At 49.0% G+C, this 123,203-nt stretch overlaps 1 protein-coding gene and 2 long non-coding RNA genes across 4 annotated transcripts in view; 2 read left to right on the top strand and 1 right to left on the bottom strand.

Moving 5' to 3' along the window:
• Positions 1 to 2,110: 2,110 nt before the first annotated feature.
• Rgma (repulsive guidance molecule BMP co-receptor a) lies at positions 2,111 to 46,978 on the bottom strand. Its single transcript, XM_006990948.4, has 4 exons — positions 46,840 to 46,978; positions 30,488 to 30,603; positions 12,829 to 13,343; positions 2,111 to 4,691 (listed from the first exon to the last, which is right to left on the bottom strand). The coding sequence occupies exons 1-4, from the start codon at positions 46,851 to 46,853 to the stop codon at positions 3,990 to 3,992; spliced, it is 1,347 nt and encodes a 448-aa protein (XP_006991010.1). The 5' UTR covers positions 46,854 to 46,978; the 3' UTR covers positions 2,111 to 3,989.
• Positions 46,979 to 47,082: 104 nt separating this feature from the next.
• LOC121829514 (uncharacterized) lies at positions 47,083 to 56,776 on the top strand. The gene is made up of 3 exons (XR_013042428.1): positions 47,083 to 47,211; positions 47,712 to 47,884; positions 56,364 to 56,776. It is a non-coding gene; the product is annotated as an uncharacterized LOC121829514 (long non-coding RNA).
• Positions 56,777 to 120,060: 63,284 nt separating this feature from the next.
• The window catches only part of LOC121826129 (uncharacterized), a 6,270-nt gene continuing 3,127 nt past the window's right edge, over positions 120,061 to 123,203 (top strand). For both annotated transcript variants that reach the window (XR_006068451.2, XR_013042425.1), the window contains exons 1-2: positions 120,061 to 120,229; positions 122,077 to 122,137. This is a non-coding gene — a long non-coding RNA (uncharacterized LOC121826129). The remainder of the gene's footprint in view (positions 120,230 to 122,076; positions 122,138 to 123,203) is intronic.

The following is a 123,203-nucleotide window of genomic DNA, read 5'->3' as shown; positions in this document are numbered from 1 at the left end:
TTCCAGCCACACAGGCAGTTTGGGACGGGGCCGGAGAGGGTACTTCATGGATTATGCTGAAGTACTTCTGTATTCAGGCTGCCTGGCCCTCGGACGGAGTCTGCAGCAGACCGAGACTGCCATGCACATGGAAGACAGGGACTACTTAGGTTTAAGGTGTTGGGCTCATACTCTTGAGATGCAAATTCCTCTGTTCCTGAGGGCAATGAGCAGTGTGGTATTTAGGAAAGAATTTTTGTGGGTTAAATTTAGGGGACTGAAAAAATTCGAAGCCAAAAATATTTTTTTGGCAAGTGTCATATAGCATTTCCATCTGACGGAGAATGAGAGACTTTTTCCCTGTGTGCCTGGCTTTTCCACACTCTGTCCTGTGGGTGGCTGGTGCCAAGGGCCCTGCCACCCTGGTGCTGTTACTTATTTTTTTTAGTAATATAGTCCACTAGCCACTGAGGTGAAGGCCTTTGGATACTGATAATGAAGGGGGTATATTTAGCTCTTTCCTTGTAAATAATCTACCTTTCATTGTTTCTTTAGGAGTCTATGTTTTGTTTTGTTTTTTTAAATCAGAGCTCTTTCAAGTTCTCCTGTCACAGGTCTGGTGTTGGGGGTTGTGTGTGGGGTGGGCATAAACGCCCTTTCTGGATTTCTCCTCTTGCTGGCTGGCCTTGTTGTCTCCTACCCTGGCTCTGTGGGCACCTCCCCTATGGGGAACAGATGAAGTCCTGAGTGAGCATATGTTGTTGACATGAACACGGCCATGAGAAGGACCCCATTGCCTCAGAGTCACGGGAAAGGCATAGCCTTCCTCTGGTCCATGTGTGGAAGTTATGGGACCAGAAAATCTCACCCACAGCTTCCTCCTCTCAAATGCTCACAGCCCGGGGTGCTCCCTGATACGATGGAGACCCCAAATGGGATTAGCTGAGCCTCCCTCGTTGCTCAGCTGTGTGAAATAAAGCTGCCTCCGACCCAGATGTATAAAATAAACGCTGCTGTTGCTGTTTCCACCAGGGCACACAGCCCTCCTGAGCCCACCTTTTCCATGTGTCTGTGGTTTCTTCGTGCACCACCACCCGTTAGGTCAACCCTTAAACAAGGCAGGTCGGAAACTCCTGTCTCCATCCTGTTTCTCAGAGGGTGACAGCACCACTACTCAGTCACTGTGCCACTTTGCAAGTGGAACTCACTGACCCAGCCCTGTGGGATAGGTCCTTCTCGGTTTGTAGAGGAGGGAGCAGGGCTCCAGAGAGGCTAAAGGACTTGCCCAGGGTCCCTTACCTGACTTCAACCTGACTTATGCTGCTCTGGCTCATGGCATTTGGTACCAGGAGCAAAACAGACCAAGGTATGTGTCTTTGCTCTGCCCTTTCGAGGGCACAGTAAGTAGCAGGTGGGGACTTCCCAGCCAGTTCGTAATCTGTTAGATGGTTTGAGTCCCTTGACACTGACTCACTGGGTAGTTTTCCGAGACAGGGTTTCTCTGTGTAGTCCTGGCTGTCCTGGAACTCACTCTGTAGACAGGGCTAGCCTCGAACTCAGAGATCCATCTGCCTCTGCCTCCCAAGTGCTGGGATTAAAGGTGTGCACCACCACATTTTTTTTTTTAAATGGATGCCATGTGACCTGGTGGTATACAGGTCTCCTCAGCGGTCCTATTCGAATACGTCACTGGGGCCCTAGGCTGGACACAGAAAGCACGCTGAGGAGGGTAAGGGCACTGAGTTGGGTCTGGGGCTCCGGGGCAATGCTGGCTGGATGAAGCCATTACGGACCTCAGACCAGCCCCTCTGCGTCTCCAACTCTGTCCTAGACGACAATCATAGCCCTCTTCATATAGCATTGGTCTGCTCCAATATTCCTAGAGCTAGGGAAACTGGACCAACCAAGCCCTCCTAACTGCTCAAGATAAGGGAGAAAACTAATCTCAGAGTCACAAAGGGCCACCCCGGTGGCTAAGCAGCCGCATCTCACATGTCACAACACTTGGGCACACACTTGGGCACAGCCCACTGCATTCGGCACACTTTGCTTCGGGAGACATCTACCGTCCGAGTCACCTCTCCATCCCCCACGGACCAAATTCTGTTTGGAAAACAAACTTCAACATCTCTTCTAAAAGAAAATAACAAAACAAAACAAAACAAACTTTACTTGCATTTAGCCATTAATAAATAATTTACAGTATGTACACGCAGTGACACTCCACACAGGTCGCAGACATGTGGACACAGTGAGGGGTCCCCACTTCCAAGCAGAACGTGATCAAACACAACCAAAATAAAGTGCTTCAACTTTTTTTTTTTTACTTCCAACATAGGGATACCTAAAAAAACCAGCAGGGAGGAGGCGGGGGGGCCGGGCTGACCCTTTCCAGCTACCCATGTGGTTTTGGCAGGGGTCAGGACCTCTGGGAGGGAGGGGCAGGTTCTGCAGCCTCCTGGCCAGTGTATGAGAGGTCCCTGGGGAGCAGCAGAGGGCTGCTGCTTGGGGCTGGGGTGGGCTGCGGGGCCACCGGCTGGGTGGCCCATGGGGCCAGCTGCGCCACCATGCTGGTCCCTTGGTGGGGGGGGGGCCTCTGGGACAGCAGCAGAGATGGGAATGGCTCTGGGCTCTGTGGAGGGGGGCTCACCTTGAGCTGAAGGAAAGCTAGTCTCCCCATGGCAGGCCTCTGGCCACGTGGCCGGAGAGTTTCAAGAAGGTACTAGTGGGTGGAGACGCTGCCGGGGGACCCGGTGCTGGGAGGCCTCTTAGACACTGTTCTTCCCACCAAGAAATCCAGGCAAGAGGTCTGGGGTGGGGACGTGGAGCTGCCGACCAGCAGTCAGGGAAGCGTAGGGGGCCGGTGAGGAGAGAGCTGACAGGGCAGGCCAGCTGGCCCTGTCCACTGGGTCCTGCTGCTCATGCCCTGAGGCCCCCAAGACCCCTGCTGAGGGGCTCTTCTACCTGCTAACGGGGTGGGGAGGCAACTGGGGGTGGGGGTGGGGGCAGGAACCGAGGATCACTTCTCTGTTGAAACATTCAGATCCAAGCACTTTGATTTCTTAAGTGCAATGGGAGAGGGGCAGAGGGTGGAGCCAGAGATGGGGATCCGAGCCCATGAGTGGCCCTGCTTAGACCTCAAGCCAAAAAACATACCTTCCCTCCAACCGTGAGGCTCTGCAGGCTGGTGCCCGGGAACGGCACCTCGAACTCACATCCACAGTAGCTGGACGCACGGGGAAATCTCTGTGTAACACTGGGTTGGGGGGTGGGGTGGGGTGGGTACCAGGAGGGTGCAGCCTATGGGCCACAAGGTAACGTCCATTCGCTAAAGATGCCGAGCGAGGGGCCCTCTGGGGATGTCATATTGCTAAGGAGGCCCTGCCTAGGGAAAGAACTGCTTTAGCCCCACTGACGTGGCGGCTTGGGGGTGTCCCCACGGGCTTAGTGTGTGCGAGTGTGCTTTGTGTAACAGTGTGTGCGTGCGTATGTGGGAGGGCACAAGAGGCCCCAGAGTAGGTGTGCAGCAGTCAGCCGGGCCTGTCTCAGTGCATTGTGTGGGCGGGTGTGGGAGGAGCCGACTTTCCCAGTGTCTCTCTGGTAACGGGGCGGGACTTCAGCTTATGGGGGGGGGGGGCTCTGGTTTGCACATTCACACGGTGGGAGGGCGGGGTGGAGGGAGCTGCTCTCCCCCTCACCAAACTCTACCGTCACAAAAACACAGCACCAATCACCACAACCTTGTCGCGTGCACTAAGAGAGAGAGAGAGGAGAGCTGTCGCAGGCCCTGAGCCTCGGGCCCAAACATTTGAGGATGGCTCGGTACCGGCCATCATCAGCCAGAGGCCACCTCGGCTGCTGAATGGTGCAGAGAACACCGGGTCACGGGGAGCCCACCTGCCATCTGTGGCTGGCTTGGGCCCTCAGACCAAGGAGAGGCCGGGGGGGCCAGAGCCCAAGGCTCCGTGTAGGAGCCTGCCTCACCCTCTGCATCCTCCGTGGCCAAACGTCTACCACAACACGGGCAGCAGGGCCAGAAGCGTGAAGGTGCCAAGGAGCCCCCGGGGGGCCAAGGGAGACGCTGCGGCGGCCACAGCCCCTGGCAGCTCCCGAGTCCTTTCAAAGAGGTGCAGCTTGTCCTTGTTGGAGTGGAGCGCCTTGCCATCCTCCAAGGCATAGTAGGCGGCCAGCGTGAAGTTCACGTCCCCGGTCGTGAGGAGGTCGAAGACACAGGCCTGGTAGTACAGGTCTTCGACGGGCAGCTTCTCCTTGCACTTGGCCACGGCTGTCTCATACGGGAAGGTCTCGGGGACCACAGGGGAGGGGCTGACAGCGGCCGGCCTCCGAGGGCTTTCGGCGTTGGCACGGAACGCCTGGAAGTCGATCTGCTGGTTGAGCGGGCAGCCGCGCAGGCAGAGGTAGAGGCCTTGGCTGTCACGGTCCTCCACGGCGTTGACCACCTCCTCGGGCATCCTGACAGCAAAGGTCAGGTAGCGGCCCACCTGGCGCACCACGATGGTGGTGCCGATGTACTTGGCCTGGATCTCCACGTGCTGGCCTGACACTTTCTCTGTGATCTTCAGGCTGTTGGCCCCGTGTTTATCTCCGCCGTTCTTGGAGCCGTCGGCAAAAGCGGACGGAAGTTCATCCATCTCCGCTTGGTACACTTTCTGGTCCACACACTCTTGGAAGTTCTTGAAGATAATAGTGAGCTATGGAGAAGGGGGCAGAGGAGAGTGGATTAGGACTTGGGGGAGATGTGCCTTAGAGGTTTTAGGGAACTGGGAGGCGCCGTGGACCCTCCATTCTCCATAGTGGTCACAGTTCAATACCAACCACACTGCTGGACACTTAGTATTTTTCTTCATAACTTTTTTTTGTAATTGTTTTTTGTTTGTTTGTTTGTTTCTGAGACAGAGTTTCTCTTTGTAGCCCTGGCTGTCGTCCTGGAACTCACAGAGATCCACCTGCCTCTGCTTCCCCAGTGCTAGGATTAAAGGCATGCACCACCACCACCTGGATTTTTTTTTTATTTTTAACATACTAAAATTACTTAGAAAAACTTTAGTTCACTACCCTAATTAGAAAAATCAGCTCATTCACTATAGAGAGGTGAACCATAAAGATAAAATAAAAAAATAAAGTTAAAATTAAAAGGTCCAATTAGAAATAAAAGGTCCTTAGTCCACTCTGGTCAGGCTAAAATTCTGCTCCCCCAAACATTAGACACGGATTCATTCCAACTCATGAGTGTGGCATACCAAGTGGGACTGGGTAGATGTGACTGGGTTAAGGGGGGGGGGGGTGGAGACACACTGGATTATCTGTGTGGGCCCAAGGGTAACCACAAGTGTCTGCAGAAATGAGACACCGAGGGAGACAGAGCCGAGAGGGGAGGCAAAGTGATTAGGAAGGCCAGCCACCAGTCAGGGGGCGCCAGCAGCACCAGATGCCAGGATGCTAGGAAGGGGCAGCCCCGCGGACACCGTGGTTAGCTTGCATGGAGCCCAGCAGCAGGCATTATGGAGGGAGGGCGGCAGCGCTCAGAGATGAACGGGCAAAATCCGGGCAAGCGAGGACAGAGATCATGGCTCCGAGGCAATTTTGGGGGTCACTTCAAGCTGGGGAGGAGGAAGAATAGGGAAAGGAGGAAGGTGGTTATCAACCAAAAAAAAAAAAAAAAAAGAAATCCAGAGGCTTCATCAGGCCGTGGCCGCAGCTCCCATGCAGGCCAGAGCAGGGAGGTCATTTCCAAATGGAGCCTGTGGTCTGCAGGTGAAGGGCGGGGCGGGGCTGCTTCAGGGGAGGCAGCCGGTTGGCTAGGGCCAGCAGTAAGTGTCCTGAGAGCCCGGGACACGCCCTGTGTTTGGCATTCTGGCACTGCAGCTATTATCCCTAGTCTCCTGTGGCATTCCAAGGGCAGGCGACACCCCCAATTTTACAGAGGCTCAGAGAGCTGCAGTAACTTACCCAAGGTCACGCAGCCACAGAAGGCAGGACCGGGATTAATTCTGGGTCGCTAACCTCTTGGACAGTGGTTCTCAACCCGTGGGTCGTGGCCCCTCCACCAACCCTCTATCTCCAAAGCAAATATTCCCATTACAGTTCCTAACAGTAGCGACATGACAGTTTACGAGGTAGCAACGAAAATAATTTTATGGTTCGGGGCGGGGGGGGGGGGGGTGTCACCACAACTTGGGGAACTGTCTTAAATGGTCGCGGCACCAGGGAGATTGAGAACCGCTGCCGTTCTCGGTTCTTTCGGCCACTGCTGCATAGGGTAGGAGGCTGGGCAGCTTGGGAAGGGGCGGAGTGTGATTTTTTCCCTGCCTCTCACCCTGGTCGAGGTGTCTGGCTGTTTTCCAGGAAGGATGCAAAGCTGGAGACACGAGACTGTGAAAAGGATGGCCACCCCCTGCAGCTGCTGCTGGGAACCAACCCCTCAGCTGCGGGAGGAGGTGGGATGGGGAAGCGGGGTACCACAGGGCTGTGCTCATCTGAGGGCAACAAAACCCCGGAAACCCAGCCTGAAGCCATGGAGGGAGGGGGCGTGTGGGCGAGGTGGCACCCTCCAACGCTCGTGTTATCCCTTCCCAGGCTCAGTTACCATTCTCCTCTCTGAAGAGCGATGCTCACTCCTCATGGAGAGGGGCCTGGCTAGCTAGCCGATGGGACTCCAGGGGGACACCGCCCCCACTTCTACCCCAGGCGATCTGCTGGTTTAAGGGACCCAAGGAAGGGAAGCAGGTTGCTGAGGGAACGTGGGGCTTGGCTGAGGCTGGATGCTCTCTACCTGGCTGCTCAGGAGAGAGGGCCATGATGACAGCCTCAGAAGGCTCCCAGGGTCAACCCTGGGGGCGCTAAGGGAATCTCTGGCCCAACAAGTGTAAGGACCAGAAACCGGAACCACTCTGGTGGGGACCAGAGGTAGATGAGTCAACGAACCTAGGCTCAGAGGCACAGAGAGGCCAGATGTGAGGCCTGGGGGTGGCAGGCAGTGCCTGGATGCAGCCCCAGATGACCACAGCTGCAAAGAGCCTAGGAGGCCCAGGTAAGCAGAGTGTCCTCAGGCCAGAGCAGTGGCACCTAGTGGCTTCTGAGCACTTGGGCTGAGCAGGCTGACAAGTATTCAGAGCTGCTGGAGGAGTCCATTGTTCTGTGGGTCCCTCATGCTAACCAGGCAGAAAATGGTGGCAGCCAGGGGTCCTGGGACCTGAGAAGACACAGAGCCCTGTCGTCACACTGTACCATAGGCCCACAGGCGGGAGTGGTGGAGGAACATTAGTAGGGTCATTGGTTAGGCTCCATGGGACTCTTAGGGGCTAGGGCACTCTGGCTTTTGGGGGTTGGGTGGGTTTCTTACTCTATAGAAATACTAAAAATCAAACCAAAATAACAACAACAACAAAATCCTAAACAATACCTCCCCACCCCCCAATGAACCAATCAACCCAAACCCCAAACTCCTATTCCAACATCTTTTAGATTCTATTTGTAGAATACAGTCTGGAGTAGATCATATTAATATCTTCCTTCTGACTTTAAAAGAACCAAGAACCTTCCCATGGCCATGTTATCTCGGGCTCAGGGTGGGGTGCACCTAGTATGAGGAGGGACTGGCCGCCTCCTACTGCCTCGTGAGAGAAAGACTCGGGAGGCCTGAGTCCCCAGAGTGTGAGCCCTGTAGGCACTGGCTGCACAGCTTCCTAAGCACGGGGCTCCATTTCCCGTTTCCCTCCCTAGGGCTCCCGTTTCCAGCACGCACAGGGACGTCAAAGGAGGCCGGAGCCTGTCCCTGATGCAGAGCCGTAAGCCTTGGGCCACAAGAACAGGAAGCAATTCTCCTGTCCCTGACCTAAGAAAATCCGACTCCATATGGTCCGTCCGGCTTCCCCCTTTTCCTCCGGGCCAACAGCTTGTCCACTGTGGTGTGGCGGCACCTGCAGGGATGAAGGTGGCCCAGCCAGGGTGGTCTGGGAAGTGGGTGGGCCTGTCATCGGAGGGATGGCAGGGTGAGGGACGCGGGCGCTCTTGTTTGGTGTGCAAGGCCACACCGCCATGGGGAAGGGGGCTCCTGCCTGCCAAGCGTCATCACTGAACAGGAAAGGCTGGTTTGGCTCGAACCGCCATCTCTCATGGAGACAGCCTCCTGGAAGGCTGACAGGCTGCCTGACTCCCTGGCACTTGTGCCAAGGAAGCAACCACAAGTAACAACATGAAGGGGGCCCTGTCGAAAGCCTGGCGGCCGGCTGCCAACCCACCATGCATGGATGACTCTCTGCCTTTGGTATCCTCCTTCTCAAAGGGGCCCCCGGACCTCTCAGAGAGAGAGAGAGAGAGAATAAGTACGTGATGTAACAGGCTTCTGAGTGCTAGGGGGAAATAAACAAGGCTTAAGAAGGTGGGGGAGGTAGAGAGCGGAGTTCCTGCCCTCGGAGCCTCAGTTTTCCTTGCCTATAAAGTGGGCACAACCAGCCAAACTGGGAGGAGGCAGTGGAGTGGGATGCTGACTGACGAGTCTGACTGTCCGTCTGTAGAAAACCCTCTCTCTATTGCCCTTGAAGATAAAGGGAGGGGCCGGGAGGGCTAATGGCGGTGCCCTGGGAATGTACAACGGCCCTGGGTGAGGCAGTGTGCATGTGGGGCCAGACTTCCTGCACGTGGGCTTCCACAACAGAGGGTGAGCAGCCAGGTTGGGGCTAGGCTGCTTCTGGGAAGTAGAGGAGGGGGCGCAGGGGGAGGGTGGACACAGCTGGAGCTAGAGTCTAGGCTGTGGGGAGAGGAGGTCCCCAGAGACTATGCTGTTTGGGGGGGGGTGAAAGTCTCTTACACCCCTTGCTCCCCCATGTTCCCCGTCCCTTGGCTGTCATCTGGAGCCAGCTCAGTGGCAGACCCTCCCAGCTCCCCCGAGGAAGAGTGCCAGAGCCAAAGTATGCTGCTGCCCTAGCACCCTGTGTTGGGCTGTTGGCATGAGACAGGAGGTGCCAGCAGGGAGGGCATAGTGTGGCACTAAGAGGTGGGATCAGAGTGGCTGGATCAGAGAGCACATGCGCGCGCGCGCGCGCGCGCACACACACACACACACACACACACACACACACACACACACTCGCAGAGCAAGAGCCTCCACGAACAAGCAGAACGCCAGGGCCGTGGAAACCGGCCACTGAGGTAAGCTCATCTGGGGCCCACAAGGCTCCCGGTCCGGTCTGAGTCTTGAGTTTGGCTTGGCTACAGATACCAACACGGTCACTGTCCGGTCTTTAGCAGAGCCAGGCTGATGGGGTCTGAGAGCTCTCTGCCTGCTGAGATCAAAGGTCTGGGTCACAGAGGAAGGAGGACTGGTCTCCTCAAGCTCTGCCGCACAGCCCCATACCAGTCTGGAAACCTCCATGCTGGTCTGGGCAGGGAAGGCCTCCCATTCTTGCTCAGGCCGTTCTTTGGTGCCAAGAGGCCTGCATCAAGCCTGCATGAGAGCGGACCTCTGAAAGGCGTCAAACGAAGCACAGGAACAAACGGACAATTAATTCCCTGACCTTGCGGACAGCACTACCGTGTCAAGCGCTGGGGTCTAGGTGTACCTCAGCCCGGTGTTTAAAGGCTAGTCACGCTGCCTCATAGTACACCAGGTGGCAGAAGTCCAGGCCCAGCCTCCTTCATCACACACGGATCTGTGTTTGGGCTCTGTTGTCACACAGGGTGATGACACCTTCTTAGGTCAAGAGGAACAGCAGCTACCTGGTCCTCATCCCTCATGCCTTACATCCTCAGGTCTCCCCAAGGTCCTAGATGCCAGCCCTCAGGAGCCCACAGCCTGGGGCCGGGGGACGACTGGGTCTATTCCAGAGCTGTGTCTGTTGCTGCATTTAGAAGCTACCGCCTCGGGCTCCCAACATTCATTTACCTTGGCTCTGGGGAAGGAGGGTGGTGAGCAGCTGAACGCTACAGGAAGGTGTTTGGATCCTTGCCTGGGGCACCCTGAAGTCTTCTGAGGAGCAGGAGAGTGTGCGTGTGGAGGTGGGTGGGTGGGGGCGCTCTGGCCTCGCTGACCTCTAGGCATCATGATCTGGTACTCTGAAGCTGGTAGGGCAACCATGGTGAAGACCCCTCTGTTTCCTACCCACCAGGAGGGCCCAGAAAGAGAACGCCTTTGGGAGGTCACGGCCACCAGAGCAGAAGGAAGTGGTAGCGATGGAGCATTTTTTTTTCTGGCTGCCAGGTCACCTCACTGTCCTCTTCTAGGGTGTGGCAGGGAGAGAAGAAACAGAAACAGCCTTGTGCGCCAGCCTGGCCCAGCCTACCATGTGGTCTTCCAATACATTCCTCCTGGGGAAATAGACCCACTGTCTCCTAGCCAGCCGGGAAGCCCCAGGGGGCTCCGGTGACGGGGCTGGCAGCACAGAGGGCAGGCACTGAGGAGGGCAGACGTGTCCCCACTGCCTGAGAGCACTGCCCCCTCACCTTGATAACTTTCTTACCCCCGGCAAGTCTGAGGTCACTGGAGGCAGAAGGAAGCGGGGGACAGAGAATCTGGGGTTGGTAGGAGTATCTCTCTGCCTGGGAAATGGGGTCGTGTCTCTTAGATGTTTCAGGCACCGGCTTGTGAGCAGGACTTGAGACTTTCCACCCAGGCAGGGAGGCCTCCTTGGATTGGAGAATGAGCGTGGCCTTTAGCTGGCTCCAGGGCAGTGGAGAACATTCCAGGCTCAGGAGTTTTGGGTGGGGAAGTCCCTTTGGCTCCTGGCACTTCCTGTTCGGTCAAAAGGAGCTACGACAGTCAGGCAGGGCTGGCTGGCCCCAAGGAGGAGGAGAGCGGGCTTCTGGATGACCCCTGGAGTACTCTGTTAGGCCGGTCCATGCTCCATTCTGTCTTCCCCCATTCCAGGCACTCAAGGCTCTCTTCGCCTCTCAGGGTCCAGATAAGTCAAGGAGACACAGGGCAGAACTCCACCCAGTAGTTTAGGCTGTTCATCTATGCCATCCCACAGCCCTGGCCTCTGAACCCACATAAAAACTATCGAATGATCTGTTTGTCTCTTTTTTATTTTTGAGACAAAGTCTCACATAGTCCAGACTGCTTTCAAATTCATCATGTCGGGTAACCTTGAGCTAACGATACTTGTGCTCTATTTCCTAAGTCCTGGGATTACAGGGACGTGCCACCATATCTAGTTTTATGTGGTGCTGGGGACTGGATGCTGGGCAAGCAATCTAACAGCTGTATCACATCCCCAGACTCCACTGAGGGCTTAAAACAAACAAACAAACAACAACGAAAGAAAGAAAGAAAGAAAGAAAGAAAGAAAGAAAGAAAGAAAGAAAGAAAGAAAGAAAGAAAGAAAGAAAGAAAGAAAGACTAGATGGATCCAGTAGGTTGTGTATCATACAATATCATACAACCCCATCGCCCATCGCAGTGGTCCAACCAGCCAGGAGGAGAGCATGCATCCTGGAGCAGGGGTGCAGAGAGCAGTACTCTCACTGCATTTATAAATGCAGCCGCAGAGGTGGCAAGGCCACTGGTCCAGAGAGAGGAACACAGACCAGACTCCTCTGATTGGATTTTAACATGTTTCTACCAAGATAAGAGTCTGGGGCGGGGGGGGGGGGGGGGGGGGGGGGGGGAGGTGAGACTATTCCAGAGGCTTGACAATAAGTGTTTGGGGAATATTTCTGAACTCTGGATTTATGGATTTATGTTCGTATGTGAAGTGTGTCTGAGTCCATGGATATGTAGGGGTCAGGTCAATATAGGTGTCTTCCTCAATTAATTCTCCGCTTTTCTTTTTGAGACGTGTGTGTGTGTGTGTGTGTGTGTGTGTGTGTGTGTGTGTGTCTTGTTGAAATGGAAGCTCACCAATTCAGCTAGACTGGCCGGCGAGCAAGCCCAGGCAGGGGCTTTTAGTCTCTGCCTTCCCACGGCTGGGGTTACAGGCATGTACTGCGGCATGGCTTTCCGTGTGGGTGCCGGTGATCTAAACTCGGTCCTCACACTTCTACAGCAAGCACTTTATTGACTAAGGCATTTCCGAAGCGTCCTCTGAACTTCTGCTTTTAGAACTACAAGGACAGTAGGAAATCCATTTCACATCTTCGCCTGTGAGGCACACTTGGATACACGTAAGCACATCTATCAGGAGCGAAGTTTCTCTAACACTTACCGTTACTGTACCCAACCTCACTCAGAGACGGCTTTCCGTATCTGTGCCATACTAGGCTATCCTTACTCCAGTTTGCTTAATTAAAGAGTCTACGTGTTTAGGGCTAAGCACTTGGGACTAACCTATCAGGGGCTCATCCCTGAGGAGACCGAGGCTCCCTCTCTCAGCAGCTATTGATTGCCTGTATGCAGACAACACTAAATGGATCCAGGAGGTTGTGTATCATACAATATAAAGCGTGTATATATACCACAGTAATTAAAGAAGAGGTCAATAATTTGAAAGGTTGGGGAGGGACACATGAGTTGGCTTGGGGAGAGAAAGGGGGTAGAAATGATTTAAATACAGTACTCATGTATGCAATACTTAGAAAAGCTGAACAAATGAGCAAATAAACCTATATATTGTATATGCTGATTTCCTGCACCAGAGTAGAGGTGGGGTGTAGGGGGGGATGAGGGGTGAGAGGGAGGGGGGGTGGTCTCATGACTCCTTGTGAGCAATGTCTAGAAGTCTGAGAAATGCCACACTAGAGGCAAAAATACATAGTTGTAAGTTGGTTTATCTCCAGACAAGGAATCTCCAGAACATTCCATTCTAAACCTCTTTACTGACCATGAGAACCCAGTGGTGCTGGAGCAATCCTGGCGCCAGCGGAGCCTGAACACTGTGACCCTAAACCCCTTACCTTACTGGTGGCGGTGGCGGCAGAGCCGGGCAGCACAGGCGTGTTGGTGACTTGCACGTTCAGGTAATTATTGTCGATGAGCGGCCAGGCGCCTTGCACCTTGCACGTCTGGAAGTGGTCTGTGAAAGTCCTGAGGTGCGGGTCCCCAAAGAGGCCGCAGTGAGTGTAGTTGGGGGCAGCTGAGTGCTTGTGGAAACTCTTTTCATAGTGGCAGATCTCGGGGCTATCGGAGCGCTCCTGGCTGTCCCCAGCTGGTGGGAGCGTGCGCAGGCGTGGCTGCGAGGTGGGGCCGTCCTTGGAGCAGTTGTGCTGGCTCATGAGGTCCTCTATGCCATGGACGGCCGAGTGGTAAGCCAGATCGCCTCGGCAGGTGCGGGCTGTGCGCCGCGTGCACAGGGCGTAGGTGCGCAGGGCCGCGCAGAACTCTGTGACGTCGTCAGAGGCGGGGACGTGGCTGCCTGACGTGGCACTCCAGAACTCAGAGTTGCACTTGAGGATCTTGCAGGGGGTGACGGCTATGGAGAAGAACAGACGCGCCATCATATTGGGACCCACTTCTATAGACCTCTGTGGGTTAGAGGTGCGGGGAGACCTCACCTAAGACGGTGCCACCTATAAATACATGTCCACTGATAAGTGAACTGTGGAGTAACTTGCCTTATCTAGCCTTCCAGATTTTTCTGCATAGCCTGCTATGGTGAGGAGGGTCAGGGTACATGGACCAGATTGCAGAAAAGGGCCAACATTTGCATTTAGCCAGATGGTGATTGTTGACTAACCATCCTTGGGCATAAAAAAAAAAAAAAAAAAAAAAAAAAAAAAAAAAAAAAAAAAAAAGCCAATACCTAAGAAAGAAAACAAATAAACAAACAAGACACTCATCTATACTTCACCACTACCTCCAAGAATTCTAGCAAATGCCTAGCAACCGAAATGTGATAGGCATTTAAACCCTACTGTTAAATATGTGCCCCCCATTCCTGCTACCATGAGACCTTGCAGAACTCTCTACATCTTTACACTCATTCGAAATAAGGAATAACAATACGATCTACTGTGTGAATGTGTTGAGTGTTAATGATTTATCTCACACAGCCATGGGGCCCATAGCTTTAAGTGTGGAAACCTTATCAATCAACACATTCTCCAGTCCCTCCACCAGGGCAGAATATGACATGATACCAAACTGACTTCAACTTTTCCTGGGGGATCCTTCCTGTCACACCGAGGGACCCTGCCACAGGTCTTGGTCCTCGCTCTCTGGAGGTCCTGGGTCCTGAGCTCCCAGGGACTGTTTCTTAGGGTGGGCAGGAAACACCATTAAATTCAATCAATGTTGGCTGCTGTGAGGATTGTATCCTGTCACAGAGGAACCAGCTTCCTTGGTCATCTCTCTCTTTCCTATGGTCTGGGAAGCTGATGGAAAGAGTCACCTTGAATCTGCTGTAGTTATTATTATTGTAACTTACGAGGATGTGCTTGTGTACGCGCCTGCGCCTGCCACGGCTTACACGTGGAAGCCAGAGGACATCTTTGGGGAGTTGGTTTTTGCATGCTACCTTTTTGAAGCAGGGTTTCTAGCTAGCTGTCCCTGCTATGCTTGCTACTCCAGGTTGGCTGGCCCATGAGATTCTGACAGACCCCGCCCCCCTGCACCCCCATCTGTCTTTACTTCTCATCTCTCCCTAGTGGTGCACTGGCATTACAGACCTGTGTGTGACTGTGGAGCTTCTTGCATGGGCTCTGGGGATTGAACGGGTTGCTAGGTTTGTATGTCAAGCACTTACCCACCGAGCTACCTAGCTGGCAAATAAAGTCATTCATAAACCTTGAGACCTTAGAGATGGCCATGTCTGAGAACTGAGGCTTTAACATACCTACACCTTGTATCTGGACACAAGCAATCTAGCCTTTCCTGGCCTCCTAAATTCTTCCATACAGCCTACAGTGACGATCAATGGTCAGGCATGCACCCATGCAGCAGGATCAATGTTTCTATGCAGGTCCCAGGATAAAGGGGCTGGAGGTCCAGCCAGAAGGTCACACAGCCCAAATGCTGGCAAGAGAGGTATCCGAAGGGAAAGGGGCTGGACCTGGGTAACTTGGCTTGAAACCTTGAAAAATTCAGTTTGTTTCTTCCCTGACGGACTTCCTTTGAAAATCAAGCTTCACATCAAAATGAGAAGAACTCTTTGAGGGTAGCCTGATGGGAACACTTACTCCTCCCAGTAGGGCTCCCTGGGTATGCCTTTGTTTTAGATGTGTGCCTGCTGGTCTGCTATGGAGCTCTGACCTACTGAGGGGACAGGAGTGCTTGCACTCTGCTCCTAAAGGTGTCTGTGCCAGGTCTCACACCTGAGCTGTGGTGTCTGAATGAGAATGATCCCCATAGGTTCATGTATGCGAATGCTTAGTTACCAGGGAGGGAAACTGTTTGGGAAGGATTGGGAGGTGTGGCCTCGTTGGAGGCAAGTCACTGGAGGTGGGCTTTGGGGTTTCAAAAGCCCCTGGAAAGTCCAGTCCCTCTTTGCCTGCTGCTTGCGGATCAGGATGCAAAGCTCTCAGCTACTGCTCCGGTGCCATGCCTGTCTGCTTCCTGCCATGATGATCATGGACTAAACCTCTAAAACTGTAACTGAGCCCTCAACTAAATGATTTCTTCTATAAGAATTGCCTTGGTCATGCTTCTTCACAGTGACAGAACAGAGACTAAGGCACGAGCTATAGAGAAGTCAGTCTCTATCTTGAGACTCGGGGTTTAGGCTCAGACTCGGGCTACTCGTGTTTTCGATACCTTTGGTAAACAAGTTCCTTTTGGTTGGTACCTGTTGAACATGTTTTTCTTTTAGTTTGAGAAGCTATGTATTTATTTGAGCATTACGGAAAACACTGGGTGGAAGAGTTACAGTTCTCCCATCTGTAGAGCTTTATGTAAATTGAAGAAGGCTGACTTGTATCAGACCAGAGCCAGGCAGGGTGGTGCATATTCATAATCTGAGCATTTGAGAAACATCAGCAAGAGGGTTCAGGGAGAATTTGGGTGACACAGTGAGACCCTGTCTCAAAACACAATTGAACACAATAGGCCCAGTGCGTCAGCCCAGGCCATTGGTCCATTGGTGCCTGCTGTGTAGGGGGTTGGCAGCCGTGGAGCACTGTGAGACTCGCCATGGAGCACTGCGAGACTCCACAATGTGCAGCCTCCTGGAATCCACGAGATGTGATCCTGACATCCACAACCTGTGGTGCCTGAGGGTCTGGCTCATGTGGATACAGAAAGCCCTGGGTGTTGCCCCTCCAGATGGAGGCCAGGTCAGGCAAACAGGTATGTGGGGACAGGGGCACACAGGAACTGTTGTGGCCACCTGCCCTTCATCTTGGCTCCAACGGCCTCTGATTACCCCAGTCCTGGGGGTAGAACGCTGACTTGCTGTTCCGCCGTCTCAGAATCACAGAGAGGGGTCTGTGAGAAAAGCACCACAGACATGGCGTCTGTCCTGACTGGAGACTACGCTTGGGTTCATCTTACCTCATCCTCACCGTGACAGAAGAACAAGGGGTGGAGCCCCTCGACTACCCACGCCCACACCCTCCTTCAGAGCTGACCATCTCCAGATGGAGCCGGTTGTACAGCTGTGGCTGACAGATGGCAACAGGTCACTTCTTCTTACACCCAGGAACCTAGGCCTTCTGCTAGCTCCCTACTCCTGGGTAAACTCCAGGATCCTCAGTGGACTTCTTTGCCCCTTTACTCTATTTCTCAGCCATGTGGAGAAAGTTCTCTATGGTTGCCCAGGACAGAGGAAATAGAGAGGTCTGAGGGTCACAGTGGCATGTGGGGTGGCAGGCGGCAGAAGGAAGACACTGGGCTCAATTTCACTTCTCAGAGTAGGTGTGAGGACCTGACTCTGCCTCAGTTTCTTGATCTGCAAAGAACTTGCCTTAAGGGCTAGCTTCAGACTGCATGATATGCTCACAGCATGAGTGAGACCCAGGGGGCGTGCAATGAACAGGGGTCCCAGCCTACCAAAGGGAGGGACACAATGTGCCCAGGCTAGAAGTGACGGGAGGAGATAGGAAGGGTGGCAGTCAGCCTCCCCCCTCTTCAAGCCCTGCTCCCACAGAGGCCTGAGCCATCACTCCTGAGCTCAGTGGATCCCCCTCCCCACCCTGACTCATATTACCTGACTCATATCATTTGGGCAGCTCCTTCAACCCAGTGACCGTTCATACTCATCCCGGACCACCTCGGGGCCCAAGTGTCCAAGGGCCGCACTTTCCACAAGCACTGGTGTCGCCAGACCATCATTTTTTCCACCTCCCTTTCACCACGGTGTGTGCCATCGATTGAATTCCCCCTCCCCCTGCAAATGAGACCCAGTCCCCAAGATAACAGCCTTTCAATTATGGCCTTTGAGACGCGTCTAGGCTTAGACGACATTATGAAGATGGGGGATCCCATCATGCCATGAGTGCCCTTACGGGAAACACCAGAGCTTGCTCTCTCTCTCTCTCTCCCCACTACAAGAAGATGTTAAAGAAGTCGGCAATCTGCAAGCCAGGAAGAGGCCTTCACTGGAACCCAAGCTGGTTGTGTTGACCCTCCTTCTAGAAGCATGAGAAGTAAGTGGGAATTGTGTATGACTTCTGCCGGTGGTGGTGTTACAGGGCCTTCACTGACTGGTACAGAGATAAAAACCTTACCCTCCCCCATTTCCTGCCTGGGTCCTCTTTAGAAGCAGCCATTATCAATGGAGGTATCATCTAGCCAGGTATCAAAGGTCTAGGCAGATTTAGCCTCACATGCTCTGGTCTTCCATCACTTCATAAACCTGTTCCCAGGGTGACCCAGGCCTGGCATCATCCCCTCGGCTCTGCAGAAAGACAGCGTGTCAATCAAGAAGTGGCGAATAAGTTCTTGTCCCATCGGCCCGGGTGACCTATGCCCCAGCCTGATTCAGGGCACCCACTTCCTGCTTCCACAACCCTAAAACCCTCCCTGGAGTTTTTGTGGCTCCCCAAAATGCCATCCCCACTTGAAGGATGGAGCAATCAGAAGGGCCGGGACCTGAACTTGTGAACTTGTCTTTGCTAGTCAGCAAATGAAGAAACCTTGGGCTCTCTGCAAGAAAGAAAACAGGGACCCTTGCGATTTCTCCACCCAGAGACACTGGGGGAGAGACTGAGTGTCAGGCAAACAGCAAGTGACAGATTTGTGTCACAGGCAATACCTAGTTAGTCTCACAGAAAAGGGGGGGCACAGCTTAGGGGGCACTTAGGGTTTGGGGCAGGCATCCAGGTCAATGCCGCAGTTGCGTGACCGCCTGGAGCCACAGTCATGCAGGGGGGTGGGGGCAGGGCCAGAGGTGCTGACTGGGCAAGTCTGCAGAACTCAGAAAAGAGGCTCCTTGGAAGAGGTTTGTACTGTGAACTTTGTTCACCTGTCATCAGCACGACTGGTGTGACTTAGGGATTCACCGCGGCGCACCAGATGTGTCCACACCGCCTTTAATTTTGCCGTGGCTCCAGGGTTTACTGTTGCCCTCCACCGACAGGCAAAAAAGGCAGCCAGGCCTTGAACCAGCTTCTCTCCTCTTTGCCTCCTTGACACACGCCGGAAGCAACCACAGCCCTCTGTTCCCCAACTGCTGTCTTCTCCCCGCTCAAAAACCAAACTGCTTTCATCTTAGGCCTGCACTGCTACCCTGGAGGCAGGATTTTTTTTTTTTTAATCTTCCTTTTACCAGTGGGAGGCCGCAGGGGGTGGAGCTGCCCTAGGTCACAAAGCCACAAGTGCTTCCGATGTGCACTGGTCTTGGGAGTTGTTTCCATGCTCTGTCTTCCTCCCTCCCTTCCTTTCTCTGGGTGGGCTATGCACGTGTATAGTATTTGTAGGCAGGTATCTCCCACCTCCACCCCCGTGTGTGTAATGTGCGTGCAGTCTAGAGGTTGATGTCAGGTGCTTTATCATAGTTTTTGAGACAAGGTCTCTCCCTAAACCTGGAACGTGATGTTCTGGCTGGACCGGCTAGCCAGCAAGCCCTCAGGATCCGCCTGTTCACATCCTCCCAGGGCCAGGGCTTCAGACATGGCTCTACTGTGCCAGGCTGTTATCTGAATGCTCAGCATCCGAACTCAGGTCCTGGAGCTCACAAGGCAAGCGCTTTATCTACTGAGCCATCTCCTCAGCCCCAGTCTATGCTTCTCAAAAAAAATGCCTTCCCTACAGGTCCTCCCTCAAGACGCCATCTGAGATGATCAGTTCCCTAGGGCCCCTGGCGGTTCTGTTGTCACAGCACAAATTGATTCTGCGCCCTCCCGGCAGGAAGGCTTGTGGAGGGCTGCCTGAAGCAGATGCTGCTGAGAAATGACCTACCTCTGACTCTTGAGGTGCCCTCTGCTGCCCCAAAGCTCCCGAGGCCTTAAGCCAGCCTTAAGAATCCTCATTAGAGCCTCAGAAAAAGGCTGAACTCTCCCACTGCGGATGGAGACATCAGATGGGGAGCTCAGGGCAGGGCAACAGCCTGCGAGAGGATACTGATGGTGATAAGTCGGGGCCAGAAGTGGGTGTGCCCACGAGTGCCCTCTGCTACCTCCGCAGATGGTAACATGACTCTCTGCGGTCTGTCAGCCTGAAATGATGTACACAGAGCTGCCATTTCTTAAGGACCTTGGGGAGGGACCTCAAAGACGCTAAGACTGGATTGTCGTCACAGGCAGTAAGCTGAAAGGCCCCTGACCTCTACAGAGGCATCACCCGGCACAACATGTCCACCGCATTAAATCACCAACTGCAGGCCTCTTAGAGGTCAGGGACCTACAGGCAACCTGGTGCAGCATCAAAAAGCAAAAGCTGTGGGGTCCCCTATTAGAAGTCCCCCCAAAGGCTGCTTTTTAAAAATGTGATATATACATATTTCACATATTATATTTAAGCAAGAGATTCCAGGCAGTAATCCGGGACTTCTGAGGCCAGTCTTCATGGAAAGCAGAAGCGTTTGAGTGTGTGTAACAAATCTTACAGCAGCTTGTGCAAACAGGGGAAGCCAGCCTTTCTGAGCAAGTCCCTCAGTGCTCTCTGCATGGCAGAAAGGGTCTCATTGCCCGACAGTGGCAGGTCACTGTTCTTTTCTGGGGAATGCACTTGAGAAAGTGACCTCACCTCACCATAGCCAGAGTGGATAGGATTAGTAGTTAAAACGTTTTCCTATTTCTTTTTAAGAAAGATATTTTAAATGTGCGTATATATCATGCACGCATGCTCGTGCATGTGTGTGTCCATGCTGTAGCACGTGTGTGGAGGTCAGAGGGACAGCCTGCAGGAGTCATTGTCCTACCATGTGGGTTCTGGGAATCTAACTCAGGTCTTGGTAGCAAGCACCTTCAAGCTTCTGAGACATTTCACCAGTTTTTTTTTCCTCTTTCTAGTCACTCTGGGGCTGAGGATGCTTTGGGGTCTCTTTGACTCACTGCCTGGTGCTCGACCTCACCCAAGTACAAAGGTACCTACCTCACAGAGCCTGACACTCCTCAAAGCTCCTTAGGGGGCATTGTGTGCTCTGCACATTTTGTTTTAACCCAAGCTTTTGGAGTCCACCAACATGTAGGATTAGCTACTGTCCAGAGAAATGACACCAGGACAAACAGGAGAACTCAGAAGCTTACAAAGACAGCGGTTCTACCTGGACTTCACAACAGGAAATCCCTGAACTTGTCCTAAAATCCCAGGATGCAAGGCCGAGGACTTGGTTTAAAAAGTGGGGCTAAGGCTAATGTTTGCAGAATAAGATTTGTGCCTGAACACTTAGATGATCTCAGGAGACCCAGGTGGGCCTTGAACTCACTATGTAGCTGAGGCTGGCCTTGAACTCTGGATCCTACTGTTTGCGTTTCCCAAACACACCAGTGATGGCACCACTCCCGGCTGGCTTTGCAATGCTCACTTCTTAAGGTGGCTGACACCTGCCGTTGTCCCCATGACACACACCTTTGCTAGGGTGAGCTGGCTTTTCCTGTTCTGGACACTTCCAGCGGCCTCTCAGGGAGTTTCCTCTCTGCCCGGTTCTAGAGCCACACAGATCTAGGCTAAAATGTAACCGCCCACGTTTGTCATTTGAGGTACACAGAGGTGCACCCAGGCTTCCTCCCGGGAGCTGCCTTCTCTGGCCTGACCCTGCAGCCAGCTGTTCCCCTGAGAACCCCGAGTAGCCTGCACAGCTCCAGTGGCTCTGGAAGGTGGCCACCAGGACCCATCTCCCTCCATCTGCCCATCAATCTCCCAAGTACAGGGCTTCCCCATCTTTATCCTGACAACCCTCTCACTTCCCTAATCCACAGTTAAGGCATAGTTTGAGATTTCAGAAGCCAGGCCCACCCCATCTCCCTTCAAGACCTGTGTCCAACTCTGTCTCTGGTGGAAACCTGGGACTTCCGTGTATTTGCCCACAGCTAGCCAATCGCATGTTTGAGACGGCTCCACGGTGCCGGCCTTCCTTGTGGATTGGGCCACGGTAGAGAGAGAACACGGCTCAGGTTCATCGTAAGTTATTTTCTGTGGGTGGCAATCAGCACCTCTGGGAAACAGAAAGGCAATGCAAGGATCCCTGAACACCAACCAGCAGGATGGAAAAATATCTACGGCCCAGTACAGCCAAGGCTCCGTTTGTTCCGCAGCCCTCCTTTGAACTGTTAATCAAGCCCAATCTTTCAGAATAATAGCCTGCTTATTACCACCCTGTTTGCATGACAAAGCATCCCAATAAAACTTATTTTGCCGGGGCCCAGAGGGGGTGTGAAGGATCAACCATGAGAAAGGAGTTTTAGGAATGTGGTGAGTCGCTCCAGGGCCTGAGCCCAGGAATAAAGACAATGTAATTTGCCACCAAGAAAAGCCCAATAGACCAATAAATTACCCGCGTGCAAAGGGATTAGATCAGGTTTCAGGGGCCTAGGGGAGGGGCAGGGTAAGATGGGAGGGAGGCAGCCATGCCTTCTCTTAAAGCGGCAAGCATCCCTTAGAATACAAGATGTTTTCAACTCTGCTTGCACGGTGACTGAACTGATTTACTCGCTCAGAGTTCTGGATCCTGCCGTGTACTGGGCACGGTGATGAATGCTGTTCTGGGAACACACTCTGTGCTTAGGCGGGGCTGGCCTCACCAACTTCTAGAATGTTTCATTGAGTTTGGGACAGAGGCATGATGGTAGGAGGGAAGCAGCGTTTCCCTGAGATTGACAAGAGGCAAACACCTGGCTGGCCCCGGGGTGAGGGAGCAGGGTGGAGAAAGGCATCAAGAAGACAGGGCCGGACTTCATTCCAATCACTGCCCTTTGCTGGGTGGGAGCGGGAATCCTTTGAATTCCGTTTGCCATCTGCCATCCTGCTGGATCCCGCCACCAGGGGGCACTAGATGAAAAAGGGAAGGCTCCTTGGAGTCCCGCTGCTGTTCTTTCCACCGCGGCCCTCCGGCTCCAGCCTCCAGCATCCCTGCCTACGTGCAGCTCGGAGGTACTAAGCCCAGCGGGGCGGCTCCTTTGTCACTCTGGCCCCTGCGGTGGAAGCTGCTTCCAGCGGAGAGTGCCTCTCCTCCTTTAGGAGCCTACCTCACGATTTCCCCTAAGTTTAGCTCCCTCGGTGGAAATGCCCCAGGGAGGGGGAGGGGAGTTCACTTTGCCCGCAGGCCTAGGAAAGAAGCGCCGGCCGGGTGGTTTCAGCCGGGGAGCTCCTGCAGAAAGCCCCCGCGGCAGCATCGGAATACTATTTTAGTAAGCCGGGTCACTTAAGAGGCAAGAGCTTCAATTAGGCCACCGGCGGCTGGAAGAAAGGAGGGGAAGCCACTTTTAGGAAGTCTGCCAGCCTGGGGAGAGGCCAACCCGGAGGCTTGAAGTCCCCATGTTCCCTTCCTCACTGCCCACCTGGTCTGGAGGGCACCCCGCGCCGGCACCCCCCCCCCCCACACCTCTGGAAAAAACGTCACATCACAATCCTGATGGGAATGGGGACAGGTCACCAAGTAGGAGGGCCAACTGCTCTCACTGAGTAGGAGCCTCCCAGCCCGGCTCTCCTGCTGATCCCATAGCAACGAATCGAGGTGTACGTGGGGGCGGGGCGGGGTGGGGGTGTAGGTTATGGGACAAGAATGGATGCCTGAGGCTGCCTGTTGGCGTCACTCTTGCAGGAATTTCACTCAATCATCCTGGTGTAAACACCCAGGTGTTTGGCCTCAGATACCGAGAGGGACACACCCAACAGACTCGATTTTTTTTTTCTTTCTTTTTGGCCAGGTGCTGCACAGTCTACCTCATTTAACTCATCACTGTCGCTAGAAGGGATCACGCTCCCGTGTGACATTCCTGGCCCAGGCAGCCTAAGGGCCCCAGAGCTGACACTCCACTGTGTCTCCCACCCATCAGCTCCACTGGGAACTGTCCAGGCTTCCTTCCGAGTCTGGTCAGCAGGACATGGCTGGGTGCAAGAAGGAGAGCTTTGGGGAAAACCTCAGGTGATCTAGGAAGGGAAGGCAGAAATGCTGGGTCCTGGCGGGTGAACTCACTGCCTAGCCAGCCTGGGCAGAGGTGGCTGAGGGCCACTCCCAGAGCCGGGGCAGGACAGTACTGCCCCTCAGCCACACCCAGCCAGGGCTGCCCTGCCTCAGCCTCCACACATGCCAAGTTGCTACAAGCACCCTTGTTGAGTGCCAAGGAGAAGGGCACACCTCAGCTTTCCAAACAGGCTACCCTCCCCCGGCTCCCACGGGAGCCATGTGGAACCAGTTCCCGGGCAACAGGGGGGTGTGAAAGCTACGAACTAGCCCTCTAGTGGGAGGCCACAGGCAGCCTGTCAATTCAAGACCCGAGAGCGTGTCTGGGTAACAGGGGCCCATAGGGGTCAAGTAAAGACATAAGTCCCCCACATCAGGAACATCCTGCTTTGGGGAGGGAAAAAACAGCCCCGGGCCCCAGAAGGTCAGTGGTATGGAATTCCCAGGACAATGAAGGCCCAGGTGAGAGCATTCATTTTCGGTTTCTGACGTGGGGCTCACGCCTGAGGTGACTGACAGCTTTACATCCTGACTCTGCCTCCAGCAATGCTAGACTTTTCTCCTCAGCTGCAAGGTCAAAACACAGTGGAGGGGAAGAAAAGAAAAAAGAAAGGAAGAACCCAGTGTGGAGGCCCACCTTCTCCCTCCCTGCCGCCTGCAGGTGTGAAAGGACACATGCCAGGCTGGTACCCAGGTGGGAGGCCCAACCCCGAACTCCTTCCTGAATGGGGTGGGGTGCGGGGTCAGCAATGGAGTAAACGTCCAGGGGTCCCAGCGTTTTCGTCCCATAGGGCGCACAATAAGTACATTAGTAAACTCCCGCTGGCCTGCCTCCCTGACCTGAGACGGCACCATCTTCCTCTCCGGGACAGAGTTAGATGATGTCGGAGGGCAGGATGGGCCTTTGGAGGCAGAGAAAGCGCTGCCTCTGTGGGGACTGGGGGTGGCCCAGCGTGGTAGTCTCACAGGTCTTTCTTACTCCAGCCCCACATCTGGAACCTCGCAGGCTCAACAGCAGACTTTAACAGTCTACACAGCCAATTTTAACAACTGTGTTTATCCAAAATCTGGAAAGGGCAGGAGTCTGGCATCGGCTATTGGGCTCCGCTTGGTAACGGCCTGTGCAACGCCATGCAAACTCTTTAAATCGGGAATGATGGTTCCTGAGGACTTACTTAGAGACTCCTAGTACCCTGTGGCCATGCAAGTCACAGAAGAACTCTTAAACTTATTTTCCTCCTTCAGACAACCATATCTGGGAGAGGGAACTATGAAGGTATTAGGTCATGACGGATGCTGTTAAAATGTTAATTAGGAATTGTCTGTGAGAGGCCAGATTTTTGGATTTTTAATCCCTTTTCGTCTTTGGATTTTTTTTTTTTAAATATCTACTGCTTGTATAATCAGAAACAATATTTGAGGAATATGTGGGGTGTCTTGGTGGGGGGGAAGTCCTGTGGTCTTTGTCCTTTGAACAAAAGCTAGAATCAAAAGAAACACACACACACACACACACACACACACACACACACACACACAACCCCTATGGGCTTTGCAGCTTCCAGGGCTATCTGGAAGTGCTTGGGGGCGTGGGGGAGGATCAGTGTGGACAGGCAGAAAATGGCTCCCACCTTTAACACACAGAAGTGGAGACGGAGAGGACAAAAACCAAAGACCCGTGAGTCCATGAAACCAGGGGGAATGCACACCTCCGTGAGGCTAAAGGGACAGGTGCCCTGGGCACCCAAAAGTCTGCTTCGACCACAGTAGGTTGCATTGAATTTGGACTTTGGGCAGAGGGGTGAGTGTTCAATTCAGAACTGGGTGGTGCAAGACAAGGCATGCAGAGCATCCTATGGGAAAGGGCATGGGATACAGAGGGGAAGGGGCTGGGATGTGCTGGGTCTTCGGAAATGAAGTATGGTAAGAGTATAGGGCCAGAAATCAGAGATGCCCCTCCTGGATGCTACAAACAGGACCATGAGGTTCTGAGTGCGGTCCATCTGGCACGGGATTGGAGTGGGACACTGAGGCCGCTCCCGGGATGGTCGTTCATGCTGTGGCTCTAGCAATGTGACAACAGAAAAGGGCAGAAAGAGGAAGGACTCCCAGCTCTAGGCGACTGGCCTACATGGAGACCATTTTGCAGGGAGGTCTTCATGCATCTGGGTGGTGGGGTCCCTGACACAGGTGGGTAGGGGAGGCCATATCCTGGTGTGCCTGCGACCCGGGAGACATTTGGGGAGTCTTGACTTTCAGACTAGGAAAGTCCAGGGCAAACCGGTAAGAGTGGGCCACTGGAAAAAAGGCCTTCAGGGTGCGTGTCAGCACAATAGCAAAAGATTACGGCACTAAGCTGGTACTCAACGCAAACCTGGAGGTAGAGTGCAGAGCACAGTCCTCGCACAGTCCACCAAAGGCAGGCTCTTTGGAGGGAACTGCAGTCCCTCCAACATATTCCCAATCTTCCTCATTTGCCTCTGCAGGACCCCAGCGTCTTCTCTTCCCCATCTCAAGCCTTACTGATGCCCGTGGGTTACCTCTCCTACCCTCCCACTTTTCCAAGATCCCCTCCTTTGGGTACCAGGGTGACTACTAGCAATTCCCCCCAACCTTGCAGGGGCTCTCCTTCCACCAGAAACCCGGAGAACCTTTCCTTTTCTCTCCAGTGTACCCTCAGAGCCTAGCGGGCCATGGCAACTCTAGGATTTGATATCTGTACTCTCCCAGGAAGCCAAACGTCTGCCCCTGTCATCCCCTGGCTGCTAGTCACCTGCCTCTTGTAACTGAACATCACTTTTTCCCCTCTTTTGCAGCCCCCCCCCAACTCACGTGCTAATCCCTAATCCTCAAAGTGATGGTATTATAAATAGGAGCCAGGACTTTAGGAAGTAATTATGTCATGGGAGTAGAGCCCTCATGAAAGTGCCCTTATGAAAAGGACCCTAGAGAATCAGCTTTCCATCCCTTCCGCCTTGAGGGGGGGACCTGATAATAAGGCATAGGACACATGGAATAGAAAGGTCCTCTTAGTAGGTAACCACAGTGGCTGGTTCCTTGATCTCTGATTTTCTAGCCACCACAGCTATAATCAACAAATGTCTGTTGTTTATAACCCTCAAACTCTGTGGTATTTTGTTATAGCGACTGCAATGGGCCAATACACTCTCCTTTTGGGACACAAAGCCTAACTCAGGGACACAGCTGTATATGGGAATCAGGCTTACTTAGTTCTGCATTCTTACACAGCAGTCCAGTTAAAAATATTCTCATCTCCACAGCCATTCAGACATATTGAGATACTTCAGAGAACCTTAGTTTCTCTAAGTCTCAGTTTCCCCCCTTGAAGACTGACACTTCCGCAACAGGTACAGGTCTAAAGCATAAGGGAGGGGCTGAAGATCTGGCTGACGAGTTAAGAGCACTGGCTGCTCTTGCAGAGGACCAGGTTCCGTTCCCAGCACCTATATAGGACAGTTTATAAAAACAAATAACTCAGGTTCCAGGGACTCCCATGCTTTCTTCTGGCCTCTGTGGGCACTGCATACATGTGGTGCACATGCAGACATTACCCACACATACACATAAATAAAAATAAAGGACAATTTAAAAATTAAATAAAACGACTAGGGAAAGAAACAGGGAAGAGAGGCTGCACCCTCCTTGGAAGCTAGCCCTTGGAAAGAAGCATCAGAATCCCCTGGAGGGCTTGTCAGAACACTGAGGCCAAGGCCTGCCCTGCAGCATCTGCTTCCCTAGACCTGCTGTGGGGAGGGAGGTTCCTGGGGGAGGCTGATGCTGCTGGTCCGTGGCCCACACTCTTGAGAACCCTGCTAGAGCACTGCATGCACAAATAGCTACAGGAAACATGCCAACCTGCACACACCACGCCCTGGATGGGTTTCTCTTGGAAGGCTGTTTAAATAAGTCACAATGGCCTCACAGCTTAAACCGTATCTATTTACTGTGTTCCGAAGAGGATGCTATTTGTGGAAAACTGTTCTAAGAAGTTTTTTCCGGCCTCCCCCCCCCCTGCGCCCCCCCATCCCCCGGCTGGGGTAGATACAGCCATTCTGTCCCATCCTCTATCCCAGAACAGTATTCAAACAGACAACCCTCCAGCCTGAAGGCTCTGTAAGCTGTCACTGAGGCTGGGACTCGGGAAGTCAGCCATACACATTAAGTAAGTACACGTAAACACTCAAAACACACAAACACTCTCAGTCTGGCAGAGTGAAGGCATCTTTCTCCACATAACTATGTCCAATTTAATTTGCACTCCCGCTTACTGCTGGCAGTCATTCAAGCAGGCAAGCTCTGAACAAACCTATGCTTTCACAGGGCTGCTCGGCCAGTTTCCACCTGTCTTTGGTGGGGGGAGGCCACGGCTTTCTTTTTGTCCCTAATGTCCACCCAACTGTCTACCAGAACTCCAGGCTTTCTGACCTTTACTCTGGGGCATCCTGTTTGCTGGACCAATATGTCAGACAGAGGCCGTGGCAGGGCATCTCTGCTGTGGAAACCACACGTCTATCTCCTCCCGACGGAGGAGACTGTCTTTTTGCTCCAGGTCTCTGGAGCACTCACATTCCTAAACCCCTCAGTTGATTTGGTTGTTGGTGACCAGCAGCTCAGTTTTCACGGCGGTGGGCAGTTTTGACTAGACGCAACTGTCAGAGGCCTCAGTGAGGGAAACCTTAGCCAGTTGGCATGACACAGCCCGGCTATCAGCTCCATCTGCCAGGGTTCAGTTACCAGCCCTGAAGCCAAAAAGAAATGGGTTTCTTGGACCCCAAAGTGGTGGAATTTGAGTTGTGAATTATATAACCCACACTATGCTGTGGACACTTTAAAAAGAACAAGTTTTTAAGACAAAGAAATGAATGGGGGAACATTACACACCCGACCCCCCCCCCATCCTACCCATCCCCTGCAGCTCCTTCCTACTTCAGAGAACTTCAGCAGGCCCTTCCTCCTTCCCTCACCTTCCAGCCCCAGGAGTTAAGGAGCGCTGCAGCTTTAAGAGCAGGAAGGTGTTATTTTAAGAGCCCTAGGAGCCCCCCTTCTCAATTTCAGCTCAGAGCTGAGATCACATCCCCCACTGCAGCCAAGGGACAAAAGCCATTTATCAACCCATCTGATAAAACTTCCAATGGGCCGGATCTTTATCCGGACCAAACCAAGACGAACACAACTGCCCGCTGCCGCTTCTCTGAGATTCTTCTTCTTCCTGATGGTTTTTGTTTTTTAAAATTTTAAATAAATTTTTTTTTTTTAAATAAATTCTTGGGAAGGGATAAAATTAGTCTTTCAAATAGAACATTTAGAGCAGAGTCTCTCAACCTGTGGGTCGCGACCCCCAGGGAATCGAATGGTCCTTTCCCAGGGGTCGCCTAAGATCATCGGAAAACAGATGTTTACATTAAGATTCATAACCGTAGCAAACTCACAGTTATGAAGTAACAACGAAAGTAATTTTATGGCTTGGGGTCACCACAACATGAAGTACTACTGTATTAAAGGGGTGCAGCATTAAGAAGGTTGAGAACCACTAATTAGGATGAAGAAACTTGGGTTTTAAAAACACGATAGTGGGGTTAGGTTCTCCCCTGCTGGAAACACTGCGGGGTTTTGCTATTTCCAGGGTGTCTGCAGTGTGAGGGCTGCTGGGACATACCGACACCCCTGCCCCCTCGTTCTGATCCTGGGCAGGGATCTATCTCTTCGGGAGAGAGTTTCAGAAAGGGGTTTTGAAAGTCTAGGATGCTCCTGGGTCTGGCAGCCGCTGAGGGAGCAGGCACGCTTTGGTTAAGCAGGTACTTGGGGGGGGGGGGGGGCGGGGGGCGCAGCTCAGCTGAGACAAGAGAGTCAACTCACCCTTACCCCATAGTGTTTGTGTGCTCCCCGGGAGTGCCAACTTGCAGCCAGGCCTAGCCTGGACTGCCTGCCCTGTTCTGTCAGTTCCTTGAAACCCAGTTGGCTGAAGAAGAAATCAAAACAACCCAGTCCTAACTCAAAGCGTTTCTTGCAAATCTCAGCTGCGCAGAGGCAGCAGAACCACATCTGGCCGCGCTGCGAGACAAGCTGGAATTTTTTGCTCAAAGACACCTCTGAACCCCACAACACAATGGAAACTGCCAGGAGATCCCGCCTTACAAGGAGGACCATTTGGTCGTGACACTGTTTATTTGTATTTTAAAAAGAGAAAAACGTGCGGAAAGCGTTTAACTGGCCTTTCCAGACTCCGAGCAGCATGAAGTAAAAATGAAATAAAGTTTTACGAAACATTATAAAGAAAACAGACCGGGGATTTAAGCTTCGTTCATTCCCTCTCCCCCTCCCCCCCCCCAAAGGGGGAAAAAAAGTAAAGAAACCGGAGCGTTTGGGAAGGAACAAACGCTTCTCTGTGGAGTTGGTCTCCCTTCCCCCAACAAAAACAAGAGGTCCGGGCTCGGAGGAATTTGAAAGCAGCGATCTGCCAAAAACATTGTGAAAAACTATGGGGGATTCATTGGAAACAGATGGGCTTTTTCAGCTTTAATTCTGAAATTCTCTCGCTTTCTGGCACAATAAAAACAAACAGGGGGGCGACGCAGAATGTTATCAAACAGGAATTAACGCGTCTGAGCCTGTGTCCGTGGGCTTCCCCGCGTGGGCCAGCGTGGGGGCGGGACGGGGCGGTCGGGGACTAGTCTGGGACCTCCCCAGCGCCCCCAGCTCCACCCCTGGGCAACCAACAGGTTTACAAACTGGTGGGCGAGGAGCTGGAGAAAAGTGCCCCTGGTGCGGAGTCCGCGCCTCCCCTTCTCCTCTCCTTTGGAGCACCCAAGAGGCGTCCAGGGCACCCCATTTCTTGGAAGGAGGGAGGGGAGCAGAGAGGCATCCCCAGCTCAGCAGATCTCCCCACCCGCGCCTGCTCTTTTGAGCTCGGCAGGAGTTCCCTCACCTCCAGGTCTCTTTGGACATTCATCGCTCCCTATGCGGGGTACGGGACAAAGACTCGTGCGAATGGGAATCTGGGTCCCCAAGGGGGCTGGCGAACCGGGGCCCTAACTCGCGCAGGGAGGCCCAGGAGCGGGCCCGGCCGGCTGTCCCCCGGCCAGGGTACTGTGCCTTACCTGCGGGGAAGCTGCAGAGAAGGAAGGCGAGGGTCGGCCACAATCCCAGGGCTGAACGTCCTGCCCCTCTCCCCATACCCATCCATCCAGCTCGGCCTGTTACCACTAGCCTCTCCCTGGAAGAAGTTTAGAAGAAAAGGAGGGGGGAAAAAATCAATCACGCTGCGGAGAAGAGGCAGCCTCCCTCGGCCGGCGGGAGCAGCGAGCCGGGAGGCCCGGTCCACCTCCGCCAAGGGAGCCCAGTGTCGTCGTCCCCCTCCCCTCTCCTCCCCCGCCCCGGGCCCCGCCCTCGCCATCCATCATTCGCTCCCCCGCCAATGTCGCAGCGGCCCCGCGCCCCGCCGCCGCGCGCCCCGCCCTCCCGAGCTCGGGTTTCATCCTGGCGGGCGGGAGGGAGTGAGGAGAGGCGGTCCAGGCTGCCGGGCGGGTGGCCAAGGGGACCTGGGGGAACCAGGGGCCCGCTAGTGCAGGGCGCGTCCCGGGCTCCGATCTAACTGCCACTCCCCACTCACCCGGGTGGCTAAGGCGCCCAGGGCACCAGGATCTCAGAGAGCTTTAATCCTCCCCCATCAGCATCTCATCCAAGTTGAAAGACCTTAGAGACAAACTCCAGCCTCCCTTCGCAACAAGACGACCGCCCCAAAGCCGCCACCGACACCCCTTGGCTCATTTCCCCCCACCTCAGATGTCTCGCCGGTGCAGAAGCCTGAAAAGCCTCCTCCGGAGTTGTGGGGACGAATGACCCACTTCCACAGCGGCACCTCAAGGATCACGCCCGCCTTGGACCTGGGCCACCTATCTGGACGCTGCTGGGTGCCCCTCCCGCACCATCTCTAAGCACCGGGCTGCTTCTGGAGAACTTGGCCCTGTTTGCAACAACAGAGATCTCTCTCACGAACCGAGATCCTGCGGGCCTAAGGTTGCCTTCCGGGACACAGCTACCAACCCAATGAGACAGTGATACTGTGGTCCCTGGGGCGCGCAGGCCGAGCCCTCTGGTGTTGAGGCAGAGGCTGTGTGCACTCCCAAGGCCCATCTTGGAAAGGCTTCAGAGTGGTGATCTCCCTTGATTCGGTTCCTTACTTTTCCAGGAGAAACATGTCTCCTCTCCAAGGTTCCCTAGCTCTTCTGCCTTTGTTGGCCTTTAGGGGACTGGCAACTTCCCCTGAGAAACATCTTCTGGGTGACACAAATATGCCAACGCGAGTGTTTTTAGTCAACCGGATTCCTCCGGCCCACCCCACCGCCCAAGCCTGCCCAGCTGGCTTTTGGGGGGTAAAAATTCTGGGGTTTGATCCAATTTCTCTGAAGAGCTATCACAGTCTCACTGCAGGGCCACACAGCTGCAGGCTATGTCTGCGTTGAGGGCCCTGCGGTGGGAGGGGAGACTGGGGGAGAAGGAGGCTCTGAGGAAAAGGGGGTGGGGTGGGGTTCTATGCCCTGAAGTCACATGGCGGCTCAGACAGACAGCAAGACAGCACAGCTTCAGAATCTGGCTTTGCTGAAGCAGGTGAGGGGGACTAATTCCTCAGTCACCTGGGCCGCCAGAGGCTGCAGCTCCCTTTGGTCAAAAAGCTCCTGGTTACAGCTGTTCGCAGGTTCCTGTTGGGCTACCCCGGGGGGATTCCTCTCAAATACTTAGGTCCCAGACTAGCAGGCTCTGCATACTTATTGTTCCTTTGAACGGAAGCTTCCGAGTGCAGAGCGTAAGTTTGTCTGGGGAGAGTTCACTGTCTCCAATCCAGGGCTCAAAAGTTTCTCTTTCAGGCCTGGTCGGCCAAACTCAACAACTGTGCAGATCACAGCAGAGCAGCTTGCTCCCGGAGCAGCCCTGGCATACTGAGGCGGGCACTCGGCCAGACTGCCCAGAGGCTTGCTGTGGCCTTTCCACTCCTTAGGTCCAGCGATGAACACCACTGGCTGGAATCTGCCTTCCAGGAGCTCATTCTAAACCTTTGCATAATGAGAGCTCTTATAAGTATTCCCAGCAGCCCCGAGCACAGCATCTCCAGGTCTGAGACCCCGTGGTGGCCTTCTGAAAGCAGCAAGGCAGTGCCTCTCTAGCCCTGTCCTTCGCCCTGTGGCAGCAAGAATTTTCATCTCCACACCTGCTTCTCCACGGGAAAGGACCAGGCTATTATTGTCACTTAAGAGCACAACTGAATGTAATTTGGGAGGGGTACCAGGCCCTGGAATTTCCCCAGCATCTCTGCTAGGGATAGGTGCTGTCTTGAGAGGGGACTCAACTTTAAAAAAAAAAATTATGTTTATGCATGTGTCTGTGAGTGTGTACACATGTGTGCAGGTGCTTACACAGGCCAGAAGAGGGCGTCAGGTGCCCTGGAGTTGGAGTCACGGGAAGTTGTGAGCTCCCTTCATGAGTCATCTGTAAGAAAACAAGCCTTCTGAACCACCGAGAAACCCCTCCAGCCTGAGACCCAAGTTTTTTTTTCTCTCCCCCCCCCCCCCCCCCCGCAGCTCTTTGAGTTTGGCGTTTCCTACCTGTTTTGATCATATTCACCCCTCCCCCACCCCGTTCCTTACCCACCCAAACTTGGGTCTGTCAAGACCAATTTGTGTGGTCCAAATGCAAATATTCTTGGGCACGTGGTCTTCCACCAGTCAGCTTACCAAGAGATATACCCTTAGAGGAAACTATTTCTCCTCTCAGCAGCTAACGATTGCCATTCGCTCCATGGCTAGGGCTGGGATCAGTCAGTTAAACGTGCTTGCTCAGGATAGACTCCGTGCTATCTCAGGGGATGAAGAAGCCAGGCAATTCCTGCTGGGGTGTGGAGACAGAATGGTCTCCAAATGTCCCCAGGGAAGGCGTTAGGAGGTGGAGTCTGGTGGTCCTTATGTCCTTAGGACATGAGACTCTGACCCTTCTCTTTTCCTCCTTTGTCTCCTGGCCACGGAAGTAAGCTGTTGACGGTGCTACATGCTACAAATCATGCCATTCAGCATGCCCTCCCGAGGCCCAAAGCCGTGGGCCCACCCGGTCCCAAACTGGAAACTCCCAAACTGGGAGCCAAGACAAGCTGTCTTGTGTTTCTTTGAACACCCATCTCATGTCCTTTGTGCTATGCTTCCCGAGGGATCTTCCACCCCTCTCCATGTGCACAGACACCCTCTGGCAAGGCAACGGGAGCCCCAGTTGAGGTTTAGCGCTGTCTTCCACATGCAGTCCATTTCTGCTTTGCCCCTCTCCCAGTCCCAGACAGCCTGCAGGAAGGAAGCCCCAGTGCCCGGGAGGAGAGCTCAGGCTCCTGAGGTTCCACAGCCCCTCCTAGCTTCCACCACTTCATCTCACAGTGCTCTTGCAGCCTCCCGCAGTGACCGACTTTCAGCTTCTCAGTGCTCTTCCTCTTGCCCATGGAACTCCTTAGGACTTGGTATCCCTCACCTTTCATTTTCTTCTCATTCCCTAGTTCAAATCAGATCTTTCCAAACTCCTTTTTCACTCTAGTATCCAGTGTACACATTCCTGTGTCTCAAGACAAACCCTTGATTTTTTTTCTCCTTTGTAAGTTAACAAGCTGGGTTATTTTGTTATCACTATGGAAAGCTAACACAACCTATGGGTTGGATTGCTGGGAAAATAAATACTAGTGAACAATGACTGAGAAAAGAAGTGAGATATGACTGTCTTTGTCAAAAAGGCGATGCGAATTTTCAGGTGTCTTGAGGGTTGCTTTCTAATAATCATGGCTAACAGTTTGATTTTTTCTTTTTAAAATTATTTTTATTTCTAATTATGTGTATGCATGTGCATCTGTATGGGGGTATAGGCATGTGAATGGAGGTGCCTGCAGAGGTCAGAGATGTTGGGGTCCCTGGAACTGGAGTAACAGTTATGGGCCCCCCTGATGCGGGTATGCTGGGAACTGAACTCAGGTCCTCTGGAAGGGCAATACATACTCTTCTTATCCACTGAGCTGTCTCTCCAGCCCCTGGATTTGTTCTTACGATGTCTGTGCTGATTTACATCTTCAGACAGTTTCGTCTAAGCTAGGCTCATGATCACCCTTGTTGTACAGAGGATGAAATTGGCTGAGTGATCAGAAACACTCACTCAAGCTGGGCGTGGTGGTGCATGCCTTTAAGCCCAGCACTCTGGAGTCAGAGGCCGGCGGATCTCTGGGAGTTTGAGGCCAGCTTGGTCTACATAGTAAGTTCCAGATCAGCCAGAGGTGATCTGAGGGGATGGTGGGGATTACTGCAGGCCGGGGCTGAGGCTGTCCACAGAGATGCCATCTGGTTTTCACTGAAGTTGAATTGAGCTGTTGAGCTTTGTAGGGGCCGATGGAGTCTTCATCATGTGATGACCCACCCCGTAGGTTCTTACTTGTTCCAGATAGGGCAAACTTGGGCATTCCTCATTTGGCTGGCTCCACTCTTGGTTTAGATTTCTCTCACTTGTACAAACAGACCACTGGATATAGATGAAGCCAATGGTCTAATATTGGTCTCAGGTATTTCTGCCAACCTCATCAATGGAGAGGTGTGTTGCCAGTGCCTCTCAAGCCATTGTGACCTCTCAGTTATAAATCTGATAAATATTCTTGAGTGTCCTCTGCTCTCACTCTGCTTTGAAAAAGCAGGGGAGGGGACAGGGGAGATCGTTGGTCAAGTGCTTGCCTTGTCAACATGAGGACCTGAGTTGGTTATAGGGTACATTACCTGCCTAGTGTACGCAAGGCTCTGAGTTCGATCCCAGAAACTCACATGTGTTACATGCACACACACACAATTGACTTATACTGTGTCTTGAAGAACTGTGTTGGTTCACTTGATAGCATCAAGTGTGAACCTATTCTTTTAAATTTACCCGTCCATTCCTCGTTGATACTTCAAGGGCAACTCCTGGTCTAGTCATCTGAGTTGATGAGGCAGTCTTTGTTTGTGTTCCCCATGACCTTCAAGTTCGATCCTATCACCTCCTTGCCTTTATCTTCCCACACTGAAGCCCTAAAGGAACATTGCAGGGCAGCCTCTTGTGAAAGATGCTCTGGGGGGGGGGGGCTGGGGGGGGGGTTGGGGGGTGATTAAATGTTGCTCAGCCTTCTACAGCCTTGAGATATTATTTCTGCAGGGGAAGGACAAACGTCAGCCTGGGAAGAACATTCTGTTTTGGCTTGGTGTCCAGCACCATTTTTTTTTTTTTTTGATAAAACGTTAAGCAGTTTCTGAATATCTAGACCTGCATGGCCTTTAGCTAACGAACATGCTACAAAGACCCTCAAAATCCCCTGGTGTGACTCTAAATGGCCTGGGCTCTAGAGTCTGTTTTCTCATCCCTTGGACTGTGTTACTGGAAATGCATGAATTCGGGCATGTGCCTGCAAAGCTTCGTTTGTGTTTTTCTTACTCAATCTTAGGCTCGCTCACCCAGGAGTTACTTACTCACCGTTTCTCTGCTATCTCCACAGAACCTGCCCCTCCTCTGCAGGCTGGAACCATCTGACCTTGCTTTCCTCAGATAATCTATGTAAATTTAAGCTAAATCTGGGTGCACAATCAATCCTGGGGGATTCCCCACTCTTCTTAATTCTTCATCCAGAAAAGCACTGTTTCGTTTCGTTTCTTGCCTCTAAGGACAATTCTAATCTTTGGCAATTCCCTTCCTCCTACTATGCAGCCACTGTACTCTTTTTGTTTTGTTTTTTTGTTTTTGTTTTTGAGACAGGGTTTCTCTGTGTAACAGCTCTAGCTGTCCTGGAACTCACTCTATAGACCAGGCTGGCCTTGAACTCCCAGAGATCTGCCTCTGCCCCCCGAGTGCTGGGATTAAAGGTGTGCGCCACCACCACCCGGCTAGCCACTGGATGCTGATAAATGACCTTTTGAGTGGAACCTTGGTTTGGATGGGACTTTGAAGGTAATGTAACTCATCCCTAGGTTTCTTTCTTGTCTTTCGGTTTGGTTTACCTCCCTCCCATTAAATTGTCCAGTTTCATGTTCTCGTTCCTTCTAGGAGCTGTTGTGCTTCATCTGGATAACTGACACTTTAGAGTGTGCTTAGCAATAGTAATTCGGTGCAGATTCTATGAGAGTAACTCCTGAAGGGAACCGCCACACAGGCAGCCGCCCTCTGTGGGGACGAGGGTGCCAAGTGCAAGGACAATTGTACATTTTGGCCATGAGGACATCACTGCCACCCTTCATTACGACGGTCTTCTCTGCAGTAGGTGATAGAATAGGCAGCCACAGAACTGCCTCTCCCTTCATAACAGGTTAGGAGAGGACTTCGCCCTATTAATTTGCTTCCAAAGCATTTGTAGACTTGCTGCCACTGCTCTGGCACTAAGAACCTCTTCAGGGCTTCGGAGTAGGATTCAGTGGGACAGTTACTTGTCTGGTGTATGCAGGACTCTGGGTTTGATCCAGCAAAACACACACACACACATGCACATGCACATGCACACGCACACGCACACGCATGCACACACTATGGATTTTGAAGACTCTGGAAACATGCTCCTTGAGTCGTTTGGCCCACTCTATCTTCCTAGCTTTCTAGCTGATCTCTTTTCTCTCTGTGTGTGCATGCTATTTTTGTTTTGATGGTTCTCCTGTTACTATGAGGATGACTTCTTGGTAATTAAGAAGACTTCTTGGAGATTTTTTTTTCTCCACCATTTAAGTGTTACTGTTTCTGAAAGAACGTATTATCCCGATATTCCAATAGCTCTCTTTAGAAACTGAGGCATCATCTCACGTGGGATACTTTCACATGCACTAAAAAAACAAAACAAAACAAAAAAAATTATTTGCAGATCCTAGTCACTTCTGAAACTTTAAATATGTATTATCAGATTAGTAATAGTTTTTCCTCACAAGAGAGAAATTACTTTTATTTATGCATTGTTTCTCTGTTTCACTCAAAGAACTGAGGGCTCTGGGCTAGACTTGAGATAGCCTGTGCTGAGCAGCAGGCAGGCCTGGTCTACACAGGCAGCTCAGTAGAGAACCTGGCATCTCAACACAGGACAGATAACAGTGCCCCAAGAGGGGTGTTTCTGGGGTTCTTAGCACCCCTGAGTTTGTGGTCCATTCCCACTGTCACAAGACAACACGGGCCTCTACAGAGCTGGCGAGGCTTTTGCGAGAGGGTTGCCAGTAACTTCTTTTAAATAGGACACCTGTCTGCAAAGCATGACATACATCCTCTGCCTCAAATGCACAGCCGTTACCCACAATGCTTTTCACCATCAGTATCGGCCTCACATGGTCTAAACCAGCCTCTGCAAGATTTCATTTCTTGAACAAACTGTATCAGACAGACCCATACATCAGCCTTCATGCCTATCAGTCTATTTCTAGAACAGTCAGAGAATCTTCAGGGCCTAACGGACCAGCTTAATGGATCTGGGATGTGTGTGTGGAGTGTTCTTGGAACCTCACAAACTCTCTCCCTCCATATTGGCATGAATGTATTTATTCACCATGCTAGGAAGAGAGAAAAATCATTTCCAAAACAGAACATGATAGAAGAACAAATTTCCTCGGCTTTCGGTTTCCTTCAACCCAGTACCAAATAAATATTATAGAAAACAAAATAATAATATGGGTCCATGTTAAAAATTTTCAGTGTTCTGTCAAATGACTCTTCCTGGATGCAGTAACCGTTAATGGTTCATGCACATCTTTCCAGATGTTTCTGTTTCCATGTGTGCATAAGAACATATCAAACTACCTACCTATCTATCCTTTTAAATAGAACACTAATATCTATCTATCTGTCTGTCTGTCTGTCTATTGAGCTACTATTCTTTTTACTATAACACTACTATTGCCCAAAACTATCAGCCTTCGACTGTCCCCTCCACAGTGGGTGTTTCCTATTCGATTTCCATTTAAATCGTACCATGAATCCTCCAACATGGCAGAGGCAGCAAAGAGTTGAGTTCACCAGCCAAAGCCAATGTGCATATATTCAGACAGAATGAAATGCAAAAGCGTGCATCTGAGGGATGTCAGGTGCTTTTACAGTTATGTCCTCTCATCTTCCTGGGCTTCAATTCCCACTTTAAAGTCATTTTTCTCAGAAAGTTCAAATTGGTCGGTGTGAGTACTGCTGCCACGATGCCTCGGGTATGGCACCAGCTGCTTCCCAGCCATGCCTCTGCTGCCCCAGCCCACGGTATAAGCTTTCTCTTGCCCTGAACAGAAGCAAGGGCTTGCTTTGTGTTCTGTTTTCCCAGCCTGGATCAAGGATGCACAGGACTCCTCCTGATGATCTTCTAGCAGTTTCTAGGGCCATATTTCCATCTTTATGTCTTGGTCCAGCTATTATCCTTCCAAGACCCTCAGCAAACTCTTGGATCAGCCATGTTTTTTCCTTCAGCATTTCCCCCACGTCCCTCTGCAGGGATTATAAAAGTGCATGCCACTGGAATGTCGCAATCAAAGTCTCTGCCCCTACTTTTCTCTTGAGATATCTGTCAAAGGTTCCAAAACACCTAACGTTGTCTACAAAACTTCCCATTCTTCTCCCTACAAAGCCCAATATAATAGCAGGCACATCTGTGAATTGCTTACCTGTCAGTGTCAAGTTTCAGGCTTTCACATATATTGCAGTACATGTGACGAAGGAGTCATCTGGGGATGAGGACTGTCTACTTCTAGCTGTGTGGTCTAATCATGGCTTGTCCTATCTAGGGCCCTTCAGCTCCTACACCTGAAGAATCACAGCCTGGCTGTGTCTGGGGGTGTAGTGGATGGGTCTTCAAGTACCTCAGTCCCTGTTGTAGGGATGAATTGAACTCATGCTACCTTTATAACTGCTTGTCCTAGTCCAACAACATCCGACTTAGAAATTCATCTTTACCATTTCTGCATTCCCCAAGTGGAAATATTGCTGAGCAAGTAGGAAATGTTATCTGAGAAGTGACGTTTTTGTATTTTATATTTTACTGTCCGCATGAAAGTCTCCAATAATAATCTACCTGAAACCATACTCTGAAGCCATTTAATAACCTCCTCTCATTTTTGAAGCAGCCTTTGGGGGCCAATGAGATGGCTCAGTGGGGAAAGGCGCTTGCCGCCAAGCCTGACAACCTGAGTTCCATCCCTAGGACCGACGTGATGGGAGAGAACTGACTCCTGCAAGCCGTCTTCTGACATAATGTAACAATAACACTAAAGGCAGGGGCTAGAGAGACGGCTCAGTAGTCAAGAGGGTCTTGCACAGGATCAGGGTTCAGTTCCCAGCACCAGTATGTGATGATGGTTCACAACCATTCACAACCCCAGTTCCAGAGAATCCCATACAGTCTTCGGGAATCTAAGGCACTAGGCACGTAGTGCACAACCGTACACAAAAGAAAAACACTCATACAGCTAAGATGAAAATAACTAAATCTTTAAAAAATTGAAAACTGCTTCTGGATACTTATACACACAAAATATGCCGTTTTTGTAATGATGAGTGGACCACACAGCCTTTACTTCTCCCTATTCCATTAAGTTCCCAAGGACAGAACCGGCTTGAAACCATTTATCCACCACGTGGCAGCTGTGTGAGTGGACAGTGAGTTGAGGATGCAACGCTCCTCACCAGCAGATGGCTACCCTATCTGTATTAATGAACAATTTGGTGCTGGGCACAAATACCATGGACCTTTAGCAAGAGGAACAGGCAATCAAGTTATTCATCAAACCCAAAACATTTGTAAAATGGGGGTGTACCGGTAGCTCCCTCAGAAGGCTGCTGTGAGGGTTAAGGGAATTCATTCAGTTATACAATCCGCTCAGAACAGACCGCCTGGAACAGAGTGTGGAAAGTGCTTGCCAACATGAGTTGTGTATAGTGAAGACCATTGTTTGGGTTATGATAGAATGCCTATGATGTGCCAGGTTCTGTTAGAGCCTTTGCATGTGTGGGAACTGGGGGGAAACCCACAGCATCCTGTAAGGACCCCTAGATAACCTTGACTTTGAGTGGGTTTTAGGCTCTAATGAGCCCTCATTACAAGAAATAATTCTATAGATAACCATAGAATTGCCTTAACTAAGTAAGTGGACCTAGCCAGTTCCTGTTTATAAACGAGTCTGAGACTTGGGATGGCTAAGTGACTTGCCCAAGGTCCCCAGGAACGCAAATGTCACAGCAGAGGCTGAATCCAGGCCTTTTGGTGCCAAGTCCAGTGTTCTTCTTAGCAAGTCACAGCTGTGCCTTGTCTTCACCCAAGGTTTATCTTTTCCTGTCAGCTCAATAACACATCCCATATGTCTCATGATGGATTGTGCGTTAGAAATGGGAATATGTTTAGAGAAATACTATTTTACAGACACTAACACAAATAGAAAAATGTTTTTAGAAAAGGAGTATTTCCCGCGACAATAAGTTACTTCTAAGTGACTTCAGAAGTAGAAATGGACTACAGGAGTCTTCATGTCCTTCGGGTGGCAAGAGGTTTTTTTTTTTTTTTTTTTTTTTTTAATTTAACCATGCTCTAGACCACAGTGAAAAATCACACAAGAAATGGTTAAGTTAGTCCAGCTGCAGCATCAATTCTGTACAATCTCCTTCAGCTTACAGACCATTTGGAGGTGTTTCGGATTGCAAGCCAGGTGTCTTCTGCCTTGGACGGTGTGTGTGTGTGTGTGTGTGTGTGTGTGTGTGTGTGTGTGTGTGTGTGTGTGTGGTTGCGGGGGTGGGGGATGGGGGGAAGAGATCTGTTCCTTAACCAGGCCCTGAGTCAGTAGACCCTGCCAATGGCAGCCACTTACTCAAGAAGAGATCTCATTCCTGCCCTTTAGGAGCTCTTTTCTTAAGATATCCCCAGCAGAGAAAAGTGAAAGCAACATCAAACCCTCAGCTGGCCTTGAACTTCTTACATAGCCCAGGCTGCCTTGACCTCCTGATCCTCCCGCCTCAGCCTCTAAGGGCTAGGTTAACAGGAGGGGGTCACCATGAGCTTTCCCTGTCCTATGATGCTAAGTTGGGTCATTGAGTAGTCAGCTTAGCATCGCTATGATAACCCCCAGAGGGGAGCCTTTTACTTATTTATTTACTCTGGTTGACTGTTTCGGAGGTATCAGACCAGAATCTTCGTTGCTTCTAGGTCTGTGGTGAGGCCATTCGGCCACTCATCTCTTGGCAGACAGGAAGGAGAGAGTGAAAAGTGTAAGGGACAGGATACATCCTTCAAGCGCACTCTCCCTGTGAACCCACGTTCCCCCAATCGGGCCTTGTCTCCTCACTGTTTCCATTACCACCTCACCCCCCCCCCCCCCGCCCCCCAGTAACACTGTCAAATTGTGAATCCAGAAATGGGTTGACCCATGATGAAACCGGCGCCTCCAAGATCCAACCACATCCTAAAAGCCCATCAGCTGACAACCCCAATACACGAGCCTCAGGGAAACAATTCAAACAAAACAGACGGCATTCTGAAGTCCAGACGGCAAACTTTTTCTGCTGCCGTGACGGAGGCATGACAGTCAGCTAAACGCTCATGCATCTCATGGGCTAGAGCAGAAATGACCTGCCCATGCCTAGCAGGGATAGACCCGGAGGAGATGTCACCATGAATCGCCTCTCAGCAATGCAATTGCGTAAAAACTCGATTATTTATACTATACCTTCTCCCTTCAGAGGTGTTTAATTAAATGAGAATAAAAGCACATTACCCACCCCAGTGTCCAAATATTATTATTCTCTTCAAGGTACCAATTATTTTAAAGAAACCCTGTAATTTTTGTGGTTCTGTCAATGAGCTATGCATTTCTGTGTGCTCTCTGGATGACTAGGGAAAAAAAAATCCTTGTGTGGATTCCAGTGTCCCCTGGTTATGTTTTGGTCAAAGCAATCTATTTTTCAGGATGACACCCTCAAGGGCAGAAAGAGCATACTGGGAGCTGAATTCTGAAGTCAGCAAGATTGCTCAGTTGCTGTCCATCAGCTCGAGAGCCAGCATTTAAACAGAGTAAATGGGTATCCCTACCAGGGAAAAGTTAGCCAGCAAGACCGAGTGCGTGGGCTATCAGACTTTAGCAGACAGAATCAGACTTAGTGAACGGAACCCGTATTAGCAAACTGTGAAAGTACAGTGTGACCTCAAGGTTTACGAACAGACCCTCAGGAGGGAGGGGAACACACAAGCACCAAGTGCTGAGTAAGTACCACGTGTGAGTCTAACAGGAAAGTGAGTTCTGAGAAAGACCATCTGAAGTATGGCTGATGTCACATGCAAAGTGACGAAGGTTTCCAAGGCTGTCACGCGTCAGTCTTGGTGTGTTTGTGTGTTCCCACCTCACAAGCCATGAAGAAAAAGATTCTTCAACATGCCTATGGACGAGCAAAACTTGTTTGCGTCCATCCTTCAGAAGACAATCATGTGAAGAGGAATGTACTGGTCCAGACCCTTGGAGGATTCCGGCAGATGAGCTCTGTGCACACAGATAAGAAGAGCCAAAAGTCCTATCAGGTAACAGGACCAGTTGCCGCCATCGGGCAGGGCAAGCTCCTGAAAGAACTGGAGATCGGAGCGTCCTGGAAGGTGACCAAAGATGGCATCTCTCAAAATGCTCCAACGAAATACAAGGCAACACGTTTGAGAGCATGTCTCTCCACTTTGTGGATCTCTGTTTTGGCCCTCGGAGGACGCCGAAGCTAAAGGAATTGGCCTTGTTTTAGTAAAATCTTTCATTTTCAGGGATTTTTCTTTTCCCTTCTGTTTTTCACACTCTGGCTAAGTGCAGTATTTTCACTTCTGAAAATCCGACCTCTGGGCAGCAGTACTTTAAATAGACAATTGAAAAACTCAAAGCAAATCCCACGGGGAGCTCCATCATTAACCCTCTGCGTAAACTGCTTGCTTACACCTTCATTTCTCACGCAGAGGGCGTGGGGTTGCAGGCTCATCAATTAGCAGCGCCTTTAAAATGTTTTAAATAAAAGACTTCTGCATTTACATAGTCGATTTCTGCCAAGATTTCAAAACTGCTTCTTCTTGTCCTTAGAATTAGGAAGTTTTATACCTCACCCGGCTTCCTGCCTCTGACCCGGGATTAAACCGTGTGCAGCATGTTCCACTCAAAGGACGCGGAAGTCTGCCTGATGTTACACGTCCGCCTGGTAAAGCGGTCCTTCACTTTCTGAGTCATCCCCGTTCATGACTAAGAGAAGGGGGATGTAATCGGGATGTTGGTTAAAGAGAGAGGAGTCTGTCATTTGGGCTGGAAACCAGACAGATGGGAAAACCAGACTGTCTTCATCAGGTTAACCTCAGTTTAAGGTTGTTGAATGACTAAACACTGAATAGGTAGGAACACAAAGCCATTCTCCTCAAGGATCCCACAAGAAACAGAAACAGACAAAGGTAATTTGAACAATTATATTTAGAGGGGTTTCGCCTAATTTACTTAGTAGAATGGGCATATTCCAATTAGTCTGTGAGGCCTTCTGATAATCCTCCTCTGGTTTTGCTGTTTCACTTGGGTGTCCCCATTTCCCCTCCCCCAACTCTGGGTGCCTGCATTTGAAGGTTTCAGGGGGCATACCTGCTCCTTTGTCTCCCCTGCATACTTTAAGGCATGACCGAATTTTACAGCCATATATGGTTTTTAAAATGGGCTTGAACCTAATTCACTTAGCAAGGTTGTAGCAGAAAAGAGCATGTTAAAGCTGTGGTTCTCCACCTTCCTAATGCTGTGACCCTTTAAGACAGGTCCTCATGTTGCGGTGACCCCCGACCATAAAATTCTGCTGCTATTTCATAACTGTAATTTTGCTACTGTTATGAATTGTAGAATATAGGTATCCGATATGCAGGTATCTGATATGTGACCCCCGTGAAAGGGCTGTTGGACCCAGGGTGGCGACCCACAGGTTGAGAACCATGGAACTAGACTCAGAACTACGGGCATTCCCCTTGACCTCTTTGGAATCCTTTTCCAGGAAATGAAAATGCCAGCAACCGTACAAATGCCGGCCTGCTTCCTGGGAGCAGTGAGCATCCTGGTAAAGGGGGCTGGGTCCCTCTGTCCTGGTTTCAGGGGTGTGTAGTATCCATGCCTTTAATTCTGAACTTGGACTACAGAAGGCTGCTGAGGAGCAGACTCAAGGGCCTGTATTAAACAGGAGCTTCCAAGGCTGCCTTCGACATCAGCCCACATACTGGGCAGGGCAGCAGTGAAAGTCAGATATGCTCTCCTCTAATAAGATGACAAGCTAGTCAAACGTCCCTTTTGTCATGGTTATTAAGCAAGTATGTGCCAGTGGGGAGACAGAACCAAGACAGGAATGGTGGGGGTATGATGGGCAGACCAGCCACGCATCATGTGTGTTAGGAGTGAAAGCACCAGTCTTCATCCGGGAAGGAAATGAGGAGCAGGGTTTTTTGGGGGGTGTGGGAGGGAAGGAGGTTGGAGCTAGGAATGTGACTCGGCTGGTAGAGTGCTTTGCCTGGCATGCACAAAGCCTTGGGTTCGATTCCCAACGGTGCACATATCAGGTGACAGCGTTCAGATGGGAAAGGTAGGAGAATCAGAAGTTCAAGGTCATTTCTGGCTAGGTAGAGAAGTCAAGAGCAGTTGGGGGATACATAAGACTTACCAGGAAAGAAGAAAGGAAAAGGAGGTTGGGGCCCCCTTACTACCACGGCAACCCAGAGGAGTCCGGGGTTGGGGAGAGAGTGGAGGACACACTTTATCACAGGCAGGAAGCCACGAGGCTCTCCGAGGAGCAGAGTGTCCTTCCCACAGAGAACTCATTCCCTGCTAGTATCAGCTGGCCTGGAAGGTGGCAGCACAAACCAGCTATAAAGAAGGCACAGCCTGCCTGGATGTGTGGGTGCCCCACCCAGAGCCTTTGTCCATCTGCATGGCATCCTGCAGTCAGTCATTTCAGGGAAGCAGGCTTGCTTGTCATGATGCTTTGGTAGGTGAAGAGCAGAAATTCTTCCCCTCGTGTGTAGAGAAAAAGAGACCATTTGGGGGGGGGGGGTACACTCTTCCCTTTCAGTGCAGATGACATGACACTTGCCCAGTTCTTCAGTTATCCCTAAGAGCACACTTAAACATCTAATCTCTTTTCTAAGGGTCATGGCTTAACATTAATTTCACACATCACCTATACAGATATAGATACACTGGAAAGCAGTAAGGTGACCACACAGGCTCTCCAGATCCCGGGGCGAGAAAGGCACCAGGTGACTGTTTACCTTGTTTTTTTGCTGGAAGATCCTAAAACTACACAAAGGGAGTGGAAGTCCTTGAGGTGATATTCTAATACACTAATACAATTCGCCATTCGGTCCCTGGAGCTAAGCTCCAGGCATCAGGGCGTTCCAGCTCCGCAGGAAGGCAGGGACACTTGCGAACTAGTCTTTCTGGGCAAGTCTTGTCCCCATCTCTCCACCTCGCACAAGCGTCTATTTTGAGGACGCCCAACTTTGTGGCTTGAGAGGAAGGTACAGCTCCCCATTTCCGCTAGATGGCGATATTTTCCCTAATCCATCAACCTCAAGACACCCAATTTATAAAATAAATACAATCCAACGCCTTCCGAAACCACACCACATAATAACAGCGCAAGACTCCCATTAAAATCCCAGTCTGGGGAAATTGACTCTCCCTCCGAGCAAATCTAATGCAATTACTTTACTAAGATGCAATCTAGAGTTGCATCCGAGCGTCTTTCACATTTGCACCGGTCCCCCAATACACCTGCCCCTCTTCCCTAGTTCAGACCCGGGAATGAGCCAAGGCGCAAGTCAGGCGCTGAGTGTCTTGCCTTCCTCTCCACTTAGGAACGTCCAGCCTTTCCGGATTCTCTCCCCTTAGCATCCACCCCAAGTCTTGCACCTTCCCGCACACCGGACAATCCCAAGCAAGGCGTCACTCACACTTGAGCCTGAAAGGTGTACAACGCCAACGTCCCCCCCGCCCCTCACCCGGGCAGGCGCGCTCGTTTTCAGCCTCTGCACCCCCAGCCTAGGTGAAGCGAGCCAATGGGGCTTCACAGTCGGTCGGCAGGGTGGCTATGACCTGTCCAGAGCTCTGAGGGTCAGGAGGGGCTCTTGCCTCAGGAAGAGGTGGCCGCGCAGGAGAGAGGGAGCTCCAGGCCGGTTCACAGTGGGTGGGACGTGCGCCGGGTCTGCCCAGCCACGCGCAGCGCCTGCTGCCCGCAGGACAGCATTTTAGAGGGGAAAAAAAGAACAAACACCAAACCACAAAACTTTCCGGCTGCCAAGAGCGAAGGCGATTCATCCCAGGCAAAGCCCCAAATGTGTGAGATGAGACACCGGGTTGGGGGAGCCGCAGATCAGTGCGGTGGCAGCCGCAAGTGCCGGCGGCGCCTGAGGGACGTCAGGACCCCTTGCCCCGCTGTCTGCACTTACCTTGGCGGCTGCATGAGCCCCTCCAGCCCGCGGCGGGGTGGCGCTGGCGGGGCTGAGCGCGAAGACTAGGTGTGGGGCGGTCGCTCGTGGGCCCCTGGGCGAGGTGGGAGGGGCCCGGCTGGAGCTGGTCCCCGCAGCTCCGCGGACTCAGTAGCGGCCCGGGGCGCGCCGCCTGCTCCCGGGCTGCATGCCTGCGAGCGCCTGGAGGAGCCGGCCCCGGGAGCGGTTGGCCGGCCAGTGCTTCCCGGGAGCAGGGCTCGGGCGGCGCAGCCTGCGCTTCCGAGACAACTGCAGAGTAGGGCGATTCGGGCTGACCTGCTCCCTCGCCCGGCCCGTCGCCGCCACCGCCACCGCCGAGCGCGGTGTCGCGAGGTTCGTTTGCGCGCGGCGGGGAGGGGGCGGGCCGGGCGCCCCGGGAGCGGGCGGGGGGCGAGCGCGGGCGGGGCGGAGGGAGGGGCGGGAGAGGTGGGGTCGGGGCTCCGAAAGCTCCGCCCCTCCGCGGTCCCACCCTTGCCGATCCGCGCTAGTGGGGTGTGTGAGGACTTGGGGGCGCGCCTGCCAGAAAGCGCACACTTTCCCTGCGGGCTCGCGATCCCCGGGTGCGAGCAGCAAGTGCGGAGACCCTCCCTGCTGCCAACGCAACCAACTTTCCTAACCCGGGGCAAAGATGTCATGGAGCCCACATTTTCAATCTGGGGACCCACGGTGGTCAAAGGTATTCTTATCGTGGATAAATATTGACCTCTGCCGAGCCACACCTTTGTTCTAATGGAATTTTACTCTCGTTTAAGAATCTTATTGGAAAAAATAAATAATATGTGTATCGCATGCACAGTGCCCGTATATACTCGACTACAATTACACATTTGCAGAGTCTGAAGTAAAAGGACCGTCTCGCACGCCCTCCCCACTGCGGTCCAGCCTCAGAGGTAACCTCCGGTCACAGCGTCTTCCCACCACCCTACCCCGCCCTCCTCGCATAGATTGCCAGAGGAAACTCCCCGGCTTCTCAAAAGGATTCTTCATGCAGCTCACGCACACAGCGGTGAGCACAGCCAAGCCCGCAGCGGCTCATCCCCAGGGTCTCGCCCCAACGCCACGTGTAGGTCTGAAACCCTAGCTGGGGTGTGAAGTCAGCCGGGACACACAGCTCACACCCAAATTAGCACTGCCAGGACATTTTAGACAGGGTTACAACCTGACCTTCTCTGTATACTGAACCAAGCGCTTGACTTTTGATAGGATGAGAACTCCATATTTAATGAAAAGGTATCGTTGCTATTAAGACACCATCGTTATTTATTCTGTGGTCTTAAGGGATGTGGTTTTGAACTTGATGTCCTGCGTTTTATTGGCCAAATGAATTTGGATAATCTATAACTGAGCTATAAATAAGCTCCACGTGTTTTTAGCAGGAAGGGATTGGGTGTTGCAGTTGGCTAGTTTCCATAATTAGCCTCGACCTTGGACAAATCTTTTGGGTCTGCTAAGCCTCAGTTTCCTTGTCTATAAATATGGGAGTTGTGTGTGTGTGTGTGTGTGTGTGTGTGTGTGTGTGTGTGTGTGAGCTGTTTTTATCTTTCTTTTTCACATTCCGTCATCTTCTGCTTAGGGACGCTCCCCAACCCCATTCCCAAATCCCAGGTGTTGTTTTCCTGGCTCTGACATCAATCTGTAATTACACCTTTATTTGTGGCCTTCTCATCACACTGTAAGTGGTCAGGAACCTCTCCTTGGGGTCATCATGGCATCCCCAGCACCCAGGAGAGTCTGGTGTATTGCAGGTACACAGTAATTGCTATCACTCAGTAGTCTCTCCTTTTAAAAAATGCTCTTTGGAAGAGCCTGGCATTTCACAATTTAAGTCATCCTTGGAAAGTACCAGGTAGGGTTTTCTCACTTTGGGGTACAAACAGCCTACTTCCTCGACCAGAGTTTAAATCTCAGCTCAACTGTGGGTCAGTGGAGGATGATGAGCGTGGTTGATGGAGACAGGCCTATAAATACTACTTACTCACCCATACTCAATTCCAGTGGAACTACGCACAGGCAGCTGAAATATGCCTATGAGCACTGTCTTTAAATAAGGCCATGGGGGTATGTTGAGGGTGACAATTAACAACTGTACATGGCTTCAAGAATAATCTAGAAATGTTCCTAATATAAAACTCCAGGGAACCTTTGTTTTTCTTTTAACCCTGAATTCCTTAGGCATAGGAACAGAAAATAGGCTAACTTGGGCTCAAGACTGTTTTGTTGGTTTGTTTGAATAAGGCAGTGGCAAATTAGAACAGGAAGCAGCAAGCCACAGAAGTATCTATAGCAGTTTTTTTTCTCTCCTCTTCCTCCTCCTCTTCCTCTTTCTTCCTTTTGGTTTCTGGGTTTCTCTGTATAGCCTTGACTGTTCTGGAATTTGCTCTGCTCTGTAGACCAGGTTGGCCTCGAACTCAGAGATTTGCCTACCTCTGCCGCCAGAGTGCTACGATTAAAGGCAGGCGCCACTACACGCGGCCCCAGTTTCTCTTCTGCTGTGCAGAGTAGCAGAGGGAGAGTTAAAATCTGGCTTCATAGAGAGGCAGCTGGGGCGTCTGCTGTTTCCCGGCCACTCTTTCCTTCCATTTGTGAGAAGGACGCCTTGCTCGCCACGGAGAAGCCAGGTCGCCAGGCTGCCCCTCGCAGCAGCAGTTAGGGGAGGGAAGAGCCAACGGCCGGCTTGCGAGAAGCGCCCGGCGTTGGCGCACCCGGGAGGCGACTCTCCTCCGAGCCCCACGGCCCGCGGGCGGGCAAGCTGGCGGAGCTCCCGGGGTGTGGAGCAATTTGCTGTTTCTGTCGGTTGCAAATGAGTGATGGCACCTGCTGGGCGAGAAGCCACCCTCAGAAAGTGGAGGCAGCATGAGTAGAGGAGGGGTTCCTTTTTGCCTGACTGACAAAACAGGCACTTGGCGGGCTATCTCTCAAGGGTCGGAGTCACCCCCACCCCCACCCCCCGCCGACCGCGCGCCCCGACGCTCAACCCATCCTTCTAGATAACTTCAAGTGCAGAGCTGTAAACGTGTAGCCAGGACTCAGAGTACCGAGTCAGAACTCTGCCAAGACCCCGTGCAGAAAGAGTGACACTCCAGCTCACCCCTGGCCCTAGTGACATCAGGGAAGGCGGTCGGCGCTGGGAGCTTGCCCTCTCGATCCAAGCAGGGGTTTTGGGTCAAACACTTACTTCATCATCAGGCTCGAGGCTGGACCCTGCAAGGACATCTTGATTGCACAACAGTCTTTGCCCTGAGGCACCTGTAGTGTAGTTGGAAAACAGGAGGAAAAGGATCTTTCTGAGGAGTGGCAGGCTCCTTGTCCATCTGGGTAGACCCCTCCTTCCAATAAAATAGTCCTAATAAAATCTGCACTTGCAAATGCTACTTTGGGTCAACCTGCTGGCCCTCCCTTCCAAGCAGTGACCTTATGAAGCTGTGACCTGCTAAAAGAAGTTAAGTGTGAAAGGGAGGGCCGTAGTTGCATAATCTGACATTGCCAGTTAGATTTTATCCTGGCCAGCAGCTGTGGGGTGTGTTGGGTTTGGGGGTCCATGGAATGAGGAACATGCAGGCCATATGGGAGAAAACCACACAAAAGGGAGATGTTTTCACAAGGCCAAAGAAACAACTGAGTTTCAAACAATTTACATCAAGTCTAAAAATGGACACTAGATTCAGTAAGTTTGTGGGAAGTGTGGAGCCGGCTCAGCAGGGTAAAGGTGATTGCTGCAGGTGCTTACTGCCCAGACTGATGACCTGAGTCCCATCAGTCCCTGGACCCACGCGATAGGAGGGGAGAACAGACTACAGAAAGTTGGGGTCTGACTGCCGTCTTCACTGAAGAGTGAGCAAAAGAGAACCATAGAAGGCAGCTGAGTTGAAAAAAGAATAGAAATGGATGACTGGAACTTGGTTTGCAGAGACAAGAGGCAGAAGAGCAGCCAGGAGATCCTATTACTCTTGGCATAACGTTACGGAAAGTGTGTTCCCGGACACTTAGAAGACACTAGGAAGAAGGAGCTGTTGGAGGCCCACGTTGCACAGGGTTGAGGAATGAAGAAATACCAAAGTGGCAGACGTGAGGTGGGCAGATAACCCTGTGGGAGAGTGCTTGCCCAGCAAGTGCAAGACCCTGGGTTTGATCCTTAACACTACAAAGGATAAAAGCATACAGAAACCATGAAGTTCCACTACAAAGAGCTGAAGAAGGGGAGACTTGGGAAGAGAGAGGTCGATGATAATCAGACTCACGTGGCAGGGCACCGCCAAGCCCTCCTTGGAAAGTCACTTAGTTTTCTATACCTGATAATATGTGGGAATGTTTAATCTAAAAACCCAGGGCCTGTGCGTATGGGTGAGGGTCAGTGGATGAACATGCTGTTAGCCTGGTAAACTGAATTCTATTCCTGGAGCCCACGTAAAAAGCTGGATGCAAGGATTGCATCTGTCATTGAGTACCTGTGGTGAGATGGGAAGTGGAGACAGGGGGATGGCCTGGAAGCGTGTAGGCTGGCTAGCCTGGAGTCCACAGTACAGCAGCAGCAGCAACACGAGAGATCTTGCCTCAAAAACAAGGTAGAAGCAGAGAGATGACTCCAAAAGTTGTCCTCAGACCTCCTCATGCACCATGTGGGTGACACTGTTACACACACACACACACACACACACACACACACACACACACACACTATCATGACGGACATTGCCAGCTTTTGAGCCCCATCTGCTGGGTATGGTAGAATGGTAATCAAAGTAAAATGAGCATTGGGTTTGTTAAAAAAACAAAACAAACAAACAAACAAAAAACTATCAGTCCCCGGAACAGAAAACAAACACCACATTTCTTCATTTATTTATCTTTTTTCTTCATGACTTTAGGCAGTAGAATAAAGTGACTTGGAAGTCGACTCTTGTGTGAAGCTGACTGATTTAGACATGAGTGCAGTTGGAGGGTTTGGCCGCAGCTGCAGACCAGCTGGGATGTGGTCAGTGAACATAGCCTCCCATCCCACAATGACACCCACAGAAGCCAGACCTTGACAGTCTAGAGGCCCTGGGAACCAGCTTGGCAGGCCACATTCCCTTTGTGGTGATCTGGAAGGTGGGGAGGCCTGCTGGCTTCTTATTCTTCTGGGCTGGGGGGATCCCTGTGGCAATCATTTACTAAGTTCCTCCCCTACAAGCACAGTCGGTATCCACCATAGATGCTGCCTATGTCCTTGTGCCCATCCTAGCAGGTAAGAATTAGTCGTTGTATTTTATAAAAAAAAAAAAAAATGGGTTCCAAAAGCGAATAAGCAATCAGGATTTGCATTCATGTCTACCTACCTGAGTTCAAAGCCGATGCATTTTACATCAATTAGTAGCCTTTTTTTTTTTTTTTTAATTTTCCTATTTTCTTACGCTTCTTGTTAGGCTCAGGACAGAACTACTACACACCCTGTGTCCTAGGGAGTCAGCATGGACCTCTGCTTTCTACAGTGCTGTCAAAGCTAGTGGAGTAAGCACCTACAGTGAAATGCATCCAATGTTCATGGATGAGCTCCTCTGGTGCATTGTGGGCTCCGAGTACTCTGAGTCATGTGAACCACAGGGACGCTCAGAGAGACACTGTACTTCATTAAGCATTCTGATGAGTGTCCTAAGAATGACTGAGTCATACCCGTTTCATGGGCTCTTATTTTGCTTGCTAAACTTTGGGTCCTTCGGGAGGGAATCTCACTGGTTGGATAGAAATAAATCATACTTCACACAGGGAGATCTTGGTTTCCAGTGAAGACTAATTTTAAAGGTTCTCTTAGGAGAGCACCAAAAATTGAATGCAGACTACAGAGCAAACACATTTATCCATGGATAGGAGGGGGAGGGAAGAGAGAGAGAGTGAGAGTTTTAGGGTGTTAAGATTTATCAGAAGGTACTACTTGAGGTATTCAATCATGTGTGTATGCACGCACATATGACATATATACACACACATACACATATATATTATACACACACATATATACACACATATACATAACACACACACACACACACACACACACACACACACACACACACATATGGACTTGCTATGTAGCCCAGTCTGGCCTTGAACTCTCCACACTCTGGAGTGCTGGGATTACATGTTTGTGTTATCATTCCTGGCTTCAATTATCTTATAACAAAAAATATCACTAGTATTTAGACTATTGATGTGATATTTGATTAGGGTAAGGCTGGACTGTTGTAAAGAGGAAACTCAATAATAAGACTTCAAGAATAAAGTTTATTCATTGCTATCTAGGGTGAACTTCTAGGTTGGCAGGGGACTCTGCTCCATGTGATCATTCAGATTCTTGCCAGTCATTGTTCTGTTCAGTCTCCCTCCCTAAATCCCTATTGTGATATAAATAGTTAGAGCTGGAGTGTTGTATGACTGGGTTGCAGTGTAAGCAGGGCAAAGCATGTGGAGGAGGGCTGGCTCTGTTCTTATCATTATGGCTTCTCATTTGTCCCTATCTAGCTGCAAGGGAAGCTGGAAAATTAAAGTTGCTGGGCAGTCATCGATCTATTTCTATGCAACAGGGAACTTAGATTGTTGTTGCCTAGCAATATTTGGTTGACAACTTGCAGCTGAGTACTTTTTTTTTTTTTTTTTTTTTTTGAGACAGGGTCTCTACACAGTCCTGGCTGTCCTGGAACTCACTATTTAGACCAGCTTGGCCTTGAACTCACAGAGATCTGCCTTCCTCTGCCTCCCGAGTGCTAGGATTAAAGCTGTGCAGCACCATGCCCAGATCAGGAATGCATTTTATTGATCCAACATGGCATAGAGGGAAAGTGCTGGTTCTGGACCCAAAGGACCCAAGTTTTAATCTGTGTCTCTTGCACTGGAAAAGACGGCTCTTGTTTTCTTCGACTGCTGTACCCTCCCTCCTTCAAAAGCCACTGGGAGGATTATGAACACCACAGCTGCTTGATATCATTATTCCAAGTTGGAATCAATAAAAACAACCCTGAGTTAGCTTAAAGAACTGGAAATTTTGTTCGAGAGCCAAACCATCTTACAGAATCTAAAGACAGGACATCTAAAGATGAACCTCTGTGGGGAAGGCCTGGGATTAGAACTGGAAATATTTGAGAGGAACAGGATGAAAGAGGGGGAAACCCCAGGAGTCATCGGTGTCTTAGCAAATACTATGGGTGCTAACTTTGACGCTGATCTTGACTGGATCCATTTCTCTCCTTCTCAACTCCTCACCTTCGAACCGTGCTTGGACGGTAACAGCCCATTGCCTGGTCCCTCTGCATCCATTCTCGTGCTCTCGAATCCAGTCTTTGACATAGCAACCAGAATGAAGTGTAGAATTGTTTATGAGATCCCGTCTTCTCTTTGGGACTTCAACTGTCCTTTGACAGTGTGTTGACTAAAACTCGCCATGGCTTCCTGTAGCCTCGTAACCGTGGGGATTTCTCTGAGGGCACTTTCCACTTTGCCCTTGCCACTTTGCCTCAGCTACTCGCCCCAGCTGCATCTAAATGCATAGTCTACATCTGGCTCCTGCCTCAGGGCCTTTGCACTAGCTATTGCCCCTGCATGGAAGCCTCTCAAGAACTTCTCCTTTCAGCAATTTGCATCTCAGTATTAAATCTCAGCGTGCTCTCTCTTACTCACCACCCTATTTTCTTTCCTTCTCTACCCAATACTTACCATGATTTTACACTTTTCTTACAAATCTATGTTTATTGTCATCCAATTCCTTTTTTTTAAATAAGGGAGGCACATCTTTTCTTTAAAAGTTATTTATTTTATGTGTATGCATGTTCTGCCTGCATGTGTTTTTAGGTAACACATCTGTGCCTGGTGCTGGCAAAGCCAGAAGAGGGTGTCAGATTCCATGGAACTGGAGTTAAGGACAGTTGTGAGCTGCCATGTGGGTGCTGGGAACTGAACCCTGGTCCTCTGCAAGAGCAGCCAGTGATGTTAACAGCTGAGCGTCTCTCCAGCCCCAGTTGGTACTCCGTTCATAGAATTCAACATGTCAACAAGTAAAATCTTTGTAAAAGTAGGCAACTCTTTATTTATCTCTTTTGCTCAGGGATCCTTTTAGAATAAACTTTATAAATTAAACAAACAAACAAACAAACAAACAAACAAACAAAAAACTTGCTGGGTGGTGGTGGCACATACCTTATATCCCAGCACTTGGAAGGCAGAAGCAGGTGGATCTCTATGAGTTCGAGGCCAGACTGGTCTACAAGTTCCAAGATAGCCAAGGCTACACAGAGAAACTGCCTCGAAAAAACAAACAAACAAAAATGACTACAAATCCCCAAAACTGTATGGTCACTGTTTCTGATCTTCTGAAAACTTAACTGTGTATTTTGAACTTTCCACTTCAACAAATACTGACTTACTATGCTTACATTACTTCATTACACAGATACATCACACCTAACTTAACTGCCTTGTATTGGGCATTGGTGCACATTCTGATATAGAGACATTTTTACACATTCTTCATGTCTCCCACACACCTTTGAAATACTGAATCAAAGGATGTCGATGCTCTTGGGCCTGATGACTTCCAGAAAAGCTGCAGTTGTTTTCGGTGCCTCCTAGGAGTGTGAGAGTGCCAGCTCCCCAAGACCCCAGGAAGAGGACTGTAATTTTTTTTGTCAATTTGGTGTACTAAAAATGCCACCTCAACGTATCAATTCATACCTTAAAATACCATCACCAGGGGTGTAGAATTTGTCCCTTTGTTTATTAAATTCTTTCTTCTGTCCTCTTTCACATTGTTCACTTCCTTGGCTCCCTTTTTGAAATTGGCATCTTATCTGCATGTCGTTTTCCCTTTCTCGGTTGTGGATTTTCCTCGTTTGTCTTTATTGCGGGAATGAGGGGCATGGCTTTTCTCTGTGCTCTGCAGGCTCCCTGCAGTGCCCTCTTCTACACTAGTAGGAAAGAAGTTACCTGGGTCTATTGCCTGAGGAGGTGTGCGAAGAAGTCCGCTGTGACTAAAGGGGCTGGGGTCTTATAACCTGGCTTGTGGCTTTCAATCCCTTATGAACTGTGTCTGAATGATCGTCGGGAGACCTTCACTTGGCCCAAAGCCATAAAACTGAGGCAGGGACATCTTCAAGAAGGGAAGTAGCCCTTCATCCATTTTGTGAGTCTATACAGAGTGGACTGAGGCCAACCAATCAGAGTATTCATAGAGCATCCAAGCGTTGCAGACAAGTGAGCATCTAGAGATGCCTTCTGAGTCTTCAGGGAACACTTTCAGTGATTGAGGACTTAGCCTAGGAGGTAAGCAGAACCTCTCAGTGCAGCAAATGGTACCGGCCAAGCTTTGGGCCAGCTAACTCCCTATCAACCCTGAGAGTGATCACCAGTTTCAGGCTTAAACAGGGAAAGGGAATCCACTCTAGGGGTTAGTTCTTGATAGTTAAGTAGTCAATCAACATTTCCTCATTCGAATTTTATTTCTCTGGTCTTCTCTTCCCCAGAGGGCACGATTTCCACTGGAGCTGATTCATTCTTAGGCTTGGTTACTGGAGAAGTTCTCAGCAAGAAACCCAAATCTGAGACCTACTGCTCTTTCCTGTGAGAAAGAATGCTCAGAAAGTCCCTTGCGCAACCAGGGAGGGGACTGGTACCCAAACCAAGGAGATGAAAAGATTCAGCAGGAAGCTGGGTGTGGTCAGTTAAAGCATTGCTCTTTAACCTGAGTGTCCCCCTCCCTCCCCTTCCCTCCCCCTCCCTGCCTCCTCCCCCCTTTTACTTTTGTATACACATGTACAGGACTTAAAGTATTCTTGTGATAAAACAATAGCAAAAGTCATTGTTTTAAAAAATATCTTGGCAAAATAAAAAGCTACCAAATGCATATTTCTCTCTCTAATTTCTCCCATTCTTCTGGAACATTCGCAGACATTATATTACATTTCAGTGTAAGGCTCTCCATGTCACTGGGAGCATGATGGATGCTTTATCCTTTAGAGAAATCACTTTTTTAAAAAGATTTATTTATTTATTTATTTATTTATTTATTTATTTATTTATTTATTTATTATGAACACAGAAGAGGGTGCCAGATCTCATTTCAGATGGTTGTGAGCCACCATGTGGGTGCTGGGAATTGAACTCAGGACCTCTGGAAGAGCAGTCAGTGCTCTTAACCTCTGAGCCATCTCTCTAGCCTGAGAAATCACTTTTGTAGAACCCCCAAACTCACTTCTCCAACAGCCAGCCTACTGTCCTTTTTTTCCCAGCAGTAGGCATGTGGACTTCTACCTCATCATCCCAGTGGGGTGCCGGGCTGCCAAGTTCAAGAGGGCTGTGGTTGGCCTGACTGCCGACAGTTGATGATTTTTAACCTCTGCGATTCTAAAGTTGCATTGGCCAAGATCTTCCAGTCTGTAATCATATAACAGCGGCACCCACACCCCTGGCCTCCAGAAACAAAGCATGAAAAAGAAGCCAGCCAGCTCAGCATGGAAGGAGCTTGTGATCTAGGGACCTGAGTGAATTCCCAGAGGGAAATGCCAGGAGGAAGTTCAGGTCACATGGCTCTCCTCTTTCCCCACTGTGTCCCAGCTTCTTCAGACTGGGTTCATTTCAGGAACTGCAGATCCTCCAGGGAAACTCCTTAAGGGCCCCGCTTCACACAGCGGAAGTCAGCTTGCTTGTTTTTAAATGAGCAGGATCTGGACATTGGATTTTTTTTTTTTAATTTTAGAAAATACAAAAATAAAGCAAGAAGATAAATATAAATGGGGGAAAAAATGAAGCTTCACTATTTTCTCAGTTGTAGAAAAAAAATAAAATAAAATAAAAAAGCATACCGTGGAGCCTGGAAGCCCAGATCTGAAGAGCAGAGGCAATCAATGGAATGGATGCAGAGCTAGTCCTGCGGTTCAGGTTTGCGGTCCTGTGTTATCACTTGTTCCAATTCTCGGGCTGACGACTTCTGAGGTATTATTAGGAGACACGAGGTCACTTTCATATTCCTGGGAGAAAAACTCCCTGATTTGCAGTGAGATCTTGGATTTGACCGGTGGCTTCTGTGTTACCCTGGATCAGCGGCTGTGATTCAGGTGACAACACAGAGCAAGCTGGCTTTTGCTCGTTAACCTTCCTTCCGTACCTCGAAGGATAACCTCAATTTCTCTGGGACTGCCCCGGAGCAGTAGACTTATGAAATACCGGTGGCAAGGCTGGAGCCTGTATTTTCTGGGGTTTGGCTGGACTTCTCTGTGGGCCGCCTTGCATATTAAAAGGCCTGTCTGGGCTGCAGGCTTTGTGTTTTCTGCTGTAAGCTGAAATGAGGGCCCAGGTTTGAGTATCTACTGCTCTCTACACGGCTGGGCTGGTTGGCTTCCTTTTCATGCTGCATTATCTGGAGGCTAAATGACGTGGGTACTGCTGGTGTGCGCACGGTGATTGGAAAGCCTCAGGAAACGTGATTTTAAAACCATAAAGTTGGCTGGGCAGCAGTGGCGCACGCCTTTAATCCCAGCACTCTGGAGGCAGAGCCAGGTGCATTTCTGTGAGTTCGAGGTCAGCCTGGTCTACAGAGTGAGATCCAGGACAGGCACCAAAACTACACAGAGAAACCCTGTGTCCAAAACAAAACAAAACAAAACAAAAACAAAAAAACAAAAACAAAACAAAACCCAAAACAAAAAACCATAAAGTGTGAGGATCTGTAGAAGACTCCTCCCGGGTGACAGTGTTCACCAGGAAGGGCCAGGACCCAAGGGATGGATTCTGGAGCCAAGGGCGCACCCTCAGCCCCCTGGGCTTCTGCAGTGTGTGGGCTGTGGGAGAGAATCGCAGGTTCAAAGGGAGGGCTTGCAGTCACCTGTGGCAAGAGGGGGGGGGGCCTAGGGGCAGGGCATGAACCCCTCCAAAACCCAAAAATACTCAGAGGACCGGAAGCCAACACTGCTGAGCCATGGAGACCCCGCTCCCCAGGAAGACCAGCCAGCCGCCGGAAGTCACAACCACTTCTGAAGGACTTAACATACTGTATGCTTCTACACCAGATTTCCTTCTCGTTGCCCAATGGAAAAAATAATCATAGTGGGGAAAAAAATTAAAATGTACAAATCTTAAAATGGGCTCTGAAATCAAACCTCATCTCTATCACCTGGATAAATGGTTCTCAGGCACCAGATGTGTGTGTGTGTCATTGGCTGCAGAGACGCTTTGTGTGCCCGTCGATGATGGATGCCGAGCTTCCGGTGGGTGGGAGGCCTAGCATTCAACGAGGTAGACTTTAAAAATCAGCGGCAGAAGAGCTGAGCCTTCCAATTTCTATCTTCGGCTCAAGTACAGTTTTGAGAGTTCAAATCCAAACGTGTATGGGTTACAGGGAGGGCTGACAGGCAGAGCGAAGTGTTTTGAGAGATTCTTCTCTGAGTTAGAAACCTAGAATTTACTTTGGACCCCTCCATCTTCCTTCACAGTGTCTCTCAGTCTCTCTGTCTTCAGGAGTCATTTGGCCAGCTTTCTAGACGTTTCTGGAACCCCCGACCCTCACCGCACTCTGTCCCTTCGCTGCCATGCTCTGGCTCAGACCCCCTGTGGCCTTTGTCCGGGACTGTTCCAAACAACTCCTCCTAGCGACTCTTCATCACACCGGCCTGGCACGGCTTCCCAGGGCTCCTCAAAAGGCTGTTCAGCACCAGGAGTCACTAGTGAAATGCAAAGCAAAACCACACTGTCAGAGTGATTGAAATAAAAACGAAGTCAGAAGCAAATGCTTTCGAGGACGTGGGTCGCCTAGAGACCTCTACAAGGGTGGTGGGCTGTAAAAGGCACAGCCGCTCTGGAAGACCTTTTACACTTTCCTTCCTTTCTTTTTTCTTTGTGGTGTGTGTGTGTGTGTGTGTGTGTGTGTGTGTGTGTGTGCATGTGCTCAAGTGTGTGAGTTTATGTCCAGAGGCCAGAGGTGGAAATAGGGTTTCTCCCTATTTCTCTACTTTTTTTTAAAAAATAAAATATTTTTGGGAGTTTTTTGAGGATCTCATGCATGCCTGCATAGACTTCATTTTGATCACATTCACTCCTTCCTCTGACTCCTTTCCTATCCACTCCCCATCTCCTCACCCCCCTCTCAATTTCATGTCCCTTTTCATAACTCATCCAGTCCAATCAGTGCGGCCCATATATTCCTGGGTGTGGGGTTATTCAATGAAGCATGGTCACGTCCTACTAAGAGCCACACCTGCTGTGGGATGGTCTGTATGTCAAATCTGTTGCTTTGATTGGTCAATAAATAAAACACTGATTGGCCAGTGGCTAGGCAGGAAGTATAGGTGGGACTAACAGTAGCTGTGGGACTGGCAGGTGACAAAGATTTGTCCTAACTGTGGGCCAGGCAGGAAAACTCTAGCTATACACACCCTTGAAGGAAATGGACTCTCCTTCCCTCAGGAGCCATCAGCTCTCGGTAGCTCCTCTGGGGCAGGGGCTCCTGAGCCCCTCCCCTCTCTATGCTGGAATGTTGACTGGCTTGACCTTGACCAGGCCAGCACAGCTGCTGTGCAGTGGCCCCATCGGTCCAGAAGACACTGGTTGTGGTTGTTTTTGTCCTTGTCTTCTCTGACTGCTACCTCCTTCTGGGTTGGCCCCTGAGGACTCCACTTTAGTTTTTGAGATAGGACCTCTGCTGAAACCAGCGCTCTCCATTTCTTTGAGACTGGCTAGCGAGTTGTAGGGATCCATTTGTCTCTGTGTCCACGGTGCTCAGGTTACAGGCACACACCACCAGGCATAGCTTTTTATGTGGGTGTTGGGGATTTGAACTCAGGTCCTCACGTTTGATCAGCAGGCATTTTACCCACTGACTCATCCTTCAAGTGTTTGACAGTTTATTTTAAAACTAAACATACAGCTACATTTAACCCTATAATTGCAGCCTTCAGCATAAACCCCGGAGGAAGAAAAGCTGTATTCACATGAACCCCTGTGAACACAGACGTCCAGAGAAAACTTCATTGATAATAGTGAGAACCATCTTTTGGTGGCCCAGATGTCTTCCCATAGAGGGATGGTTATACAACAGTGGCATGTCTACACTTTGGACAACTGTTCAGCACAAGGATTCAATTACTAATACATTCCGCTAAGAGGAGAGGTCTCCAGGAAATAACACAGTGCAGAAAAAGACAGAAGAGGGACTGGCGAGATGGCTCTGTGGCTGAGAGCGCTTGAGGTGCCCTGACGAGGGCCAGAGTTCCTGTCCCGTCACCCACATAACAAACCAGAGGTCTGCGTGCCTCGAGCCCTCTCTCCAGGGAGGCGTGGAGACAGGAGGATCTCTGATATTTGCCGATTTCCAACACAGCTGAGAAAATGCAAGTCTCAGCTTCAGGGAGAGACCCTCCCTCAAAGGAGTAGGAGGACCCCTAACACCTTCTTCTGACTTTCACACATGTACGTAGACATGTGCCCCAGGCTAGGTTGGCTAGGGTAACCCAAGGATTCACCTATCGCCACTTTGCTAACCTTGGGATTACAAGCATGTGCCACCATTCCTAGAGATTATCTATCTACCTACCTACCTGTCTGTCTGTCTATCTATCTATCTATCTATCTATCTATCTATCTATCTATCTATCTATCATTTATGGTTTTTCGAGACAGGGTTTCTCTGTGAATCAGTCCTGGCTGTCCTGAAACTTACTCTGTAGACCAGGTTGGCCTCAAACTCACAGGGATCCTCCTGTCTCTGCCTCCCGAGTGCTGGGGTTAAAAGGTGTGCGCTGCTGCCGCTGCTGCTGCTGTGGCCGCCACCACCACCATTACCCAGCTGCCTGGTAATTTTTGTTTTTAAGTTTTATGTGGTTTCTGATGTACCAAATTCAGATCCTCATGATTACAAGAGAAGTATTTTGCTAATTGAGCTATCTCCCCAACCCTATTAATCATTTCTTTATTGAGGTAAAATATATACAGCATACCATTTACCATTACAATAATTTTTAAGCCTAAATTCTGTGACATGGAGTATATCTTTTTGAGGTGGGGACAAAGTCTCCCCATGCAGCTCTGGATGGCTTTAGGCTGTGCAGAGCACCCTGGCCTTGGATTTGTGGTTATCCTTTTGCATCCCGCCCCCCCAATTGAGACTTTGTACCCCTATGTATCAACTTTTCATTCTCCTCTCTTCTTGGTGTGTGGGGGTACCAACGAAACAAAACAGAAAGTGTCACCTCAAAACCAAAGCTCTTTCTGAGGCCCTCATCACCCCGAGGCCCAACTCTCTTCATGCCCATGAGCTGTCCTTCCTGGGGTATTGTCCACCTGCAGGCTCTCCTGGGACACCCAGGTTCTCTCTGATTCAGCTGTGGAGCCTGGGAAAGTGTCCTAGAAAAACATTCTGGTTTGGTTGAAAACTAAGATATGTGACTGCAATGAAGGTCACCTTGAACATCTTCTCTCTGCGTCTTTCTGCTGGCTGTGTCCATTCTTTGCCTCTGTGACACAATTTCTTTTCAGTTTTTCCAAGAACTGATTTTTTTTTAAGTGAGTGTGTTGTGAGGGTATCTGCCTAGAAGAAAATTGTTTAAGCCTTATGACATAGGAAGACACGTCAAGAACAGAAAAAGATATTTTCAAAGACTTGGAAGAAAGCCTGAACATAAACGAGAGGCAAAGGCATATTGAAAAAGTTGATAAGGCTTGAATATTCATATTTTTGGAATTTGGAAACGGTTTAGAATATTTGAATAAAAGAAGTGAGAAGTTACAGACTCTAATTTGGATGCAGATGAAAGTGAAGCTATTTTGTGTTTGTTAAATTTGTCTATTAAAGAAGGAACCTGGGGCGGAGGCTCCTTGGAACTTAGGAATGAGGGACCAACACAGGCCACACGGAAGACTCTGTCCCTTAAGGAAAATAAAGCTCAGTAAATTGAAGCAAACTGAGGGGACCATGAACAAACTAAACAGAAATCAGGGAAATTATTTTGACAATAAAAACTGCAATAGGCCTGCTGTGGAGGTGGATGCCTGTAATCCCAGAAACCTGGGAGGCTCAGAGTTTGAGGGCAGCCTGGTGTCTGTAAGGAGTTCCAGACAGGACAGGACTGCATAGCAAAACCCTGTCCAAAAGAAAAAAAAAAACCTTTGTAAGACAGAAATTATAGCTTTATTAAAAGAAAGTCATTAGTGAATGCCATTTTACTCGTGACAGAAGTGATGAGTGAGCCCTTGGGTATCTTGATAGCTCAGTTAACTGAGGGCTGAATCATATGGATATTTTGGGAAAAGATTTCAGTTTCTTGCTGGCTTGACCTCAAATCATGATATTAATAAGATGACTACATTTCTAATCCACACAGTCATGAAGACATCAACAGCAAATGACCAATGTATTTCATCTGTTCAAAGACCAGTCACTGTACTGGGAACCCAGAAGTCCCCTGAAATATCACAGTTCTCATGGGAACCGTGAAGGTTTCTCAGTTTTGACAATTGTCTTGAACATTTGCACAGCCACCTTGGAAATTATTTGGAAAATTTTATTTTCTAAACAGCTAAGAATAAAAGTCAAATTTCTTTTTTGTTTCTCCGTGTAGCCCTGGCTGTCCTGGAACTCACTTTATAGACCAGGCTGGCCTCGAACTCGGACATCCACCTGTCTCTGCCACCTAAGTATTAGGTTTAAAGTTGTGCACCACCACCTGACAAAAATAAAATTTCTACCATCCCTTCTTAGGAAGAGCTGAATTATTCTGTGTGCGTGTGCGTGCGTGCGTGTGTGTGTGTGTGTGTGTGTGTGTGTGTGTGTGTGTATAGAAGACATTACCTTGCTACAGAAAGATGACAGAAGGATGTGTAGAACATGTATGAGATACAGGCATTGTAGAGGTTGCTAGGCAGCTAATTAACAAAAAGATTCATCAGTTCTTCTAGAGGGTAAAACCCTTGTGGTCAACTCTTTAAAGTCTGTGAATTCTTCTTAATTCTAAGCAAATATTTATTTTCATATCAAATTCCCATATCCCTGATTTTGATCGCTCCAGGTTCTCCAGAGTCTGAATCTGCTGACACCCAACTCTGTATTGACCAGGTTCTCCAGAGTCTGAATCTGCTGACAGCCGACTCTGTATTGACCCGTCCTGCCGTGTTCCTCTTAGGCTCTGACCCCTGTGTGGTGTCACCACTTCCAATCACCAAAGCATAAATCTCACAAGAACGGCTCTCACCTTCCTCCAGAGCTAGCCGGCTGTGTCAGGGGCCAGGCAGTGGGCGTTCGAGTTCCAGTGATCTTGTCTTACACTCAGTGACCCTAAGGAAATTCCTTACACTTTCAATATTTCCTTTTGTAAAATAAGGCTGGTAATACATACCATACAGCATCATTGAGAGGCTTACGTGACTTTCAAGAAATCGCCTGACAGTATCTCCAGCAAACCATACATAGGGTAAGTACTCAATAAAGATTAAGTAGTTTGTGACCCTATTGGAAAGAAAGACTGAGGCATATAACTTAATGGAATGTAACTGTCAGTAAACTGATTTATCTCTGTGGTCATGGGTTCCCCATATGTAAAACAGGGGCTTCCAAATCAAGACCATTCATAGTTCTCGAATTGTGTGATTCGGTCGAGATACAATAGTATTTTTGTTACTTAGAGTGAAGCTTCAATGATGCTCACTGATTGTTCTCTTGACAGTGTCCAGAGTTTTGCTTGATTCCCAGATTCTTCCAATATTTTCTGCAAGTGCACAGAATGCAAATAGTAACAGCATGCTAACTCTAGACCTGGTGATTTTAAGTTCATGGTCATCATACTGTTGATAATCGCCACCTTCTGACATCTTTCTCTCTCTGTTAGTAGTGTCTGCAGTATTGTTACAAATCTCTAGGTTTTCGAGGGATGCATGCATTTGTGATGAATTTTTTTTTTTAATACATCAGTTAGGCCTCACTCTGGGGGCCACTTGAGTCAAACACTAGTGTGTATGCTGTTGCAAAGGCTTTAGAGGTGATTGACAGTGACAATCAGTAGCTTTAGAACACAACCGATCAGATCACCTTTTACAGTTTATTTGAATCTCAATCAACTAAAAAGCCTAAACAAACAAACAAACAAACAAACAAAAAAGACCGGAGTTTCCTGAAGAGTTTTGTCTTCTGTTGGCTGATTACCCAGCCTAGTAGTTTGAACTTTCTAGCCCCACATTTTTTTTTTTTTTTTTTTTCAAGACAGGGTTTCTCTGTGTAGCGTTGTGCCTGTCCTGGAACTCACTCTGTAGACTAGGCTGGCCTTGAACTCACAGAGATCTGCCTGCCTCTGCCTCCCGAGTGCTGGAATTAAAGGTGTGCACCACCACCGCTCGGCTCTAGCCCCACAATTTTATGAGCCAATGTTTCAAAAGAACTCTCTATGTACAAAAATATGTATGTATCCCTCAGTCTTCATGGACAAAGGTTACCAATAGCTGAGGATGCTCCAGTTATCATACTTATCATATTAAGTAGTATGGCTTTTGCATGGAATCTACACACATTTCCATAGACTTGAAAATCTTCTTGAGATGACTTTATTTCTAAAGCAGTGTGAATGTTCTGTAGACAGATGTTCTTTTGTAGTTGGTTTTTCAAGACAGGGTTTCTCTGTGTAGCCCTGGTTGTCCTGGAACTCGCTCTGTAGACCAGGCTGGCCTCAAACTCAGAGATTTACTTGCCTCTGCCTCCTAAGTGCTATGACTAAAGGCGTCCACCACCACCCCACATGTTCTTTATACTGCATTGCTGGGGGAAAATGGCAAGAAAAGTCTGTGCATGTTCAGATGATGTTACCTGAGTATTTCTAGTCTGCAGCTGGTTGAATCCATAGGCATGGAATCCATAGATGAAAGAGAGTCAACTCCTGTTTCCCTGGAAACCCTGAGTAGACAGTATTCCAACCATTCAACTGGAGACCTATGAGAAAGGAGTATGTGTTCACGCCTTTATCCCATCAATGGGAACTTACTGAGATAAACACTGGGAAGGAGACAGAACATGACTTGTGAAATGCTATGGGAATATGATCGACTCACTTTGTGATCCCTGAAAATATCTGGTAGGAGCATTATGTGCTGCAAAGTAGTGAGTGTCCTTGAACCTCAAAGATATACCCAAGGCTTGGTTACATAGAGTTCCCTTTGTGGGGACTCCCAAGTCTAAATCCCAGTGGCTTTATGATGGGAAGATGGGCAGAGTGTTCCCAAACACTACAACCTTCTCCTGTTTTCTCCATGACTCTGATCTCTAGGTTGGCTTAAGTTTTAAACCTTTTAAATTTGCGGGATGCTTCTACTTACCCTTGGGGGAGGGATGGGTATGGACACCTTGTGACTGCTTTGGAAGTGGAGGGGAAGGGAAGAAGAGCAGGAAGGGGAGATATGAGATCAGAACATGACCCAACAGGCCAGACAACTCTGATGGAAGTCTTGGCTCCAGCCTTGTGACTATGGACTTGACCACAGGCAAGTCACACAACTCGGAACTGCCACTTGTCACCTGTGAAGTGGACAGCCTCTTTCTTTGAAGGGTTAGCAAAAGGAGCCAATGAGGCCCTGCCTGGAACTGTGAAGAATGTGGACTTGAGGTCATGTGAAGGATGGATGATGCCCTGCATGCCAGAGAGCAGTTCTAGAACTTTTTTCATCCTTTTCATATGTATCCTTCCCTTAAAGACAGTGGGAAGCTGAGCTGCCTTTTAGAAACACACACTGGAACCCAGGCCATACTGATTGTGTCCCAGCTGTGGGTGGTACGGCTCCAGGCAGGAGTAAGCAGTCCATCCCTGTGTAAGATCCATTTCTCCCTGCACAGTCCATCCCTGTGTAAGATCCAATTCTCCCTGCACAGTCCATCCCTGTGTAAGATCCAATTCTCCCTGCACAGTCCATCCCTGTGTAAGATCCAATTCTCTCTGTACAGTCCATCCCTGTGTAAGATCCAATTCTCCCTGCACAGTCCATCTGTGTAAGATCCAATTCTCCCTGCACAGTCCATCTGTGTAAGATCCATTTCTCCCTGCACAGTCCATCCCTGTGTAAGATCCAATTCTCCCTGTCTCTGTGGTTTTTCTCCATATACATCTCCTTCCCTATTTTCTTTATATTTTGAGACAGAGTCTCACGAAGTTGTTCTGGCTGGCCCTGAATTCACTCTGTAACTCTTCAAGGCTTTACGCTTTCCCTGCTTTAGCCTTCTGAGCAGCTAGGATTACAGGTGTGCACTGCCAGGCTGAGGCCCAGGCCCCTTTCTTTTTCTTTTCTTTTCTTTTCTTTTTTTTTTCCTCATCAGATGCCAATCATTTCTCCGGGAGAGCTGCTGTGGGCTTCACAGAAACAGAGCAGGCCAATCCCTGAGTGAAGGAGCAAGGCCTTTAGGGTCAGAGAGATGAGCTAGAATCCCTGGGCACATACAACAGTATTCCCTTACTGCATACAGGAAAATCATCCTTGCCTTATTCACACTTCCAGAATCGTGCAAAGTGGATGTTGTTCTCACGTTGATCGTCCTGAGGCCAACTCTCACTGACTCAGGTGTGAATTCAACCCCTGTCTGATTACTGAGGACCTGCAGCCACCTTTCCAGCACCCACCATCTCAAGGTGTCTGTCTGCACAGGGATGTGGTTGGAAGTGGAGAGGCCCCACCATCCCTCGAAGGGCCACATGGTAGAAGTACGGGAGGCAGAACGGTCCGGCTGAAATTAGTGCCACGTGCCAGCTCATGCTCTCCACCAGCCCCTGTCACCTTGCAGGGTAAGGACATAGCTTCGGGAGTTACGGGCCAGATCTGCTCAGGTTTCTGAGACCAGGCATGCCCATCAGTCAGGTGGCACAGGCACCTGCCCAGTACCAAGCTGTCACCCACGCCACACAGCCAGGACAGCCAGCTAGGGGCATTCCTCTATCTTTGGAGGGTTACAGGGAACTGGAGCCTATAGCTTCCACCCTAGACACAAAAGGCAGCCGTGATGGGGTTGAAAGGTCAAGAAGAAAAAGAAGGGCAGACTTCCAGGGACCTGGGGCTCTCCAGCTGCCATCTGCTGCAGCTCAGGTCCCAGCCATCTTCCTGTGAGTTTCTCCCTCCCCCAGGAGGAGATGTTGCCTTTGAATCAAGAGAGTGGACTAATGACCCTAATCGACCATTCTCTTGGGCAGATGTTGCCTGCTTATGTTATTCTGTTACCTGTCTTTTTCCCTTTGTGGTTTACAGATGATGTGGACAGCGGCAGGGCACCCTCGTGGCCATACACAGCTCTGCTCACACATAAAGCAGGGACAGCTATAGCACAAATCTTAAAAGGGCTTATAAATAAAAAACAAACCCGGGAGCCAGGTATTGGGGTGAACACAGGAAGATCAGAGAAACAGAGCAATCCACAGCTAACCTCACCTTGCCGATTCCTCAGCTGATCTCGTTTCCTCAAACTGGAAGCCTCTGAGTCCTCATCCTAATGGATCTCAGCTGAGCTGCTGCTAAAAGCTTAAAGAGCTCTAGTTCCTGGTCCTCATGCCTTATATACCTTTCTGCTTCCTGCCATCACTTCCTGGGATTAAAGGCGTGTGTCACCATGCCTGGCTGTTTCCAGTGTGGCTTTGAACTCACAGAGATGTGGATGGATCTCTGCCTCCAGAATGCTAGGATTAAAGGTGTGTGTACCACCACTTTCTGGCCTCTATGTCTGCCTAGTGGCTGTTCTGTTCTCTGACCCCAGATAAGTTTATTAGGGTGCACAATATATTGGGGAACACAGCATCACCACAGACAGTCCCTCCTTAGCTCTTCCTAAGGTGTCAGGAAGTTAGAGCTGCCAGCGTCAACTGTCTCCTGCTCCTCTTGGATCGACCAAGAGCGAGCCCGTGTTTAAAGGGGTTTGTTCTGAATCAAGGGCCATTCATTTTGTTGTTTGCTATCATGACTTTGACAGGTGCTGGGGCCCCAACAGAACAAAAATACATCCCCATACAAGGAGCATGAAGGGAGAGAAATCAGGAAATATAGGACCAAGTAGGACTTCTCATCCGGACCCAGACGGGATTTCTGAAGAAGGATGTTGTGTAACAGTGTAGAAGTAGAAGAATTCCGCCGGGCGGTGGTGGCGCAACGCCTTTAATCCCAGCACTCAGGAGGCAGAGCCAGGCGGATCTCTGTGAGTTCGAGGCCAGCCTGGTCTACAGAGTGAGTTCCAGGAAAGGCGCAAAGCTACACAGAGAAACCCTGTCTTGAAAAAAAAAAAAACAAAAAAAAAAAAAACAAACAAAAAAAAAACAAACCCAAAAAAGAAGTAGAAGCATTCCATCCTGCAGGGAAGCCCCTTAAATAGGAAAGTAAACAACCCAAAACAGCATCAGGAAGTCCCTGAGACTGACCAGATTCATTGGGTTCTGCCCTGCCAGAGTAATCAAGAACTGACAGTCCTTCTCAGACCCAAGGAAGCGAGACTGTAGAGAAGGCTCTCAGACAAGCTAATTGAAAAGAAGACTCTGAGTCCAGGCCAACTGCCTGGAAGAAGCAATGACTGAGGGTCCTGGTAAGTAACAGCGACTTATTCTCCAACCCGTTGAACTGCCTGCAGGCTGCACAGTCTGCCCTAGGTTCCCAGCTTTTGTGATCTGTCACCCGTGCTGGGGCGGGCCTTGGTGATGCAGCTGTCTTTGAGTCATCTCTGCCCCTGTGAGTAACTCCTCACCCATATGCCTGTAAGTAACCCAGTAAAACACATTGCTCACCAAATTGGACTTTGGTGGTATCCGTACTTTGGTCTGTCAGGGGTTCCCTGTCTAGGGTGAGTAGATGTGTGTGCTGCATCTCTCCAGGAAAAGGTTTGTCACATAAGAGGGAACAGTGAAATCGCTCATCAGCTTTCTCATGGTCAGTCCTAGGAGGCAGAGTTGCTGAAGTAGAGGGATCCTCGAGGGGGAAGCAGAAGGCTCTGGTAAAACTGTGACACTAAGCAGAGATAGGCCGGGTGCAGGTGACCTTTTTGAGTAGTTTAGGTGGACATAGAAAGGCTAGCCTAAGGAACACAGGAGGGGGGGGGGTAGGATTCCTTCTCAAGTATTTGCACACCACCAGTGAAAACATGATCAATTTTTTGATTGCTGATTGCTCTGAGAAGTCAGTCAGAGAGGAGCTGGTGTGAGTGGGGGATTCCCTTTCACTGAACGTGTTTCTGACTCTCAACAGTTTGGGCCTCTGAATATATTATTTATTTAGAGAAAACAACAAACAGGGCCAGCAAGGCGGCTCAGTAGGTAAAGGCACTTGCCACCAAGCTGGATAAACTGAGTTCGATCCCTAGCCCCCATGTGGTAAAGAGCAAAAACCGATTCCCCAAAATTGTCATCTGGTCCCTATGTGTATGTTATGGTATGCAAACATGTGCATGTACCATACACGCACATATACAAATACATAAATGTAATAAGAATATTTTAAAAGAGAAAAAAATAACCAATAGATAGATTCATTAATATAGAAATGGGAGTAGATTCAGAGGAGTTTATTGTAGTGAGCAAAAATATATCAGAAATGCTTGGGTTAGGAGAAGATTATTTTTCTGGGTTATAATGTTTTGTTAAGTCCTAAAAAGATTTCAAACATGGTAATTTTGGCTGCACCACATGAAATTACTATATTTGAGATCAACGATGACAGCAGGGTTAGTGACAATTTCACTTTGCTTAACTCAGGGTTTCTCAACTTTGGCACGGGTGACATTTTAATAATCCCTCATACTGTGGGACGGTGCTCTGTGTAGGATGCTTAGCAGCATCCTGGACTCTACCCACTGGAGGCCAGTGACGCTTCCCCAGATGTGACAGTCTTGAATGTTTTTTTATGTCTCTGGTAGCCCTGACAACATTTGCCCTTGCCTGACATTTCAAGACCATGCATTCTGGCTAGGGAGCTGCCTCAGGGAGTCAGAAGCGTTTGCTTCCTGGTGACCTGAGGTATTGTCCCTCAGACCATGTAAAAAGCCAGATGTGGTGACACAGCTGTAATCCAGCATTGCTACTTCAAGACGGGAAGCAGAGATAATCTAATGCGTTTCAGTCTCCATACATATGTTTAGAGTCATAGGATGACTTAAGGAAAAAGAATAAAACTACAGGGAATCTAAAACACACCACACACACACACACACACACACACACACACACACACACACACACGCCGTGTTAGCTGACGAAAGGTTTGGATGGCAGCCATATCTGGCCCGCCACCTGTTTTTGTAAATAAAGCTCTTTTGGAGCCCAGCCGTACTCATCGGTTGACGTATTGGCAGGGGCTGCTCTTGTGACATAACAGCAGAATTGAGATGTTGCACCAGAGAATGTATGGCCCAGAAAGCCTAAAATATTTACCGTGTGGCTCTTTATAGCCAAGTCTTTATTGCCAGTGCCGTGCTGGATGACTGAGTCTTCAGTCTAGGGTGGTAGAGGGTGAGGAGCTGCCTAGATCCCCACCCCCTCCCGGAGTGTGTGAATCTCTCACCCTTCTTATCCACCAAGCTACCGAAGTGAGGGCTCTTAATGGGAGGTAAGAGCTCATCGGTGTAGAAGGATTCTTAAAGGTTCTTATTAATAAAATCAAACCTGAGACGAGTTATTGGGGTCCATGCTGGTAGATCAGAGAGACAGAATAAGCCACAGCTATCTCACCTTGCCAGTTCCTCAGCTGGTCCTGTTTCCTCAGACTGGAAGCCTCTGAGTCCTCATCCGGAATGGGTCTCAGCTGAACTATGTTGCTCCAAAGGCTGAATGCTTAACCAGCCAAAATCTTAACCAGCCAAAATCCTCTAGTTTCTGGTCCTCACGCCTTATATATCTTTCTCCTTTCTACCACCACTCCCTGGGATTAAAGGCTGGCTTTCTGGGATTAAAGGTGTGTGTCACCATGCTTGGCTATTTCCAATGTGGCCTTGAACTCACAGAGATCCAGAGGGATTTCTATCTCTGAAATGCTAGGATTAAAGGCGTGTGCTATCACTGACTAACTAGTGGCTTGTCTGTTCTCTGACCCCAGGTAAGTTTATTAAGGTACACAATATTTTGGTGAACACAATACCACCACACATCGGAGCAAAGGAGAAGGAGGTGTCGGAAGGGGGAGGGGGTGGAGAGCTCACAGAGTCAACTGTGGCTTAAGGCAGAGGCAGGAAGAAACGCGTGGCTCTCTTTGGCTACACCGATTCCCAGCTTGGTTGGTGCCCAGGGACTGTGAGAGAATGTTAGCGGGACGGAAGAAGACATTTGAGAGTTTAGAGACTTTCCTGGGGTTGGGTGAAAGGTATAGTGCACATTCATTTTCCTGTTAGCCGGACAGGTTCATTTCATTCCTAACAGGCTTTTGTACTTGACTGTTTTTCATTTAAAAAAAATTACGTTTCTTAGGGGAAGTGTTTGAAAAGCAGTGGAAAGGAAGGAGATTTGATGGCAACTCAAGGAGTTTTGCATGACTAATAATAATTATTGTGATGATCGTTTCCTGCCTAAGCCTTCTCAGTGGGTCATATTTGCAAATTAAACACACTATAAAATATTCAGCCCCTTGCTACAAACCCGGGTGATTTGCATAATCCCTTTGCATGGGCTCCAGAGTGAACTAGTCCCTAATTAATTATTTAATTCCCATCTGTACAGTGTGAACAAACTAATGAAATTCCAGCAGGCGGAGAAAAGCCGAGGCTCCCCTTTGGAGAAGGGTCCTGCTTTCTTCCCCAGGCACTAGTCCTTCCAGCCAGGGGTCACTTCCCAACACACCCAGGACTAATTGTAGCTCTGGCTGGTCACAGAAAATGCTCTGACCTTCTTGTAACCCAGGATTCCATGGGGCTGGCTTCAGCCCCACACCACACACAGCTGGGCTACAGAGGACTCACCAGTGGCGTGTCTAATATGGCTTTATAAGGAGATTTTCAAAACCATCCTAGGTTTGGTTTATGGACAGCCCCTAAGGCTCATGGCTATTCCCTTATTATGTCATTTTTTTTTGGGGGGGGGAGAGGTGCATTTTTCCATGTGGCAAAACATCAATTTTATTATCTAGTCACTTAGCAAGGAGTTCAAAACCCACTTTATTTTCTTCCTCACTTCAAAGCTTTGGATAAACCAACGATACCCTCCCAGCAACTCTGGGAATAATAGGTTCAGAGCTCTTAGAGAAGGGTAGGTAGGTATGCTGGGTGAGGAGGAACGCCACACTGGTGGTTAGGAGCTGGTGGAGCCTGAGGGCTTAGGTGTAGAACAGGATCCGCGTAGTGGAGTGTGGACCACATAGGTAGTTCTTGTTTAGGATCGGTGTCTCAAATTAAGAACACAATGACAGAGGGCTGGGCCGCCAGCTCAGGCAGCAAAGTGCTGAATTTAATTTTCCACAATCCATGCCAAAAAAAAAAGTAAAATACAAATTAAAAAAGCTGGGTGTGGTGGCCTGTGCCTGTAACCTCAGCACTGGAAGGTGGAGACAGGTGGATACCTGGAACTCACTGGCTGGCTAGCCTAGACTACTGGTGGAGTTCCCGGTCAATGGAATGCCCTGTCTCTAAAACAAACAAAACAAAACATTAAAAAACAAACCCAACCAAACGAAAAAGCCACCTGAGTTTGCCCTCTGGCCTCCACGTGTGTGCGAGCATACACATACACACACACACACACACACACACACACACACACACACACACACACACACAGCAACAGCAGTATTTACTGGTTGTGTCTGTGAATGGCCCAGTGAGATTTGCTCCTTTAATTGCTGCAGGCTGAGCTCTCTCGGGGTCTTGTGGGGGTCCTGTGGGGGTCCTGTGGGGGTCCCGCTTTACTCTCCACACACATTTTAGCTTCTGCTAGGATGCGCTCTGATTCCGTGGGTATGGAGTGGGCTGGGTTCCCACCATGTGAGTTGATTCACAGCTGTTGCTATGGCTGTTGGGGTGTGGTATGGAGAGGCAGGGAGACATACCTGGGGATAGGATAGAAATCTAACTCACAAATGGTGAGGGATACAGTGTGCTACGTTTGCCTTGAGCGTGCTTCTCTAGATTTGAATGAAAGGCATGTTCAGCAAGGATCGGAAGAAAGGTGACATTAAATTCTCTTGACTTTGAATCAGAGTCAAGCAGATTGAGTCCAGAGATCAACCTCAGGTGCCATTTCCCAGGTACCAACTGTTTTTTTTTTTTTTTTTTTTTTTTGACAATACTGTATTTTTTTTTTTTTTTTTAATCTTGGATGGCTAGATCCTTGAATGTAGAACCCATAACACAGAGGGTTGAGTGTATAATGGAGATTTGGAAGGAGTGTTGAGTGATAGGTCCAGTCTAGTGGCTTCATAGAGTTGATGAGCTGAGACTTGAAGGAAAAATTGGACTCTGCCAAGAGGCTCAGATGATATAAGGATGCTGGCTAATTAGTGCGCACAGGCTCCTCAGAGGGTCTGCTGGGCAGGGCCTCCTGAGCCTGTAGATCGTTTCTCTGGCTGTGGGGCAGGAGGACTCTAGCCAGACTGCTGGGCAACCCTCCAGTGCCTGGTGGATGCTGACAGCGGAGCCTGGTTTGGCAAGTTCACCCTGCAAAACTGATGATTCCCCCGTGAGCCTCTTTGGTGGCTGGTGAGGGAGGAAACGGAGCAAACAGGGCCTTCAGGAGAGAGTTCCAGGCAGGAGTTAGTGTGACAGTCGAGAGAGTTAAAAACAAGGCTGTGGCCCCTTCCATCTGGAGCCCTTGCCGAGCATTGATGACTGGAGAGAATAATGCAGTCTAATTGTTCCATTGGGTCATTTCTGGGAATATGAAGACATTTTTTCCAAAACTGGAAGTCTGTGTGCATTGAGAGAGAATTTCAGGGCTTGGTCTTGTATCCTCCCTTGGCCTGTCTGAAGGATTCCCATTTCCAGCCTCCTTGCTCCACACTGGATGCATGGTCCCTATGTAGCCATTTCATGAGAGGGCCTCGGTTCTTTTCTACACTGGACTAGGTTGGGGTTGAAGATGCATCTGAAGCTCCATCTCCCTGCCGCTCACTGCCTTGAGCTTGGCAGACATCTTCTGCAGAAGGAATGCCGAGAATTTCCCCTTTCCATCATCTCAGATCATCTGGCTTGGGCCTGGCCGGTCCCCGGGGAGTCCAGTGGATACAGCTGGAGCAGGGTGGGGCTCAGATCACTGAGCTGGGAGCCTGGGGGCCTCCTGTCCTGCCTGAAGGCCACGGAGGAGCAGGCTTGACCTATGTCAATGAGTCCCAGGTGGGGTGGGTGATGGGTCCACGCCTGAGGAACCAGTGGGAGGAGACAGGCAATGGGAAGCTCCACTCTGTGCTTGGATCCCAGGACCCAACCTCCACACTCCTCAGTACTCACTACTGGACTGGGACAGCTCCAGGATAAAGAAGTCACTTCTCTTGGGAGGACCAGGTTTGAGGGCAGGTTCAGAGGATGTGCGATGATGATATTTATTTGCATGATGTATGTGTGGAGGCCACACTATTCTGAGACAGGACCTCTCAGTGGTACCTGGGGCTTGCTGATGGATTTGACCAGCCAGGCCCCAGTGTCCTGTGGGTTACCCTAGCTCCGGGATTACAAGTGTGTTCCACCAAGTCTGGTTTTGTTGTTTGTTTTGTTTTGTTTTTACACGGGTGTTGGGATTCCATTCTCGTCCTCATCTTGTGAGGCTTTGCCAACAGCGCTATCTCCAGCCCCCCATTTTTTTTTTTCTTATTTCAAGAAACAATGTTCTGAATGCAAAGTCAAGTGTAAAATGTACAAGGCCTTACAAGAAGCTCTTGGGAGGGAAGGGAGCCCACGGCAGGTTGGGGTCATGGTGACTTCTGCCACTTCGGACTCTATGGTTAGCAGGTTGAACATCTAAATAGGACTTCTGGAAGGCACTGGGCTTGCACTGTGGTAGGTCATTTGAGAATCTTTCATCTCTGGGGCACTGGATGCCAGGGGGAGAGTAATGTGTGACAGACAGACAGGGCCAGAGGCCTGGAGGGCTTGCTATGGGAAAGCTAGCCACAGGAGTGAGTATACCCGGCAGAATGTCAGCAGACCAGCTCACTGTCAGTTAGAATGAGAACAATTAAAACAACGAAGACAGAGTGCGGGATGTGACAGAGAGGCCACCGAGATCCATGGCCTATGTCACTGCTGACAGGGGAAAGCAGGTCAGGAGAGAGCTGGTGCCGAGTTCGGGGGGCTGAGGAGGTACAGTGGCCTCAGGAGGCATTCATGAACTACTCAGCAGATGACAATATCAGATTGGCTTTCTGACAAAATGGGCAGATCCACTTTCGAGCCCTGGAGTGTGGTGGTATTGTGTTCCCCAAAATATTGTGTACCTTAATAAACTTATCTGGGGTCAGAGAACAGACAAGCCACTAGTTAGGCAGTGATAGCACACGCCTTTAATCCTAGCATTCCAGAGACAGAAATCCCTCTGGATCTCTGTGAGTTCAAGGCCACATTGGAAATAGCCAAGCATGGTGACACACGCCTTTAATCCCAGAAAGCCAGCCTTTAATCCCAGGGAGTGGTGGTAGAAAGCAAAAAGATATATAAGGCGTGAGGACCAGAAACTAGCAGCATTTGGCTGGTTAAGATTTTGGCTGGTTAAGATTTTGGCTGGTTAAGCATTCAGGCTTTTGAGCAGTAATTCAGCTGAGACCCATTCCGGATGAGGACTCAGAAGCCTCCAGTCTGAGGAGACAAGACCAGCTGAGGATCCAGCGAGGTGAGATAGCTGTGGCTTGTTCTGTCTCTCTGATCTACCAGCATGGACCCCAATAACTCGCCTCGGGTTTGATTTTATTAATAAGAACTTTTAAGATTCCTGTTACACTGGAGCTCTAGCACCCGTAGATTACAGCTGTGTGCATAGACCTCTCCACAGGTCTGGATTTAGGTTCGAGCCATATTGCTCCTCTTCAGAATCATGTTTTACTCTGCGTGGATGCCTTAGGGAAAGATGACTGACTGGAAGCAGGTATCTTAAAATCTGAGGCTCGTGTTTCTTCATCCTTAAAACCCAGGCATGATTTGGGGACATTAACATGACTGAAAAAATTGTAGATTAAATTGTAGATAAACATAGAGTCCTGTTACTCTGATTTTAAACACAAGCCTTTGGAAACCAGGCTCAGGTGACACAAGTCAGTAACTCTGTGCCATCCACAGCTTGGTCACACAAATGCAACCCCTAATAGAGCGCGGCCCACCTGGAAAATGCACATAAGCCCATTCTAGGCCTCAAGATCTTGAGTCTCAAGTCTCTCATGCAGACTCCACTCTTGGTAGCATCCCTGTATCCTAAGCCTAAGCTTAGCTGTGCACCGAGCTCAGATAATAATCTACATGGATCCCTACCCAAAAGTCTCAAAAGCTTGATTTCGAAGGAAAACGTTCTTGTTGTGCAGGGCTATCCTCTGAGTTAAACTGCCGCCATCTTCAGGAGGTCAGCTGGGCTTGTTAACTGTTGGCCACCCCTGGCCTGAGTATCCAGCCATTCCTCCCAACTGTAGTGGGTAGCCATTCCAGCTTGGATCTGGAAGCTCCACCCCCCCATTGCGACTCTGGCAACTGTCACGCCTACGAGGCAGGGTGAGGGGAGGTGCTGGAAACCTGAGAGCTGGATGGGCAAGCGCTCGCTCTGGGCGCGCTCTCTGCGCCTGGACCCTGGATGGTGGAGATTGATTGTGCAGAGCTCCAGAGAACACTGCTGGATTGCGATACGTCTTCCCCAGACCCCCACGACCTATCCATTCCTTCATTTGTAAGTCATCCACTAAATAAATCTTCCTTTTAACTACGTGGAGTGGCCTTTATAATTTTCCCCAATACCCAACCAGTTGTTTGCGATTCTGCCCCAATTGGATGTGAACTTGTGGTCTCAGGGAGGGGCTAGAGAGAGATGGTTTCAGCCCTGCCAGGTGCAGAACTTCTAATGTGGCTGCCTTCTGGTTACCTGTGGTCCTGGTGACCCCTCACCTGTCGCTTTGTAAGGAAGTCCAGTAAACTCATTGGTGTCCTGCCTGGTGAGCTTTGGTGGAACTATGCTTCACCTTGTTGTTGGGACTTTAGGAGGAGAGATAGATATTGATGTAACCAACCGTCTTATTAAATAAGAAACACAGAAACAATGTAAAAGAGAAAACCGAGAGGTCAGAGCTCAGAGCTAAAATCTCACCCTTCCGCCTGCGGTGTCCCAGCTTCCCGAAAGAGACCTATTTCCTGTCTGTTCGTCTATTTATAGTATTTTGTTCTGCCTTCTCATTGGTTGTAAACCCAAACACGTGACTGCCTCATCACTGTCTGAATGTACAGCCCCCTAGGTCTTAAAGGCATATGTCTCCAATGCTGGCTGTATCCCTGAACACACAGAGATCTATGGGATTAAAGGCGTGTGCCACCACCGCCACACTCTTGCTATGGCTCTAATAGCTCTGACCCCCAGGCAACTTTATTTATTAACATACAATCAAAATCACATTTCAGTACAATTAGATTACCACCACATTTCCCCTTTTCTATTTTAATAAAAAGAAAAAAAAAGCAAAAGGTTATAACTAACAAAAGAAAAACTATATACAAAAGTACAATAACTATATACAATATATACAAGTAATAAATACCTAAACAGGTATTTGACAAATCAGAGAAAATAATTCCATTATCTATCCTATTTTGGTAAATCCAAGATGTATCTAATGCACTTTCTATCCTAATTAATTTTCAACTATAACTAACTAATCTTCAACCATAACTAACTAATCTTCAACTCCCTCAGAGACCCAAGAAGGGAATAATATTAGCTAACAAAAATAAAAACAGGAAGTGCATGCAAGAAACTTCCAAAAAAATTTGTGAGTTGACAGAAACAGCCAGCTGCCTGGGCAGTCACCTGAGGTTTCTCCGCAGTGTTGGGGCATCATCTTCAGCCTATAGGCTTAGTGTATCTGAGAGACTCATTTGTGAAATAGGATGTACACAAGGTCAACAGGTCAATCTCACATTGGGTGAGAGTAGTCCACGTACCAGAAACACCTGAATTCCACTAGTGTCCTGTCATGATTCAGGATTTTAAATTCTGGAAATTGTTGACAGTTTTTTAATTCAGCTGTCCATTCTTCTTGGCTGTGTATATATGGCTTCATCTCAGCATCCCCTTCTTCTCCACATCCCTCTATTAAATGCCAGTCTACTATCGAGAGGCATGAGCTTTCAGCTGCTGTTCCATTGCACAACAGAAGCCATCAGCCCTCTGCCTGTTAAGCTGCCTTCGAAGAAAAGGGCACCGTACCTTTTCTGGATGCAAAGGCCACTTCAGGGATGGGGCCATATTGTCCTGGCTTCAGAAGATGCCTTTTGATAAAGCCATAACCACACTTGTTTTGGCAAGAATCAGTAGTCCCTTGTTTCGTGTTCTGTCTGTCCATTTTGTCCTGTTGATTCGAGGATACTTTGTTGGCCAGTGGCTAACTTTTGCCACAATGAAAATTGACTCCGTATACAGTTTCTTCAATGCCCATATTTTCTCTGAAGTAGATTGGTACTGCCAGGAGCTGACATGTCTCAAAAAAGAAAAATTTTCTAAGTTATTAAAACATTTTAAATGCCATATTCTGTAGATCTCTGAAGGGTTTGAAGATGACCTGTCTAAAACCCGGGGGTCAGAGCTATTAGAGCCATAGCAAGAGTGTGGCGGTGGTGGCACACGCCTTTAATCCCATAGATCTCTGTGTGTTCAGGGATACAGCCAGCATTGGAGACATATGCCTTTAAGACCTAGGGGGCTGTACATTCAGATAGTGACAAGGCAGTCACGTGTTTGGGTTTACAACCAATGAGAAGGCAGAACAAAATACTATAAATAGACGAACAGACAGGAAATAGGTCTCTTTCGGGAAGCTGGGACACCACAGGTGGAAGGGTGAGATTTTAGCTCTGAGCTCTGACCTCTCGGTTTTCTCTTTTACATTGTTTCTGTGTTTCTTATTTAATAAGATGGTTGGTTACATCAATATCTGGCGCCCAATGTGGGGCATGAACCCACGACCCTGAGATTAAGAGTCTCATGCTCTACCGACTGAGCTAGCCGGGCAACTTTATTTATTAACATACAATCAAAATCACATTTCAGTAAATTAGATTACCACCACAGATAGATGTTCACATTTCTCCCCAAGGGAAGGGATTTTAGCAAAAACAATCAAGCTATAGAATATAAATACATTGTGAAAACAATTAGAAGAAATATATCATTTATTTATAGATACTTAATGAAAGCATAAAAACATAGAAGGATTTGCCCAACTATGACTATTTCAGAAGTTACTTTAATTACCTGTCTTAGGGGTTTCTATTGCTGTGAAGAGACACCATGACCATGGCAACTATTACAAAGTAAAACATTTTATTGGGGTGGCTTACTTCCAGTTTTAGAGGTTCATTCCATTGTCATCCAGACGGAGATCATGGAGTGGGTGTGCGTGCTGGCAGACCTGGTGCTGGAGCTGAGAGTGCTACATCTTTCAGGCAACAGGAAATGAACTACTGTCACATTGAGGGAAACTTGAGCAAAAGAGACCTCAAAGACTGACCCCACAGTGACACACTTCCTCCAACAAGTTCACACCTCCTGATAGTGCCATTCCCTTTGGGGGCCATTTTCTTTCAAGCCACCACATTATGTTAAGTATCTTATGCTTAAAAAGATAAAAAAGGTCCAAAGAGATGTGATAGTTTTGTATGTGTTGAGTCTAGCCTGTTTTTTCTGGAAGCTTGTTATATTTTTATTACTTTAGGTTTGAGATTATTAAAGATGAATAGAGAAGGGCTCAGTGTTGGGTAGAATTGATGTCCAACAGATTTTTTTTTTACTTTTCTTGGTTTTTCAAGACAGGGTTTCTGTGTGTACCCTTGGATGTCCTAGAACTCACTCTGTAGACTAGGCTAGCCTCAAACTCACAGTTTTGCCTGCCTCTGCCTCTTAAGTGTTGGGATTAAAGGCATACCTTACCACTGCCCAGTTTAATCTTGACCAAGTTTCTATTCTTTTTAGAAACTTCATTTAATTCAATTGGTTTTGCAACTCTAAAACTTTTTTTTATTTTTTATTTTTTTAGTAAATCTGACCCTCTGTTGATCAAGTTTTAAAGAAGCATTAAGTAATCTAATGGAACTCTTGCATGGTGCAGGTGCCCAGGGTTGGTATCTTCTTCTTTCCTTGTTCTTAGGCTCTTGCACCTTGCACTGAGGTGTATGTGTAAGAGGACTGGGCCGTACACCGAGGTGTACCAAGAGCAGTACCTTCCGTGGGTACTTCATTGACTGGATTAGAATCACCATGGAAACACTTCTAGAGGTGTCCATGAGGATATTTCCAGAAGGGTTGAACTGAACAGGGAAGAGCCCCCCCTAAGTAGGCAGCACCATCCCATGGGCTGCGGACCTAGACTGAAGACAAGAAAGCAAGCCGAGCATCAGCCTTCATATCAGATTCCGGGTGTGAACACACCGTGACCAGTGGCCTCAAGTTCCGGCCACCACGCCTTTCCTGTCACGAGGCACGGAATCTCTTTAACTCTGAGGCTGACTAAACGCTTCATTCCCGAAGTCGCTTTTGTCACAGCAAGGAGAAAGTAACTAATACAGTCTTCTGTCGCCCAAGCATCTGGGAGGCTGCAAGGGCACTGGGAACATGAGAGGCAGCAAGCCTCACAGGGTGGGGAAATGGCTGGCCCCTGCGTGCAATGGGACAGCATGGTACTTTTCCTGCTAAGCTTGGCAAATGCCTACTGGACAGGTCAGGGGAAGGTGGGCATTCCCAGTGCCCCACCCCTTTCATCTCCTTGCTGTATTGCTCATGATAGCCGCTATGATCTTCTCTTAGGTAGTGAACTCACTTTTCTAGCACACTAACGAACCTATTGTGTCATAATTACATGACTTAGTTTCCATGGTGATTTGCGTGTTCTGACTCATGATGCTTTCCAAAGAGCCTATCTTAATCTCTCTCAGTCCCGCTGCGGCTACTTTCCACTATATCTCATTACATGGAAAGTTTTCTTAAGAAAACAGTGTTATTTACTAATGTTCATTTCACTGCGACAAAAATCACAACCTTGAAATCTCAATTTTTTTTTTAAAAAGAAAATTCACTTTGAAAACAGAGTGGGGAAAAAAAAACAAACAACAACAGCTTGGGTTCAACTTCATTAATTTGCCCTGAATGAAGCCTGCAATCGAGGGATATTTGTTTCAAATGACGAGTTTTATTGTCATTGGAGGGTGTTTAAATATTCTTGGCATACATGCTGTTAGGTAGATTAAAGACACTTAGGAGTCCCGCTTTTATGGATATGTGCTGCAAAACCATGAAGCCTGGCTTCAGAGACCTGCCCCAAATGTGTGAGGGACTCTCATAGCCTCTTCAGCTGGAGAGCCGGCAGGTGGGCAAGCACGGAGAAATAGCAGACCTGTAGGAACAAATACATTGAGGTAAACCCAGGGGGAGCTTGCTGTGTGGACAACCTCTTCATGAATATAGATCTGTGCGGGCCTGTGCATTATTTACCCAGCTGTGCCCATTACCACTTCAATAATTTAAGGCAATTTATTACCGGGATAACTTGACTGATTGTAATCAATAAGCGAGAAGCTGAGAATCCAATTTAAATGGCATGAAGGCCCCAGCTGACTCTCCTGGGCCACAACAAGTCTTCCTTCCTTAACCCTTCTTACCCCTGGAGTAGCTGCAGTTATATCTCCTGAAGAGTCAGTCCTGCCTGCTCTTGTCATCCAGCCCCGGAATGCACTTGGCAGGTTGTGTTCACGGCTGCTGCTCACAAGTGAGATCTACGGATTGGCTCTTTCTGCCTGGCTTCAGCATCAGCATCCGCACCATCTACAGCAGTGATTCTCAACCTTCCTAATGCTGCCACCCTTTAATACAGTTCCTCGTGTTGTGGTGACCTCCAACCGTAAAATTATTCTTCATTGCTGCTTCATAATTGTAATTTTGCTACTACTGTGAATCATAATGTAAATATCTGATATGCAGGATATCTGATATGTGTGACCCTTGTGAAAGGGTTATTCAACCCCCCTTGGGGGTTGCAACTCATAAGTTGAGAACCACCAATCTAGACCTTGTTAGAAATGTGAAATTCCCAGACTGGCTAAATCTGGAACTCTGGGCTATCCCCAGAAGGCTGTGATCTCATAAACCTACCAGGTGGTTTCTGCGGCAGCTCAAGCTTGATGTGGGCTGGATTGGGCAGGATCAAGAATGAGGGTCAGAATGGAAAGTCAAGGCGGGGCTCAATTTCAATATCAAGGCTGCTTTGTTGCAACTCACAGAATTATGAGCATCTATCTTCTTAATCATGAGTGCAAGCCACACCCCCATGGCTCCCAGCATCTTCTCCTCATCGCGTGCTCCATCCCTCTGGCTCTCCTGCATGTAAACACAGCTCCCACTTACACAGCCTTCGGGAAAGCTTCATTTTTGTACATATTGCAACGGCCAGAACTGACAGGAGTAGCACTTATTGTAAAACCTGCACATCATTTGATCACACCTTCCAAACAACCAGCTCCGACATCCCTTCCACACCCCAGAGAGAACTAGGAATAGAGTGAGTTAGGCACATTGTTTCTATTTTTGGAGTAATTCTTGACTAGTCTCTGCTCTCTTGGGTCAGGGGAGTGGCTCTTCCTTCAATAACGGAATCAATAGTCGCCTTCATTTTTTTTTTTCTCTGTCATTTGGAATTAAGCACCATCTATTTACCAGCCCCAACACACACAATAAGAACAGCTGCTTCAGGTACTTGAAGAATTTCAGCTTTTGTGACATTGACCACATAGGCTATACAACTCAGAGATGTTTTTAGTATATCCCCAGTTAGTACTATGCAAGCATTTCTATAATCAATTTTTAAACGTTTATATCATTCCTGAGAAAACGGTAAACCCTCTAGTAGACTCTCATCCCCCCTTTTCCCTGTAGCCCTAAGCAAACAGATATGCTTGTTCTGGACAGAAACTGTATTTTGTACCTTATGTGGTGTGCTGTGACTGGCTTATTTAATGTACCATGGTGTTTTTAGGGGCTCATCCTTACTGTGGCATGTACGGGGCTTCCTTTGTGGTAGAACCTGGGCATGCTGACCATCTTACACCCCCTTCACCTCCACGGCACTTCTCCTAGTGGGTTTCAGTTCTCGATTCTGTGTATATTTTGATACTGAGTGTTACCTACAATTATTTTCAGTATCAGCATCTTCTCCAGTTTACTGCTCCCCGTTTTGTTTCCTTCCCTCTTTATTTACATCCTCATGCCCCGTAGAGGGAAGCAGCCACGGACCTCGTGAGTGGCAATGGTCTGAATCTTAGTGCTCGTCTCGGAGCTAGTAGGTGATTTTCTTTACCTTTCTCCTTGTAAACCCACAGGAGCTTTGCTTCGACGGCAGCACAAGAGAAAATGATGAGTGATGCTTGGTTGCCTCCACCACAGGAAGTGTCTGTCTGTCATTAGAGCAGCTCACGTCAGCCCCTCAATGCATCATGGGTTAAGAACGTGAGAGCACATTGGGAGAGGCATTGTGGGAGCTTCTACAAGGGTCTTTCCTGTGCTCTTTGGGTCTGACTTCTCTAACTTCATGGAAGGACTAATTTCTCTCTCTCCCTTTCTCTTTCTCTCTCTCCTTCCCTCCTTTCCTTCTTTCCCTTCTTTCTTTCTTTTTTTGAGATAGTGTCTCTCTACATAGCCCTGGCTGTCCTGGAACCAGGCTAGCCTCAAATTCACAGAAAGCCCCTGCTTCCTGAGTGCTGATATTAAAGGTGTGCTCTACAATTCCAAGCCTTGGAAGAATTTCTTTCTTTCTTTCTTTCTTTCTTTCTTTCTTTCTTTCTTTCTTTCTTTCTTTCTTTCTTTCTTTCTTTCTTTCTTTCTTCTCTCTCTCTCTCTCTCTCTCTCTCTCTCTCTCTCTCTCTCTCTCTCTCTCTCTCTCTCTCTCTCTCTCTCTCCCCCTCTCCCTCCCTCCCTCCCTCCCTTCCTTCCCTTGGATTTATTTATTATGTATACAGTGTTCTGCCTGCATATACATCAGCAGGCCAGAAGAGGGCACTAGATCTCATTACAGGTGGTTGTAAGCCACCATGTGGTGGCTGGGAATTGAACTCAGGACCTCTGGAAGAGCAGCCAGTCCTCTTAATTGCTGAGCTATCTCACCAGGCCCCACCTTGGGGGACTTGGTGAATATATTTAAGCACCTGTTCCCCACTGTCCCTAGCATTGGACTGACCTAAGAATGTGAGCCCAGGAATGAGGTGGGTTCCAAACAGGGGCTGAAAAGACCGGAGTCACATCACCTCACACATGAAGACCTTGAGACTTCAATGTGTGTGCCATGACCTGTCTGATATCTTGAAGGGTGTTGACTTGAAGCAGGATTGGAGGAATGGTCCTCCTGATGGATGGTTGCTCCTCTTCCAAAGCAGAGGCCATCTGAAAGTTGTGGTACCGCTCCTTCAGAATCCTTCACATTTCTGTTTGGAAACAAGCCCTTGAATGGAAACTCTGGGGCCATCACGTTGCCTGGTTCCTTGCTGGTATAGCAGATGCAATCACATTTTTGCCACTTAGCCTCTAAGGCTGTTTCTACTTCTAGCCCAGGCTCTCCCCTCCCAGCCTGAGCTTATGACTTGTATGGCCAGCTGCGATCTGCATGTCACCAGTTGGACCTCTCAACTGCAAAATATCCAGCCCAGGACTGATTGTTTCTCCCCAAAAAATGGTTGTTCTTCCTACTCAGCCCTTTCCACCCCAGAAAGATCATGTGTTCTGCTAACTGCTCAAGTGGACAACCAGGGAGGCATTGTAGTTAGTTTTTTTTTTTTTTTTTTAAACTCTTTGGGGGCTCACCACCCAGCTCCCAAATAAATACTCAGAGACTTATTCTTACTCATGAATGCCCAGCCTTAGCTTGAGTTGTTTCTAGCCAGCTTTTCTAACTTGTTACCTCATTTCTCTTTAACTGCATTTTGCCTCTGGACTTTTTACCTTTTTCTGTTCTATATATCTTTCTTTCCTTCTTACTCTGTGGCTGGCTGTGTGGCTGCCCCCCCCATCCTCCCCTCCTTCTCCTTTTCTTGCTTCTTTTCTTTTTCCTAGATTTCTCCTCCTCTTTATTCTCTCTGCTCCCCAGCCCCACCTGTTTCTGAGCTTGGCCTAGCTATTGGCTGTTTAGCTCTTTATTAGACTGATCAGGTGTTTTAGGCAGGCAGAATAACACAGTTTTACAGAGTTAAATAAACAAATGCAATAATAAAAGAATGCAACACCTCTTAACCTAATATCCCACAACAAGGCATCTCAGCACTGTCCCTTCTCTTCTCTCCTGCATGGCACCCGCTGGTAGACCCCAAGGACTAGCATAACGCCATGCCAACCTGGCACCTGGAGAGCCAGCCCTCGCTTGTTCTGTGCTGGATCTATTACACCACCCCAGGATGATCGCTCAGCTTCTATCACTGCCTCCAGCAACCCCTACTTTCTCCATCTGCCAGATGGCTCATACAAAATATAAATCAGATGCTGTCACTTGCCAACTCAAAAGCCCTCCAGGACTTCAGGTTGCCCCTAGAGTCAAATCCCAACTTAAATGGCCTGGAGGCACTTCACAGTCCTTTCCATTGTGGATCATCTGACACAGTAATATAAAGAGGCAGGACTGTTCTGTTTTCTCTACCTCCTCTGCAAAACCTTGCACATAGTAGGAGCTGCCACCCAGTAGGGGTTGTTGGTTGACTGAGTCAATGGGCTGCTGATCCCCTTCTTGCTTAGGCTTCCCCACTTCTTTGCTTGACCTCCTGACTCTGGCACTGCTGTTGGCTGCGGATTCCAACGCTGTGAGTGAAGGCTGTCTACCTACTGTGTGCAAAGTGCAAGGAGGCGAGTGCATTGAAACGATAGAGGCGTGTGTGTTGTGAGACCTCACCATAAAACATTACTTGGTATGTTGCAATTCCTTGAGCAGGGTTGATTCTTCCCTTTCATGCCTTCCATCTTTTCATGTGGAAAGCTGCTATCTGAGGTGGAGCCCCTGGGGTTTGAGGGCCTCCCTCCCGGTGTTTTATCCAGGGGTCATGTGAGGATTTTGAAGCTCCAGCTTGCAGATTACTTCCAGGTGGAGTGACCTCCTGAGCATGAAAAAGGCTCTCACAGTCAGGAGCCACTAACATTTCTGCTGTGTGAGAAGAAGGGCGAGCATTAAACCATCAAGTGCTCCTGGCTAATGGGATAGAGGAAAAGAGCCCGCTCTTTTTAAATGCAGGAGGCTGCCTTCAGAGGCTTGCCATGGCAGCAGCCTCTGAGACTCATAAATACCGGGCCTGTATCCTGGGTGACCACAGATGGGGGTTCTCCGGGTTGCCCGAGGGTAGGGAGGGAGTGTGAACCACTCTTTTGTCTCCTTTTGAGGACAGGTTCCCTTTACACAACTTTTGAGGCAGCTTCCTTTTAGACTAGGGACGACAACTGCCCATTGGTTTTTGTCTGTGCACCAAGACCCACACTTTCAGAGGCTGGTTTGGGGGTCATTGGAGGAACAAGGGAAACATGACTAACAAGGTGGAACCAGAAACTCTTGCTGATCTTTAGGTTTTCTGATGGCTGATTTCGTGGTGGGGATTCAGCTGGGGGTAAAGCCTGGAGTTCATCATCTTCCTAAGAAATGACACTAACTCAGTACAGGAGGACTCCAAGGCAAGTGGAGACCGTAGCATTAGAGGAATATTCAAGCTCCAGGAAGTACTAAAGATAGTATGTGGTGATGAGGGTAAGGAATAGAACCTGGGAAGGTAGCCCTTCTGGGTGACAGAGAACTAAGGGCCTGGCGGTAGCTGGAATGTCCCCAGGTACTTTGTGGGTCTGGCTGCCTTGGAAGGTAGAAAGATCACAGCCAAGTGGATATGACTTACGTTGTGGACAAGTCCGTGGTTATGGGTGACAGTGTAGATTTGGGGGCGAGGGATGGGCGATCAGGCTGTTGTCATAGCTCAGCCAAGGCTGCTGCAGGATGGAGGGGAGGAGTGGGACGGAGATATCATCCAGCATGCAGTGTCGTGGGACGGAGATATCATCCAGCATGCAGTGTCGTGGGATGGAGATATCATCCAGCATGCAGTGTCGTGGGACGGAGATATCATCCAGCATGCAGTGTCTTGGGATGGAGATATCATCCAGCATGCAGTGTCGTGGGACGGAGATATCCAGCATGCAGTGTCGTGGGACGGAGATATCCAGCATGCAGTGTCATGGGACAGAGATATCATCCAGCATGCAGTGTCTTGGGATGGAGATATCATCCAGCATGCAGTGTCGTGGGACGGAGATATCCAGCATGCAGTGTTGACAGGGCATAGGAGGAGCTCAGGCGTAATTTTCATGAATGTGAGTTGAGCACATGGGTGTGCTGAGCCAATAGACTGAGCTCAGAGACGAGGGTTAGATGACCAGATTTTGGAAGAAAACACTGAGTTCTGTTATGAACACACTGGCTTTGAGGGATCCCTGCGTTATCTGAGAAAGTCCTGAAGGTGGGCAGATCCAGTCAGGCTTGGTGACCTTGTTACCTGGGAACCATCAGCTTTAGAGAAGGAATTACTTCCAAAGGGGATGAGATTGCTTAGAGGGAGGACCTGGTTAGGTAACAGTCTGCATCATTTCTCACATTCAGCATCTCGATAATGTTGGAAGAGGAGAGCCAAGCTGGTTGTGGTGGCACACACCTGTAATCCCAGCCCTTGGGAGGCATGGGGGAAGGGCCCTGAATTTCAGGCCATTATGGTCTCTATAGCAAGACCCTGTCTCAAATATTTAAAAAAGTAAAAAAAAAAAAAAAACAAAACAAAAAACAAGGGGGGGGGGGTTGAATTCTTTGGCCCAAAACTATTGCTTTGAGTGTCCGAGTGTTAGGTGAACTTTTCCCGGGAAGTTGAACAAATGTCTGCTAATCCCACATGGGCCAGCACAATTCTACGGAAGTCTGCTTGGATGAGCCAGTGAGTTCCTTAGAGCTGTTTACAGGAGCACGGGCAGCTGAGGGGCAGCTGCATCACTGAAGAGGGTGTCTTCTCCCTCCTGCCTGTAAGTCCTCAGGGAGGGATGGGACGTCACGAGCTGTCCCCCGACCCCTACCCCGTGATGGAGTGATACTGACTCGCTACTGTGAGGGTGGACACAGGCTGTTGAGAACTCAAGAGAGCAACAGCCATGTTGTGCCTAGAAGACTGCATTCCAGAACACTGGATTGGCAGAGGCAGTTTTCTGAAAGGACACAGAGCGGGGACGTGCGTTGTATTTAGTGCATTGTGGGTATTTGTGAGATGAACAGATAGCCAGGCGCTGGCTCAGACTCTGAAACCCCTTTCTATAAGGACAGGTATAGGTGACAGGCTAACCTGGCCATTAGGTGCTGAAAAAAAGCAGGCCAAAGATGATTCCTTTTTGCTTTTGGTTGGATGGTTCCATCCTCTATCCCTCCCTCCCTCCCTCCCTCCCTCCCTCCCTCCCTCCCTCCCTTCCTGTATTTTGAGACAGGGTTTCTCTGTGTAGCCCTGGCTGTCCTGGAACTCATTCTGTAGACCAGACTGGTCTTGAACTCAGAGATCCACCTGCCTCTTCCTCCTGAGTGCTGGGATTAAAGACGTGTGCCACCACAGCCTGGATCATTTTCTTTAAGTCACCTAGGCTGATTAATACGGAGGAGCTGGTGAGGTGGCATTGTTGATTGTAAGAGAAGAGTGGAGAAAGGCCTGTGCCTCTTGTGATAGCAGCCCCTGGAGGATGGAAGAGGTTCAGGAGATCCTAGATGCCCCAACAGACATGGGCCCATGGGGCAAGGTGCTGGGGACATCAAGCTGATGAAGCTGTTGGGAGGAGGCTGGGCAAGATGTATTCTAATAGGAATTGTTGAACATGCATCCTACGGTTAAAGCAAGGTCAGGGCTACTTTAGGTACTGAAAGGATGATATGCAAACCCAATTAAAACTGGATCAAGCCAAAAATGGGTGGGGACAATGTTATCACTTTTTATCACTGAGAAACCTAGGGTAAGTCAGCTTCAGGCACAATTAGATGCAAACATTTAGATGTACCAGGATGTGTCTGTCTTTGTTTCTTTCCTCTCTGCTTGGAGTGGAGTCATTTTTGGATAGGCTTTTCCCACACAGTGGGAACCAGCAGCTATGGCTTCTTTCATATTGCTTAGCAACATCAGTGGAAAGAAAGTTCTGGCAAAAGCCTCAGAACTGTATAAGTTGGCTCACTCTGCCATCTCTTTCTGTTTGGAACGGTGATTGTCTTAGTTGGGGTTTCTATTGCTGTGAAGAGACACCATGACCATGGCAACTCTTATAAAGGAAAACATTTAATTGGGTGGCTTATAGCTCAGAGGTTCAGTCCATTATCATCATGGCAGGACATGGCAGCATGCAGGCAGACCTGGTGCTGGAGAAGGAGCTGAGAGTTCTACACCTTTGATCTGCAGGCAACACAAAGTGAACTGTCTCACTGGGCATGGCTTGAGCATATATGAAACCTCAAAACCTGCTTCCGTGACACCCTTCCTCCAACAAGGCCACACCTCCCAATAATGCCTCTCCCTATGGGCTTATGGGGGCCAACTGCATTCAAACTATCACAGTGATCCTTTGAGAAAGAGAAGAGCCAGGAGACAATCACAGTCACCACAGACAAGGATGCTCTGAAGGACTTGGCTTGGATTGGGTATGTCTGCCTGTGGAGATGGAGAGAGATGGAGTGGTCTTTATCCAATGACATGGGGTGGGAATGGGGCTGAGAGCAGGCTGTTCTCCCCTCAGGAGGACATCAGGTTCCGGAGAATGAGTCTTGCAACAGGGTAGAGAAAGGCTGGCAGTTTGTCAATTTCGTGTTACACTGCAATTCTGCACTATCTCTCTTCACAACAGGTCCCTAATCCATAAAGAACATTGTCTACCGAAGATAGATGGGGCCTCTGAGTCTGTGCCAACTATTAGGGTTCATAATGGGACACTAGTTTTAAGGGAGCCCCAAGCTTCAGAAAGAGGGCCTGAGTATTTCCTGTGATCAAGACCTGAATGCGAAGATGGGAGTGAGGGTAGCGTATTTGCAGCCACGTATCAGAGTCATATGACCTGGTGGGTGGGTGCTCAGGGTGGAGGTGACCACCGAGAAGGGGATCTGGACAGCTCCACCTCATTTCCCCCAGAGTCCCATCTTACATCTGTTTTCCACAATAGTCTTCCGCTTAGAGAATGGGCTGAGAGACCTCAACGCCTCAAAATACCCTCTGGCCAAGGGTGGTGGGAAGTCTGGACCTTAGAAGGCAGATCTAGGATAAATGAGAAGAAGCATGATTCATCTCCGGGAAGGCGGTGACATCTAGGACATCTACCTGTGTTGTCACAACTGGCCCAGGCCCTGGGCTGACTCCTTTAGGGATGAGTATTTGAAACAAGAGATGAACCAGGAGACAGACCGGTATTGCTATTCCCTAGAGGCAGAAGGGGGTGGGGATATTGTTTGCAGTGTTACCAAGGACCAGTGCTGGAGGGCAGACTCTCTGAGTGATCTTTTGAGGTTCCAGGGATTTGACAAGAGCCGTGATTTCATGCTAGAAATATGGCTGGGAGCTGAGACCCCATGCCCATCGTCACACTCTGAACACTTGTCTGAACACTTGTTTTATTATCATCATCATCCTTGTTGCGTGGTTATGCATATTGGTAAAGTGCCCGGGTTCCTGTAAGGAACCTTTCCTTCACCCAGGACCTTGTAAGTATCCCTAATGCAACTCAAAGGGTCATACATACAGACACATGAAAATAGAATGAGGACTGCGTAGGAAGAGGAAAGATGTGGTGGGCAAATAGGGTGGGAGTGGGGCAGAGAGGGTGGTGTGTAACCCGAATCGCTAAACGGTCTTTTTTTTTTTTTTTTTTTTTTCCGAGACAGGGTTTCTCTGCGTAGCTTTGCGCCTTTCCTGGAACTCACTCTGGAGACCAGGCTGGCCTCGAACTCACAGAGATGCACCTGCCTCTGCCTCCCGAAGTGCTGGGATTAAAGGTCTTATTAGTAAAAAACCTGCAGCCAGATATTGGGGTGCAAGCTGAAAGATCAGAGGAATAGAACAAGCCATCTACAAGTTCTTACCGCTAGGAAATCCTCAGCCCAAGAGAGAGCTACTTCCTATAAACTCATGCCGTATATACCTTTCTGTGCCCTGCCATCCTATTTCCTCTCTCTGCCCATCTACATCACTTCCTCTTTCTGCCCAGCTCTATCACTTTCTGTCTGTCTGTGCAGATCTCCAGACCGCTATGGTTAACTAGCGCTGGGATTAAAGGCATGTGCTACCACGCCTGGCTCTGTTCCCAGTGTGGCCTTGAACTCACAGAGATCCAGCTGAATCTCTGCCTCCTGAACGCTATAAAGACATGTGCTACCACTGCCTAACCTCTATGTTTAATATAGTGGCTGGCTTTCCCTCTGATCCCCAGGCAAGCTTTTTTTGTTAGAGCACAAATAAAATATCACCACAGTAGTAGGGGGCAAATGTGATCCAAACACATTATATACAGGTATGAAAACGCTGTGAGACCCATTGTTATAAATAATTACTATGTGCCAATTAAAGCATTAAAAAAGAACTTTCAAATCATCAAATAGGGAACTAGATCGACATCATTGAATAATTAATTCAGTTGTTACTGGAGATATGCTAAGATAACCTTGTGAAGGATATTATTATTTTTTTGACTCTCCCAGTGGTATAGTTGAAATAAAGTCACAACTCAAATCTTCCTGGAAAAATTGGCTGGGTAGCTGTGTAATGAGCCAACCTCTGCTGTAGTAATGCTGGAGAACCTTCCAAGCCAGCGCCTCAGTAGGTGACCACAGCCTTCTCATTCTCAGGTCTGCAAGGCAGTTTCGGTTCTGCTGATGTGGGCTGTCCTCACCTGGCCTGGCCTGGACTCTACAGGGTCCTAGGGCTCAGGTTGAGTCTGGCCAGCTTCTTAAGTATTGGTAGTTTGGGGGCTATGGTTGTGTAAGACAAAGCCCACTTCATGGCATCTGAGAGCTCCCTCTGGGCCCAGTGAAAACCATAGGGGCACAGTTGGCTGATGGCTCTTCTTGTATCTGCCAACTCGGCAGTGGCTAAAGCAGGTCACGTGGTCTGGAGCAGTCAAAGAGCAGGTCCTCTATCATTTCTGCTCATCCACACTGCAAAGCGTTATACTGAGTATAGTGCCAAACTTTACAGTTTGATGATGGTCTGGGTCAGGCCTGGAGTGGGTGCTCCAGAGAGTTTCAGCAAAGAATTATACAATTTTTAATGTCAAACTCTTATAATTTGACTGCTAAATTTAGAATAGTAAAATATAAATGAATTTTTATAGGTATTGAGGTTTATTATTCCCAGAAGTTCATTCTATAATGCTGATATTTGATTTCATTCTCTGCTTCAGCTTAATATTGATTAAAAAGAAAACAAAACAACTCTTAGCTTATGGTTGACAGTATACTGATATCTGTTTGTCTGTCTATCTATCTATCTATCTATCTGTCTGTCTGTCTGTCTGTCTGTCTGTCCGTCCGTCTATCCATCCATCTACCTACCTACCTATCTATCTGTGTATGTGTGTTTTGAGACAGAGTCTCATGTAGTTCAGGCTGACCTTGAACTCACTATGTAGCTGAAGACAACTTCAGACTTCTGATCTCCCTGCCTCCACATCCCAGTGCTGGGGTCACATATGTACTCCCCTGTGCTTAGCTTACACAGTGCTAGCCATCGAATCCAGATAAGCATTCATGATCCTGTTGTCCTCCCCCCCCATCTCCCAAATGCTAGGATTGTAGGCACGCACCTCCTTCCCAGCCTTTCACTATGCACATTTGACCATACAGAAGCTCTTTGACTTACAAGGGACAAACTCTGTCAGCTGAACATATCTGAAGTTGGAAGTGCATGCCCTGTACCTAACCTCTAGTACATTCTTGCCGCACATCATAGCACACTGTAGGGTGTAATTATTTTTTTCTCCTAAGCATATGGCTGACTGGCCCGAGATGTATATGGATTATCAACTCTGCTCCCAACCCCCTCAGTCATGTGCCCTACTGTCTTCTCTATTTTGGCTCTTTTGGTTCTCTGCCTTCCTGGACTGCCTGCTCAACATCTCATGACATCTCCTTCCCTGACAGGTCTTCCCAGGGAGTCTCTTCATTGTTCTGTCTCCTTCCTGGATGATCCTTGGGACTCTGGGATCATCATCTAGACCAGACTTCTCTGCTGGGCCTGGGGCACGGAAGCCACCTACCTCCATAGGCCCAGGGTCTCACTCCTGTCATGATCCTTCTCTCTGCCAGTGGCTGCAGGCATCGATGCTACACTGGCCCTGGCCACCACAGCTGCCTTCTAGGGTGGGTGTGTGGGTCTTTGTGATGCTTCCCTCACACTTATTGTTTCATTCCTCTCCTTTGCAGGGGCAGCGTTCTACTCAACTTTGACTCAGTCGTGCCCACCCTGTGCCTCTGTGGTGGACAGGGCCATGGCCACACCAGGAAATGGAGCAGGGGCAGGACCCTGTTCTAGCCTTTGAGACTCCGCCTTTCCTGCAGCAGTGCAACCTGAGGGACTGCCTGTAGACCTGGGCTTTTAAGATGCCTGCTATGTTATCTGGGCTGGGGATGCAGCTCAGGCATTAAAATGCTTGCTTGGCATGCATGAAGTGCTGGGTTCGATATCCGGCACTGTATAAACTCACATGATGGCCTCCCTCTAATCTCAGTGCTTGGGAGGCAGAGACAGGGGTTCTGTGGCGCTACGTGGTTAGTGAGACTAGCTGTATTGATGTGCTCTGGACTCAAGTGAGAGAGCCTGCATCTATCTCCATATAATAAAGTAGAAGCAATTGGAAAGTCACATATGCATGCACACACACATGTGCCTAAACACATGCAGACAGGCAAACACAATGCATGCACAGTACACAAATACACATAGAAAGGCATATTACTGGGGCTGCAGACCCATCAACTTATAGAATCTGTCTGGGCTCAGGAATCTGTGTTTTCAGTGTCCCCTTACGGGGGATTGCTGCTTTGGGACCTGGTGCTATGTGCTACAACAAAGTCGAGAACTTTCATGCTCGAGCCTGGGCAAGTCTCCTGACATGTTTCTCACCTCTCTGTTTCTTTCCCATCTCCCCTGTCACATCCATGTGGCTGTCTTGCCTATCTTATCTGGTCCATTTATGGCTAGAAGAAATGTGCTCAAGGAATCTTTTTTGTACACATTCAGGTGGCTTGTCTTTAATATTCTCAGTGCATCCCAGTAGGGGATTTGCTCACAAAGAAGTTGAGCCTCATTAGGGCTAACAAACGGTCCTGTTCCCTTGGCTGGGAAAGTTCCATACAGAGGGAGGAAGACTAGTGGGCATGCGTACTTCCTCCTCGGGTTCTTGGCTTGGACAGGTTCCTAGGGGTGATGGATTGCAGCGTGCCCTGAAGCCGAGCTGCTGAGAGACAGAGCTTGTGCGCTGCATTTAATGAGTAAGCGCTCCTGAGCCAGCTGGAGACAAAACCTTTCAGGAGATCTGCAAGGCCCATGAAGGAAGGTTTTATTTCCCTAGGCAGCTCCAGATACATTTTCACCCAGTGGGCCCCAGCGGGAAGACTGGAACAAAACTATCTTTTTTTTTTTTTTTTAAAACCCTGACTGTTTGTGAAATAGAGAATATTTTTAGCAAATCTGAAAGCTTTGGAGACAAATCTCATTCGTCAGGTCGCTGCTCAAAGCAGGCACTCAGCAAGCCTTTTTGGATGCTGCTGCTGGATATTGCTCAGAGCCTCCTGAGAATGGGCTCATTGAGGGAACTGGATGATGAAGATGTCAGCCGGCCTGACCGTAAACCATCATCTTTATGACTCTGTAAAGAGGATCATAGACAATCGCTAGGATGTCATCTGTGAGCATGAGGCCCACTTCCCCGAAGTCCCTGTGCCTATCAGGAAACCACACCACACCATGCTCTCAGCACCGTGGCTTGGTTCAGCTTTCTGTAAAATGGCAGCATTTTTTATCAGAGCTGATCAGGTTTGCAGTGAACCAAAGGGCACAATAGTTGGGTCCTCTTTGATACTTTGATACAGTCTGGGGTACTGGGTGTGATTTAGAGAGTTAGAAGAAGGGGAGAGAGAGAACCAGGGTTTGAAGGACTGTGCAGGTGCAGTCAGGATGGTATTACAGAGGAGAGACATGCTTACAAGGCTGGGGTTTCTTTACTCTGCCGTTTAGTCAGAGTCTGCTTGGGCTGGGCTGGCGCTTGGAGGGGGGGGCAGCATTGAGAAGACAGAGGTCATAGCCACGGTGCTCACAGCGGGCAGTGACAACAGCATGAGGCCACTAGAGAGAATGCGGGAGACCCAGTACAATGAGATTCGGATGGACAAAGAGACATTCAGAAAAACTGAATAGGTTCTAGAAGGATGTTGCAAAGAGCAGGATGCGCAGCTTCTGGGTCCAAGAAAAGACATCGACACAAGGGACTTAGGAACGTGGGTGGCGGCGGGAGAGGATGTGGCAGGGGCAGGAACTGACAGGGCCGGTCGAGAGACTCCTTGTACTTGTGGAGGAACCTGCCTAAGGTCATTAGTCCACGGCTAACCATGTGGAGTACTTCTGTTACTTTAGGGGAGTCTGGGTGCTGAGAACACATTGAAATGCTGTGTTGCTGGCCAGCAGATTCATCACTTTACAGCTCATGAAAAGCCCATCTGCCCCTTAGCCCCATGGCGGCGGGGAGGATCGTACCACCTTATGGAAGAGCACACAAAGCGAAGAGTTGCGCTGCTCTCTCCCTGCAGCCTTTGAAATCAGGGGTCCCTTGGACTGCGTGGCCTCTGGGGAAGGCCCTGCTTGGGGACGTTGAAACGTTGATGCCCGTGGAGAGGAAGCTTGCAGAGAGGCTGTGCTCGTAGCCACCTGTCCCTGGACCTCGCCTTGGAAGATGGCCAGCCTTTGGCTAAGAACTGGTTGCTGATAGCTTTGGGGCTTGGCTCCAGGCTCTTGTCTCCTGAGTGCTGACAAAGAAAAGAGCCCTTGGCTTCCTTGAGTAAAAGCTTGGGTACTGCCAAGGAGTCAGGATGACCTTAATTGACTCCAGAGAGCATTATTCCCAGGACCACTGACTTTGGACTTGTCTCTAGTGCTGGGCACACTGGCTGGTTTCACTGTGGTTCCCTGGGATAAAGTTTCTTTTAAAGCCTGGGTCCCACTGCCTTTACCCATCCTCTTCTGCCCCAGAATCCCAAGCTTGCCTTTTTAGGACAGTGCATCTGTGGTGATCCAGGAATCTGCTGAGATCATGAGCTTATGTGTTTGAATCTGAGACAGTCTCAGGTCCACATTATTTATGGACGACACTCGTTATGGGCTATTCTTTTTCACCTAGATGTAGCACCGGATAGGAAATCCCAGTTTTAGTGCAGGCAGGCAGGGGCCCTGGAGAGGTCACTGTGCCTGCTCCTCAGGAGTCAGCAACAGGCAGGCAGCTGACTTTGCCTCCTGTATAAAGATAGGTATGTTGTCCTCACTTGGAATAGGAATCTGTCCCCCAAAGCTGGAGATCAATGGTACTTGTGGGATCTGCGAGATCACAGATGGAAGCTGTTCTTTCCTCCAAGCATTATTACTGTGATTTGTAGACAACGTGTTTATAGAGTTGGCAGTTGCAAAGGACACTGCTTCAGATAGGCAATGATAAGTCCAAGTGTCTTTAGATGAAAAGCCACAGTCTCCTCCTGCCTTTCCTTAAATGGCAAGCTTCTCCTTTCCATACAACCCGAGTAGTCAGTGTGAATCGTAATCTTTCTTATTTATAAAAGTAATTCATGCTTGTAGAGGATCCGGACAACAAAGAGATTAAAAGAGGACTGATATCGTCAGCTCACTTGGGCCAGCCATGCTGTCCGATGTCGCCCCTGCCACATGGCTGAACCAACTTGTAAAGGCTGCTTGGTCTTGCAGATCTCAGGAACCTTTGAGTTAGGAAAAATCTAGTTGTTCAATGCTTCAGTTTCAAGTTCAACCCAAAGGCCACCTGTATGTCTTCCTCTACACAGCCCGTGCTCACCCCTCTGCCTCCCAGGCCTTGCTGTGCTCCCCTTATGAGAAAGGCAGTCCTCCAGTACAGGGAGAGAGAGGGCACACATGACATTGGTTTTTGCTCTTGGATGGGGCTGATGGCATCGTTTCTTCAGGCTGTTGGTGTGTCTGTGTGGCAGGCCCATGAGGGTGGAAGCCAGTGCTGTGCCATCTGATGGCTCATATGGCTTGTGGATCACAGTGGGGATGGCTGACCTGATAGACACTTGGATTCTGTCTCTGCCTTGAGTTGTCTGGCAGCTCCTTTCTCTGCCCCTGAGATCACTTACAATGACAAACTGTGGTCTCTGGATCCCTGTGGACACTGTCATTTGCAGAATGGGAGCCTGTCTGTCAAAGGGCAGAGAGGGTGACCTTGATGTGGAAGCATGTCAGTTCATGGTCAAGTGGGCAAGGCCTGGAGTGAACACAGGGATTGTGCCCCTTTCAATTACATATGCATCTCCCAGCGTGGCTTTTCAGGGAGGGCTGTTTCAGGCCTGGAAGGATGGAGTAGACTTGTAACATGATATTTCTTGATGAAATAGGGCAAGATTCCAATCTGGATCCAGAATTTTCTAGTTGAGTTATTGCAGGCAACATATGATTTTTTTCCAACCTTGTTAATTCTTTTGTTAAAAAAGAAAGTAAGAGAAAAGAAAGAGTGGAGAATACTATTGTGATGGTTATTTTAGAATTTCAGGTGCCTTTGGCAATAAAGCGGGCACTTCCCTGGGGCATGCATGAGCAAGTATCTGTGTGCTCCATGAGCTCATTAATATGTGGAGTGCCGTGTGAACATATCTCTCTTTCCTGTCGATTTGGCTGTGGGGGGTGAGTGTTCATCTAAGCTGGGCACCAGGTTATCAGATTTATATGTATTAACTCATAAAGTAGGTACAATTATTTTTTCTATGTATTTCTTTCTTTCTTTTTTTTTTTTTTCAGAAAAGGCAGCAAAAGCATGGGGAGGTCAATACTTTGCCCAAAGCTCACAGCTATCAATAGCGAGGTTCCACCTCTAACACAGACGAGTCGGATGTAGAGCCAGTGCATGGGGCTCTGATGTCAGTGGGTTCAGGGGTAAAAAGAAAGGATTTTTGTCATCTTGAAAGTCAACACCCCACAGCTCAAGAGCTACAGTATCTCTGGACTCTGTGTTTCCAAATCTGGGTGCGGGCAGCAGGAGAGAGAAGGAACATTGTCTTATTTCCTTCGACTCCCTATGTTTCCTTCTCTCATCCAGTGAAGCCCGGTACCAGCCACCGTGCGTGGCACCCACCCTGCAGCCACCGTGCGTGGCACCCACCCTGCTCCTCCACCAGAGCTTATGGCTGACAGAATTTCTCCTCTGACTTCAGCAGGCCGTTGTCAAGTCCTAATGTTCTTGTGATATTCGAGTCCCGGGTTTTTGTTTGTTTACTTCTGAGTGTTCCCAGTTATATCCCTGGCAAGCTGTCTGAGATGGATCCCACTGAGGGACCTGCTGTGTTCCCCCGACAGGGGCTTCCGAGTGGCAGGCTCCATTTCCCACAGTCCCTCACAGCTTGACTCTGGCCTGTGGCCTGGCTTCCCCCAGGCAGATCTACCTCATGGGATTTGGAAGAAGTGAGTGGAGAGCATGAGGCAGGGCCATGCTTTCACTGGGCCTACAGGATTGTGGGAGCTTTGGGTTTGCCTATGACAACAGTCACAGCAGAAGTCCCACTCTCAGGCGGTGAGGACTCGGAGCAGAGCATGGGGTGGCTTGCATCAGCCGGGGAAACAGTGGCTTTCTTGTCAGCTGGCGCCTCCATCATGAGCGTGAGCGGAGCCTTATCTGGGAGTTGTTGCCAAGATCTCAGGTCCCAGACCACTCAGCAAGCCTGCTTATCACTTTTGTAAAGACCTAATTTCCCCCATAAGCCAAGGTGTGAATTAAGTCATTGAGCCTGAGCTGTGGTAGGTCTCTTATGGTTGCGGAAACTTAGCGAGAATTTTGTTGTTTCGTGTTTTCAAGCATCATCGAGGATTCATGGTATGTGAGAGATCTTAGAATTCTTTTCCCGTCACACATATGCCCTTCACACCGGGCACCCAAGATCGGTGAGCTTCCTGCATGGATTGCTCAGCCTGGCAGGTGAAATCCTGTTTCTATGAGAAGCCACCGAGGACCACATTGTTCCCATTTGCTAAGATCTTGTCCCGTGGCTGTGTGTGTGTGTTGCTGTCTTTAGCTGTGTTTCTGCCAAGGATTTTCTTGGCTTGTTCTCGCCTGGAGAGGAACAGCCTGTCCTCCGCTGCTCTGTTCTCCAGGGAGCTCATCAACGCACCCACCTTCCTCCCTGTGTCTCTTAGGGAATCCTGACGCTGATCCCCGCAGCCTCCCCCTCTTTTCCTTTGATGCTGCCTCTTCAAGTTCTTCTAGGGCTTACTCAGTGCTACAGGGCAGGGCACGAGCCACAGTCTGGGTGCCTTTCCCCCTGAAGAATTCCTCTTAGAAGGGTGTGCACACACAGCTGTCCACTTATCACAATGACCCTCAAGCTCAGATCCAGCCTGGGAGCATCAACGTGTGCTCCCATCCACTGATTGCTCCTGTCTGGTTTACCGCAGGTGAGGGGTCCCAGTGCATGGCTGACTTTGCACTCTCGGAGGGGTGAAGCATTCATAATAACTGAAATAAGCACCAGGCTGCTTGCTTCGGAGCCTCGTACCTTCCAGTGGCATGTGCATGGCAATTGTAGCTGTCAATTGTTTTTAAACTGTAGCTCATGGCCCTTTAGTAGGATATCAAACTGATTAAGGGTTTGCTTAGCGTTGAGCATACAGGAGCAATACAAACAAGAATGATAAGTATTGCCCTGGACAACTCTTGCTAGTTGTATGTGTGTTAGTCAGGGGACACCAGAGAACAAAACCAGCAGGACACACATACACACATGCACGCCCTTGCACACACATTTAGTGCAAGGAATTGACTTACGTCATATTAGGGGCTGGCCAAACAAGGCTGAAATCCGCTGGATGGGCTAGCAAGGAGGACAGCAGAAACTTTTGGACACAGGTTGAGATTTCCATCCCTAACTAGATGTTCTTATTCTTCAGGGAATCCTCAGTTCTGCTCTTCAGGGCTCTCACACAATATTTTTAAAGCAACCGTTGCAATATGCATGTGTTCCCCGGGGTTGCGATTTAACAATGAGCTGTGAACTGAGATTTGAAGGATGGGATGGAGTGGGGAGCTCACTACCATCTCTTGCCTCTGGTTTGGTTTGGGGCCTCTGATTTGGGGCAGATGCATTCAGCGTTGGCCCTTCCCCATGCCTCTCACTCCAGGCTGTCTAGGCCTGAGGGAGGGAGGGAGCAAGAGGGCCGATGATGGTTATTTCCGCTATTGTAGAAGTTGAGGCCCTCCGAGGGTGTGAGTCAGCCATGCACACTGACGCTTCACACCTGGTAAGTGAGGGCGGAGTGGAATCAGTGGGTGGAGGCGCTCCTGGATGCTCCTAGCCCAGCTCTGGAAGTGAGTCTGATAATGGTAAATGGACAGAAGGAAGAACCGCGTCCCACAGGCCTAGGGGAGATGGTAAGTTCCAGGAAGCAAAGTCCCACAGGAGAAAGAGGCAGGTAGTTCCTGTGAATGGAAGAATTCACGATCATGCACATTTTCCTAATTGCAATAAATCAATGTGAGATGTACATGGTGACACGGGCCTGTAATCCCAGCACTTAAGAGGCAAAGGCAGGAAGATCAGAGTCTGAGGCCAACTTCAGTTATATAAAGTTTAAAGCCTGCCTAGGCTGCATTAGACCCTGTCTCAAAAAGTCCCCAAATAACCAACACCTCCCCCCACAACACCAAATAACCCAAATCCAGAAAAATCAAACCAAACAAAAACAACAAAATGAAAAGCCAATGTGTGTAAGAGACAGCAGATTCTCATCTTGCCCTTTGCAGGCCAGCTGTTTCACAAAAGAAGAGCTTACTCACAATTCCCAAGCTGAGGATACTTCTAGAAGGAACATCTGACATCATGGCTAAACAAAGAAGTCATAAATTGTGAATGTATATAAAAAAGAAGGTCCCCTAAGTGAGGCTTCTCTGAATTGTATGTGTCTTCCTGAGGGAGCAATCCGTTCATCCATCAACATCAGCTGGCCGGGCAACACAGGAGGTGCCGGGTTTAGAACACTGACAGAGATGAACGGGAAGACAGTTCTCAGAGGGTGCTGCAGCCTGAATATTTGTGAACTAGCCAAATGCACATGTTAAAACTAGCTCCTAAAGTGACAGAATTAGGCACGTGGGAGGAGACTGGGTCGTGAGGATAGAACCAGGAATGAACGGGATCAGTGCCTCTAGAGGGGCTCCAGACAGGTTCCTTGCCCCTCCCACCAAAGGAGGGAATATGAATACAATTAGAAACAAGGAAGGCATCCTCTCTGCAGGTGCCTCCATCTGGGGCTTCCAAGCCTTCAGAACCACGAACAGTACATCTCTGTTGTCTTTAAGTCCCTTGGTGGGTGACATTTTTGTTACAGCAGCTAGTACAAGCTAAGTCAGTGGTTCTCAACCTCCCCAATGCTTCAACCTCCTAATACAGTTCCTCACGTTGTGATGACCAACAACCACAAAACAATCTTGTTGCTACTTCATAACTGTAATTTTGCTAATGTTATGAATCATAATGTAAACATCAGATGTGTGACCCCCCAGGGGGTCACGACCCACAGGTTGAGAACCACTGGATTAGATAGGGCACTGTAGCCCAGCATAGTGAGGATGGAGGAAGGAGGTCCATACCAGGCTGGACAGAGAAGGCCAGCAGCAGGAAGGCCTGCAGTGTGCCGGGTACACGACACTCTGGAGATGTAGGGAAGGGGGTGAGGGACTCAGAGCAGAGGGTGTAGTTTCGGGATGCCGCCCCATAGAGGCACACTCTGCCTGGGGGCACATAATGTAGCATGTTTACTGAAAGCCCCTGGCCCCATGACTCAGGCTGCCTATTGTTCCCCCCCAACCAGCCACCGGGTCTGGATGACTGAGCTTGTTTCTGTTTTCAAAGGCACAACGGTGTAGTAAGGTCTGTACAAGATCCAGCCAGGCAAAGCTAGGGCACGGATCGGGGCACAACCCTAGCCGAGGAGCTGTTGGAACTGGGTGGCTACCGGGGGAGGGATCGTCAGTTTTCTTTGGATGCGGCTCCTGATTGGCTGCCTATGTTCCAGAGCGTGGTCCTCTACCCATGCACATGCTGACAGCACTGGATGGGCTCAATAGGTTAAAAAAAAAAAAAGTCCATGAAGCTGGAGGGGAAACGGTGGTGCGGGAATAAAGGAGTGGGAAGGGGGGGAGGTGGGATGGCTTTGATCAAAACACATTACAGTCATGCATGGGGCTCTCAAACCATAAACGAAAAGAAAAGCTAATCCAGAGGAGGTGCCATTCCCAGGTAAGGTCACTGGGTTGAAGGGCTTCCTCAGTTTCCCTCAGCTGAGCAGTGGTCACAGGAGTCTCCATGACGTTCCTCTGGACTCTTCTTTTGGTGTGCTTCACTCCACAGTGTTTTCCTTCTTCGTCCCCCCGGAGAGCCTTCTTGGCCATTGCATCTGAATGCTTATTAGATTTTGCTGCTTGACCCTCCCCTCCGACTGTCCCAAGCTGTCCTATTTATAACTTGCAGCTGTTGGCAGGTCTGCAGTGTTAGCCTTTGGGGAGACGAACATAGGCTGGGTTGCTTGTGAGTTGTCTGGGAACACAGGCCGAGGCAAAGGAGACACCCAGGCGAGCTTTTTCTCTCAGAATTTATGATGAAAAGTTGGGTTTCTTGAGCCAGGAGTTTACGATGGACAACGGCCCTGTGTTTGTAATTTTGCAGAAAGATGGGGACGGCACATTCCGCTTCGGCAGGAACTGGCTAAAACCAGCTTTTTGACTCACAAATTAGTCAATAACTCTCTAGCAAAAATTAGAAATTGTGGCTTCAGTTAAAAATTGCTTCTGTTAAAGTAACTTTAAAAAGAAGGAGGACGAGGAGGAGGAGGAGGAGGAGGAGGAGGAGGAGGAGGAGAAGGAAAGCTACCCCAAATGGAGTATTTGGGACAAAATTTAAGGGTTTGGGACTAAGAATTTTTCTTACAGAACGTGCATCTTAAGTAAGGTCATTTCATAGTGTGCTGAAACGAGACATGTGCTCTAATGAGACATGTGCTGTGGAGGGGGTTAGTGGAGGGAGAGATGGATGGACAGACACATCAGGCTGGGTTAAGGTATGAATCATCCACACTCTACCCACCCTGTTAAGTGTATATAATTCCATGTTGACCTTTGATGGGCTCCCAGGCATTCAGCAAGCTGTGCCTTCCAAAGGCTTCTCCTGCTCACCATCAAGGCCTGAAGTAGGTGCCTTTGGAGAGTTGGCCTCCTCACTCTGAAGAGCTGTGGGGCTCGCCTCTCCCCTGAACTGTTTTGTCCCTGGTTCTATTAGTTAACTTTGGATCGTGCTCATTATTCCTTTTAGCCCACGAATGAGAAGCTGCCGCTAACTCGCGTGTCCTCGTCCTGCAGCACCTGGAGCCGTTCTCCATCCCCACTGCGGTTTTTGGGACTCCTGCCCATCTCACTTTCCGCTTCGTGGAGGCTTAGATGAAAACATGTGTTTCTGATGCTCTGTATTGTGGCCTGGGAGGAGCCTGAGGGGAGGCTTCCCTTCTCCAAATTTGTCTCAGACTTTAGCATGTCAAAACTCATTGTAGTCAAAGTCGGCAGAGCCCCCAATCTCCGGTTCGTTTCGTTCGCTGCCGGACAAGCCCAAGGGCTTCAGAGCAGCTTCGCTTCTTGGGTGGACCAGACAAGGTGGTTTGACTGAATCTCAAAATGCTGCTGCCGGAGAGCTTTGTCAAGCTTTGTCTGTGTTCACTGCAGGGGAAGTAGCACTTTTTTTTGTGTTGCCAGTTATGTGCCAATGCTCTTTCAATCTTTTACCCACCCCACCTTTTTGTTTTTTCTTCCAGACAGGGTCTCTCTGTGTAGTTTTGGTGCCTGTCCTGGATCTCACTCTGTAGACCAGGCTAGCCTCGAACTCACAGAGTTCTTCCTGGCTCTGCCTCCCAAGTGCTGGGATTAAAGGCATGCACCACCACCACCACCACCACCACCACCACCACCACCACCACCACCACCACCACCACCACCACCCAGCTTCCCCACCCCCTTTTTGATGCCCTTTTAAATGAGAGCAAAAAAGATGGTCCACCCCTGGTGCTCTTTAGTTTACAGAAGCTGGTACATCCTCAGCCCAGAGTCAAAGCTGGCTGAGCACATATTTCTCTCCTGTGCCAGCTTCTATGGCTCCTAGATGGCATGGACTGTGTATTGGGCTTCTCCTGGTGAGTGTTGAGTAGCTGGCACCACACAGGGTTGTGGAATGACTGAGTGAGCGATCCATCCCTGGTCTGGGGAGTCAAAGTTGTTGTTACGCTGTTCATTCCACCTGGGACCAAGTTCTGGAGTGGTAGCTATGGATGCCAGGGGCCAGGCTGGGAAGCAAGGGATGAGGAGAATAGAGTTGGCATTTCAGCCTGGCTTTTCAGCACCTCTGTCCTCTCTTTTAAAAAAGACCTAATAGGAGAAGATAGTTTCCAAGAATTCTAGCACAGAGAGTCCTTTAAAGAGCATGTTGACCATCTCAGTTCTTTTTATTCCATTCCTTTTAAACAGAAGGTGTTACTCATCTGTGCCCTGTAGAGGACATCCATGTGAGGGCAGGGGCAGTGATGACCAAGAAAACAGTCCAGCGGCAGTCCCCGATCCTCCTCTCCCCATAGACTAACGCTGAAATGCCCCTTCTACAGTCCCAACGTGAAACTGATAGCTGAGACAACCTGCCCACCCATCTCCCCGTGGCAGAGGGGCGCAGCAGTCCCAGCACGCAGGGGGCTGAAGTGGGAGCATCTGGGCTTAGGAGACGAGCCAAGAAGAAAATCAACAGCCTCAAAAATCAAAGATACTGCGCTGGCCATCATCTAAGGGCGGAATAAGCGGTACCCAAGAGAAAATGTTTCACATTTAACAGTGAAGTAGAAGGGGTTCAGTGAATGGATTCTGTACTTATGAGATGTAAATTAATATTCATTGAACAGTTTTCAAACTTTAACCATATATGACCCTTTGAAATAAGGGCTAAATATGTCTACGTAGTCATAGGCCTATTGAGAGTGTGATATGAGGTGATGAGGCTGGGCAGCTATGCTTACAAGCAGTAGAGGCGCTGAGAGGCATTGCTGAAGGTCACAGGATTGTCCCGAATGGGGAGTGACTCCTGGAAACATGTTTATTTTATTTTGGTTTTTTAAAAGAGGCTGTCCTGGAATTCCCTCTGTAAACCAGGCTGGCCTTGAACTCAAGAGATCTGCCTGCCTCTGCCTCTGGAGGTCTACGATTAAAGGCTTGTACCACCACATCCCAGCTTGGAAACTTTTAAACATTTACTTTATTTTTAACATAATTCTTTATTGATTCTTTGGGAATTTCACATCATCTTCCCAAATCTCACTCACCTCCAAGTCCCCCCATATCCACCCCCACCCCTGCAAAATGCCCCCTCCAAAGACCACCCCCCTAAATTAATTAAAAACAAAACAAAACAAACAAAAAACTCTACCTCACTCCTCCGTCTTTCCAACACCTCTTCATTCATCTTAGTGGCATTGGGAGCTGCAATGTGTGACACAGTTTACCCTTTTGTTCAGTCATCCCCGCCCACAAAATGTTCATTGCAATGAATCATTGGTCTGGTTCAAGGCCTCTGGCACACCATTATCACTGGACCTTCTCTGAAACTTCTCTCAGATATCCTAATGTTTGCCCTGAGTCCTAAGGATTCTGCGGTTATTCTTCTGTAGGACCAGTCTCTTCAAGCACTCCAGCAGGTCATAGATGTGGTAGATGTTAGGATGGGCCAACCCAAGGCCCAGGACATGAGTCTGGGTGGTAGTTGAGCTGGTTGGTTCAGGGTCCACCCCCCTCAGGTGAGGGGCAGAGCCAGCTCTCCTTGGTCCATGTCTCGGGGCCAGGTGAGGGTTGGGGCCATTACTCTAGAGTGGGGAGGGGGCACAGCTCTCCCATGAGGGGCAGGGCTGGTTCTCCTGCTGGAGTGTCCATCAAGGGTCAGGGCCAGCTGTCCTAGAGCCAGTGAAGGGTGGGACCAGCTCAGCATGGCCCTTGGATTTCAACACACATGGTTCCTATGACCCCCACCATGGCTCCATGTGGCAGCACAGGCCATCCAGATTAGCATGGCTCCTGTGGCAGTACGGTCCTCAGATACCAACAAGGCTACAAGCTGTGGCCCAGACCCCAGGCATCCTTGTGGTTTTTTGGTATATCATGGGCCTTGGACATCAATACAGACCCTAGCTGTGGTAGGACCACGGACCCAGACATGATCTCCGGCAGCAGACCAGGCTTGGATGTCACCATGGCCCCAGGTAGCAGCGCAGGCAAAACTGATCCATATGGCCCCTGTGTCGAAGTGGCCCTTGGACACCAACATGGCCCCAGGTGGTGTCCCAGACCTCTGGCATTGGCATGGCCTTCAATTTTATCAGGAGCCACAGACATCATTACAGACCCTGGCTGTAGTAGGGCCTCAGACCCAGACATGGCCCCTGGCAGCAGTTCTGGCCTGATGTCATTATGTCCCCCGATAGTAGCACAGGCCACTCATGGTAATGTGGCCCTAGTAGCAGCACAGCCCTCAGATACCCAAATGGCCACAGGTGGCAGCCCAGACCCTGGGCATCTCCATGGCCTTGGTGGCAACATGGGTCATGGACAACAAACAAACTCTGGCTGCGGTAGGACCACAGACCCAAACATGGCCCTTGGCAGCAGCCCAGGCCTGGACATCACTCTGGTCCCAGGTAGCAAGCAGGCCACCGACATCAGCCCATTCCTCACAGCTCTTGATTCTTCAGACCTGCCTCTTACCAGGGCACAGGAACCATTCCCCATCTCTTTCTCCCCCATTTCTCCACCATAGACTTGCTCATCACAATGGCACCCTTGTAGCACTGGGAGAATGGGGGCTTTGGATGCCTTCAGGCAGGATGGGCTGTGAAGACCCAGGCTGCCATGTGGGTGTCTTCTGCCCACTGAGCTGCGTGGCCATTTGATTTTTATGCATGTGTGAGATGTGAAATAGGTGCCATGGCATGTGTGTGGAAGTCAGAGGACATCTTGCAGGAGCCAGGTCTCTGTTCCTCCATGTGGATCCTGGGGATTGAACTCAGATCATCAGACTTGACAGGAAGAGGCACCTTTGCCCACTGATTCATCTCACCAGCCCCCTCTCATTTACTTCAATACATTAACTGTCATCTATTATCATTGTGATTCAGGTAGTCATGAACTGGCAAGTGTCTCAAAGCAATGTCCAAAAGTGAAGAAACCACCAAGTAGACCCCCAGGGAGGGGGAAACGGGTAAGTTTACATTGTTGGGGAGACAGGGTTAAGCTGCTAGAAATATGTAGTACAGATACCCATGGACCACCCACTCCGACAAATCCAGCAAGTCTTTGGCTAAATGGTCCAAACTGTGCAAACAGGGGCCTGGTCCAGGAACCCAGATTTGGTGGGGGTGGGGCAGGGTGGGTAGGTAGGAATGACTAAGGAGTAGGGAGTTGACGCAGAAGGATTTAATCATCCCTCAGATAGTAATTAATTAATTATAAATTATGAATAAAAATAAAGTTAAATAAGAAGAGAGGACAAAATGTAAGCCAAAATAGAATCCTCAAACCAGGCCATATTTGGATATCATTCTGAGGCAAAATGCCAAGGAGGAACCTTAGAACAGAGCCGGAGAAAATGAAGCCAGTGCTATCAGAAGGAGCTGCCATGAAGGACAGGAACCATGCTCTGCAGCTTTTTCCATCTGCTCTAACCCTCATGACCACCCTGGTGAGGAGTCACTTATGTCCCCTAATTTACACCAGGGCCTGGGGGTTCAGGGGCAGGGGGACTACAGCAAAGAAACGGGAAATAACCTGTGCAGTGGTACATGGGTGGGAGGGGGTCTTCATTAGTTGCTTTTCTCATTCTCTTCACAGTGACAGCACCCACCCCCTGGAGAGCAGCTTTGTTGCTGGATCCTAACGGCTCCCTTGGGGGAGGGGATGAGAAGGCGCAGCATCAATGACAGAGACACCCAGAGTCAGGTGAAGGCAAACAGCAGACTCATTTATTCAATAACGAGGAAGGCCTTATATACCCTCCTCCCAACACCCAAGCTATGTCCCAATCTGGTGGTATTGCATGGTTGTTCCTCATTGGCTGGTCATGATCAGGAACTCGGACAGCAGTCAGGAATTCTGACAGTGCCTGTTGCTAGGCCCTTAGGCAGACTCCAGGTTGGCTCATAAGGAAGTACATTATGCGCATGTCTTGGCAACTGGTCTGAGCCAATTTCCTCGACTCTATGGGCCTGTCCCACTATACGAGGAGGAAAGGCTTATGTTGGCTTATGGTATCAGAGAATCCATTTCTTGGCTCTGTGCCCTTGGCAGGAGCTTCTGGGTGGCAGGAGCCTGTGATAGAGGAGTGTCTTTGTTTCTTGGTGGTTAGGAAACAGAGAGAAGGGAAATACAACTCCAGGGACATTCCTAACCCACTTTCTCTATGAAAGACCCAACTCCTAAAGTTTTCAAAGCCTTCCAGAATGGTGCTGACAGTTGAGGATCGGTCTTACAATGCATGTGTTTCTAAGCACAGGCACTTCATAGCCAAACCATGACAGAAACCAAATAGTTGGACTGCTGAGGCTGCACTTGAACCATTTGCTAATTAAATTGTTAAGTTAAAAGAGGTAAACAACTGTGCCTTGAATGTAGTGCTTGCAGAAAAGTGCTACAAAGCTTGGGTTTCACCAGACACAGCTGAGTTGGGGACTGTGACACTTGCCCACCATGAATGAGCCTTCCAAGCAGGTGGAAGACCAAAGCTAGCGGCCAGCTCCTAGGCTCCATCAGCCTTGGTGAACGCTTCTCGGCCCAATCGTGAAGATGGAAAATGTACCACTGTGGATTATACTTCTCAACAAATCACAACTTATTCCACAAAATAGATCTCCCCAGACAAGTGAATAAATGGATGAACAAAGAAAGCGTGTGTTCGATTTATTCCATGGATCAAGTGAATGCAGTATTAAAACATGGGACACGAAAGTTGGATTGTACCGCTGATGCTGACAATTCCTGGCTCTTCTCAGTAGTGTTGCCCTCCACACGGAGCCACATTTCCTACAGTCGTAGGAAGGATTTCCTGGCACCAAAGCAAGAGATGAGTTCCAACTCAGCCCCACAGAATGAAGTCCCAAGCCTGGACTAATGAGTTGGAGAATGCCTTCCTGCTGTGTTTTCTGAAATGCTCCTTATAGAAAAGCTATGAAATCTGCTGTTTATCCTGGACTTGGAGGGATGCTGGGCTTTGCCAGTCTTCTCCAGGAGAGGAGGTATCAGGTGATAAGCAAAAACTAAACACAAAATAACAACCACAGTCCTATTGAGGTTGTGGCTGTGTGGTAAAGAGAAGCAGATAGGTCTGGGGAAGCTGGGAGGCAGGCTTCGAGTTCACCCCTCTTTCTGTTTCTCTCCCTGTCTCTCTGTCTCTCTCTCTTGTTTTTTTTTTTTTTTTTTTTTTTTTTTTTTTTGAGATAAGGTTTCCCTGTGAAACAGCCATGGCCATCCTGGAATTTGATTTGTAGACCAGGCTGATCTCAAACTCAGAGATCCGCCTGCCTCTGCCTCCTGTGTACTGGGACTAAAGACGTGTACCACCACCTCGCTTCTCTTTCTCTCCCCTCTCTCTTCCTGCTTTTTTTGTTTTCTTTTTATTTTTCTTGGGACAGGGTCTTATGTACCTCAGGCTGACCTTGAACATAATACAGAGTTGAGGATGACCTGAACTTCTGATCTTTCTGCCTCCACCTCCCAAGTGTGGAGATTATGCCTGGTTTACATGGTTCTGGGGAAGTATTCTATTAACTGAGCTACCCTCATCTTTTGGATGTTCATTTCTGTCCTGTGGCAAGCAGGAGAGAGCTGGTAGTGCATCAGTCCTTCTCAGGGCCTGGACTATGGAGGAAAGCATGGACATTGGGACTCTGATGCTGGAGACCACAGTTTCTTCAGTGCCGTAAGGCCTGGGGAGGATTTGTCAGAAGTCTTCACAGGTTTGAGCATTGGAGGGAACAAGAAGATGCTGTCAGAAAGGAAGCTACCAGATCTGTTGGTGTGGAGTAGCAGGTCCAGCAAAGCCTTGAGGAGGTGACCAGAGCTGAGAACAGCTGAGTCTTGAGAGTCCCCACACAGGTCAAGAGGATTGAGGGTACATCCAAGCAGAGAGGTGCTGTGGCAAAGCTCTGAATGTTGTGTGCACTGGGGAGACACTCTTTAGCAGGACTTGCTGGCCACAGAATACAGTGAAGTCACCAAGGCAAGCTACTAAATATTCAGGAGATGGATCAATGGTGTAGAGTGCTTGCCCAGCACCCTGTCCTCTAAGCCTTGGGTGCACTATCTCTAGGAACCCATAAAATCAGAACGGTCATTCTCATGCCGTTTGTATCCAGAAGGAACTATGAGGACTGGCACTGTATGAGTGTGCTTGGCTGGCCCCTGGGGAAGGAGGGAAGAGACACTAAAGATGGGGATGATGAGGCCAACGGGGACTTTTATTGGTGGAGATGGAGGAGGGGTCAGGAGATGGGCTGCTTTGGGGAAAGACCACACCAAGCAATGGCTGCTTCTTCCACCAGAAGCTGAGCCCCCAAGGTCTGCTTTTGCTACCACGGCACTGCTACCCGAGTGTTAGCACAGAGTAGGTACACAGCGTTTTGTGGATGAATGAATTTGGGGAGGAAGGAAGGATGGGCCGGTTGATAGTGGCAGGGAGAGAATGAATTGATAGGAAGTTGGGAGGCCGCGGGCTCTGCCTGTGTGTGAGTCTCAGAGTGAAAGTCCATGGCATGGAGTGAAAGTACAGACGGAGCCCTGAAACCACAGCGTTCTGGCATATTTGAGCCCAGAGAGGCCTCAAAGAGCTTCTTGGAGGCATTTCTATATAGTTTCTATATATTTCTCTCTATATATTTCCAGTATATTTAGGCATGTGTATGAAAGTAGAAACCTTTGAGATGTGGTCAAAATTGAAAAGCACTGTGAAGAGGGTGCCTCACCCCACCCCACTTCTGGAAAATAGCATTCTCCAAGCGCAGACAGCTGGGCAAGGGGACAGGGCTCCAGAGCAGGGGGCCAGGGGACAAGCTCGGAGCTCATTGCTGCTAGAGCTTTCGGTCTGGGCTTGGCAGTTGTTTGGGGGGTTTTTGTGTCCTAGAGACATTTAACTCTGTACTTAATTTAAGTTTAATAGGCAGCTATTATGTTAAATAGAGACCAGCTGAACTGATTATTTAAGACAGAGTTATGGTCATTTAACAACTATGCGGTTTGACGGTTACATCTCAATGAGGCTTCCCGGTACCCTGCTATTATTACCATTCCGCATTTGCTAAGTGTCTTTTCTTTGGTGCTGCCCTCTCTTTAACCACTGCCTGAGGGTCTGAGAGCTACCTGCTCTACCTTCCACCCCCAGACCGGTTTCTCTGCCCGGGTCCCTACAGGATGCGCTGAGCTGGGGAAATGAGCTAAGATGGCATATGGCCACGAAGGAGGTTGGCTTCCGGGTCAGGAGTGGGCTCATGGCTGCAGGCCAGCCACCTGTCAGCAGAGGTTGGGAACGTCTCCCCATGGCAGCTTGGCTTGGCTGGGACACTCAGAAAGCGTAGCTGGGCCCAAAAAGTGACCGAGGTACTCGGGATTTTTCTAGAAGAAAAGAATCTACATGTAAGAGAGTAAATCAGGAGGGAAACTATAGGGGTACTCATTCAGGGAGACGTCTCCGATGTGGTATTATTTATGGTATGGTCCATGGTCCCTTGCATGTCTACAACCTGGTTTGTACAACCTACAAAAAAAAGAATAAAGAAAAAAAAAGAAAAAAAGAAATTTGTGCAGTGTTATGTGAAATTGCCATGATATCCAAATGAGAGATGAACAGAGCCAACTCACCAAATGGAGTAATCAATTCAGGCATGCCAGAAGTCACATGCGGAAGCCACACCCTGTCATGTGTGGTAGGGACCACGAGCTGATCCAACAAGGACTGGAAGTTTAAAAGCCAGCCTTGCCACTTAGGGTCTTTCAGATCCATTAACCCTTTATGTCTCACCTCATTCGCTTCCACCCCTGGTGCATCCTGTGGTACACAGAGCAGGGCCGCAATCTCCCTGAACAGATTATAAGTGGGTAAAATGGTAAGTGTTATGTGTATTTTATCACAATAAAAAATATGAAACTTTTCCTTAAGCTGACTCCTTCTGTCTCCAAGACCTAATTGGACCTATTTTAGGTTATTAAAATAGAAGATGACTATGGCTAAAATAATAATAGCTGAACCTCTTCAGACAAATGGTTTCTGCAGATTGTGAGTCATATCTCAGCAAAGATATGTTTTATAAAGATTAGACAGATGATGTGGTACATGGATGGGCAGATGATTGATAGAGAGATAGATGGGTGATAGGTCATTGATGTACATGGATTGATGACAGATGATGCATACGTAGATGCTCACATACATAGACTATAAACATCTACGGGGAAATAGGGGATGGGAAAGAGCCATCAGAAGAGCCATTTGAATGGGAGCAGTGTTGAGGGGACCAAACCAGGGTTGTGAAGTAGCCAGGTCTAACAGCAGCAGGGAGTTGTTAGCAGCTAGAACCTGAACTGATCTGTAGGAGGGAACCCAGCCACCACCGACAGGAGGGTGGAGACAAGCAGGTCACTGGGCCTCACCGGCCAGCCTGCTTAACCTACTTGGTGAGTTTCTGACACATGAGAGACCCTGTCTCAAAAATAAATCTAGCCTCGGCATGCACCCTGCCCCCTATAGATTCAGATAAGTGGTTGTGGTATGCTCTTGTGAAGCCTTTCCAACGGGGGATACACTCTTCCCCCAAAGCTACCAAGCCTCAAAGTTCCTCACCACCTGCTAGAACCTCCCTGTAGAAACAGAGCATCCCCACATCACTCAGGAGGCAACCCCAAAGGAACCCCAAGTCTATGAAAGCTCATGTCTTTTCCCAAAGCGCCCTAGAAGTCCCCCCTGTGCTTAAGAAACCCACAGGGACCAAGCTGAGGCCTGAAACCTCGGTTCTTCCCTTTCTATATTCCCCAAATGCAGCCCAGATATTCTTAAATCAATTTCATTAAATCCAAAGGTCAAGATCTCATTGGGATTTGAGTCTATAATAAACGTTTAGAAAGCCCACTACTAAGGAGAATGTGGAGTGGGTGGAGATGAAATACTGGACAATTTTCATCCTATTTATCAATATCAAATCTTCTCTTAGAGTATATTTTACTTTTTTTTCATTTTAAAATTTGATTTTGTGTAACCAACCATGGTAATGCCTGTCTCATCGTGAAAATGGATTCAGCTATCCGAAGTCAAACACTGTCCAAAAATATTAAATGGAAAATTCCAGAAATAAACTATGCACAAGCTTGAAGTTGCATGCTGTTCTGGGCAAGGTGATGAAATCCCACCCCATCCATCTCAACCCTGGCTTGGATGTGAATCATCCCTCCATTTGGTGAATCCATGCTGTTTATGACACCTACCTGTCAGTCACTTGTCGAGTTGACTGCGGCAGAACGTGGACAGGGGAAATTTCTCAAGGTCCCACCCCTGGCTGAGGAGCTACAGCCAATCAATAGCTGCAGAGAGAAGGAATCAGTCTTCTCTAGGATGAGCTTCCTCCTAGGTTATCCAGTCCCAAGAGTTATCCAGCCCTAAACACATGCACATATGAGCAACAGTAAATGGACTCAGCAGATTGTGTGTGTGTGTGTGTGTGTGTGTGTAGGTTGTAAAACAGTAATAATTGAAGGAGTCATGAATTTGAGAGGGAGGGGAGACACAGGAAGAGCTGGATGGGGGAGAGGGAGAAGTAGAAATGGTGTAACTATAGTAATCGTGTAAAATTTTCAAAACAATTAAAAAATTTAAAAGTTGACTGTGGCATTCAGCGTTTATATTGAAGTCACCCTTATTCTACTTAGTAACAGACTCAAAGCACGAGAATAGTGATGCTGCCCTGTGAATATATCCAAGATCACTTGACGAGTGCTTCTATAATTATCAACCCTCATCTTCACAGGAAAGGTAGGCCCGGTAGAGTAGGATCTGGAGCGGGCTGGAGGATGGCTCCACGGATGGAGTGCCTGCAGCGCACACAACGAACTGGAGTTCAGGTCCCCAGAACCCACATAAAAGCCAGGCGGGTGTGCCCACTGCCTGTAATCTCCACTCTCAGGAGGCAGACACAGGTTTAGCGGGAGCTGGCTAGAGAAAGTCGCCAGGACTGGCAAACTCCGGATTCAGTGAGAGATGCTGCCTCAGTAAATAAAGTGGAGCGTGAACAAGGAAGACACTCAGTGTCAACTTCCGGCGTGTACGTGCACCCAAGTGCACAGATGAGAAAATGCACACACCCCGCCACACCGTGCACACGGACATTGAGAGAGAGAACACAGGCACATGACTTCTGAAACAGTAATCCTCTCGTAACCCTTTCGCTTCTAAACTGAATTTTGTTTATAGGAAAATATAGCCTGTGTAAGATTTGGAACCTTGGCATCTCCCGAGGTTTTTTGGGGAAACATCCCAGGAATGAGGGGTACAACTGTACACTGTTCCTCTCAGCTTCCTCAGCTATATGTCCCGGTGCATTTCCTTATCGTGAAACTCAGCTCTCAAGGAACTCCCTTTGCTTGTAGCCTGACACATCTCAGCGGATACGCTGGTGGAAATAAAAATACCCATAGTTGGTCCTGTTGTCTAGATGCTCCGTGTGCACATCCAGAACAACTGCTCTCCATCCCACTGAAAGGGGTGCACATCGTGGGCATTGTCACTGCTGCAATGACAGCAGGGCGTGAGGGACATGACACTTAGTAGCCAGGAGATGAAGATGTCAGCTGTCTCAATGCAGAGACCCTCCCCCCCACCCCCACCCCCCCACCCCCGCGCCACCACAGTAACCAAGTGTCCTATTTCCTGCATGACCTCCCAAATGCATCTATAGACATATTACCGGGCATGTAGGGCCGGGGGACCAGGAGGAAATCTCTGTATACTGTTGGAGTTGAAAACCCTAACTCCAAGCAAGTCATTGTTTTTATGTGGATTTCTTTTTCCAAGAATGCAACTGCTCTGAGGAATGGTCCTTTGCTGGTTTAAAAGTCCCCCAGGGTTTGGTGAGATGTTTCAGCAGGTAAAGGAGCCTTAGCTTGCTTCCAAGTCTAAGGACCTGAGTCGGATCCCTAAGACCCACAGAGTGGTAGAGAACGGATTCCTGCAAGTTGTCCTCTGACCTCCACACATGTGATGACATGCATCTCAAACATACATGAAAATAACTAAATTAATTAAAAAAACGTTTGCAGCACCACACTTTATTTGGGACGATCCTGTCATCTTCAGCGATACCTCTCAGCAAGCACCTCAGTTGCTTATACACATAGCTGCCCAGCTTTGTGGCTGAAATTATTGCACGCTCAATAGTCCCATGACCATGTACAAGTAGATATATTTAGCCCCTATTTCCAAGGGTCATATAGGGTTAAAGACCCAAAGTTGTTTAGTGAATATTAAATTATCTCTCATAGGCACAAAATTTCTTCACCAAAACCCTTCTACTTCACTGTTAAAACCTAAGATACGTCCCTGGACTCACATGGTGTAAAGAAGAGAACTAATGTCTTTCTGTGGGTTGCCCTCTGACCTCCACACAGACTCTCCCACATGTGTGCACACGTACACATACACAGATACAAAATTAATAAATGCAAGTGTAATTTTTTTTTAAATAAGCAAATAAGGTGGTGAAACCCTTGTCTTTAAAATTGTTCCTTTGTGTGTAGCTGAGTGAAGTCCTTCCTAGTGGCTTCCTGCCTGGTTTTGATTCTATCGGCCCCTGGGCCAGGTGTTAATAGCCTGCAGTATTGAACTCCTACCCCCAAGTGAGATAAGCATGTAGGCAGGGAAGTCATACTGTTTTTCAAAGATCAATGCCTTCCTGCCCAAAGCAGACCTTCAAAAACTCTCCATTTAGTCCATGAGCGGAAAGAACTGGTGTTCACAAGTAAGACTCTGGATGTTGTACATCCAGGGAGGGAGGGATCGTTCCTGGAGTTCAGTGAAGCCCCTGACCTGGTGCTGGAAGACGCTGATTTGCTTTTATCTTTTCTTTTCTTCTTTTTTTTTAAAAATTTATTTTGTTTGTTCTTTTTCTTTTCTTTTCTTTACTTTTTTTGAGATGGGATTTCTCTGTGTAGCCCAAGCTGTCCTGAAACTTGCTCCGTAGACCAGGCTGGCCTCAACTCAGAGATCCACCTGCCTCTGCCTCCCTAATGCAAGTGCCACCATTGTTAGTTATTAGGTGGTGCTGTGTTAGTCATTAAGTGGCGCTGTTTACTGTGTGAGAAAAGCCACAGGGTACCACAAAACCCACTATGAGAGTTTATTAGGGGCAGGAGACAGAAGGGGGTGCTTAGGCCTATGAAAAATGATTATGCAGGGAGAGAGAAAAGGGATAAGATGGAACTCACTTTTTATAGTGTCCCCCCCCCATCCCCGCAATGAGCATATGGGCTTATGTAGCTACACCACACATAGATTATGTGACACACATGCATTATGTGACCACGCTACATACACATTATGTGATCATGCAGTGCAAGGTAGGACGTAAGGCCCTGGAATAACTAAGCCTCTTTCTTGCTTGGCTACTAGACAGCGCATGTGCAGCCATGTAGCTGGGGGAGCAGCCAAGAATTCTATCAACCACTGCCTGGCTGAGATGCTGGTTTTCGTTTTATCATTCCTTGATTAAAACATGCTTTCTTCCTGAACCTATTTCTTCACCTTATGAAGGAAGCACTGGACTAGACCAGAAAACTCATGCAAAATATTTAGAAAATCTGCGGGGACATTTTTTTCTAAAGAGTTGGTGCACATTTAACTATATTATTGTTCTTTGACGATTTCATACTCTATATAATGTATTGTGATAACTCTTTCTTCTTCCTCCCTTTTATGCCCCTCTCCTCCCTATCAACTCTTCCCTAATCCCTACCATGCCCTTTCCCAGATCCTTGACTTTGGGGTGTTTTTTTGTGATCCATTTAGTTGAATCAGGCCCCTCCATGTGACCACGGGATTGGAACTACCCATTGGGGTCTGGTGGGGTTATCACATGGGTAGACAACCAAAGGCAATACTCCCTCCTCTCTGAACCTGTCAGTAGCCAATCTGTCAGCAGTGAGGGGTAGGGTCCCCCTGAACCATGTGAGGGTATTTTTGATGGTCAGAGGATAAGATGGGACCCTAACAGATCTTGTGGGAGGGAGATCAGAGAGTTGTGACAAGGCATCCTGGACCAACATTTTTCTTCTAGTTTTTCAAGTGTGTTAAATCGTTTCTAACCATCTGGGCCTGTGTTAGCTTTTTGGTTCCTGTAACCCAATGCCTGAGGGAGACAGTTAAAAGGAAGCAGGTTTTCTTCTGCTTCCTGGTTCCTGCTCAGGTGGGTTTCACTCCATGCTTGGCTGGATTCATTGCTTTTAGGGCCATGGTAAGGCCGAAGTATCATGGAGGGCACTCATGGCAGAAGAAGCCTGTTTCCATGATGGTGGACAGGATGCAGAGAGGGCGTCGGGAGCTAGGGCGGGAGCTGGGGCAGGGGCTAGCCTACAAGGCTATGCCTGAATGACTGACCTACATTCTCCAGCTGGGACCAACTCTAACATTTGAACATCTCCCAAAATAACATCACCACCTGGGGTCAGAATGGCTAACCCATGGGCCTGTGGAGGACAATTTCACATTCAAACTGTAACAGGGTAGAAGACACTATTTTATTTAATATGAAAATTATTGACTTTATCAGCCCTGCGTTTTCTAGGCAAATAGGTACTACACAAATGGAAGAAGTATGTTCCATGTGCTTGCAACTTTTCTGAGTCATTATACCTTTTGACAAACCACATGATCGATGACAATGCCATTCCCGGCGTCTGAGATGCCAATGTGCTGCTCTCTTATTCTGCACCTGTGGGCATTGAATTCTTGTGATCCTACACCTATCATTAACGTGCTCCGTTAGCTGTTCCGCTCAAATGTCAACCAGCCAGGGTGAATGTGGACAATACAAGCAGGTGCATGCATCTGATTCACACACTGTGTTTTCCAGGGGGATTTGTTCACAGGCATTAACATATTGGAAATTCATCTTCTTTTGCTGTCAATGACCTCATTTCTCATCTCCATCACAGGGCACTGCGTTATTTAAAAATACTCACTTAGGTTGTCTGCCTGTAGTTTCATTTAAGACTAGCCAAGGGGCTGTTTTTGATAAAGAATTTCCTATCCAGCTGGATCTGACAGGACTAAGAAACTTGGGACTGAATAATTAATTCCCAGCACTTACATTTTAGAAAAGTGAAATAACATCAAACTCAACAGAAAGGCCACCAGAGCATCTAATAAGAGAAGAGACGGCACACTCCCTGGAGAAGGTTCCCCACACCCTTGTGGTGACAAGCCTTCCTCCCCTGGCACCTCCACACAGACGTGGTATTTATCCCTCTAGATCTTCATCCCATCCCTCCACTTGGGTCTGCCCTTAAAATCTCCCTTGGCAACTGTTGCTAGGAAGATGATGCCTCTTGGTGACCTTCTGTGATGATCTGAATAAAATGCACCCTCCCCCCATAGGCCCATAGGGAGTGGCACTATTAGATGTGGCCTTGTTGGAGTAGGCGTGGCTTTGTTGGAGGAAGTGTGTCACTATGGAGGAGGGCTTTGAGGTCTCATAGGCTCAACCTAGGCCGAGTGGGCAGTCGCTTCCTGTTGGCGGAGGATCAAGATGTAGAACCCTCAGCTCCTTCTCCAGTACCATGTCTTCCTGCAATGCCCCTGCCACGGCGATAATGGGCTAAGCCTCTGAACTGTAAGCCAGCCCCAACTAAATGTTTTCCTTTGTAGGAGTTGCCGTGGGCCTGGTGTCTCTTCACAGCAATAGAAACCCTAACTAAGATGCCTTCCAAAGGCTCGAGGTCACAGGCAGCTAGATGCTGATGAGAGAATCAATTTTTCCCAGAAAAGCGATGGAGAAATAAATAAGCAACACAAATAGCAATGCCAACCCCTAGGATGTCAGTGACATCATGGAAGATGCAGTGGTTATGGCATTTTTGGGTAACTGCTATTGTTTTCCATTCTGGGAGATATAGGAGACAACAACTGCCACAACCCAGACCCTTACAGTAGACCATCCATGGTACTTCTTGTTACAAGGGTGATGGAGACACTGTAAGATCTGCTAATTTGGCCCTTCTTGGCAAGTCTGTTCTCAGAAGCTAGCCTGGGTCTTCTAGGCAGGACAGCGCAATGGTCACAGTTTCTACTTTGGCTGATTCATCCTTTTGATGTAGCTGAATAGCCGTGATGATCATGACACTGATAATGATGGCTGTCCTTTGTTGGGGGATGCTTCCTCTGTTCATGGCATTATCTGAAATGTCTTACAGCAATTGCATCCTTTAATCATTCAGCAGCCCTGGGAGGGTAATATCACGAACTTCTTTCTCGATTGTACTGTTAAAGAAACTGAGTGCTTAGAGATTAAATGGCCTGTCCAACCACACCCAGCCAAAAAGCAGCAGGTAGGATCTGACTTCAAGTCTGGTAGGTTCCGAGGCTGGCCCAGGAATCTCAGGGCTGGTGCTGGCCTGCTATTGTCTGTCTTATCGTGGATTCTAGGCCATGTTCATGGCTTTACTTGCTTTTGGTTAGAATAGATACAGGAAATGGTGCAGGCAGATTCACTCACTAACTTCACCTGTTGAACCCACACCTCTGCTTATTCACTGGGAACCAGGGTAAGACCCTAATCCTTTTCTGGCAGTTGGGGTGAGGCCCTGTGGAGAACCAAGTGCCCACTGAAGGCTGGTCTTGGAAGCATGCTGTCTTCTTTTTTCTTCCTTCCTGACACAGGCTTCTCTGTGTAACACCTTTGGCTGTCCTAGAATTTACTTTATAGACCAGGCTGGCCTTGAACTCACAAAGATCCACCTACCTCTGCCTCTGAGATGCTAGGCACAAACAAGCAATTGGGTTAACACTTAACACGTAAAACATATACTGTGTCCTATAGTATAAACGAGCAAGGAAAAACAGAGAGCGATGGAGGAAGGGAAAGAAGGAGGGTGGGAGAGAAAGAAGGAAGGGAAGGAGAGATGAGGAAAGGGAGGAAGAAGGCAGGAAAGGGGAGAAAGAAAAAGAGAAGGGAGGGGAAAGAAAGGGGAGAGGAGGGGAGAGAGGAGGAAAGGCAGGAAGGAAGGCAGGAGGTCAGGCCAGTGCACAGGCCACGAAGGGCCAGCCTGGCGTCTCCTTGGGTCTAGTCCAGCATGCGTGTGTGTTAAGGCGGAGGCTGCAGTGGGAAGCTGATAGACAGTGGGCCGGCGGGCAGAAGGGAGCCTGTGCTGCTGGAGCAGCCCATGGGCATCTGCAGTGAAGAGCAGGAAAGCCATCGTTCGGCCTCCGCCCTTTGCAGCCCATCACGCGCCCTGCATCACAGCTGAAGACTCTGCCTATAGCCACCTGTGTCTTCTGATTCGTTTCCTTTAGTCCCAAAGCCCTCCTTGAGCAGGAACAGATGGCGTGCCGGAGAAATGTCAGCCGCTCACAGCAGAGTCAGCAGCCTGCATCGAGTTCCTTGCTGAGGACAGGGAGATGTAAAGAGGGGACAAAAGGGGCCAATGCTACCCTTTCACACAGCCATCTTCCCCGTCACAGGCAAAGCCCGCACAGCTGTGTCCATGACAGTCTGCAGGCAGGAGACACCACGTGGCCCCAGGTAAGTGGCTGCTGACATATGTATACTTGGTGCTCTGCCCCTTGATCCTAAGGGTTGCATCTTGGCCTGGGAACTGTGGTTGGAGGTAAAAAGCACGACGAACCAATGTCTCCTGAGGACACTGTGATGTAAAGCATCTCCCTGTAGTCTAGGACACATACCTGGGAGCTTCTCACACCCCTACCCCCAGTCAGCCCAACAGTATCAAAAAGACAGCATGTGCTGGGAGTGGTAGCACTCTGAGCTTAGCTTTGTGTGGAATGACTTTTTAGTCTTCGTTTGGCATCCAGCGGGCCTCTAACAAGTGGCTAAAGGTTATTTGGGAGGCTGAAGTAAGCCCAGCTTAGGTACTTTTCTGGACCCGGTGACTGTGGTCTGCTATGGACTGAAGGCAAATCTAGTCCCTAACTCTGCTGCGTCACTACACTGTCAGGCTAAAAGGCCTGTCCCCTCCAGTCAGTGGGGGGCATCTGCTGCTGAGTGAGAAGGCACAGATCCACTGACCTAATCATCCAGGATGTGGGATTTGACGCCATGATGCTGTCGACATGGAAAGAGGATCAGCAGGTCTCTGGGACTGGGATCTGGGAGAATTTCTTGGTTCCCACTTCAGCCCAAATTCTAACAGTGACAGTGGCAGATGCATGGTAGAATGTAGAGGGACTCTGGCCTTGAGACATCAAGGACACTTTTCCATGCTTAATACTGAAATCAAATCAGTGTTTTCAAGAGCAGCAAGAGAATCAGGACAGAGGCTTAAATGTCCCCATCATCTTGGAGGACTCTGGAGCTCACCCACTTGTCAGAATTACTAGTGAGTTGAAGGAGACTGCTTCCTCGACCTCCTGATCCTGCAGACATTCTTTTTTGATGCTCATGGCATTTAAAGTCACAGATGGTTGGAAAGGCTTGGACAGCCTTGGCATTTTGTCATCTCTGTTTTGGGAATTGTATTTGAAAATCTCCAGGTAAAATGCCCCCTTGTATTTTGACTACTTCTCCATTGATGCAATTGGCACCTGATCTCTGAGAGAATGGAGTCTAAATGGGCTCTTGACACTAATAA

This window comes from Peromyscus maniculatus, chromosome 1 (assembly GCF_049852395.1).
Source record: "Peromyscus maniculatus bairdii isolate BWxNUB_F1_BW_parent chromosome 1, HU_Pman_BW_mat_3.1, whole genome shotgun sequence".
Lineage (NCBI taxonomy): Eukaryota > Metazoa > Chordata > Mammalia > Rodentia > Cricetidae > Peromyscus > Peromyscus maniculatus.
Note: the sequence above shows the minus strand (reverse complement) of the source record. Positions and strands in the feature narration are given on the sequence as shown.

What these genes read in the sequence shown, in the direction of transcription:
- Rgma (XM_006990948.4), bottom strand. An exon ending in TCTCTGCAGCTTCCCCGCAG is followed by an intron (nt 13,344 to 30,487) that starts GTAAGGCACAGT and finishes TCTTCTCCATAG; the next exon opens with CCGTCACCCCCTGCAAGATC. An exon ending in CCGCCACCGCCACCAGTAAG is followed by an intron (nt 4,692 to 12,828) that starts GTAAGGGGTTTA and finishes CCTTCTCCATAG; the next exon opens with CTCACTATTATCTTCAAGAA.